This window comes from Giraffa tippelskirchi, chromosome 5 (assembly GCF_054371585.1).
Source record: "Giraffa tippelskirchi isolate mGirTip1 chromosome 5, T2T-mGirTip1v1.2.pri, whole genome shotgun sequence".
In the NCBI taxonomy this organism is placed as follows: domain Eukaryota; kingdom Metazoa; phylum Chordata; class Mammalia; order Artiodactyla; family Giraffidae; genus Giraffa; species Giraffa tippelskirchi.
This window is the reverse complement of record NC_137279.1, coordinates 88731421-88871987: the sequence shown is the minus strand read 5'-3', so window position 1 is coordinate 88871987 and position 140567 is coordinate 88731421. Positions and strand designations below refer to the sequence as shown.

The 140567-nt window shown below is 46.5% G+C and overlaps 5 protein-coding genes, 2 long non-coding RNA genes and 1 pseudogene across 47 annotated transcripts; 5 read left to right on the top strand and 3 right to left on the bottom strand.

The window, feature by feature from the left end:
* Window positions 1-5666: 5666 nt before the first annotated feature.
* On the top strand, window positions 5667-30270 carry ATP1A2 (ATPase Na+/K+ transporting subunit alpha 2). Of its 10 annotated transcripts, none has more exons than XM_081487961.1 (23): window positions 5667-5874; window positions 10641-10745; window positions 10947-11006; window positions 12394-12597; window positions 13297-13410; window positions 13675-13809; window positions 14514-14631; window positions 16653-16921; window positions 17823-18021; window positions 18147-18256; window positions 18388-18522; window positions 19572-19761; window positions 19879-20054; window positions 23133-23269; window positions 23721-23871; window positions 23956-24124; window positions 24356-24510; window positions 24782-24905; window positions 25107-25252; window positions 25455-25585; window positions 27049-27150; window positions 27249-27340; window positions 28296-30270. In XM_081487961.1, exons 1-23 carry the CDS (start codon window positions 5863-5865, stop codon window positions 28322-28324), a joined length of 3063 nt encoding a protein of 1020 aa, XP_081344087.1. In that variant the 5' UTR covers window positions 5667-5862; the 3' UTR covers window positions 28325-30270. The 10 variants fall into 10 exon arrangements, with proteins under 10 accessions (XP_081344087.1, XP_081344086.1, XP_081344085.1 ...); XM_081487960.1 differs by having other exon boundaries at window positions 13297-13432; window positions 13643-13809; XM_081487959.1 differs by having other exon boundaries at window positions 10947-11041; window positions 12366-12597.
* Window positions 30271-39382: 9112 nt separating this feature from the next.
* On the top strand, window positions 39383-70906 carry ATP1A4 (ATPase Na+/K+ transporting subunit alpha 4). Of its 8 annotated transcripts, none has more exons than XM_081487968.1 (23): window positions 39383-39479; window positions 39728-39911; window positions 40095-40154; window positions 42004-42207; window positions 42952-43065; window positions 45229-45363; window positions 45625-45742; window positions 47248-47516; window positions 48993-49191; window positions 49429-49538; window positions 49718-49852; window positions 53580-53769; window positions 53907-54079; window positions 59570-59706; window positions 60101-60251; window positions 60535-60703; window positions 62325-62479; window positions 62632-62755; window positions 63987-64132; window positions 67651-67781; window positions 67876-67977; window positions 70225-70316; window positions 70594-70906. In XM_081487968.1, the coding sequence occupies exons 2-23, from the start codon at window positions 39762-39764 to the stop codon at window positions 70620-70622; spliced, it is 3093 nt and encodes a 1030-aa protein (XP_081344094.1). In that variant the 5' UTR covers window positions 39383-39479; window positions 39728-39761; the 3' UTR covers window positions 70623-70906. The 8 variants fall into 8 exon arrangements, with proteins under 8 accessions (XP_081344094.1, XP_081344099.1, XP_081344098.1 ...); XM_081487973.1 differs by having other exon boundaries at window positions 49674-49852; XM_081487972.1 differs by having other exon boundaries at window positions 45625-45777; window positions 47198-47516.
* LOC145508080 (U6 spliceosomal RNA) lies at window positions 50911-51009 on the top strand (annotated as a pseudogene).
* Window positions 70907-74403: 3497 nt separating the features above from the next.
* CASQ1 (calsequestrin 1) lies at window positions 74404-84007 on the top strand. 4 transcript variants are annotated; one of them, XM_081487998.1, is made up of 11 exons: window positions 74404-74857; window positions 77075-77159; window positions 77932-78032; window positions 78239-78350; window positions 78696-78769; window positions 79127-79257; window positions 80371-80416; window positions 80785-80839; window positions 81060-81160; window positions 82160-82234; window positions 83424-84007. In XM_081487998.1, the coding sequence occupies exons 1-11, from the start codon at window positions 74579-74581 to the stop codon at window positions 83550-83552; spliced, it is 1188 nt and encodes a 395-aa protein (XP_081344124.1). In that variant the 5' UTR covers window positions 74404-74578; the 3' UTR covers window positions 83553-84007. The 4 variants fall into 4 exon arrangements, with proteins under 4 accessions (XP_081344124.1, XP_081344126.1, XP_081344127.1 ...); XM_081488000.1 differs by having other exon boundaries at window positions 82160-82291; window positions 83394-84007; XM_081488001.1 differs by having other exon boundaries at window positions 77075-77193; window positions 77788-78032.
* Window positions 84008-84661: 654 nt separating this feature from the next.
* On the bottom strand, window positions 84662-86910 carry LOC145505554 (uncharacterized). Its single transcript, XR_014053110.1, has 4 exons — window positions 86689-86910; window positions 86007-86133; window positions 85727-85824; window positions 84662-84917 (listed from the first exon to the last, which is right to left on the bottom strand). It is a non-coding gene; the product is annotated as an uncharacterized LOC145505554 (long non-coding RNA).
* Window positions 86911-86992: 82 nt separating this feature from the next.
* Window positions 86993-97130, top strand: PEA15 (proliferation and apoptosis adaptor protein 15). Of its 4 annotated transcripts, none has more exons than XM_081488006.1 (5): window positions 86993-87155; window positions 93285-93392; window positions 94801-94956; window positions 95104-95192; window positions 96036-97130. In XM_081488006.1, exons 2-4 carry the CDS (start codon window positions 93287-93289, stop codon window positions 95166-95168), a joined length of 327 nt encoding a protein of 108 aa, XP_081344132.1. In that variant the 5' UTR covers window positions 86993-87155; window positions 93285-93286; the 3' UTR covers window positions 95169-95192; window positions 96036-97130. The 4 variants fall into 4 exon arrangements, with proteins under 4 accessions (XP_081344132.1, XP_081344130.1, XP_081344131.1 ...); XM_081488004.1 differs by having other exon boundaries at window positions 93285-93458; XM_081488005.1 differs by having other exon boundaries at window positions 95104-97130.
* Window positions 91346-95164, bottom strand: LOC145505555 (uncharacterized). Its single transcript, XR_014053111.1, has 2 exons — window positions 95053-95164; window positions 91346-94447 (listed from the first exon to the last, which is right to left on the bottom strand). It is a non-coding gene; the product is annotated as an uncharacterized LOC145505555 (long non-coding RNA).
* Window positions 97131-97482: 352 nt separating the features above from the next.
* Window positions 97483-140201, bottom strand: DCAF8 (DDB1 and CUL4 associated factor 8). Of its 19 annotated transcripts, none has more exons than XR_014053106.1 (15): window positions 139987-140201; window positions 139013-139085; window positions 128272-128426; window positions 127093-127167; window positions 124055-124722; window positions 122953-123093; window positions 120930-121024; window positions 116338-116448; window positions 106854-106926; window positions 106302-106359; window positions 105682-105789; window positions 102266-104331; window positions 100604-100723; window positions 100079-100195; window positions 97483-99456 (listed from the first exon to the last, which is right to left on the bottom strand). XR_014053106.1 is itself a non-coding variant. In XM_081487994.1 (15 exons), the coding sequence occupies exons 4-15, from the start codon at window positions 127139-127141 to the stop codon at window positions 99340-99342; spliced, it is 1788 nt and encodes a 595-aa protein (XP_081344120.1). In that variant the 5' UTR covers window positions 127142-127167; window positions 128272-128426; window positions 139013-139085; window positions 139987-140201; the 3' UTR covers window positions 97483-99339. The 19 variants fall into 19 exon arrangements, 10 of the variants coding, with proteins under 10 accessions (XP_081344120.1, XP_081344122.1, XP_081344113.1 ...); XR_014053108.1 differs by having other exon boundaries at window positions 128358-128426; XR_014053104.1 differs by having other exon boundaries at window positions 139991-140201.
* Between the last annotated feature and the right edge of the window lie 366 nt (window positions 140202-140567).

The following is a 140567-nucleotide window of genomic DNA, read 5'->3' as shown; positions in this document are numbered from 1 at the left end:
ACTTATTCAGGTCCACGCTGCTAGTTCATGGTGGACTGAGTCCTATTCCACAAGCTTCTGCCCTCCCTCTGGTCTAGCCCTCAGTGATATCTAGTGCTTCATGGCCTAGCATCTTTGGGATAGGGGAATTGCCCCAGTGGGAAGCAGAGCCTAGGCCCTCCCAATCTCATTCAGCAGAAATGGAGGTGAAGAAGTATGGGGAGCTAGAGGAAATGAGGTGTCCCCAAGTGCTCAGAGCTGCCCTGGGAGATCAGGTCAAGGGATGCGGTGGAGGGATTTGGAGTCTAAAAGGCCATGAGATTCTGACAAAAGGGCCATGAGGAGGTGACCTTGTTTGCCTTGATTGCAACAGTCTCTCTAGTACCTGTGTGCAGGGAGCCTGGCACACAGTCAGTGCTCCAGAAACGCTGGGAGAGTCTGAAGGAGGCAGTGGCGTGACTGGGAGCTCGCCCCACTGACTGCGTCATCTATGGGGGCGTTCATGTTCCCCATGGGGGAGGGCTGAGAACATCAAGAGAGAGCACAGGGTGAATGGATCCAGGACTTGCAGAGAAACTGAGGCCCAGGCGAGGCCAAGCTCCCTGAGGTCCCAAGGAGAGCTTGTGTGGAGCAAGGCTGCTGCCCTGTGTGTCAGGGGTTTTCAGGGCCTCCTGTCCCATGGGGGTGTCCGGAACGCCTGAGGGGGCAGGAAGACAAACAGAGCTGTGTCCTGGGCCAAGTGGAGGGGGCCTGGTTAGAGAAGGAGGAGGCTGAGGGGGAACCAGGCTGCCTCTTGATAGGGGGAACGGAGAGGCGGGGAGCTCTGGGTCAGATCTCCAGCCAAACCAAACCTGCCTCAGGGGGCTGGGGGCCGCTCCCTCCCTACCCAGATGGAATCAAAGGCAAACAGGAACCCTAGCGGGCCCAGCTGTGACCCCTGCCCCCCACACTCAGCAGGGCCCATTAACCGCATCCTTCCCATTACCCCTCACAGACTTTGCCCAGCCCAAAGAATCTCTGGAAACAGACTCATCTGGTTTTTGTGGGTCAAATGTCAGCCAAGAAATGTCGTTTCTCCAATCTCACCCTCAACTTGGCTCTTCTCCCCCAAAGATAGCCAGACCCTTTCCCTTCTCACGCAGGTGCTCTGTAAGAAATCAAGATAGTCTGTGCTCAGTCCCTGAGCCCTTCCTTCCCTCTATGCCAAGAGTTGAAGGGATCAGACTCATTTCTGAGAGTCACACTAATGAACAAAATAGGAGTGCCTGCCCCTTGGATCTCCTTCTGAACCCTGGTCTCCAACTGACTGTTTGAGATACAAACACAGGTAATTTTTCCTGTTTACCTGGGTGGAGCCAAGTGCTAAGAAGGAAGTAGCCTGGAATTTGGGGATGATCAGAGGAACCTCAGAGATTTTCTACTCTGCTCATTATTCAGATAAGGATGCCTCTTCCCCAAGGTCCCTTGAGGGGTTCCATTGGAACCAACCTCGCTGCTCTGACATGCAGACATGTGCCCTTTGCATTGGACGATGGTGGGGGCTGCAGATAGGACTGTGGGAAGACAGGCCCAGAGCAGCTCTGGGCCATCGTGCTTAGTGGGGAGGTTGACACGCATCCCCCAGGCCACACTCTGATCCTTTCCTAACCCTCCATCTGCCTTCCACTGCACTTCCAGGACACAAACATGGAGCCATCCCAACCCAGAGAGCAGCAAAGAGAGCCAAAAGAGGTGGGCAGGGAGCAGAGGCGGAGAGATTGAGGAAAATTCTTCCAGGCGCTCTTTCTTCTTGTCCATTTTCTGAATTCTGTATAATGTGGTTTTACCAATTAAAAGGATAGTAAGAATAATCCAGAGGAAAAATTTAAAATGACAGAAGCAAGGAGGGACAGAGGAAGAAGTTTCTAGGACACATTCTGAGTGGTTTGAAAAGACAAGAAAGAGCACAGAGGCACAGATGTAAACACAGAGAGAGAGAAAAAAAAAATCTAACACAGCCCTTGTGGTCCAGTGTGGGAACTGAGGCAGCAGCAGGACCTGGACAGGCTCTTTGCAGCTCTGAGCCCAACCTGCCCACCACAAGATCATTGCAACCTGTGGGACCTGTGAGGAGAGAGGGCTGGAGAGGAGGAAGGAGAAGAGGCACCTTTCTGGGACACCCCAGGCCTGCCCAGGCTCCCATTCATCCTGTCACCCAAAGACAGCCTCCCAGAGGGAGGAGAGCTTTTTCACTCACTCCCTCTAGAAGGCCCTGGAAGCCTGGCAGTGGTGACAAGACCCTGAAGAACAATGGTGGGGGAGCAGGAAGGGAAGGGGAGAGAATGACAGAAGGGAGAGGAGAGACTGCCTGCCTGGAGCAGGCTGACAAAGGGAGAGGAGGAAGAGCAAGCAGGACCAGGGAGCTAGGCCCAGACCGGGAGGGACTGGGGCAGAGAAGTGGGGTGAGGGGTGGGCGCAGGGCCAGGGGGCGGCAGTGATAGCTCCTCCCAGTGCTTCCTGCCCTCCCACTCTCCCTCCCTCGCTCTCTTTCATGATCTTGAAACAACCTTCAAGTCTGGGCTGGAGGCCCCAGGAGGCCAGTCACTTAGGAAACAAAACTGTTTCTGGGAGACCTTGAAAGCCCATCTGCAGCTGAGCGGTGTCCCCACCCCCTCCCCGCACACACACACATTCTCCCATGGACTCCCACGTACACCCGGCCCACTCCACACGCGCTCCTCACCAGCCACACACGCGCACGCCAGGACACGCCGGAACACAGAGAACTGAGTGTTACCACACTGACAACACCTTCTCCTCAGGAGTCTACTCAGTTCCTTCCCACAGGCTCTTCCCCACACGCAAGAGCTCTCAGTCCCTGACTAGCACACGTCTGCACACACACAAGAATATACGCTCCTCTGCCTGTCTCTTGTCTCTTTCTCACGCACACACCTCCTTCCCAGATCCTCCCATAGCAACGGAACACTAGATTCAGGACCACACAGCCTCTCCTTCATGGATCTGCTTTTCTGATCTAAGACTTTCTCTCAGATCCAACCCCCAGCCCAGTCCCTCTGGCCTTCCCACCTCCTACTTTCAAGTCTTTCTCGCTCTCTGCTTCCCTCTTCTTACCCCAAGGGTCCAAGCTGGCACCACTGGCTGTGTTCAGAGGAAGCAGGAGCCCAACCAGGCACCCCAGATGAAAGGACCAGGTGGTGTCTACTCCGGTTGATGTCCTGGAGTCAGAGGTCCACAGAGGAGGAGGAGGAAGCGGTAACCTCCCAGAGCCTCCACACTGTCCTGGGCAGGGAGGGAGGTCAGGGACACCCGACACCGGTGGTGAGGAACGGGCCCTGGGTCCTGTGCACCTTTTCTTTGTCTGAGTCCCAGATATGCATGTAGCAGCGCCCTTAGGGCTGCGTATGCGTGTGTGCTAAGTTGCTTCAGTCGTGTCTGACTCTGTGCGACCCCATGGACTATAGCCCGCAAGGCTCCTTTGTCCATGGATTCTCCAGACAAGAACACTGGAGTGGGTGGCCATGCCCTCATCCAGGTGATTTTCCCCACCCAGGGATCCAACCCGTGTCTCTTAGGTCTCCTGCATTCTTTACCACTAGCAACTACAGACTCACCCGACTGCAGGTCTAGGCAGGGATCCTCCCTTCTTCACCAGGTTGTGTGGGCAGAGGAAGGACACAGCCCCTTCTGGTGTTGGGCCTGGCTACAGGGACCAGAGCCGGGACCTTGGAAGGACTGGGCAATACTGGGAGGTGCCAGCGGGGATGAGGATGGGGTGTAAAAACCCTGAGAACCCAGTGCTGGAAGCTGACACGCCCTCAGTTTCTTGCCGTGTTCTTTTCTATCTCACCTTGTGTCCTGCAGAGGGCAAGGCAGAAGATAACCCGGGCGCTCTGACCCAGGAACTGATGAGTAGCTGCTTCCTAAATCCCAAGTCATCCCTGGTCCACTCCAGGGCAAGGCTGCCCCCTACCTGTAGGTCTCTCTTTCACCAACTTCTTCAGGCGGTCCCTCCTGTTGTCTAACCATGAGCCTTCTTGCTGCATCTTCAATTACTTCTCTCACTCTCCTCTCTACACACCGAGGCTTAAACTGGGATCTGTTTTCTCCTTGTCATTTCCTCCCACTACCTGATCTCTCCAGGTCCAAAGTCAAGGTCAGTGGAGGGGCCGGTGCAGAGTAGGGAGTTGCCCCCTTCCACTCACTCTTCCTGCTGTAACCCAGGAAGAGAAGGAGGGCAGAGGCTGGGCATGACCTACCGGATGCCTGTAATGGAAAATCCCAACCGCTGGCCCGGAGGGGGCCAGTTATTTGGGGAATTCAAACATGTACCCTGTGCCTTGAGAGTGGACTTGCTGGAGGAGAGGTCGATAATCCCTCTGTGGGGCGTTCCCTCTGGGGCCAGCAGGGACCAGTCCAGCCAGCAGACACCTCAGGCGTCTGGCTGGAGGGCCCCTCTCCTGCCCTCCTCTCGTAACTTCCTTTGAAGCTTACTCGCCAGGGCTCAGACCTGACCCCAGCCCACTGGCTTCCTTCTACCAGGAGAACCCTGTCCTCTGACAGCCTCCACGAGAAGGCAGGACTTTTTTTCTCTCTCTGCCTCTCTCAGTCCTCTTTTGGCCCCCAGTTCTTTGGCTCTTTTGACAGTTGAGCAGCAACACCACCAGGTCCTGTCTTGGTCATCTCCTCTACCCCTGTTTCTGACTGGTGGCAGCTACCAGAGCCCTCCCCGCTCCCCAGGCACTGCCTCAGTTTCTCCCAGGCTTCCCTGCTGAGAGGTCCCTGTGTGTCTACCCTCCATCCTGCCTGCTTCAGACTAGCCTTCCTTTCCCCTCCACCCCACCCCCCAATAAGGAAGCAGCTGCCCTCCTTTCTAGTTCACCAGTCTGGTACTTGTTAGGATACTGACCCACATACCTTTTTGAATCTCCCCATTTGCCTCTCTATGGGCTTCTCCTCAGGTACCCAACAACCCCAGGCAGAGCTTCAGCCCAGAACTCTTGGTTAGCGACTAAGCGAGTAGTGTGTCCCACCTGTAACCAGGGTGAAGGAAACCCAGAGAGAGATCTTATCTGGAAGGCCTACTGGTCTGTCCAGTAGGCCCAGCCTGCCCTTCCACCAGCCGCCTCCCTGATCCTGGGAGTTGTGATTCTCAAACTTCGGAAAGGTACACCTGGGGGCTTGGAGAGACCCTCTGCGCTCTGTCTCCAAGCAGACTTCGTGCTGCTCCTGAAACTGTCTTTGACTCTCATACCCAAGGGCTGGCCTGGGGCTCCAATGCTGCCTTTCCCTGGCTTCGGCCATCCCAGCACCTACAGTGCAGGGAACAGTCTCCGTCTCTTTCTCTGGGAGGGTAGGCACAGACTCGGGAGACCTGGGCTCTGATTCTGTTTCATCAGCTCAAACTGTTCAGTCTCCCTGGGCCTCAGTTTCCCCATCAGGAAATCAAGAGGACGATGTCACACCCCATGGGCTCCAGCCTCCACGAGGCTGAGAGGACTGGTCCCCCTGCGCCCGTCCCCAAGGGGCGCGTTCCCCCACGTGGCGCAGCCTCTCCCGCCGCTCTCAGTGGTGCTGCCAGGCCTCAGAGGGTGAGGGGAGCCCAGGGGGAGCACCCAGTGGGACAAATGGACCTTCCACGGGCCAGTTGCTTAAGGGGCGGGAGGGGAGGAGTCCTCAGAGATCCTGTTTCAACAAACGTTTCTTTCCCGAGAAGGGGAAGGCGGGGGAGAGGGGGAGAGGGACCTATTTAAAGCTACCCTGTTGCTCACTGTCTCGGTCTGTCTGCCGGGGTCTCTGGCCACTGCCCCAGACTGGTGGTGTGGGCTTGGGTTCCTCCTGGCGACCTCTCCCGTCTAGGTCCCTCAGCCACTCTGCCCCAAGATGGGCCGTGGGGTGAGTATCTCCAAAGAGCAGGGGCGGCTCTGGAGGGAGCAGTAGGGCTCTCTGGATGGTGAGGGAGGCTGGAGGGAAAGGATGAGGCAAGGATGGGATGTGGAGGGAGGAGCAGTGGGCTGGTTTGAACTTGAAACTAACAGTCTTCCAGCTACGGCTGTATGCACAGACCCGCAGTGTTCACCACCTCTACCTCCGCGGGAGCAGCCCCACAGCCCAGCCCCGCATCTCCTCCAGCCCTCCCTCCTCCTCTGCCCTCATCTCTGTCCCTGCTCCTCCCCACCACATCCCCACCATCCCTCCTCTCTCACCGCATCCCCTGGCCTCCCAGCTGCAGGGATATGTGGTACTATCAATCCTCCCCACCTTTGCCACCCCCTGAAAGTATCTGTTCCTCTGGGAGTCTCAGCCTGAGGGGACAGGGGTCCAGTGTGAGGTGGGAGAGAGGGACAGGGGCCATCCACTCCTGAGTCACCAAGCAGTTGTGCACACCAGCTCCAGGGGCCCTGAGTTCCCAAGACAGCTGGGAGGAGTGTGTGGAGGAAGACTAATGTGCCCTGAGCCACCCTGTCCAGCACCCCTGGGCGTCCCAGGCAGCATTGTCCTCCAGCTCCAAGCCATGTACTTCGAGGACTTTCCCAGAGGCTGGTGAGAGCTGCCGGCACCCCCCTCAGTCCACCCCAGCCTGTGGCATTCTGCAGCACTGAGTATGCCAAGGGGAAGATTAACAACCACCAGGGAAGAGGGGGGCAGGGCCAGGGCTTTGAATTCTTGGAAATGAAATTTCCATATGGAGAAAAGGGACCCAGTCCCTTTACATCCTGCGGCCTAGTGGCTTTCCTTTTGTGGAATACTGACAGAAGACAGCAGAGAGGGAAAGGGTCTGGGGAACAATAGGGATGGGAGGGTGCTGAGGAAAGAGGGTGCCAGTGGGGAACTGTGGGGGCATCTCTGGGGCCTGGAGGGTCAGGCAAGGACGTGGTATCGCACTAAGTTTAGCAGCTGGGAAAACTCTGAGCTTGGACACCAGGGTTCCTGAGCTAGGATGGGAGCTATAAATAGAACTGTGTGTGTGTGTGTGTGTGTGTGTGTGTGTGTGTGTGTGTGTGTGTGTGTGTGTGTGTGTGTGTGTGTGTGTGTGTGTGTGTGTGTGTGTGTGTGTGTGTGTGTGTGTGTGTTGGTGACTCATGTGTTCCCCATAGACTGCAGTTGATACAGACATTCCTGGGTGGGCACCTGTGTTTTTGTCTCAGGAGACAATTTTGCAAATGTGCAGGCCTTCGAGCATGAGTGGGGATAGATGTCACCGTGTAGGGGCACATGAGAGCCTGTGAAGAGCTGTCTCTGACGTGTGGGGCTTCACAGAGGAAGAGCTCACAGCCGTGGGAAGATACACTGTCTGGGGACTTTCAGCTGCACCTTGACGTCTTTTGTTCCCTCAGGGAGCAGGAGTCCCCAGCTGAGGCGCAGGACCTCTGACCTCTCCCCTCCTCTGCCTTAGCACAGGGTGGACCCAGCTCAAGAAGTCCTGCTTGAGAAACTGTTTGACCTTGACTTCTTCAGGGGCCTGCGCCTCCTTCTCCCCCAGCGCCCACGAATTCCCTCCTGTCCACCCCCAGTAGCAAGCCAGGGAGAAGGTCTGATTTTGTTCAGACTGAGGCTGGGGCCCCTTAGGGCTTGGAGCTTGGAGTTCAACCAGCCTTGAGACCCCTGAAGAGGGAAGGCACCCCCATCCACATCCCCCTTCTCCCTGCAGAGCAAGGGCTCACTGTCACCGCCTCACCCTGTAGCCGTGAAGGGCAAGCGTGGGAGTTGGGGGAAGGGACAGCCGTGGTGGGGAGGGAGCCCGGCCTGCTCCAGCTGCCACCGAAGGGCAGCAGTGGGGGGAGCGATGGCTGGTTTCCAGCTGCCCCCACTCTGTCCCGGCCCTGGGCTTTCTCAAAAAGAACTCTCTGTTCTCCTTCAGCATTCAAGGTCCAGAGAGAGGGACTTGTGGACTTGTGGATGGGGGAGGGAGAAAGGGGGGGTGGTCCTCGCTTCCTCTCTTTCTTTCTTGCCTGAGCAGCCCGCTGGCCCCAGATCTCCGCAGGCTCCTGGCTGCAGAGCCTGAGATCTCTGCCAGGATGGGAAAGGGGATGGGGCAGCTCTGCGACTGCCTGCAAGAGAGCAGGGTGGGCGCTTAGGGGTTGCTGCTCAGCCACCATCTGTACATGCCAGATATGCATATGTGGGCTGGCAAATTTTTAAAACCATACCTTTGATTCCAATTTTCACAAACTTTATTTTATGCCTAAATATGCAGAAATTCTCTGGGCTCTGCTCCTCAGCCCCCAGTCGTAGCCCCCTCCTCTGTGCATGCTCAGGCCTCATCCTACCCCAGGAGCTGCAGAGGGTCACAGAGAAGCTCGTTTAGCCTCGTCTCTTGCCTCTTGGCTCTTCAATGCTTTTCAACCATTCTCAGCCCTGTCCCACCACGGACAGGATCCAAAGAATTAGATTGGTGAATCCAGGACTTCTCAAAACATTTAATTAAATGAGCCCCTCTAAGTCACTGGGGAAGAGAGAGGTACTACTCACAACCCTTCCCCACTCCTTCTGTTGAGCTGCTTCAGTCTCCCCAGGAAGAGCAGCCTTCAGGAAGCCAAAAATAGCCCTGATTCATAGATGCTTCACATGAAAACAAATGCAAGATTTACTGGTCATCTTTGCTGAGAAGAGCATTTCTGAGCAACACAGCCTAGAAGAGCTCACATCCTTCTAAACAGATCATTAGGCATTATCTAGGCAATAACAGCATCCACCTCTCACTGCACTGCCCCCATTCCAGTTCCTGAGTTCACTGGTCAGACTTCTATTTCTCCTAGTGCTAGAATCTAGGTGCTAGATGCATGATCTCTTGTGATCAGGGCCGCTGTCAGATTCCTTGGATTGCTCCTCTTTGATGGGAAAAAAATATATTATCCTTGAGCACAGTGGATTTCTAGGGCAGTAAAACTACTCTGTATACTATAATAGTGGATATATATCATTATAGTGAAAGTGTTAGTCGCTCAATTGTGTCCGACTCTTTGGGACCCTATGGACTGTAGCCCACCATGCTCCTCTGTCCATGGAATTCTCCAGGCAAAAATATTGGAGTGGGTAGCCTTTCCCTTCTCCAGGGGATCTTCCCAACCCAAGGATCAAACCCAGTTTCAATGGTAAAGAATTGCAGGTGGGTTCTTTACCTTCTGAGCCGCTAGGGAAGCCCATATGTCACTACACATTCATCCAAACCCACAGAATGAACCCTAATGTAAACTATGGACTTTGAGTGATAATGATATGTCCATGCAGGTTCATCCACTGTAACAATGTACACTGGTGCCAGATGTTGATGGTAGGGGAGGCCATGCACGTGGGGGCAGGAGATACATGGGAACCTGTAATTTCTGCTCAGCTTTGCTGTCAACCGAAAACTCCTCTAAAAGAAAAGGTCTTTTTTTTAATGCATTATCCTGAAAAAAAGGGGAGGGGGCGGGGAACAAACCCCGTGATGTAAATCCCACCCAGGTATCCTCTCTTTATGGGAAAAAAGAAAAATGAATGACACTAGCATAGAAAAACTAATCCCTGAAACCCTGGGGTCCAGTAGAGAAGCAGAGGCACAGGACAGGAATTGAGCGACAGCCTGAAGGAATTAGGAAAGGAGCCTGGGGAAGAAGAGGGAGTGAGGAGGCTCCTGTCACGCCACCCCAGGCCTCCTCAGCCCCGTCCTCTCGTATCACCCAAGACCCCTCGGAAGGAGGACTTCCTCACCCTCTCCCCGCAAAGTCCCCTGTGAGACCCTGGAAGCCTGGGGGTGGTGAGGAGACCACAGACCCATAAGAGGAGGGGGAGATGGTGACCTCAGGAAACTCCAGTTAGAATGTCCACCTGACTTCACCTGAGCACCCAGGAATGCCTGTACCTAGGAGTTCCATGCATTTTTAGCTTTAGATTTACCCTCAGAGACGATCTCTTATCTATTTAGACAAATAGGGCCTGGTCCCCTCCTCACCCAGTTGTGCTTTGAGGCTTCAAGTCCTGTGAATTGCCTTTCACCCAGTCATGGGCAGGCCTGCCCAACAGGACACTCTGAGTGCCCATTTCCTGGACACACTGACCCTCCAGCTACTGATTTCTCAGTCCGTGAACCCTGCCCATCATTTCCACACTCCACCATCAGATTCTAGGGCTCCCCTCCTTCTCCAGACACTTCCCTGCCCTGATCCCTGACTCCCCAAAGACTCCTACCCCCAAAATTCCCAACTCTCTCTTCTCCCCTCTGAGTCAAGCAGTCACTTGTTGAGACAAAGACATCCCACAGGGTGCTTCTACCCCCTCAAAGAACCCCAGACTCTGGCCACTCCCTTCCAGAACTCCAAATAGTGTAGGATGGTGGTTTTTAAGCGTTTTGTTTATTTTACTGTAAGAGCAGGGTTCTTTCAACAACAAAATCTTAGCAGAAGCCCAACTACTAAACAGCTAAGAGTGGGCTCCTGAGTCCTGAGCCCCTCAGCCTTTCCTAAAGTTGAAACATAGAGCTCGAGGACTCTGCCAACAGTTTACAAACTGAGGGCCTGAGGTCCCCACCACCCTGCACCCCCTCTCCCTGACTTTGCTGACCACCGACTTTGAACCTGCTGGCCTCCACTCCCAGTGCCTGGGCTCCCAGTCTGTCAATGGGAACAGAGGTTCCAGTCTCTGGCCTCCCTGACTCTCCAGGCTCTCCCTTCCTCCTGCAGGCCGGCCGTGAGTACTCGCCTGCGGCCACCACTGCAGAAAATGGGGGTGGCAAGAAGAAACAGAAAGAGAAGGAGCTGGATGAGCTGAAGAAGGAGGTGGCCATGGTGAGTCCCAGCCTACCCTGCCAGGCCATGGGAAAGTCTCCCACACTGGGAGAGCTGCCGCCGCAGCCCTTTGCACTCCTGGATGCCTGCACCTACCCTCACATACTCCTTGCCTCCCTGCTGTGCTCTCAGTGCCCTCAGATGCATTCTAGACACTCACTCAGCCTTCTTCTCCAAAGCAACTTGCTTTTCCTTCCCCAGGATGACCACAAGCTGTCCTTGGATGAGCTGGGCCGCAAGTACCAAGTGGATCTGTCCAAGGTCAGTGAAGGGGTGTCTAGGAAAGCACCAAAGAAGTGAGAGAACCTTTTCCCTGAGAGAGCCTCAGGGAAAAAGGAGCTTTAAAATTCACATCTAACCCTCTTTATGGCTAAGGAAATCAAAGCCCAGAGATGAGGGACTAGTTGGTGGCAGAGCCAAAACTAGGATGCAGATCCCCTGCTTCTTAGTCTATAGCTCCTTCTCTGGCTGCCTGGAAGCCAGGGCTCCTTACACCCCAAGGCCCCGGAGGGCCTCTGGCAGCAGCTTAGTGACACCTCTCTCGTGGAACCGACATACCTGTAGTAGTGAGGGAACCCATGAGTGCTATCACAGTAAAGCACTGGGCGCCCACTATGCACGCAGCCCTGGGATAAGATTACCTACTTTCATCTGATTCTTACAACAAGCCAGATGTGGAGCCCTGTTCATTAAAGCAAGGACACTCAGAGAGGGAGTAGAACTTCCCACGATTACGTCAATAGTTGGTGGCACAGTCACATTACCATACCCGTCATTTTGAAAAGTAAGTCATTCATCAAAAATGTAGGCCTTCCCTGACTGCCTTTTTGAAAATTCTATGCCCTTAGCATAGAATAACCTTAGCTTATTTTTTAGAATAACATTTTTCACTATCTGGCAGTAAAGTCTGTTTATTGTGTATCCCCTCATGAGATCATAAGCTTCACAGGGCAGGGACTTGTGGGTCTTGTCCATCCCTGGATCCCCAGCTCTGACTCTATTGCCTGAAGTGTAGGCGCTCAGTACACATTTATTGAATAAACAAGAGGACAGATAGAAAAATAGTTAAGAAGTGGCTTCTGCCTTCAAGTCTAGCAGCCCTAGAATCATGCCTGGGATACAAGGGGACCAGAGAAGTGTGTCTGGGCCAGCCTCGGGCTCGGGGTACAGGGCCAGGTGAAGCTTTCTGGGGAAAGTGATGAGTGGTGACCAAGGCTGTGTGACATTGATGGTCAATAATGTAGGACCTTCTTGAACCCTTGGTGAAGGGGGGAATCTGAAGGAAGAGAGAGATGAGGCAGGGTGGGGGGCCGGGGGACCAGTTGAGATGTCTTTCCAGAGAGCCTTATCCAGGCTGCCTCCAGAGGCGATTACTGTGGCCCTAACCAAAAAGTGTCTCAACCCAAGGTTGACCAGAGTTGGGGGAGCCACAGCCCATATCCTCAGCCTTCGAAACCTCCAACACCCATTGCAAATGCCACCTCCTCCATGTGGCCTCTCCTGATGACCCCCACCCCTTCCAACCAGGTGGGATTTTTCCCTCCACCTGGACATTATGCCCCTGTGAGGCTCCTGGCGGGAAACGGTGAAGGGCCAGGTTGGTTCTGGATGTGAACTCAGCTCCCTCACCTCTCCTCACCTCCCTCAGGGCCTCACCAACCAGAGGGCCCAGGACATTCTGGCTCGGGATGGACCCAATGCGCTCACCCCACCCCCAACCACCCCTGAGTGGGTCAAGTTCTGTCGTCAGCTTTTCGGGGGCTTCTCCATCCTGCTGTGGATTGGGGCCATCCTCTGCTTCCTGGCCTTCGGCATCCAGGCTGCCATGGAGGATGAACCGTCCAACGACAATGTGAGCCAGCACACCTGACCCCTGAACCAGCCTGTGACTCTGTCCTCTAGCCCTAAATCTCCAGTACAGTAGGTCGGGGGAGGCAGGGAACAAGACTTCTTGTACAATCCCACAGCCCTTCTGCTCTTTGGACTGAAAAGTGGTGAGGCTTCTGAAAGTGGAAAGTGTTAATTGCTCAGTCATGTGTGACTCTGTGACCCCATGGACTGTAGCCTACCAGGCTCCTCTGTCCATGGGATTCTCCAGGAAAAAATACTGGAGTGGGTTGCTGTGACCTCCTCCAGGGGATCTTCCTGACCCAGAGATCAAACCCAGGTCTCCTGACCTCCAGGTGGATTCCTTACCATTTCAGCCACCAGGAAGCCTTCTATATACATCTAGAAACACCCTCTTCAACACACACACTCATGGTTGAGACAGCCCCTCCCTATTCCTTCACACTTAAGTGGACTTGTCTGCACCCCCAGATCTTTCCCCCCTTGAGAAGTCCTAGTCCTGGGAACTCCCTACAATTTCCCCATCCCCTCTAGTCTTAGGCGGCTGGGGATTAGAAGGTTGAGGGGGAAATGGGAGAGAAGGACTTTCTTCCACCACTCTCACTTCCAAACACAAAGGCGGCACTGAATTCTCATCCTGAGTGGCAGCTGTCCCTGTAGGGCTGGGAAAAGTCAGATCCCTCAAAACCTTTCTCCTCACCAGCTATATCTGGGCGTGGTGCTGGCAGCTGTGGTCATCGTCACTGGCTGCTTCTCCTACTACCAGGAGGCCAAGAGCTCCAAGATCATGGATTCCTTCAAGAACATGGTGCCTCAGGTAGGTGGCTGGGGGCTGGGCCGTGGGCTGGGGCATAAGGTTTCTGGGAGAGTCTGGCTTAGCTCTTCTCAACTGCTTGTGCTCAGAGATGGAGGCTTGGGCAGAAAAGACCCTCCAGTTCTCCACACTGGGACCTATCTTGTTGCTAAGGGTGCCAGGTTTGTCCTTCTCCTTGGTGGGGTTGGAGGTGAGGGGGGAGACCAATGAAAGAGGAAGGTGGGGTAGAGATGAGCACAACCTGAGATGCCCGGGACTTCCCCACAGCAAGCCCTTGTGGTTCGAGAAGGAGAGAAGATGCAGATCAATGCAGAGGAGGTGGTGGTGGGAGACCTGGTGGAGGTGAAGGGTGGAGACCGTGTGCCTGCTGACCTCCGGATCATCTCTTCTCATGGCTGTAAGGTGAGGAGGCCATGTCAGAGCCACTGGCTGAGTCTAAAAAGCAAGCTATCTGAAGCTAAGAGGTGCCAGTTAGAGGTTTAAAGTTTGGGAGACTCAGGTCCAGGTGTCAACTCCTGCCCAGCCCCGCCTTGTCTTATACTAGTGCTTGCACATTGTTTGCTTGTATCTGTGTGCCATGAATGCTCTGCACCCAGGTGTTTCTTTGAGTTTCTTTGATATCCACTTTATAGCAACAATTTATTGAGTATTATTATGTGTCAGATGCTTTATATACATTCACCCAGGCTATCTAATTTAACTCTGCAACAATGGTGTGATCACCCAGGGACGTTGCGCGTGGTCACACAAGTCATGCCACACACAACCCTAGACAGTGCCGTTATCACAGACTACAGTGTTGGTGGCGCCCCCTGTAGTTGTGCATTGCAGAAATTCTGCTTCCATTCCCCATTTAAAGATGAGTAAAATAGAAGCACCGTTGGTTAAGTAACCAGCCCAAGGTCACAGAAGAAGCCAATGAGCCCAGATTCCAAACCAGAGCAGGGACAATAGCTGAGTAACGCTATAAATATGTGATGAGAGCAAGTGTAATTCTGTCTCCAGAGTCATGGTGACTGACAGGAGTGTGGCTGGAGTCAGGACACAGCTGTGTGTGCACAAGCGTGTCTGCCCGTCTGATGACCCTACACTGCCTTCCTCCTCAGGTGGACAACTCCTCCCTGACAGGCGAGTCAGAACCCCAGACCCGCTCCCCCGAGTTCACCCATGAGAATCCCCTGGAGACCCGCAATATCTGTTTCTTCTCCACCAACTGTGTGGAAGGTGAGAGATCAGCCTGGTGGGGAGCTCCTGCTTCCACAGCAGCTGCGGGAGGAGCCTGAATCCTGGGTCCCCAGGCAGCACTCGGGGCTGTGGCCATGCTTGCTTGTCAAGGGCCTGGCTATGAAGAAGGGCATCAAAGGGTCTAGAGCCCTGAGTATTACAGAAATAATCTCTCCAGAGGGCAGCAAATCGGCTGGGGCAGTGTGACTCCATGGAATAGTTACCTCCCCACAGTAAGAGCTCTGTTCTGCCCACCCCAGGACAGAGCAGGCTCTGAAGCCTTCAGATATGAGCCAAGACCACTACACTCATGCACGCGCACACACCCACCCACCCACCCACACACACACACACACACACACACACACACACACACACATCCCCCAAAGCAGCCTCAACTCCTAGACGTCTTTGGTTTGACTGACGGCCCCCTTCGCTCCTGGTTCTAGGACTAGTTGCTTCATCTCCTGAGCCTTGTTTGACCAGGACCCAGACTGGGGAAGGGGTAAGAAAGCACCCAGTCCAGGTTAACACTCGGGCCTTTCCTCACGCTGCCTCCAGGCCTGGGCTTTGCCAAAAGGAACTGTTGGTCGTGCCCAGGCTGCCCCGTGGGCCCTCAGCTCTGGCTTCTAGAGATGACCAAAGGCCAGGAGGAGGTCCCGGAGCTGTCACCACCAAGTGGCTAGAGTCCAAGCACACCCCAAACCCTATCCCCTGTGGTTGTGAGCAGTGTCAGGGGCTGACTCGGAGAGGGAGGCGGGACCTGCGCTGGTGGGAGGAAGTGTCTGACTAGACGATGAGCCTCAGAAAGTGGGTCAGAGAGGCCTTGTATCTTCCCCTCCCACACCTTTCCCTTCTTGGATCTCATTTCTCTTCAGTCTGCTCTGCTTCTCTGGGCTTTGCCCTTCCTTCAGCAAGTTGGATTCACAGCAAAAGAGATCACCACACATTGTTTCTTAAATTTTTAATGTACTGAGATTCTGAAAGTTGCTCTGCATTTCCCACAATTGATAAAAATGCCTTGTAAAACATGTCACTGATTACCCTGAACTGACTTTGGAGAGAGGAGAGGAAATGAATGGAACTAATGTTTTTGGAGTGCCTATTATGTGCCAGACGCTGCTTTAGGTATATCACAGCACTGTCTCATTTCATTATTAAAATGAGTAGGAAGGAATTCACACAAGGATGCAAACCCAGGTTTGGCTGGTTCCGATGCATGCTCTTTCCGCAACAGTGCACTTCCTCCCCTGAGTACCCCTGGAATGTCTACCTAAGAGCTAGTGGTTGCCTAGCTTCTTCTAGAGAGATTTGTACCTAGTGTCGAGAAAGAAAAACTTATGACTACAGGGAAAATCCATAAGTGCTTTACTTACAAATTTATTTATGAACACAATATATTGTGTTCAAAAATATTGTTATATTTTTGAATGATAACAAGTATGAGATTAGGGCTTCCTGGGTGGCGCAGTAGTAAAGAACCTACCTGCCAGCACAAGAGACGCAAGAGATGTGGGTTTGATCCTTGGGTCAGGAAGATCCCCTAGAGAAGGAAATGTCAACTGACTCCAGTATTCTTTCCTAGGAAATCCCATGGACAGAGAAGCCTGGTGGGCGACAGTGCATGGGGTCACAAAGAATCAGACACGACTGAGCACACACAAGATCTAAGAGATGAGATTGATTTTACTGAAATAACCATAGGCAATACTTTTATTGCATTCACTGAATCTCCTCAATGTGAACTTTGAGTTTATTTGCAAGGATTTGCTCCCCACCCCCACCCCCAACCCCAGGTCCAAGTATAAGAGAGAATAACGTGCTGTTGCACTGAGTTCTGGGATTGGCCATCTGTCCTGGGAGAGGAAGCCAAGGGAGGTAGTCTCCTGGAGGCACCCTCCAGGATGGGAGTCCTTGGCTCATGCACGCTGTGCTGGTTTTCCTTTCCCAGGAAGCAGGAGGGGACTTCAGTTCCTAGGATCCCCAAGGTACCCAACCTGATGTCCCTTCCTGTGTTGCAGGCACTGCCAGGGGCATCGTGATTGCCACCGGTGACCGGACGGTGATGGGCCGCATAGCCACTTTGGCCTCGGGCCTGGAGGTCGGGCGGACGCCCATAGCCATGGAGATTGAGCACTTCATCCAGCTGATCACAGGGGTGGCCGTGTTCCTGGGGGTCTCCTTCTTCGTGCTGTCCCTCATCCTGGGCTACAGCTGGCTAGAGGCGGTCATCTTCCTTATCGGCATCATTGTGGCCAATGTGCCCGAGGGCCTGCTGGCCACTGTCACTGTGAGTGGGTCAGCTTGAGGGGCTACCCGGGGAGGGCTCTGCTCTCCTGCCACAAAAGCGAGAGAGGCTTATAGCTTTTCTGCAGTTTTTTCACTTCCAGCCTGTAAAATCACACATTCGATTTCTCATTACTACATGGCTTAGAAAGTGAGTCAGAAAAAGTCCACTTTAGTACCTAGCTCAGAGTTTGAGTAAGAAAAGTCTCAGGTTGGGCTGTGTCTTAGAGCTCGGTTTCTCTCCCGGAGCTCTTCCTAGTCACCTTTCCTCACAACCCTCGTATTAGTCATCTCTCCACTGCCATCTGGAGCTCGTCCTGGCCAACTCTCCTGTCAAGCCTCTCTCAAAGGTCCCTCCTGTCAAGCCTCTCTCAAAGGTCACCAGTGACTGACTAGCAAATCCAGTGACCTTTCCTCAGCTCCCATCCTTCACTCTGCTGCTGAAATGGATACTGCTGTCCACCTTCCTAGCACTCTCTCCTTCGCTGATGGCTGTGGCAGGTTGCCACCCTGGTTCTCCTCTCCCCTGTTCCCTGCGGTATCTCCTCCTCCCCGCCCCCCACTGATCCTCAGGCCTCAGTGCTCTGTTCTTATCCTAATGCACCCAAGTGAGCTTTTCTCCTCCCAGTTCCTGGTGCCTGTTCCATGTTGATGACATGCACATACCTACACCCTGCGCTGGCCAAATATCTTCAACTCCTTACTGGACATTTCAGCTAAATATACACTCACAATCTCAGCTCAACACGTCTAAAGTGGAACACATTCACGACTTACACCTAGGTCCCTCTCAATGTTCATGGAGTAGGATCAAGAGAAGAGGGACAGAGCCATGGTCTGGGGTAAGAACAAGGTCATCTCTAGCTCCAGGTGGAGCCCTTTTTACTGCTCACTCTCTCTACCAGGTGTGTCTGACCCTGACAGCCAAGCGCATGGCTCGGAAGAACTGCCTGGTGAAGAACCTGGAGGCAGTGGAGACGCTGGGCTCCACCTCTACCATCTGCTCTGACAAGACCGGCACCCTCACCCAGAACCGCATGACCGTCGCGCACATGTGGTTTGACAATCAGATCCATGAGGCCGACACCACAGAGGATCAGTCTGGTGATTGGGTGCTCTACCCAGAGCAGGGGGGAGTGTTCAGAGCACTGGGGTTGGCAGGGCGGGTGGGATGCGATAAGGGCTCTAAAGGGGAGCCAACCTCCTTCTTCTCCCTGCTTTCCTCCCAGGGGCCACTTTTGACAAACGATCCCCGACATGGACTGCCCTATCCCGGATTGCTGGTCTCTGCAACCGTGCTGTGTTCAAGGCAGGGCAGGAGAACATCTCTGTGTCTAAGGTAAGGTAGGGGCGGGTCTCCACAGTCTGCCCCCTTTCCTGACACAAAGCTTCCCCTTTCACACCCTGTGGCTGCCCAGAGGATGGTGTGCTTGGGCTTCCACCATGACACTGAATTCTCCTCGTTGGCAGCGGGACACAGCAGGTGATGCCTCCGAGTCAGCTCTCCTCAAGTGCATTGAGCTGTCCTGCGGCTCCGTGAGGAAGATGAGGGATAGAAACCCGAAGGTGGCAGAGATCCCTTTCAACTCAACCAATAAGTACCAGGTGGGGTTTGGATGCCGGGTCAGGGGGAGAGGAAGGGATGGAAGTGAGGGGCACACAAAGTCAAGGAGGAATCCACCAGCGGAGAGAGGCCATCTGAGCATCACCTCCTCTCACCCCTGCCTCATCCCCCTGGCAACATGGATGACCAGACGTCTGGTTGCAACCACCTCCTGTCCCCAACACCCAAACCTTCGTTTCTTTACTATAAGCTACCACCCTCTCAACTCTTCCCTCTAGGACTCCACATCCTCTGGCTCCAGTCTCCCAACCCTTCCATTCCATTCAGTTGAATCATACTTTGGAAATATCCTTAGGGTATCCCCCAGCCTGCCCCTCTCTGTTAAATGCCAGGAAAGCAGCCTCAGAACCATAGGGGTGGGGCTCCCCTGGTGGTCCAGTGGTAAAAAATCTGCCTGCCAATTCAGGGAACACGGGTTCAATCCCTGGTCCAGGAAGATCCCACTTGCCTCAAGGCAACTAAGCCCAGACACCACAACTACTGAGCCCGCCCTCTAAAGCCCAAGAGCTGCAAACTATTGAAGCCTGTGTGCTTTAGAGCCCATGCTCCACAAGCGAAGCCACGGCAATGAGAAGCCCACACATCACAACCAGAGAATAGACCCTGCTCACTGCAACTGGAGAAAGAGCTTGTGCAGCAACGAAGACCCAGTGCAGCCAATAAATAAATAAATAAAATTTTAAAAGCCATATGGGTAAAGCCCCCTGAACCCAGTATGGTGATGGGGCATGCTGATGACAGAGCCACCTCGCCCCAGCCCAGGGCCTGTCCTAAGTGATCAGAGTAAACATCTGTTGAGTGAATAAATGTCTTATGGGAAAGTGATTCTCAGGTTACAGGGTTATGACTATGAGGTCCAAACACCCATCCACACACAGAGACTCTCCGCATGTTGACAGTGGTCAATGGCTCAGGGGTTATTTTATTAAGGGAATTTTACCATCCTTTGCTCTTTCCCAGGCCCCGTGCTGGGCACTGGGGCCTCTGAGACAAGTCTGGCCCTCTCTGTAACTGCCTATCCTCTCTCCAGCTGTCCATCCACGAGCGAGAAGACAGCCCCCAGAGCCATGTGCTGGTGATGAAGGGGGCCCCTGAGCGCATCCTGGACCGCTGCTCCTCCATCTTGGTGCAGGGCAAGGAGATCCCTCTGGACAAGGAGATGCAAGATGCCTTCCAGAATGCCTATCTGGAGCTGGGAGGACTCGGGGAGCGTGTCCTGGGTGAGGGGACAGAAGCAGGGAGCAGGGCTCAGATAAGGCTTCCCTGGGATGAGAGGCGCGGAGGTACACCCAGGTGACCACCAGCCTGCTCTCACTCCTCCCATCTGCCCTCTTCAGGCTTCTGTCAACTGAATCTGCCCTCTGGAAAGTTTCCTCGGGGCTTCAAATTTGACACAGATGAGCTGAACTTTCCCACGGAGAAGCTCTGCTTCGTGGGGCTCATGTCCATGATTGACCCTCCACGGGCTGCCGTGCCCGACGCTGTGGGCAAGTGCCGGAGTGCAGGCATCAAGGTACTGGCCTCGCTTCGTCCCTCCTCCCAAACACCAAAGGTCCAGGGGACATGGGGGCCGCTGCCCTGGGGAGACCCGACCTCTGGTGGCCTCCTTCCCACTGACCAAGAGGAGAAGTTGTCCATCTGCAAGGAAAGTTTCAGCCCTACCTTAGACTCTCACTCTGGTCCTTTTGCTCAGAGAAATCAGTCTCCCATGCCCATCCTCTCTCTCTCCAGGCACAGGCCCTGTCGTGGAGATCTGGTTGTTTTCCTCTTCCCAGCCACTGCCCACTCCCTCTCTCTAGCTGTTTGGGATGAGATTAGGCATTCTCAACAACCACTCCCTCTTCTGTGTTACCTGTGTGCTTCATTCAACAAATATTTATTGTTTACCAAGTATGTACCAGGCACTGTTCAAGGTGCTGGTGTTCAACAAACAAACAAAAGTTCCTTCCATCTTGGTTACTTTCTTGTTTCCAAGATACAGCTCTTTACCACTCTTAGCCTGTCCAGTTGCCAGTTCTGAGGCCATCATTTGTTCCTCTTTTTCCAACATCTCACCTACTCCCAAATCCGTTCAACTCAGTCTGTCTATTGAGGGCTGAACCAGGCACTGGGGATACAAAAACAAATAAGATACAGTGCCTGGCCTCCAGAGCTCATGATCCCTCTGGGGGAAAGATGCCTTGAAATTAATCACAGAACAATTTCAACAGCTAGGGTCTTTGAGCACCTGCTAAGGGTCAGATACTCTAATAATAAAAAGAGCCCATTGTTTTGTGAGGCTTTATATTGGCACCAGTGGTAAAGAATCTACCTGCCAATGCAGGAGACTCAAGAGACATGGGTTTGACCCTTGGGTCGGGAAGATCCCTGGAGTAGAAAATGCAAGCCACTCCAGTATTCTTGCCTGGAGAATCCCATGGACAGAGGAGCCTGGCAGGCTATAGTCCATGGGGTCACAAAGAGTCAAACGCAACTGAGCAACTAAACAACAACCATCACCAGAATATGCATCAGGCACTATTCTAAGCGCCAAATCTGTATGATCTCATTTGATCTTCACTACAACCCTGTAAGTAGGCACTACTATTTTCCCTTTTTTTTACAGAAGGGAAACTGAGGCTTAAAGTAACATGTCCAAGGCCTCAGAGTTAGTAAGTGACAGAGCTGGGATTTGAACCAAGGCATCTGCTATTTTTTAACCATCACACTCGAGCGCTTGTGTGTATATATGTACAGATATGTGATTTCTGAACCCTGCCACCACTCTTTGTCTCTAAGCTAGGCATCACTACTCCCATTTAAAAATAAAACAAGCTGAGACTCAGAGCGGTAAGTAGCTTTCCCAAAATAAAACTGCTATTAAGAGGCAGATTGGCTAAAGGAAGCCTGGCAGGCTCATCCGGAAAGCCCATGCCCCCCTTGTCACCAGGCAGCCTGTTGCCATGATCAGAACTGTCGCCAGGCCTGGGAAAGCATGTATGGGGAACTCAGAGAAGCAGCGAGCAGTTAAGTCCACCTTGGAGAACTGGACAGTTTTACAGAGGGCATGATATTTGATCCGGTCTTCGAAGGGTGAAGAGCATTTTGAAAGGAGGGAGGGAGCAGAAGATAGCAGCAGGGAACAGCATGTACCCTGCCGTGGTTGGACTGTTCAGGGCACGTGGGGGTGGCGCTGGGAGATGGCTGAGGAGTGGCTGGGATGGAGACTGGAGCCAGAGCCAGGGCCAGTTGGAAGGACTTTGCTTAAATGCCAGTCTTGGGCTTTATCCTGAGAGCCACTGTGAGTCACAGGTATCACAGGACAGAGCTAGCTCTTAGGAGGCTAGACCTAGATGGAGGAGGGGCTGCACTTGGAGAAGAGTTAACTCCAGTCAGGGAGACAGTGTAAGAAGTGAACACAATAGCACAGGCAAGGAAATGACCCAAATGAGGGCAGCGACAAAGGGAGTGGGGGAGTTACCACTTGAGAGATGTTTTGAGAACTTGGTGAGCAAACTCAAATTGAGAGGCAAGGAAGATCCAGAAGACAGAGGGACTGGATGAACAGAGGGACAGAATCTCAGGTGGGGAGCAGAGAGGCAGGCTCAGTGAGGGTGGTAGGAATAGATAACTAGTTCTATTTGCCCTGACGTTAGAAGTGTCTGTAAGATGCCCGGGGGAGATGTTTCTGGGAAAGCAGGAATATGCCTACCAAGGGAGGACAGGGCTTCACGGAGAGGGTGGTGGACAGTGCCAAACCCCTCAGGGGGAGAAGAAGGATGAGGACTGCAAAGATGCTTCTGTCTTTCAGTTGGGAGGCCCGTATGGCCTTTGGGGGTGGAAGAGAAGGCAATGGGGCCCAAAGAGGCTTCCTTCTCAGATCTGTGGGTTTCACCCCAAAAACCCCCACATGCAAATGCTGTCCTAAGCCAGCTCTGATCTTCTGACACTTATAAAAGCCTCTTATCCAGCCTCTCAGTTGCTAACCACCCACCTTATCCAACTCCATCCATTCTGTAACTGCAGCAATGAACATCGTCACTGTTGAGGCAGGGAACCCCATGGTGAAGGGATTGCCGAGGCAGAGGAGCACGAGATGGAAGGTAGAGGGAGGGAGAGAGGAGGTGGCCCCTCCCATCCCTGCCCAGTCCAGTCAGGATGCCAGCAGCCATCACATTGAGCACTACGAAAACCATGTCCGTCCTGGCTCCTGGACTTGCAGCAATGAAGGGGCTAAAACAAATGGCCGAAGCCTTTATTTCCTCATCATTGAAATGAAGAAGATGTTAAGAGTCTTTCCAGCTCTGACAACCTCGTATCCCATGAAATCCAAACTCCTAAACAATCCTAGAGGCTGCTCTTCCAGGGGACCCTCATTAACTTGTTACTGTATCAGAGAGGCTTTCCTGCATTTAGGCAAACTTTCTCTATATCTCCTGAACACAACTGGCCATCTCTTCCTCTCATCCTCCCTCCCAAACACACACAATTCAGTTATTTTGGCTGGTCCCACTTCCAGTCCCACTATCTAGTTGGAAGACTTTGGGGAGGAAATAAAAGGAGAAAAAAACCTTAATGCTGCTTTCCTTTTCTCTTTTCTTCTTCCTTCCAGGTGATCATGGTGACCGGTGACCACCCTATCACAGCCAAGGCCATTGCCAAAGGTGTGGGCATCATCTCAGAGGGCAATGAGACAGTGGAGGACATTGCGGCCCGGCTCAACATTCCTGTTAGCCAAGTCAACCCCAGGTGAGGCTCTGCAGGACCCCTCGCCATCAACTCAGCCTCTCCCACAGGACGCTTGAGCATCCCGGGCTATTTGGTCCTAACCTCTGGTTCCCTGATCCTGAGGGGTGGCCAGGCCGTGCTGTGTAACCTTGAAGACATCACTTTCCCTTCCTGGACCTCCATTTCCTCAACTACAAGATGAGGGTAGTATCTACGCTGCCAGGTTGCTCTAGGAGTGAGATAAGTGTAAAGGAACTAGCACCTGGCCTGGCACACTGTGCTGATGACCATGATGATGTCACATGGGGAAGACTGAGCATCATCCCCTCTAAGAGAGAAAGGGGAGAGGCAGGGCACTGAGTTGTAGAAGGAGAGGAGGACTGAAGCCATGGGGGAGTCCCTGCAGCAGCGAGGAGGGCCAGGGGGTGCTCTCAGGCTCCAGGGAATCAGTTGGCTCTGCCCCTGCCTCCAGAGAAGCCAAGGCGTGTGTGGTGCACGGCTCTGACCTGAAAGACATGACGTCGGAGCAGCTGGACGAGATCCTCAAGAATCACACGGAGATCGTCTTTGCCCGGACGTCTCCTCAGCAGAAGCTCATCATCGTGGAGGGCTGCCAGAGGCAGGTGAGTGTCAGGGGAAGGGGTCAGGGCCAGGGCCAGGCGTGTGCAGGGGCTGAACCCCCGGCTCTGGATGTACCCTCTCCCCAGGGAGCCATTGTGGCTGTGACGGGGGATGGGGTGAATGACTCCCCGGCACTGAAGAAGGCGGACATCGGCATCGCCATGGGCATCGCTGGCTCCGACGTGTCTAAGCAGGCCGCTGACATGATCCTGCTGGATGACAACTTTGCCTCCATCGTCACTGGCGTGGAGGAAGGTGAGGGACTGCACAGGCTGGAGGGGCACCCCGGATGTCCGAGCTGGCACAGCTGCTTCCCTGCCTTTTACCTCAGTTACAGACTCAACTCAGGGTTTCAGGCGTCCACCTTCTGATTTAACTCCAACACAAAATTTCCCCCTACTGGGAAGATGGGCAGCCATGCTTTCAGGAGCCAGGGGTGGGGAGGGTCCTTCCGGTCTCCCTGATGCCCTCAGAACCTCCCCACAGGCCGCCTGATCTTTGACAACCTGAAGAAATCCATCGCCTACACCCTGACCAGTAACATCCCCGAGATCACCCCTTTCCTGTTGTTCATCATCGCCAACATCCCCCTGCCTCTGGGCACAGTGACCATCCTCTGCATTGACCTGGGCACTGACATGGTGAGGCCAGGGGTTGAAGAGGGGACAGGCAAGGCAGTCGTGGGGGTGCAGTGGGTAGGGATAGGCAGCAGAGGGAAGAAGAGGTGCAGCAGGGGCACCTGAGCAGGCTGTGAGGGTTGCAGAGAAGACAAGCACAGGCCTGGAGGATGAGAAGGTTTGGGAAACTTAATAAGTGTTTGAATTATGTCAAAGATTCTTCACTGCGGATCGTCCTCTGTCCCCACCCTCTCCCTTCAAACACCCTCCCCTCCCCCACGGCCCCCTCGCACAGGTCCCTGCCATCTCCTTGGCCTACGAGGCAGCTGAGAGTGACATCATGAAGCGGCAGCCCAGAAACCCGCAGACGGACAAGCTGGTGAATGAGAGGCTCATCAGCATGGCCTATGGACAGATCGGTGCGGCCAGACCCCGGGCTCAGGAGGGAACCCCGAGAGGATGCCTTTGCTTTTTTGAAGGGATGATCCCCCTGCAAAATTCCAGGACAGGGGCGACCTCCCCAAGGGTCAGAGATGTCCATCTCTGGCCCATAGGGGCTGGTTCCACCCTGCTACCTGCTCTGACCCAGGCCCTGCCCTTTGTCCTTTGCCCACCCACAGGGATGATCCAGGCTCTGGGTGGCTTCTTCACCTACTTCGTGATCCTGGCAGAGAATGGTTTTCTGCCTTCACGGCTTCTGGGAATCCGCCTGGACTGGGATGACCGGTCCATGAATGACCTGGAGGACAGCTACGGACAGGAGTGGGTGAGTGGGCTGTGTAAGTGCAGATGCACGCGTATAAGGGTGAGGCTGAACGCCTGGCAGGAGTGGTCAGTCGCCGCCAGTGGGGTTGGAAGCTAAGGGTGGTGTAGGTGCACAGGGTTTAACATCTGCCCTGGAGCACAACGAACTTTGGTCCTCCCCTTTCCTCTCACTCTCTTACCTCTCTCTGCCTGCCCTCCCCCAGACCTATGAACAACGGAAGGTGGTGGAGTTCACGTGCCACACGGCTTTCTTTGCCAGCATTGTGGTCGTGCAATGGGCTGACCTCATCATCTGCAAGACCCGGCGCAACTCAGTCTTCCAGCAGGGCATGAAGTGAGCGCCGCCCACCAGCCATTGGCCCAGCCCACCAGCCCCATCCACCCGTCAGAGCGCACTCGGGGCCCAGCCACACAGGCCCAGATCTGCTGGAGTCTCAGACTGCAGTTGCCCAGCTGTATATCCCTAGCATTGTTGGAAATAGATGAGAGAAGAGGAAGGAGGGCTATGACTATTTCTGATGAGTTTCAGTTTGCTTCTAAAATCTCCTTCACTATGGTCTTCCATCTTCCTTTTCATCTCCCCATACCTCTTCTCTCCCTTCCTCCATTCCTTCCATCTTATACTCTAATCCTCACCCATCCTCACCCTTGGACCAGTCCTAGATACAGGATCTCCTGTGCTCCCCTCCACTTGGCAGGTGGCTCCAGTTTATAGCACTTGCCTTGTGATGGTGGTGTTATCCTTGGAGGGCTAAGAGTTACTCAGAGTCAAGTTCAGGGCCTTCTACTAGTGTGAGTTATAGGTGCCAATCACTGTGCTAAGTGATTCACATACGTCCTCTGAGATGCCTGAGGTCACCTAACTGGGAATGGCTGAGCCCGAAGCTGTTACACTGAGTGGCTCACACATCACAGAGCCTGGAATCCAGGAGGTACTCAGTGATTTCCTCCGCAATTCCAGCCTGGATGGTGATCAGTGTTGAAGGTATCACTCCCATTTTCTTTCTTTTCTTCTACTGCAAACAATAGGCACAATTCCCGTGAGTTCTGTCACAATTTCTTACTTTAAGAAGAAAAAAAAAAAGATGCCAAAACTCTGATGAAGTTAATAGCTTTAAGATCCTAGGGGGAAGAAGGGAAAGTGTCTGTTAGAGAAAGAAAGGTAGCACAAGAGAAAGATTCCACTGAGCTAAAATCACTAATGGGGACAAGGCAGAGAGAAGAGAACAAGGAGCAGAGAGTCCTTACTGTGCAGGGCACAGCAAGCAGGGAACATAACCATTCTTTATTGAGTATCTACAACCAGCAGCTACCAGGGGCTGTAGAAGACACTGAGAAGGTATAAGACATCCATGGGTCCTGAACTGAAGGAGTTCCCAAAGCATCTTGTTGGGGAGATGACACTTTCAAAGGCCAAGTGCCTGGAGCACTAACAAGATTATAAGATGCCTGAGGGCAGGCCCCCTTTCTCCAGAAGGAAGCTTCTCCAGCACAGGGCTGTGTAGGCTATCACCCAACACATAGGAAACATTTCTTCAATGAATGAACGTATGTGTTATAGACAACAATTGGTGGTGAAACCAGTAAGAAGAAAAAGTAAACATAATCTTTCTTTGGTTACATGTAGCATGAGAAGAGGGCGTTTGAAGAAGGCATGGGAAGACATCATTTGTAGCTTTTCCTCGGCATTTCTTCCCGCCTCTCTCCCTTCTACCACCAGGGGTCACCCTAGATCTCTGCCCCCGCTTCTTGCCCTCCCCTTAAACCTTATTTACCCTCCTTTCTTTGCCTTTCCAGGAACAAGATTCTGATTTTTGGGCTCCTGGAGGAGACAGCACTGGCCGCCTTTCTGTCGTACTGCCCGGGCATGGGGGTGGCTCTCCGAATGTACCCACTCAAGTGAGTGTCCCGTCGGAAGGGCCCCCGGCCAGGAGCCAAGTTCTGGGCCCTCCCTCGGAAGCAACTTCTGATGCTCCTGACCCTCCTGTTTCCTTCAGAGTCACTTGGTGGTTCTGCGCCTTCCCCTACAGTCTCCTTATCTTCATCTACGATGAGGTCCGGAAGCTGATCCTACGGCGATATCCCGGTGGTAAGCACCCCCGTATCTCACCCCGAACCCCCAAAGTGCCGCCCCTGACTGCTGGCTACCTACCCCTGCAGGGCTCTGAACCCGGACTCCATCCCTATTACGGATCCTTGCGCCTTCCCCTCACGGCCCTCCATCCTGGGCTCCCGGGTCCTTGGAGCCCTGACTCCGCGGAACCTCTTCCTCTCAGATTCCGGTCCCAGCTAACTGGTCTCTGAGGCCCTCCACCTTCCACCTGGAATCACAGAACATCGGAACTAGAAGGGCCCTCAGAGGTCATTAGTCCCACCCCCACATTTCACAAAGAGAGGGGCAGAGGTGAATTGATTCGTTCAGGGTCAAAAAGGGAGGAGCTGCCGAACTGGCACTACAACCCAGGCCTCCCAAGTTCCAGTCATCAAACAAGTGTTTGTTTTTTCCCCCAACAAGCATTTTTGGTCACTTAGTGGAGGTCGAAAATGGATGGCCTACAAGCCAAATATGGTCCATGGATATTGTTTGGTTTGGCTGCCCTATATGGTGCGGGTGGTTTTTTTGTTTGTTTTCAATTGGCCTAATATCTAAAACTTAGGGGCTTTCACATGAAATCTGAATTTCTGGCTTCTCCTGAAAAATCGCAGGTGCTGTTGGCCCCAGGCCCCATTTCTGCACAGCAGCCATGGACAGCTGCCCTTAAGAAACTCATTTATTACTTGAACAGTCCCTGTTGGCATTTCTATTTTCACCCCCATCCCAGTCTGGGCCCACCTTCCCCTGTGCTAAGAGCCGGTCTCTCCTTTCCCCTAACCCACGGCCCTACTCACTGGAGTCCCCTTCTCCCTTTCCACCTTCCACAGCTGTTTTTCCCCTCCCCAGGCTTTTGTCCCACCTGGCCTCGACCACCCAAGCCCCTAGGACATTTATCTCTTGCCTCCTTTTAAGCTCATGCTGCAACCCCCACCCCTCATCTCCCTAACAGGCTGGGTGGAGAAGGAGACCTACTATTGAGCCTGTTGGAAAGAAGAAGCAGGCACAGAGAAGATGGGGGGCCCTGGAGGTGTCGCCGGGATGGCATTGGGTAGGGGTGGAAAACACTGGGGTGTATTTAGGGGGGGCAAGAGAATGAGGCAACACAGCAGGCCAAGTTGGGGGAGAGGGTAACTTAGCTTGGGGTGATTGCCCCAGAGGCCTAACTAGGAGCAGTCAGCTTAGACACTACATGTCGGGATCCCCTCCCCAGATCCTGCTTCATTCCACGTGCAGTCTGTCTTATCCAAGGAATTGAGGGGTACCCCAGCCCTCCGCAGTCCCTGCCCTTTAACCCCCACCTCCCTGCAGAACAGATCAACACCGAAAGGCAAGGGTCTGTCTAAACCAGGAGGAGGGGAGCTGTCTCCGATCACCAAGGTCCCTTTATCTCCCCAGCCTCACCCCACTTCCCACCTTCACCCCTCATTTGCTTCCTGCTCAACTCTGACCCCTACTTCCCCTTCAGACCTGGAAACCACCTGGTGAGGCTAGGACCTGAGGCCAGAAAGGGAACAGGTTGGAGAAGCTGGCCTGTCTGCCAGTCAAAGCCATTTAGGAAACGCTAGAGGAGAGCTGCTTGGACAGGTGGGAGGGTCGGGTATGGCGGAGGAGGCGGGCAGGAAAGAAGAGAGGTCAATGACAGGACATCTGACATGGACGCCTGGGCCCCACCTCTGAGTCCTGCCCTTTAGAGTACCCAGCCAGCAGACCAAATTCCAGGGTCACAGAGTAGCGGCAGAGGTAGGACCAGGAAGCAATCTGCGGAGCTTCACTGAGGCTGCACACTCGAGGTGCCTGTGGCGTTCGCCACAGACACTTGCTTTGTGGTTTGTTGGTCCCCAAGGCCCAGGTGTCACAGAAACTCCAGCTCTCTCTGTCAGCATCCTTGGTAATACCCTGGCCTTTAGAATGCCAAGTCCTCAGACGTTCCGTGTGGTGCTGAGAGGGGCAGCTGCCAGCTCAATCCCTGCCCCTCCCCCATGCCTCATCATGCCCACCCGGACGAACCTGCACCACTCCCAGGCACTGCCAAGCCAGCCCTGGAAAAGAAGGTCCCAGGCCATGAGCTGGAATTGAGGTGGAGAAGTTTCCAGAAACATCCTGTCTTCCAGGGACACACAGAATGAGCTTAGGTCATGGGCATGGTTAGAACCTCTGGACAACAAGAGAGAAAGCATTAGGAGTGCTGCTTTGGTCTCTTAGACGGCAGGGCTGTTCCGCCCAGGCAAATGCCCTTCACACTATGATCATTGTGCCCACTTTCCCTTGAGACAGGGAGTTGGTTTCAGGTCCCTACAGGAAGATGCTTTTCCTCCTCAACCTCCTCCCCACCTCCACTCTGCTCTATCGGCAGCTCTGCCCATTCTCTAAGCCTGGCTTAGATTAGAAGGCATTGGGAATATCCTGTAGAGAGACACCTAGGTGAACCAAGAGTGTGAGAGAGATACCTAAGGAAAATGGAAGACCTAAGGCAGAAAGGAAGGAAGCACAAAAGATAAACATCAGGCCCATAAACAACCTCCCAAGGGCTATTACTTCATTACACTGGAATTTTACTTTATCCGAAGTACCTTGAAATAATGAGTCATTGCCTGGGGCTTAGAAAACGAAACGGGAAACCATATTAATTTGGGCCTGATGAATTTGAGATTTATTGACCATGGACAAAGGTTTATCTTGCACAATCAATAAAATGGCATTTGTTTAGCAAATTAAGAGCATAAACAATATTTCTAGGGGTGGCACATGTAGTCTCCTAAACTTTTTGGACACTTTAGGAATATCCATTTAGAAATAGTGAATGCATGGGCTAATTATCATCTGCTGTGTTTGTTAAAGAAACATCTGCAAGACCTTTTGTAAGACATTAGTTTGAGGCACTATGTATGTACTTGAAAACAATAAAGTTGCATTTCTTTATGAAAGAAGTCCCTTCCACAAGTCTGATTTTTACACTTACCACTTGCCTCCCTCCCAAACTGTGGTGTTGAATTGTGTACTCTGGCAAGATTTGGCTTGTAGAGGAGGCAGTAGAGAGGGCAGGAGGTAAGGATCAGAGGGAAGCAACCTGGGAACAGATGATGTCAGTGGAGCAAGAGAGAAGGGAAGAAGTTGGGTTGCAAAACGATCCGGAAGAGAATATAGTGGGGCCGTCCTTCCTCACAGCTAAACCCACCCCAAGAACCATCAAGGCTTTTCTAGGACAAGAAAGAGTCCATGAATCTATAGGCCCGAACCCTGAGGGCCACATCTGCTTTTTCCATGCCAGACCACAAGCAGGCCACTCTTAATATGAGCAGCAGGGTCGGGATGGCGGGGAGGAGATGGTGGGCTGAAGGACCCTGATTGTCCACACCAATCAACAGTCTATACTGTTCTAGTTGCTGTCTTTGGAGGGGGAAAGAATGGAGGGAGAAGTAGATGCAATCCTTGAAATTCATCTAAGTAGCGGACATTGGAGGCTTCCCAGGTGGCTCAGTGGTAAAGAATCTGCCTGTCGGTGCAGGAGACAGAGGGTCAGGAAAATCTGCTGGAGGAGGAAATGACAACCCACTCCAGTATTCTTGCCTGGAGAATCCCATGGACAGAGGAGTCTAGTGGGCTACAGTCCATGGGGTCACAAATAGTCAGACACAACTGAGTGACTGAGCCACAGCAGTAGACATCAGAAATCTTCTTGGATAGGGTGTGATGGGCAGTAAGGAGGGATGCTTCTTTGCTGGGCATGGAAGGGTGGATGGGAGAGTGTGCGTTTTCCCAGGGGTCCCTAACAACGGGAGAGAGGAAAACACCAAACTTATAGCCCTGTGCCAGGATCTTGGGATACCAGTCAGGAGTCAGCTCGTGGCCCCTTTATTACAACGTTAGCAGTGGTGGTGATGGTGATTATTGTGATAGAACTTGTAGGAGAATTAACTGCAGCCTTCTCTGTGCTGTAACTATGTCACACTTATAGTTGTATAGTCTCATTTAATCCCGCCTCAGGGCCTTTATTTTTGATGGTCCCTCTGCCAGGAATCGTTTTCTCTAGTTATTCACATGACTGGCTGCCTCACTTTCTACAGATTGCCCCTTAAACATTACCTCTTCACAAGGTCCTCACAGACCACAGCAAATAAATTAACACTTTTGGCACCTCTTTCCCTATTCTGTTTTCATTCATGAATGCTATCTGCCTCAAATTTACATAGATAGGTGGATATAGGTAGTGTATAAAAATATATAAATATAATTCACACGCACACATATATAGTTTTTTGCTTATACAAAAGCAAAAATGTTTGCCTGTCTCCTCCAGAATCTTTTCCATGTACACAGAAGTATTTTTCTCTTCATCACCTTTATTTATCACCTAAAAAATTGATGCCTGACAAGTATTGGGCAATTAATAAATCTTGGTTGAATGATGAAAAAATCCTCTTAATCCAGTGAGATGGAGACTATTGTTTTCTTTAGTTTTCAGATGAGAAAATTAGGGCTTGGAAAGGCAAAATTATGTACTCAGTCTCAAAGATGGTAAGCATCTGAATCAGGATTCAAACCCGAGACCAGCTCCCTTAACTAGCATGCCATACTCATTGGCAACGGTGTGAACAAAAAACCTGTGGGCATGGAGGCAGCCTGATGAGTGCAATGGTTTGATGAACTGGGGAAGCTACAAAGGGAACCAGGAATGTGTGGACAGTGAACATTTGACCAGTAGAGGCTGGGCAGATCCAAGTGATTAGAACCCGAGAAGCGGAGAGAGCATGACCTTAATGATAGATAGGGTAGGGGGTTAAGAGTCAACCATCTGAGAATATGAGAGACTCTTACTATGGGATGTAGTGTTAAAATTAAGGCCAACCTCTGACCCAGGTAGACAGGTTTTTTCCATGCCTTTTCCTTTTTCCCTGCAGAATAGTAAATATCAAGATTCATCAGAGACAGACAATAAGCTAAATACTCAGAGTGCTAAGAATGCAACACGACATAGGGCAAATGATTAGATCATTTGGTGCTGGTTTCCTGGAAAATCCTTTCTAGATTTTGATCGCAGCCCCTCCCCCACACATCTGGGGCACTTCATTAGGTGAAGCCGTGGGTCAACTGTGTCTCTGATCCCTGATCCCACATTTATTTTAGGGATTAAAGAATGGGGGAAGTAGGAAATAAGGCATACTCAGAACATTTTCCCAGATCTTTGGCCCCAGGTAGCATTAAAAACAACCGAACACTGTACTGTCCATGGGGCCTATGTGTATAAACTTAAAACTATCAGCCTGCTCAGAGCACTGAGGAGCAGATAAAATCGTCAACAATTAGAACTCAAAGAACACCCTTATATTATTTCAATTGTACTAGAAGTTAGAAAAAACTTTTATATTGCTCAGTCTATTGTATGAAACAAATACAGTTTTGATAGAATTTAATAAAATAAATATACATATATATTTGTTAATGTATCATCAAATAGAATTCAAGGACAGTATACTATACAGAAACTAACCACTAACATTCACTAGAAAAATGATTAAATAATTATTTCAAAATATGTTAGAAGGTTATCAGTAAAATTTAACATTTATTCCTGATTAAGATGTTCAAGGAAAAAGCATTAAGGAAAATATAATTATGTTCAGAGAAGCAGGGAAGGATGTATGAGTCTAGAAAACTATAATAATAACAACTATAACAAAAGCAATAGCAGCAACATTTGAAATCTTGGATAGGAAGTTTGTATTTATATGGTCTAAATAAAGGGACAAGCTGGAAGAAATAAAAACATATTTTTTTGGAAAAGAATATGGTTAAATACCTAAAAGTATCCAAGGAAGTCAACCAAAAGAAAGCTACAGCATTTCAAAATTATAGGTACAAGATATCGTTTTTTTAAAAATCAAATTTATCTCTAAGTATTACAAAATACAGTAAAAGAGCTTCTATTTACAACAGAACCAAAACACATTGCACTCAAGATTTAACATTTGTGACATAAGGTGCTTATTAAAGAAAATTTAAAAACACAATGAGAATAATAAAAAAAACATAAATGCATGGAAAGCTAAACTTGACTGCTGTTTGGGAAGACAGAATATAGTAAAGATAAAAATAAGTTGCTATAAAGAGCCAATATAATACTAATTAAAAGCCTCACTGTATTTTTATAAAACATGGTATGTTGGTTGTGACATTCAGCTGCAAGAGTGATCAGGTAAGAATATATCAGAGGGTGTTTTTTATAAGTAATTATGAAGCAAATGAGTAGACAACTGTAATGCTAGCATATCAACCCTAACAGGTTTTAAAACATAACAGACCAAAATGATGGGTATCGAACCTTATAATATTAGGATAAAACCTGAAAATTCATTGTTCAACTTATTTTTAGGAACTGTCTGGAGAAGAACCATTCTGTGCTATTGTAGGGGCTGGGTATAGAGCCCAAATAAGCCCAGAAAGGTCCCCACTGTCATGGAGAAATAGAAAACTTAACAAGTCCCTGGATAAGTGGCAGGATAATTTCAGAGGTTAAGAAGAGCAGTGAAGCCCACACGTGATGGATTGACACTGCTTGTGAGAGCTGCTATTTTGGATTTGGCAATTAGAAAAGGCCTCTCAGAAGAGGTAGACTTTTGAGCTAAGATCTGTGGGACAGAATGCGGTTTTCAAAATTAAATTCACTTGATTTTATTGTCAATAAAGTTGCCTTGAGGGACCTCCTATGTGCAAAGTTGGGCTAAGTGCTACTGTCACATGGATGATGCATAGATGAACTTAACAGTTTTAACTTTAATTCTAACCTTGCTCTTTGGGATTTTATGATCTACATTAAACACACAGACTGGGAGAAAATATTTGTAATGTATATGATAAGAGGTTGGAACCCCTTGGAACACATCAATAAGGAAAACAATGGAAAATTGGGCAAATAATGACAATTCAGAAAAAGGAAAATGAAGTCCAGAAAGCCAATAAATATAAGAAAGAGCACTACCTAGAAAATATAGAAATGGAAATTAAAACTGTAAGATATCAAGTTTTGCCAGTTATGATAGAAAAAAATGAAAATGGTCAAGGTCATCCAGTGTAATCAAAGGTGTGGGAAGTGGACATTTCTGTATCTTGTTGGTGGGATATGGGTAAGACAAGCCCTTTTGAGGAGCAGTCTGGTAGAAATTTTTTAAGATTTAAACAAGAGTATCTTATGACTCAGAACAGGAATCAGTTCTATGTAAACTGAAGCTCAAAGGCCTAACAGTACTATATATAAGGATGCTGCTGCAGCAATGTTTTTAATAGTCAAAAAGTTAAAAGGGAAATATTCTATAAATCAATTAGTAGTGGGAATGAGTAAATTAGAACACCATCAATACAGAATATGGTATGCCTTGTGGCCATTAAATAAAATCTTTACATAAATGAAAGGGGAGTTGAATGAGTCTGTAAAAAGTGAGAATCCACCTCCTTATAGATACTATTAGGACAAATGTAGAAAAAAGACTGGAAGAACACACAGCACACTGCCAACAGCAGTAACGTCAGGGGTGGGGAATCTAAGTTTAGGGGGAGGGGAGGGGGACTTTCGGTTTTTATTTTGTACACTTTTTGAAGAGAAGGAAAATTTCAGCCAATCTATTAAAGAAACAAACTATTATTTGTCCCAGCTGGGAAAGGAAATTTTCTATTTATGAATACTGAAGGAATGTTACATCAGCCCCTAGGTGGATGTTTTCTGATTCAGTCATATTTTTGAAAAGCATGCCAAACCAAAATGCAATTAAATAAATATCCCACCTTAGAAAGGAAACATGTGACATGCATAACTGAAAAACGTATAAATAATATAAACACATAATTGCTTCAGATGGCTTTTTGGGAAGGAGGCACAACATAATTTTCCATGTAAAATATATATAAAGTTAATACAACCAAACAGCGTACCAAGATATCAGTTCAGTTCAGTTCAGTCGCTCAGTCGTGTCCGACTCTTTGCAGCCCCATGAATCACAGCACGCCAGGCCTCCCTGTCCATCACCAATTCCCGGAGTCTACTCAAACCCATGTCCATCGAGTTGGTGATGCCATCCAACCATCTCATCCTCTGTCGTCCCCTTGTCCTCCTGCCCCCAATCCTTCCCAGCACTAAGATCTTTTCCAATGAGTCAACTCTTTGCATGAGGTGGCCAAAGTATTGGAGTTTTATCTTCAACATCAGTCCTTCCAATGAACACCCAGGATGGATCTCCTTTAGGATGGACTGGTTGGATCTTCTTGCAGTCCAAGGGACTCTCAAGGGTCTTCTCCAACACCACAGTTCAACAGCATCAATTCTGCGGCGCTCAGCTTTCTTCACCGTCCAACTCTCACATCCATACATGACTACTGGAAAAACCATAGCCTTGATTAGACAGAACTTTGTTGGCAAAGTAATGTCTCTGCTTTTTAATATGCTATCTAGGTTGGTCATAACCTTTCTTCCAAGGAATAAGTGTCTTTTAATTTCATGGCTGCAGTCACCATCTGCAGTGATTTTGGAGCCCAAAAAACTAAAGTCTGACACTGTTTCCACTGTTTCCCCATCTATTTGCCATGAAGTGATGGGACCAGATGCCATGATCTTAGTTTTCTGAATGTTGAGCTTTAAGCCAACTTTTTCACTCTCCTCTTTCACTTTCATCAAGAGGCTCTTTAGTTCTTCTTCACTTTCTGCCATAAGGGTGGTGTCATCTGCATATCTGAGGTTATTGATATTTCTCCCGGCAATCTTGATTCCAGCTTGTGTTTCTTCCAGCCCAGAGTTTCTCATGATGTACTCTGCATATAAGTATATAATAAGCAGGGTGACAATATACAGCCTTGATGTACTTCTTTTCCTATTTGGAACCAGTCTGTTGTTCCATGTCCAGTTCTAACTGTTGCTTCCTGACCTGCATACAGGTTTCTCAGGAGACAGGTCAGATGGTCTGGTATTCCCATCTCTTTCAGAGTTTTCCAGTTTATTGTGATCCACACAGTCAAAGGCTGTGGCATAGTCAATAAAGCAGAAATAGATGTTTTTCTGGAACTCTCTTGCTTTTTTGATGATCCAGCGGATATTGGCAATTTGATCTCTGGTTCCTCTGCCTTTTCTAAATCCAGCTTGAACATCTGGAAGTTCACAGTTCACGTATTGCTGAAGCCTGGCTTGGGGAATTTTGAGCATTACTTTACTAGCATGTGAGATGAGTGCAATTGTGCGGTAGTTTGAGCATTCTTTGGCATTGCCTTTCTTTGGGATTGGAATGAAAACTGACCTCTTCCAGTCCTGTGGCCACTGCTGAGTTTTCCAGATTTGCTGGCATATTGAGTGCAGCACTTTCACAGCATCATCTTTCAGGATTTGAAATAGCTCAACTGGAATTCCATCACCTCCACTAGCTTTGTTCGTAGTGATGCTTTCTAAGGCCCACTTGACTTCACATTCCAGGATGTCTGGCTCTAGGTGAGTGATCACACCATCGTGATTATCTGGGTCATGAAGATCTTTTTTGTACAGTTCTTCTGTGTATTATTGCCACCTCTCCTTAATATCTTCTGCTTCTGTTAGGTCCATACCATTTTTGTCCTTTATTGAGCCCATCTTTGCATTAAATGTTCCCTTGGTATCTCTAATTTTCTTGAAGAGATCTCTAGTCTTTCCCATTCTGTTATTTTCCTCTATTTCTTTGCATTGATTGCTGAGAAAGGCTTTCTTATCTCTCCTTGCTATTCTTTAGAACTCTGCATTCAGATGAGAATATCTTTCCTTTTCTCCTTTGCTTTTCACTTCTCTTCTTTTCTCAGCTATTTGTAAGGCCTCCTCAGACAGCCATTTTGCTTTTTTGCATTTCTTTTCCATGGGGATGGTCTTGATCCCTGTCTCTTGTACAATGTCACGAACCTCTGTCCATAGTTCATCAGGCACTCTGTCTATCAGATCTAGTCCTTTAAATCTATTTGTCACTTCCACTGTATAATCATAAGGGATTTGATTTAGGTCATACCTGAATGGTCTAGTGGTTTTCCCTACTTTCTTCAATTTAAGTCTGAATTTGGCAATAAGGAGTTCACGATCTGAGCCACAGTCAGCTCCCGGTCTTGTTTTTGCTGACTGTATAGAGCTTCTCCATCTTTGGCTGCAAAGAATATAATCAGTCTGGTTTCGGTGTTGACCATCTGGTGATGCCCATGTGTAGAGTCTTCTCTTGTGTTGTTGGAAGAGGGTGTTTGCTATGACCAGTGCGTTCTCTTGGCAAAACTCTATTAGCCTTTGCCCTGCTTCATTCTGTACTCCAAGGCCAAATTTGCCTGTTACGCCAGGTGTTTCCTGACTTCTTACTTTTGCATTCCAGTCCCCTATGATGAAAAGGACATCTTTTTTGGGTGTTAGTTCTAAAAGGCCTTGTAGGTCTTCGTAGAACCATTCAAGTTCAGCTTCTTTAGCGTTACTGGTTGGGGCATAGATTTGGATTACTGTGATATTGAATGGTTTGCCTTGGAAACAAACAGAGATCATTCTGTCGTTTTTGAGATTGCATCCAAGTACTGCATTTCAGACTCTCTTGTTGACTATGATGGCTACTCCATTTCTTCTAAGGGTTTCCTGCCCACAGTAGTAGACATAATGGTCATCTGAGTTAAATTCACCCATTCCAGTCCATCTTAGTTCGCTGATTCCTAGAATGTCAACGTTCACTCTTGCCATCTCCTGTTTGACCACTTCCAGTTTGCCTTGATTCATGGACCTAACATTCCAAGTTCCCATGCAATATTGCTCTTTACAGCATCGGACTTTGCTTCTATCACCAGTCACATCCAGCTGGGTATTGTTTTTGCTTTGGCTCCATCCCATCATTCTTTCTGGAGTTATTTCTCCACTGATCTCCAGTAGCATACTGGGCACTTACTGACTTGGGGAGTTCGTCTTTCAGTGTCCTATCTTTTTGCCTTTTCGTACTGTTCATGGGGTTCTCAAGGCAAGAATACTGAAGTGGTTTGCCATGCCCTTCTCCAGTGTACCACATTCTGTCAGACCTCTCCACCATGACCCATCCGTCTTGGGTGGCTCCACATGGCATGGCTTAGTTTCATTGAGATAGACAAGGCTGTGGTCCATGTGATCAGATTAGCTAGTTTTCCAAGATATTAATGAAGGTGAATAAAAGAGATAAATATGTCACGAGGAAATACAGGGTATTCACATGGAAAGCGTATTTTCGGTCTCACTGAGAAGAGCTGTACATTAAGCGACAGATAAGACTCATAACCTTTAATTCAAGCTATATGTTGAGCACAGGGCTTCCCTGGTGGCTCAGCAGGTAAAGAATCTGCCTGCAGTGCAGAAGACCAGGGTTTGATCCCTGGGTTGGGAAGATCCCCTGGAGAAGGAAATGGCAACCCACTCCAGTATTCTTGCCTGGAGAATCTCTTGGACAGAGGAGTCTGGAAGGCTACAGTCCATGGGGTCGCAAAGAGTCAGACACGAGTGGGTGACTTTCACTTCATTTCATATGTTGAGCACATACTATGTATATCAGATATGCTTTACATGAAGCACCACACTTTAATCCTTACTCTTGCCAGCTTATAATGTAGATGGTATCCCCCTCTAGTGATGAGGAAAGAGAGGCACAAAGAGATTAGGTAACTTAACCAAAGCCACACTCCTCTGGTAAGCAGAGGAGACGAGACTCAAAGCCAGGATTGATTCAAAAGTCCAAAGTCTGACCTAACCTTCTATCTGATCTCCTATAACCAAAAGCTCAAGGTCAATGTCGGTGGGAAGTGCGCTTGTGCAAAAGCACACTCACATACAGACTGCCTACTTTATTTTTTGAGTCAGCTATCTGGGGTACCTCTGGGTCCCAGAAGCTGGCAGGACCAGGCTGGGACTTTGCTCTAGTCTTGCCTTCAGACTACAATTCTCTCTGGGGCAGAACCTGCTCCAGTCATTGCCAAACCCAGAGACTAAGACTCGTGTATTCTGGGTTAGAACTTTGCAGAGGCCTTTGTGACCACAGGCCTGGGCGTTGCCTTGGAGCCACAGGGGCTGGGGCTGGGGGGCTTCCAGCATACCCTGAAGCCCGCTGCACTTCCTACCTGCTCAGGGCCCTGTAGCATCTTCAGCACTTAGGCACATAGTACCCTCCACGCTTCATTTCCTCGGCTCCCTCTCCTTAGCCCTTCTCCTTCCTGTAACTTAGGCCACAGGCTCCTTTCATCCCTCCACGCCTCCTCCCCCCCATTCAGAGCTTGCCCCCTGCTGCCCTCCCTGTCTGCCTCCCTCAGTCCCCCTCCCATGAGCCATTCTTCCTCTTCCCCCAGTCTCCTCCTTCCTCTGTTCCCTCACACTCCTCACTCTCTTTGCTTTCTTCCCACCAGTTGATCTGGGGCAGCCGGATATCCAGGGAAAACCATGGGGCTTGAAGGGAGAAAAGGGACTGTGACACCTCATGAGCAGAATCCAAGCCCAGGACCTACAAACAGTCCTAAAATGAGTAAAAAAAAAATGAAGAGGAGAAAAAAGAAGAAAGATATGGAGGAGCTGAAGAAGGAAGTAGTCATGGTGAGAACATCAGACGAGGGTGCTGACAAATTGCCTTCCAAAAAGATCTCTCAACCCTCAGCCTTCTAACATCTCACCCTGAGAATTCATCACACAGGCCAGAGCCTCCCCTCTTCCCCATAACCTTTCCCCTGGAAATGATGTGTCACCACCTGTCCCTCAGTGGCTCTACTGTCTCCTCAGGATGATCACAAATTAACCTTGGATGAGCTGAGCATCAAGTATTCTGTGGACCTGACCAGGGTGAGTGGGAGAGTTCCCTGAGGGACACGGAGGCTCTCCATCCCCGGCCTTGAGGCTGCCAAGACAAAGGCGGAGTTGGAAATCTAGCCCCTGAGTTCAAGGTCAATGTTCTTACCCTTAACCTGCACCTAGCCAAGGACACACACTCTGAAAAAGATGATGATGGTAACTACTCCAAAGAGAGCTCAGGATTAGAGGAAAGAATGAGGATGGACTAGGGCAGCACGTCTCAAACCTTTGTCCTGGGGACTCATTCACACTCTTACAGGTTAGCAAGGACCCCAAGGAGCTTTGGCTTATGTGGGTTACATCTATCAGGCTTCCCCGGTGGCTCAGCCGTAAAGAATACACTTGCAATGCAGGTATCGCAGGAGATGCGGGTTGGATCCCTGGGTCAAGATCTCCTGAAGGAGGGCATAGCAACCCAGTGTTCTTTCCAGGAGAATCCCATGAACAGAGGAGCCTGGTAGGCTGAGGTCCATGGGGTCGCAAAGAGGTGGACATGACTGAGAAACTAAGCACAGCACACATCTATCATCTTTATTTATCATATTAGAAATTAAAATTAAGAAAATTAAAAAGTATTTCCTAATTCATTTGTAAACAAGAGTAAAGCTATTATCTATTAGTACAAATATTTTTATGTCAACTGCTTTTCAAAGCAGAAGAATTAGTGGTATTTTACATTTTTGCAAATCTAACATCAAGCTTTTTAGTAGAAGACTGCTGGATTCTCATATAGTTTCAGCATTAACTCTATTGTGCTATCACGTGCCCTGTAGCCTTGGGAAAATTCTACGATATACTCAAGAGAATGAGAGTGAAAAGACAAACAACAATTTACTGTTATTATGAAAATTGTTTGAGAATTCCTTCATGGTCCAGTGGTTAGGACTCTACTTGTGGCCAAAAGAAAAAAAAAAATGGTTTGGCCTTGTGGATCCCCTCTGCCCAGAAAGCATCTCAGGACCCTGTAGGTCCCCAGGCCACACTTTGAGAACTGCTGGTTTAACAGCAAAACCATATATTACCGCTGCTGTCACTTTACTATTGCTGCTGCTTCTACTCTAACGACTAATACAATGATCACAAATAAACAAAAGCCCTGGAAATGTAAGTTCCTCTTAGTTCTAGAATCTCTTCATTGGAGGGTCTTAGGGTGACCATCTGGTAACCAGAGATGAGCATAGGAGGCGGGTCCTGTTTTTATTTAAATTGTATTTTTCCAGGGGAGGTTGGGGAGTAGCTGATGGATATTTAAGAGAGTTAATTTCTTCTTCTTCTTTTTTTTATTACAATCCTCTAGCAGGTTTTACTCTTATTTTCACTCAGAAGAAAAAGCACACAAGCTTATGCACCAGGCTAGAGTGAGGATCTACACATTCATGTATTTAGTTGCTTGCTTGTTTTTTTCTATTTCTAAATTAAAGAATCAAAGTGTGGATGTCTGTATGTTATAAGCATATGCATTGTATCTCATCATTCCATTAGCCTGGCACACTGTATGATAAATCGTTTATATGTGTCTCCTCACTGGAGGTGGAGTTCCATTAGGCCCAGCATCAGTCTTACTTTAGTACCCTACCGTTGTACCCATCCCAAGACAGGTGTTCAAAAGATTTGTGAATCAACCCATAAGGAGGCTAAATAATATCCTTCTGTAATGCAAGTTCTAGAATCCCACTTATGTAGGAAGAACTTCCAGGCTGACCTTCAGAGAACTTCACTGGTCTCTAGACTTATCCTGGGGCTATAAATGGCAGATCTGAGTTCTGAAGCCAGGTTCTCCTTTGTGACAGCTGCTTTCTTCTTATGGTTCTCCCTTCCTCCCTATTTCTTCTCCACACAGGGCCATAGCCCTGAAAAGGCGCAGGAAATCCTGACTCGAGATGGACCCAATACACTTACCCCTCCTGCTACCACTCCAGAATGGATCAAATTCTGCAAGCAGCTGTTTGGTGGCTTCTCCCTCCTACTGTGGACTGGTGCCATTCTTTGCTTCGTGGCCTACAGCATCCAGTCGTATTTCAATGAGGACCCCACCAAAGACAACGTGAGTCTGTTCAGCTACTGCTGCCCCGTCTCTGCTCAGCCCCTGCCACTCTTCTGCTCAGCAGCTTCGCCCTCCTGAAGTCCTCAGGTCCAGATCGATATACTCCCAGGACTTGCTAAGAGAGCTTTGGTCCCTCCCGGTTTCCCTTTTATCTAGAAAGCCTCTTAAAAAAAAAAAAAATCTTGGAAATTCCCTGGCAGTCCAGTGGTTAGGACTCCACTGCACAGCATGCAGTGCTTCCACTGCACAGGGCACAGGTTTGATCCCTGGTCAAGAAACTAAGATCCTGCCAGCCATGTGGTGTGGCCAAAAAAAAAGAAAAAGAAAGCTTCTGACTCAGCTCCCTGAGATATAGAGTTCTCTCTAGAAACTTGTCCTCCTTTGATTATCTTCCCGACTGATCATCAAAGCACTTTGTTGTCCATTCTCTTTCACAGAATTTTAATCTCTCTCCTTCCTGTCCATCTCCCTCACTAGCCCCCTCCCCCTGTGAGTAGCCTTTGTGGAGAGGAAAAGATGGTGCTTCTTGGATCTGGAATTTTGCTGGCTCCAAATTGTAGCTCGGGGTTCCTTCAGCAGGAAGAGCCAGGCTGTCTCAGACTCTGCTCAACCCCTGTGCTCTCCCGCCACGTCCCATGGTTTCCTCCACCTAGAGAAATGGCTATTACCTTTGCAAACTGACTTTCTGAGGATGAAGAGGAAGAAAAGAACCTATTGATGAGCCCTTGGTTTCCCTACCCACAGCTGTACCTGGGCATTGTACTAACTGTCGTGGTCGTCATCACTGGCTGCTTCTCCTACTATCAGGAGGCCAAGAGCTCCAAGATCATGGAATCTTTTAAGAACATGGTACCTCAGGTAGGATTCATATGGAAGGATCTAGTGAGAGAATGTGTTAGAATGTAGTCAAATATATGAATTTTACATCCCTTGAAGAATTGTACCCTACCATGAGTGAACTGTGTCTGATAATGAGGGTGAATTCATTTAAGTTTTGTCCTGTCTGGCCTTAAAATTACCCTGAGAAAAACACATCACCTTTGAAGTTGTCTGGTCTGAAATGCATAATCTGAATCTAATGAGCATAATGAAAGTGAAAGTGTTAGTGGCTCAGTGGTGTCTGACTCTTTGTGAACCCATGGGCTGCAGCCTGCCATCTCCTCTGTCCATGGAATTCTCCAGGCCAGAATACTGGAGTGGGTTGCCATTCCCTTCTCCAGGAAATCTTCCCCACCCAGGGATCTAACCCAGGTCTTCTGCACTGCAGGTGAATTCTTTACCATCTGACCCACTAGGGAAGCCCAATGAGCATAATATGAAACCTCAAATCTATTGGGGTTCTATTCCCCAAAAAGTAAGGTGGGGCAAAGGGGGTTGGGGAAGGCAGATTCTTCAAATGTTGATGGTCTTAAACACAAAGAATAGCTATGGAAGTGATGCAGATTAAAGGAGGATAAATGGACATGACAGTTAAATGCAGTATCTGACCCTAGACCAAATCCTATGCTGGAGCAGAAAATAATGCTGTAAAGGATATGTTGGGTCAATTGACAAAACTGGAATGCAGACAGCAGATGAAAGTATTGTGTCTATGTGAAATTTACTGAGTTTGATAACCATTTTATGGTTATTTAATACCCTAATTCTTGTGCTTGCATGCTTAGGCACTAAGTCATGTCTGACTCTTTGCAACCCCATGGGCTACTGTAGCCCACCAGGCTCCTCTATCCATGGAATTTTCCAGGCAAGAATACTGGAGTGGGTTTCCATTTCCTTCGCCTAATTCCTGGGATATGTACATTGAAGTATGTATGATAAAAGATCATGACTTATGCGAGGACTTCCCTGGCAGTCAGTGGTTAAGACTTCACCTTCCAATGTAGGGGGTGTGGTTCAATCCCTGGTCAGCGAACTAAGATCCCACATGCCTTATAGTAAAAAAAAACAAAATGTAAAACAGAAGCAATATTGTAACAAATTCAATAAAGACTTTAAAAATGATCCACATCAGAAAAGATAATATTTTTTAAAAAAGATCATGATGTATGTAACTTGCCCTCAAATAGTTTGGGGGAAAAAAGAATTCACATACACACATGTAGAGATAGAGAACAAACGACAGAGCGAATGGGGTAAAATTTTAACAGATGAATCTGGGTAAAGGTTATATAGGTGTTCTTGGTACAACTTTTATTATTGCAACTCTTCTGAAAGTTTACATTATTTTCAAATAAAACCTTTCTAAAGAACCTGGAAAACATGACAGTAGAAGGACGTTCCTGGGCACAGGGCTGGAAACTTGAAGAGGGACAGGCTCCAGATTTTCCCAATGATGTGGTCGTGTTCTAGCCTTTTAGCCCAGGATCTTCTCCCTTTGATGTCAACAGAACTTAATTCCTTCCTTGGGTAAGGGTTCAGGGGAAATGTTTTGGTAGAATGAAGTAAGAGTTTGGAGACTATCAGTGTCTGCTGCCTAGCAAGCCACCCTAAAAACATAGTGGCTCAAAACAACCAACAGAGTACTTCTTACTGTGACTAGGCTGTTCTTCTGATCTGGGCTGAGCTTAGCTGGTGCTGGATGGTCCTAGATGACCTCATTCACGTGTCTGGGGCCTCAGATGAGATGTCATGGACATCTGGGCCTTTCTCCTTATAATCTCTCTTCCTCCAGGAGGTTAGCTTGAGCCCGTTCAACATGGTGACAGAGGGCAAGCCCCAATGTGCAAGCGTTTTTTAAGCATCTGCTTGCATTACATTTGCTAATGTCCTATGGGCCAAAGCAAGCCATACGGTCGAGCCTAAGTGTAGAAATGAAGAGATAAACCCCATTCCTACATGGGGTATAAGTGAGAGGAGCATCAAAGGGCCCTGCAGACAGTGATGGTAAGAATTTGCAACCTGTCAAAGTGATCTGCACAAATGATGCGGTGAGTAACAGCGGGAATCAGAGGACAGGAGACCAGGAACTGGATGCGAACAAGAAAAGAGCTTTGGAAATGACCCCACACTGTCTTCCCACAGCAAGCTCTGGTCATTCGAGGTGGAGAGAAGCTTCAGATCCCTGTACACGACGTGGTGGTAGGAGACCTGGTAGAAGTAAAGGGTGGGGACCGAATCCCCGCTGACATCCGGCTTATCTCTTCACAAGGATGTAAGGTGAGGGGATGTGAAACGCTATGGAAGGAAGCCAAGTGTGGTCTTAGAGCACCGCGGTGACCTGGGCTCAGTTAATGAAATTACCATCTTTTTCGGAACCTTGAGAAGTCACAGGAGCAAATTTGAGGTTACAGTGGTGTGCAAGTTTATGTTTCTGTCTGCATGTCGATAATGATGATGCTGGTGGCAGAAAAAGATGTGTCATCTGTATAAATCTTTTTTTCCATTCTCGCTTTATGACCCTCCTCTCTCCCATCCCAGGTGGACAACTCATCCTTGACAGGCGAGTCAGAGCCCCAGTCCCGCTCCCCTGAGTTCACCAATGAGAACCCTCTGGAGACCCAAAATATCTGCTTCTTCTCTACCAACTGTGTGGAAGGTGAATGTTGAATCATAACTAGCCTAGATTCAAAAGTAAAGATTGATGGTGGTCACCTAACCATTGGACCATCATTTCCCTGGTTAGGACTCCGACAGTCTGCTGCAGGGGGCACAGGTTCGATCTCTAGTTGGGGAGTTAAGATCTCGCGTGCCAAAAAAAAAAAAGAAGCAAAGGTTGAAACAAAGATTTCTAGAACTCTCTATCATCTAGAGGTAGTAAGGAATGTAGTAGCTAGTAAATAGTCTACATTCTTTGTCACTCATGAGCTGTATGATCTTAAACCAAAGGTCAAAGCCATCATTTCCACATTTGAACAATGATGATATTGAAAGTCACTGCTCCATAAATTTTTATGTGGGTTAAAGAAGATAATACATTAAAATGCTTAGCACAAGGCCTAATACATTTTAAGTACCCTATAATTGTAGCTATTTTTATTCTATGTAGTGAATGGACTGTGCTCTATGAGCTGAAAATAGCATAGAAGGGAAGAAAATTATTCAGCCCTGCTAAGTCATTCTTCTCCTAAAGTAAGCCCTAACTTCTCCTCACTATCCCAAGAAAGGGTACTGACTTTAGAAATTTGAACTTGCCCCAGAGCAAACAGCTAGTATGATGAAAAGTTGAACTTTCAAGCATGAGTCTTTCTGATTAAAAAATAAGAGCTATCTCTATAATATGTTGCTTTTCTGGGTGATTCTGACTGTAACTTTAATGGTAGGAATTTCAGTCATTATGGTAAGGCAGGAAGAATTATTGTAAGCAAAGAACTTTGTGGAGCCCTTCTTTTCAAGCCGCATCCGTGAGTGTTCTACATCCTGTGTGTGAAGTTCCCCTCCTGACTTAGGGCCCAGAGGCCCCACTGTTATGGCCTGTGCCAGCCAGCAGGGGTCAGACTGGCTCCAGCCAGCAAAGCAGGGAGGGGGCTCCACTCAGAGCACTACTGACAATTGGGCAGCGTTGTTGTTGGTAGGGGGAAAGGAGGGCTGTCCTCTGAGTTCCAGGATGTCTGGCAGCACCCCTGCTCTCTGCCCATTAGGTGCCAGTAGCAACCCCTCCCATCTTGGTCACAACTCCAGATGCTGCCAGATGAGTCCTGGGGGGCAAATTGAGAAGCCCTGGTTTAGGGGATGGGGGGTTTTGGAACATAGGATTCCAGCAGAAGGGTAATCACTATTCCTGGGGCTCAAGAAACTCTCCAGCTGCCGAGGACAAAGTGAGAAACATGCAGGCAATAGGAGATATTTAAATTAAGTGCAACAAAGACCTTGACGGTGAAGGCAATTAGGCAATAAAATTGGTATCTCTGGAGAACTGTGAAATCTGAGATTTTTCAGACTAGGAGACCCTCACTTGTACAAATGAAACGTAAAGAGAGTAGAACGTAATAACCTCTCAGAGACCCTTGAGCTTTCACCTTGTTTTTGACCATTGACAGTTTTCTCTGTGTAGGAACAAAATCCAACATCTTTCCCGATTCAGACTTCCCTCTTTATCCACAGGGTCAGCCCGGGGTATTGTGATCGCCACCGGAGACTCCACCGTGATGGGCCGTATCGCCTCACTGACCTCTGGTCTGGCAGTGGGCAAGACCCCCATTGCTATTGAGCTCGAACACTTCATCCATCTGATCACAGGGGTGGCTGTCTTCCTGGGTGTCACTTTCTTTGGGCTCTCGCTTATCTTGGGCTACACCTGGCTGGAGGCTGTCATTTTTCTTATCGGCATCATTGTGGCCAACGTGCCTGAGGGGCTGCTGGCCACCGTCACAGTGAGTAACCAGGGTGGAGGCTGGCTTCAAGGCAGACAAACCACCCCCAAGGAAATGAAATCACTAGTATTTTCTTTTGTGGCTGAACCTCTCAAGTGCAGAGTACTCCAATGCATATACAGATGTCAAATCATTTAGTTCCCAAATTACGCTGACTTCCTCCACCCATATTTTCTGGTGCCTTCTCTCTTTAATGAGAAAAGAAGTGAGTTATGGTGCAGAAAGCGTTAGATTATAAATCACTGGAGTGAGTTCCAGTCCTAGGTGTACTGGCTGGTGAACCTGGCCAACTCGCTGCACTCCAGGGCCTCAATTTATTAGGATTATAGAATCTTACTGGTAAGGACTTCAGAGTTCATATAAATTCAACCTTTCAACCAATGCCGAATATCCTGTATAAAATCTGTAGGAGATGATGCTGATTTCTAGTAATGGGAAGCCAACCCCCCTTTTATCTGACTTCATTTCATTGCTGGATTGCTCTAGTTAGACTTCATTATGTTGAACAGACATATGATTCTCTGTTTGGTCCTAGTTTTCTCATCTGAAGGGACAAAAAATAAGTCAATTCTCTCTCTTCTACAAACCTACCCTTTAAGTTTTTTTGCAGTAGCCATTATGTCTCCTCAAAGTCTCCAGGTGGGGAGGTCAAAGAATCCCTTTTCCCTTAGCCCTTCTTTCTGTGACATGATCTTCAGACCCCTGTCTTGCTGATCACCTGTTTGGGGCATGCACTCCTTTATCAATATCCTTCTTAAAATGGAAATGAGAACAATATCCAGGGTGTGGCTGGACTAGCACAAAACCGTCAGGACTCATGATGTTATGTAAATAAAAATTCCACAGTTCAAATTCTGCACATAACCACAGCCTAAGAATTTATTCGTTTTTAAAATCATCTTGCCACATGCCTGGTTTTCACTTGAATTATGGTTAACAAAAATCTGGTTTAAGTGATTTCTCAAGTCCTTTTCAGTGCTACAACAGTCCTCAGTTTCATCACTCTCTCCTCTTCATTCTTTCTTTAAACTATTGGTGCAACCCTCCTCCACCCACAGCATCTTATACCACAGTCAAAGGTTAGCCCTCAACATGGTCCTTGGAAAGATTGGACTTGAGAAAGAGGTGTGGCCTGAACTTGAATGGAGAAGAGGCTGTGGAAGAGAAAAGATGAAAGGATCCAGGGGGAGAGGAATATTCCAGAAGGAATAGGAGTTCATTCTCTATGATACCCTAGTAAAGGAATACACTCTTTTTTTGAAACTCTGCCATAAAGTACAAACTAAAATCACTTTCCCAATTTCCTTTATTGTGGCCACAGATGGGATTTCTAAAGATTAGGTGACAACAAAAGGGAAAAAAGTACCAAAAATTAAAAGAGCAATAAAAATGATCAAGTTTCCAAAACCAGCGAGTGCTGTGAGTAGCAGAGCTCTCCTCTTCACTTAAACCCCTCTCCCCTCCTCCTGGCCTTAGGTGTGCCTGACCCTGACAGCCAAGCGCATGGCTCGGAAGAACTGCCTGGTGAAGAACCTGGAGGCGGTGGAGACACTGGGCTCCACCTCCACCATCTGCTCCGACAAGACGGGCACCCTCACCCAGAACCGCATGACCGTCGCCCACCTGTGGTTCGACAAGACCATCTATGAGGCCGACACCAGTGAAGAACAGACTGGTGACTGGTGGCGTGGTGGTCAGAGAGTAGAAGGATGTGGGAGATGTGTTGGGTAGCTGAGAGGGTGTGGTAAGTCCAGACAGTGAGGAGAGGGCTGGAAAGTGAGGGGAGAGCCAGGAAGCCTGGAGAAAAGGAAACGTCTCTGAGGAGTGTCTGGATGCTCAACGGGAAGTGAATAACCCCCTGCTTTAAACTCTCCTGTTCCCCGCCCTGCTCACAGTTCTGTTCTCTCCTCAGGGAATTCATTTGCCAAGAGCTCTGATACCTGGTTTACCATGGCCCGAATTGCTGGCCTCTGCAACCAGGCTGATTTTAAGGCGAATGAGGAGAGCCTTCCCATAGCTAAGGTGTCAGGCCCAAGGGGGTAGAGGGCATTTCAGTGGCCAGCATATACCCCTAAATATCTCTTTCCTGGCCCTGGGTGGTGCCCCCAGCAGCCCTCCCCATTCTGCTCCTCTCCTTGTTGCCATCGGCAAACCCAGGTGCCATGCCTCCCAGGCTTATTATACCAACCCCATCCTGGCAGCGGACAACAACAGGAGATGCTTCTGAGTCAGCGCTCCTCAAGTTCATCGAGCAGTCCTACAGCCCTGTGAAGGAGATGAGAGAGAAAAGCCCCAAGGTGGCAGAGATTCCCTTCAATTCTACCAACAAGTACCAGGTATAGAACCAACAAAGGTAGGAGATAGCAGTGGGGGATGGGCTCATCATCTGGAGAAAGAGGGAGCTTTGCCTTTGCCTTTATGTCTGAGCTGTAGAACAAGATACAGTGTGTAACTGGCACCCCAGTTAGGAGGAAAGCTCACCTTAAGGGAAAGTGCATGCATGTTAGCATGCTAAGTTGCTTCAGTCATGTCCCATTCTTTGCGCCCCTGTGGACTGCAGCCTGCCAGGCTCCTCTGTGCATGGGATTCTCCAGGCAAGAATACTGGAGTGGGTTGCCATGCCCTCCTCCAGGAGATCTTCTCAACCCTGGGATTGAACCCAAGTCTCCTGCGGCTCCTACATTGCAGGTGGATTCTTTACCACTGAGCCACCAGGGAAGCCCAAGGGAAAGTGGTAAACAGACAAAGGCAGACATAGATGATAAAGGAAGAGGCGTTCAGGCCTAAGCAGTCTTGAGGCTATATCACTGTGCAGAGAGCTAGTCATGAAGTGCTCTCTGAAATGTCCACAGGCAGCAAGGGCTGGCTGGGTGTCTCTGTGGCAACTGTGAGACTTGCTGCTGCAGAATATGTTAGATTTGTCAGTCACTTCCTTGAGTACCTTATCTCACAAGTCATCAAATATTTCTTTTCATTCCATGCCTGCAGTTCTAGCAGCTGTCATCAGGTAGGTGGTCAGGGCTCTCCTGACTGTGAAGCTGCTTTTCCAGGGTCATTTTGTCCATGATCCAGGGAGGTGTGACAAGGGAAGGAGAAATGCTGGGGGAGGGACAGTGGTGGCCTTCACAGTAAAATTCATGAGAGGGATGGGAAGCCCAGTACTTCCCTCCTATGTGAGGACACTGGCACACTTTTAAGAGGGGTTCTGGTGGAAAGGAGGGAACAGTGGCATCACCATGGGGGTGGGAGCTCTAGCAGCTAAGGGTTGATTTGCTTAGAATAGTGGAATTCTCTAAATTCATGCAATGCCGTACAGGTCATTCAGGGGTGGATAACAGAAGAAATGAGACTCCCAAAAGTCAGTTTGGGTTTTGAGTCTTAAAAACACGTAACAGCACTCACTTCACAACACATGTACTAAAACTAGAACAATACAGAGAAGATTAGTGTGGCCCCAGATGACAGGCAAATTCGTGAAGTGGTCCATACTTTTACATTCGAAAGTTCCTTAAAAGAATAGATCTTAAAAGTTTTCGTCACAAGAAAAACATTTTTGTAACTAAAAATAACAACAACATAATAAAAGCTATATAGATCTTTTTAAAACAAATTACCTATACTTTCATATTGAACGCTGAACAAGTAAAAGCTTAAGAAACAGACCCATAGGTTTTTTGTCTCAACTGGCTTTTCGTCAGGGAAATACGATAGGTCCCCTAGGCCCAAATTGCAAACTTATTTCCATTTTTTCCTGATGTTTAGTGGCCTCACTAACCAGACAGGAATTCTGTGCTTGGCAAGGCCCAATTAAAGCCTTCGACTGGAAAGAATTAGGTACCTCTCCTTCCACAAGATTCCAAATAAAAGCAAAACATAGTTATGACATTTGTTGGGATGTCCAACAAAATAGCAATCATTCCCCTAGATGACTATGTTAGAAGCCTTGTCTGAGCTATTGAATGTCAAGTTCAAACAGCAAAATCCTCTACACCAAATGTGCTCGGCCAGTCTGCAAGCGGCCAACTCTGGTGGGGCTTGCCTGGGGCCCCAAGAAAACCCCTCTGACTCCTTTCTCTCCCTACCCATAAACAAGCTGCTTTATCGGCTTGCTCTCTGCTTTCAGGGCAGTCAGAGGTCCTGATATGCAAGGGACATCTTAGCCTGTTGGTCGTTTGCAAGGCCTGGTCTCTCTCCCTCTCTGAGACTGAAATGAAAGGAAGAAGCTTCTCAGTTCTGACATTTCCAGTTTCTTCCATCTTTTTCATCTGTAATTTTCTATCAAGGTGTGATTTTTGTGTGTGCGATTAAACTACCAGCTTAAGCAGGTCTTGCTGTCATCTCCGATAATCTCCAATAGACAGTCAACAAAGGGGGTTTTTTAAGTGCTCAGAAAATTAAGCTTTTAAATCGTTTTTTACAGCTTTCTGCTTACGTGAGTTAAGGTTTTCCCTTTTAACTGCTTAAGCATATTTTGAATAAAATAGTTCTTGGAAAGTTTCCTGAGGTGCCATTGTAACTACATTTTACACCCAGGTTTCCTATCTGGCTTCTCCCTGGGCCAGTGCGGTCTGGGTCCCTCAGCACCGCAGGCTCACTTCCCCCCAGTGTGCTGATTCTGTTACCCGACAGGCTACGTAGCAGGAATTTCCTGTCGATCATTAGAGGAACATCAGAAATAGTTCCTTTGCTCAGATCAGATCACAGGAAAATGAAAACTGAAACTGATGTTCTCTGTCCTTCAGGCTGCCTTTATGACTATGCCCTCTGCTCCCTGACTGAGCCAAAGGGACTCCCAATCCCCTCTCAGGGGACTCGTCATGTTTCCAGGAGACAGTGGCCAGGGGGCTAGAATGGCTAACCATTGTACTCCACAGTTTTCAATATATTCTTTTTTTTTGTTTTGGAGATGTGTTCTGTTCATTGGTAAAAAAAATAAAAATTCATAAACACAAAATAATAGTACATTCAACATGTAAATAAAATTACCAAAGATGCGATTATACAAATTTTACTGGCAACATGTGGAAAATAGTTTATCATTCCCAAAAGTGAACATAAAAATATTTGAAGCCACCATTATTTAGTGTCAAACTAAACAAATCAGAATGCTTGAAGAGTTTGGTAACTCAAAGTGAATAGATACCCTTATTCTTTTAGGATAAAATAAAAGACAGTATTAATAAAAATGAAGCAACAATCATAAATATTAAATAGACTCTATAATCAAATACACGATGACAGAGTTAACAAAGAATTTAGAACATAGACTGGTTAAGAGAGCATGTTCTAAAGTCAGTCTACTTGGATTCTTCCCTTGATTGCTTCTACCTTCTAGCTATGTGATTCTGGACACAGCTTAAGCTTAGTTTTGTCACCTATAAAATAAAGAAATTTATAGTACCTACCTCACAGGGAAGTAGCTGGGAGGATTAAAATGACAATGTAAAGCACTTGGAACAATGCCTGGCATATAGTAAGTGCTCAATAAATGTTACTATTATTATTCATCCTAATCCCATCCTTCAGGCTCAACCAATCATGGTAAAGAACTGTCAGTGTTTTTCAATATATTCTTCACTAACACTCTCTCTCTTTTATAAAAGCCTAATGAAGTGGGCATCCCAGATCTTTTACATTTTCTCAAAGGAGCTAAGGTTTGCAGAGGTTAAATGGACAGACCTGAGGTCATAAAGCTAAGAAAGCATTCCTGTTGGTCCGAGAACACAGTATTTGACTCTAAGTTTCTTTCCTGTCCACTCTGCTGTCTCTGCTCTCTAGCCACTCAGGCAGAGAGGAAGCCAAGGGGGGACAGAGTGCCTGGGCTGCCCTTAGCTCCGAGTATGGCTAAGAAGATAACAGATATTCATGTGCAAATAATACCAGGCTGTGGAGTCCTACAAAGGAGGAAAGGGTTCAACCAAAGATCAGATATGACTGCAGGGAGAAGGGCTGTGTTGGGTCAGGGGACAAAGGAAATGGAGGTATGACACAGCTTAACTTTGCTTCTCTGACCCAACCCTTGCTCTCTCCTCCATCCATTGAAGCTTCCTCTCCTCTCCCTAGATGTCCATCCACCTTCGGGAAGACAGCTCCCAGGCCCACGTCCTGATGATGAAGGGGGCGCCCGAGAGAATCTTAGAGTTTTGCTCTACTTACCTTCTGAAAGGGCAGGAGTACCCAATAGATGATGAAATGAAGGATGCCTTCCAAAACGCCTACTTGGAACTGGGAGGTCTGGGGGAACGTGTGCTAGGTGAGGTGGCTGTGGGAGAAGCCTTTGCAGAGTGGCATCAAAACTGTCATTATTTGTGGGGTGAAGAATCTAGGAGGTTGGGGCAAGCAGGTAGAGACATAGTGGAATGACTGGTCCCATCTTCTGTCCCTCTCCAGGGTTCTGCTTCTTGAATCTGCCTAACACTTTCTCCAAGGGATTCAAGTTTAACACCGATGAAATCAACTTTCCCATGAATAACCTTTGTTTCGTGGGGCTCATCTCCATGATTGACCCTCCCCGAGCTGCCGTGCCTGATGCTGTGGGCAAGTGCCGGAGTGCTGGGATTAAGGTAAGTGCCAGAGCAATCCAGACACCCCTCACCTATCCTAACCTGGATCAACAGTAGGAAACCCTGGACAGAGTAGGTTCTTCATTTAATTGAGCTGATTTCTGCTTCCTTGAGCCTATAAGTTTTAGTCTTAAGAGAGGACTTTATAGTGTGTCCTCTGTAGTTAGAATCCTGTCTTGAATTAGAATCATCAGGGGATGAACACAACATTGTAAATCAACTATACTTCAATAAAATTAAAAAACAAAATAAAACGGGATCACCAGGGGAGCTTTAAAACTCTGATGACTTGGCCACACTCCAGAACCCATCAACTTTCTAACTGGAAACCAGGTATCTGTATTTTTCAAAACTCTCCTAGAGATACAAGTGTGCAGACAGGTTTGAGAACCTAAGCCCTAGGAGAGTGCTTCTCAAACTGATGTGCATGTGAATAGCCTGGGGGTTTTATTGGAATGCAAATCCTTTTTCAGTAAGTCCAGAAGACCCCAAGATTCTGTATTTCTGACAAGCTCCCAGGTGATGCCATTGCTGCTGGTCTGCAGGCCACACTGGAAGTAGCGAAGTGCTAGAAGATGTTACAAAAACGTATTGCTGAGTGGGTTGTCAAAAGGGTGAAGCCAAGTGGGCTGGGGTCCTGGGGCAGACACTTGTGAGAATGAGAGACTGAGAGCTGGGGCCCTCGATGGATCTGACTCAGGGTGAGCAGCTGCCATAACAGGTATATGTCCAGGAGCAAAATCTAGAAGCTAAAATGAAGTGGTCCGAGAGCAAACCCAGCTGAGAGCAAACCCAGAGATGGGAACTCCCCTTCAGTCAGAGGAAGACTTTGGACTTCATGGAATAGCAGCAGTAAAATTCCCCTAATTCTGAGATGTTCTGTATTCTACTTTACCAGGTCAAATTATACCACTTGTTGTTGCTATTTGCTTGTTTATTTTTTTATTTTGGCTGGCATGTGGGATGGTTCCCCGACCAGGGATCAAACCCAGGGCTGTGCAGTGAAAGTGCCAAATCCTAACCACTAGGCCACCAGGGAACTCCCTCCAACGTCAAATTCTAAGGCTCCTACACATCTTCATAGATTAGGTATTGTCAACTCTCTGCTCACACTTGATATTCTGGAATATTTAGGAGAGCAGGTTGGAGTTGGGGTGGGGCTTGAAGTATTTAAGGAGAACTGGATGCTCTCTGTCAGAGTTGACTTCATCTTGACCTTTAACCATTGGCACTTTGTCTCTGAGCTGTCTGGGTCACACTAAGTACAATGATTGGTCACTATAGTGGGAACCAAGGAATGGATAGAGAAAACTATTGTGAGTGAATTCCCTGATTACTACAAGATGTTTTGGGGTGGAACAGTTCTTCATTATAATACATCTGCACAGGGTAACCATACATCTTGATAGTCCTCCACAGATCTACAACATCATACTGTGGTGGCTAAATGGAGAAGGGTTCATTTGCATTTTCTCAGCTTCCAGGTGGGCTGCTGGGATGAGAAGTATAGATATTATGGAGGTAGTCTAAAGTTTACTTCATTGGGGAGTTTATGGATCTCTTCAGCAAGAAGGAGAGTTATAATTGTGTCCACAGGTGGGGAGGCCCAACCAGGAGACAAAGAAGTGACCTGAGTCAGGGTGCCTGCCTGCACAGGACACACTCATGGCCTGACAGGCCGAGCAAGCAGTGATAGGTAACAGTCTGAAGGGGATTAGGGCGGGTCTGGAGTTGGCAGCTGAAGCACAAAGGCTAGGGCTTTCTGGGCCATTCTTGTTCTGGGCACAGGTTTACATTTTAATTTCTTACCTCTTCTGGACCCGAAGCTGACAGAAACTTGGCCAGCTTGGTGAGGAATTCTGCATCACTCCCTTTTCCCTATAGGGAAGAGTAAGATGTACACAGGAGGCCATCCTTCAAGGAGGATGAAGTATAGTGGCTACACAGGGGGTTGGGTTTCCCAGGTGACTCAGTGGTAGAGAACCTGCCTGCCAGTGCAGGAGACACAGGAGACTCAGGTTTGATCCCTGGGTCGAGAAGATCTTCTAGAGAAGGAAAGTGCAACCCAATTCAGTATTCTTGCCTGGAAAATCCCATGGACAGAGGAGCCTGATGGGCTACAGTCCATGGGGTTACAGGGGGTGGGAGATGACTGAGTACACACATACAGAGTGTTGTCCCATCGGTGAGAACCTTCCAAGGTTAACTCCAAGTGGTGTTGATGCAGAGCTGACGGATGTGATGAAGCTGTTGAAAGAGGCTGGATAACAGCTGCGTGGCAGCAAAATTTTTTTACAATTGACGGTGGGACTGGTGTTTCTCAGATAGTCATGTGTTCAGGCCTTAGGAATGAATGATTTTAAAAAACTAAAATAAGGGACTTCCTTGATGGTCCAGTAGTTAAGACTCCACACTTCCAATGAAGAGGGTGTGGGTTCGGATACCTTGGAGAACTAAGATCCCACATGCTGTGTGTAGCATGGCCAAAAAAAAGAAAACTGAAATAAAATTATCCCATTATGGAAGGGGAGTTGGCAGGGAATGCACACATGTATGTATATGGCTGAGTCTCTTTGCGGTCCCCCTGAAACTGTCACAACATTATTAATTGGCTATGTTGTTATTTAGTCACTCAGTCCTGTCCGACTCTTTTGCAAGCCCATGGCCTGTGTCCTGCCAGGCTCCTTTGTCCATGGGATTCTCCAGGCAAGAATACTGGAGTGGGTGACCATGCCCTTCTCCAGGAGATTTTCCTGACACAGGGATCAAACCCACGTCTCTTATGTCTCCTGCATTGGCAGGCAGGTTCTTTACCACCGAGCCACCTGGGAAGCCAATTGGCTCTACTCCAATATAAAATGAAAAGTTTTTTTTTAAATAAAGAATACCAAATCATTAAAAAATAAAATTATCCCATTGTATTTGCCATTATCTGAGGCCCTTAGCAGTATGTGGCTACTTGGCCCTGGCTATGAATTCAGCCTCCTCTAAGAACTGCAGCCGAGCAGCAAGCACTTAAAGTAAGGTCACCAGTGCTGGAAGCTCTCTCTCAATGGGTCTGATCTGGGGGAAGAGGGTCCAAGGGAGCAAGGAAGGCAGCTTGTAGGAGTATGTGGGAACACCAGAGGTACAGTCAGCACCAAGAAGTGAGACATGAAATTCCTTTAGTACTTGACGAATTCCAGAAACTACTAGATGCTTTTTATTTTGAAGGGAGCCATTCTCTTCTATTATGTAATGCATCTCAATGTTCTGTGAAATTGTGTCCTAGGAACTCACTCTTGGGGTGACTGACTTTGTTTTTATTTCTCCGGGCTGGCATGGAGGTGGTACTTCCAGAAACTGCTATAGAACACTAGTTCTGGTCAGGCAGGGCTAGGTACAATAGCTGTCCTACACGTCATTATTAATGAGCTACTGGGAAATGTTCAGGGCACTGTAAGCCTAAAAAGCCATCACTGAGGGCTCAGTCTGAACCACACCTGGAATCTTTGGTGCAGTTCCCTCCTAGATCCTCCCTGCACCCCACAGGCCGAGCTTTGTGAGGCCCCAGTGCCCCACACCCGAGCCAGGGCACTGGAAACCAGTGAGGTGGGAATTGCTCATAGCACACCTTGCCTGAGTCCCTGGTGATCCCAGCTTAGTTAGCACTTCATCCAGCAAGCCAGCAGGGCCAGTATGGAATGAGGAGGGCTCATGGGAAAACCCCTTCAAGGCTTATTTCCACGCTCTGGGAGTAAATAGACTGACCTTTCCAGGACCTCTGTTCTTAGTTCAGCCACAGTCAGATAGTTCCCTTCTCCCTCCCACCAAAGCCTGAGAATTATGTGCTTAGAGGGCACTTGGGAACCATGGGCAGTGGTTCCCAGGAACCGATCCTTCCTTCATTCTATAATTGCTTGTTGATGGACTACTCTGAGCTAGGAATTATGCTAAGCTGGAAACTTAACATGAATCATAGGCATGGCCCCATGCTCTCAGAGTTCTCAGTCCACAAAGGAGAGAGACAGACAAGCCATCACACACAGACATGTGAGGAGGGTTAGGAGAACAGAAGGCTAGAAGACCACACACATGGGCACCTGATCTTTGGGGAGGAAAGGGATAGGACTAGGGCTGGGCCCAGGTGCCTGGAAAAGGGCCAGAACCCAGGGGCACAAGGAGGCAGTGGGAAGAAGAAGGGTAGAGTGAGGATCAGAATGCACTTGGGTCTGGATGAAATTTTGCTAGGCAGATGGATTCTTCCAGACGTTCCTTTACTGCCATTGTTCTGTGGGTAGGTGCTTCTGTCTTTGAGCTTAAAAAGCCATAGCACTATGGAGAATAGTATGGAGATTCCTTTAAAAACTAGGAATAAAACTACCATATGACCCAGCAATCCTACCACTGGGCATATACCCTGAGAAAATCATAATTCAAAAAGACACAGGTACCCCAGTGTTGACTGCAGCACCATTTACAACAGCCAGACATAGAAACAACCAAGATGTCCATCAACAAATGAATGGATAAAGAAGTTGTGGTACATACATACAATGGAATATTACTCAGTCATTAAAAGGAGCAAATTTAAGTCAGTTCTAGTGAGGTGGATGAATCTAGAGCCTGTAATACCGAGTGAAGTAAGTCAGAAAGAGAAAAACAAATATTGTACATTAACACATATATTTGGAACCTAGAAAAATGATACTGATGAACCTGTCTGCAGGACAAGAATAGAGATGCAGACAGAGAGAACAGACTCAGAGACACAACAGGGGAAGGAAAGGGTGGGACGAATTGAGAGAGTAGCATTGAAACAGCTACATTACCATATATAAAAGTTGCTGTAGTGGAAGTTGCTGTGTAACATAGGAAGCTCAACCTGGTGCTCTGTGACAACCTAGAGGAGTGGGATGGGGTGGGAGGTGGGATGGAGATTCAGGAGGGAGGGAGTATATGTACACTTATGGCTGATTTGAGTTGTTGTATGGCAGAAACCAATACAACATTGTAAAGCAGTTATCCTCCAGTTAAAAAGATAAAATAATTTTTTTTAAAAAAGAGGCAGAATAGCTTCTGGAGCAATACACAAAATTCTGAATATAGTATGCTTGTGCATGCTGAGTCATGTCAGACTCTTTGCGACGCCATGGACTGTAGCCTGCCAGGCTCCTCCGTCCATTGGCTTTTTTCAGGCAGGAATACAACAGTGGGTTGCCATTTCCTTCTCCATCTGAATCTAGTAAACACACTCAAATCCCTGATTTATTCATGGGAAACCAGAGTCCAATTTGTCCTATGTTTTATGGTCTGATGGCCTTGACCCCCTCCCAAGGGTTGAAGCTAGCATAGCAAGATTTTTGACTGACAGCCCAAGTTCTTGGGAATGAGCTACTTAAACCCCTGTGGAACGATAGCAGCGATCTATTAGTTCTTGGAGAGAGAGGCGAAGGACTGGGGACCTCCCTGAAGATGACTCTGCTCTCTTTCCCTCCCCTCCTAACCCAGGTGATTATGATAACAGGGGATCATCCCATCACAGCCAAAGCCATTGCCAAGGGTGTGGGCATCATCTCAGAGGGCACTGAGACAGCAGAGGACATTGCTGCCCGGCTCAAGATCCCTGTCAGCAAGGTCAATCCTAGGTGAGACCCCCTAAAGAACTCAGATATACCGTTTTTCCCCCTCCATCCTTAGCTTGCTCCACCAACTAAAGTTTTCAGAGGTTCTTTCTGTAGGCAGGACATGCATGGTTTACTTACTGAAAAGTAAAACATAATAGGAAAATGACCACGTGACTATGTCAGTAGGTTTTCAGATGAAGGTGGGCCAAAGAAGAAGGTAGAGAAGAGGGAGGAAGAGGTGGGGTGGGGATACAGTGTGCCGATTTGGGGAGAGTGCATGGCTGGGGACAAGTTGAAGACATGTGGTTTGAAAGGAGAAACAAGGAGGTTATAGCAAAGATGAGTTTGAGGGTACCAGGATGCCTGGTGAATTCTCAACACCTGGAACTAACCTTTAGAAATTCCTCTTCCTCAGGGACGTCCAAGCCATTGTGGTGCATGGCTCAGAACTAAAGAATATGAACTCAGAGCAGCTTGATGAGATCCTCCAAAACCACACTGAGATTGTGTTTGCTCGGACCTCGCCCCAGCAGAAGCTCATCATTGTAGAGGGATGTCAGAGGCTGGTAAGGGAGACCGAGGAGCCTTGGGAAGTAACCCAGCCCCAAACCAAGCAGAGGAACGTGTGGGCTGGGCTGGAGGAGGAGCCAGAGAGCATCCAATTGTGAGCCCCTGAGACAGGCATCTATTTGCGGGCTCCCTGACAGTTTTGCTATCTCAGGAGGTGCAGGAGAAGGACGGGCCAAGAACCTATATCAAGAAACAAGGGATGATGAAATCAAGCTTACCTTTGGGATGGGTCCTGAACTTGACACAGTAATTATTTCACTCCCTCTGTGCTTCCCTCAGGGAGCCATTGTGGCAGTGACAGGGGATGGGGTGAATGACTCCCCAGCACTAAAGAAGGCGGACATCGGCATCGCCATGGGCATCACCGGCTCCGATGTGTCTAAGCAGGCCGCGGACATGATCCTGCTGGATGACAACTTTGCTTCCATTGTCACGGGTGTGGAGGAGGGTGAGGAAGCTGGGTGCCCAGGGTAGGGACTTACTTGGCCCTCAGGCTCAGGTGAGAGTTGATGCACATTATTCTCATTTCCTTTGCCCATCTTCCAACCCCCTGTACACACTGGGAAAAATCACTGTAAGTCACAATTTTGCAAATTGGATTCAGCTGGTACTTACACCATCACTGTGTGGAACCCTTATGTGACTGGAGGAAAGTCCAGATTGTCTAGGTGGAGTGCAGCTCTAGTGCAGCTAGTTTGTTTGCTTCTCTCATGGAGATTCAAGTGGATCTACTGCAGGTTTCAGGGTGTAGCCATACCCATAAGACTACTCTGTACTTCACAATCTCAGGAGGACTTTCAGGCAACCTGTTGTCTGAATGATGTTGATACATTAAGGTCATTTGGAGCCTGACTGCATGAGCCAAATCAAGTCCCCTCTTTCACAGAGACAGTTCTCATTGGTGAAGCCCAGATTTCTGCTTCCTGGGCTCCCTGATTTCTGCCTGGAGCTATGAATTAAAACCTATTACAATCCACATAATAATAATGGTTAACATTATATTGAAACCTTGCATGATCCTCAGTATTGAGACCTTGTGTAATCCTCAGTATTGTATGTCCACTCAATTCAATAAACTTTTGAGCATCAACTATGTATCAGGCACTATTCTAGATGCTGGGGATTCAACAATGGGGAGTAAAAAGACACCTCCTTGCTCTCAGGTAACTTAATTTCTAGTAAATTAAGATAGATAGAACATAAACTGAACAGTATAATAAAAGAAGACAAGTGCAATGGAAAAAAATAAGTAAAGCAGGGAGTGGTAGGAGGTGTGACACTTTTTTAAAAGGTTGTCAGGGAAGGATTCAAGCCATCTTGCAATGCAGGAGGAATGAAGCTCAGAGAGGTGAGGGGTGCCCAAGATCACAAGTTAGTTATGGCAGAGAATGCAACTGGAACCCACGCCCAGGCTCTTTTCACTTCAGCCTTAATTTTTTTTTAATTGAAGTATAATTGATTTACAACATTGTGTTAGTTTCTGGTGTATAGTAAAGTGATTCAGTTTTATATATATATATATATATATATATATATATATATATATATATATATATATATAATTTTCCCCTTTGATAATCATAAGTTTAGTTTTCCATCTCTGTGAGTCTGTGCTTGTTTTGTAAATAAGTTCATTTGTGCCATATTTTAGATTTTACATATAGGTGATGTCATATGATATTTGTCTTTGTCTGACTTACTGCACTTAGTATGATAATCTCTAGTTCCATCCATGTTGCTGCAAATCCAGCCTTAATCTTCTTAGGGCTTTTATACTGGCATTCTCAGACATCTCAAAGTATTAAGCAGGCCCCAGCCTGCTTAATTTTCAGAGATCAGATGATAGTAGCCATGTTGAACCCAAGAACACAGAGTATACAAATTTGACATGCTTAAATCATGGCTTTAACTAATAGCCACACAACTTAGAAACAAAACTGGGGCTGCCAAGGCCTAAGACCCTTTCACGGACTGTGTGACACTGCTTTGTAGTGGTCGCTCTGCCCAGGAGCTGGTTTGTGGGAGGTGTGAAGTCTCTGTGCTGCTCACAGGTTGACCAAACTTACCAGGCCGCCTGATCTTTGACAACCTGAAGAAATCCATCGCCTACACTTTGACCAGCAACATTCCCGAGATCACCCCCTTCCTGATGTTCATCATCCTCGGTATCCCCCTGCCTCTGGGCACCATAACCATCCTCTGCATTGACCTGGGCACTGACATGGTAAGGACCAAGCTGGGACCCAGCTCGTGGAACTCCTGTGAAATGGACTGAGTTGGGACAATCTGTCGGGAAGAGGGGCAGCGTGTGAGTGACTTCTCTGAGTTTCCTTCGGAACTTCATGTTCCCTGTTGCTTCCACCCTCCATCCTCCAGGTCCCTGCTATCTCCTTGGCTTATGAGACAGCTGAAAGTGACATCATGAAGAGGGCTCCACGGAATGCAAAGACTGATAAGCTGGTGAATCACCGTCTCATTGGCATGGCCTACGGACAGATTGGTGCGGCTGGAGGAATGAGCGGTGAAAGGGAGTGGGGAGTGGCTGCCCCAGAAGGGTCATGAGGCCAGTCTTACTTTGGAAGTTCAGGGAGGTATTTTCTTAACGATGAACTGTGCTAGGGCCTAGCACAAAAAACCACTGATCTCTGATCTGCTCTTGACTTAAGGATCCAGTTGGAAAGGCGCAAACATACATGAAAGAATGGCAGTGCCAAGTGCCACATATTGAGTATAGATAGGACACACTACAGGAGGACAAGGCAGAACTCACCAATTATGAGGACAGTCAGAGAGGCCTTGTGGAGGAAACATGACTTAACCTTGGTGCTGGAAGATAGAGCTTAGCTAATAAATGGACGGTCAGGCGTGGGGGACCAGAGGATACCTGGTTGTTGAAGGGTGAATAAATCAAGTTGGTGGAGTGCTTATTCCTGATAAAGAAGTAGTGGGAAACGAGGCTGTGGACACAAGTAGTATTTATAGTGGGTCCAGCCTTGAAAGACACTTCTTTGTTTTTGAGTAGCCAGGTACAATGGGGGTACAGGCAAGAGATAGGGACAGAGGAGACAATATCAATATTTAGAGACAGAAATACATAGAAAAGGCACAGATTTAGGAGCCATATCTATGTTTGAATATCAGTATCACAACTTACTACCTGTACAACTTTGGATAATGACTGAATCTTTTTCATGCTTCAGTTTTCCCACTTATGAAACGTAAATGATAGTTCAGAATTGCTGTGAGAATCACTGTGCACAGGTACCTACACAGTGACAGCTCTGTGGCCAGTAGGCAAACATTAGTATCAGCCATGGCTATGGTTTCCAGGCATGGGGGATGGAGGTTTTGACCAAGGGAGAGGCATGGAGCAGATGAGAGAAATGTGAGGGGAAGAGAGGACTTGATGAGTGTCCTGGTGTCAGAGGAAATGGAGAGGGAGGAGTCCAGCATTCACTCAGTGGAGAGAGAGAATAAATCCCCTCTCAGGTCCTTTTCAGTTTTAAGGTTATACGACTCTGGGTTACAGCTTAGAAACCAATGTCAGACTTTGGAGGCAAGCCCAACAGAGATGGCAGGATCAGATCACTGATGGCATGAATCTTCAACATTACACTCAGACACACACCAACCCTGCCAGAAGCAAGTCCCAGGCACCACCTCTTCCATGGTCTGCCTTTTGAGATACTCCTCTGAGTGAGGTTCCCCTGACCTGTAACTATCACTGACAGGAATGATCCAGGCTCTGGCAGGATTCTTCACCTACTTTGTGATCTTGGCTGAGAATGGTTTTAAGCCTGATGATCTGCTGGGCATCCGCATCAGCTGGGAAAATCGATACATCAATGACCTGGAGGACAGCTATGGACAGCAGTGGGTGAGTGAAAGGCAAGATAGTAGATGGTGGTCAATAAGAGTGAACAAGTAACCAGGAGAAATGGGTTTAGCAAGTTTTTGAAGACACCAGGCAGACAGAGATGATCCTCACGTCCAGTCCTACAGGAGCTTTCTAACATTTGACCTCAACCTCCTATCACATCAGCAAACATTCTTCTCTTTGTTTACGATGACTTCATTTCTGTTAATTACTACTGTCTGTTGCCTGTTCATATCTTCCTGGGTCTTCCTGGCTTCCTTGGACCTGGAAACCTTCTTTGTCAATCAACTTTTGGGAGGCCGATTTCCAGGTTCTAATCATCATTGCCCCAGAAATGAGTGCTGGATCCTCTTTCTCCTGTTATTCTCCTTTTCCATGGGAGTTCAAAGAATAGGATTTTAAATCTGAAAACTTATTTTCTTTGTATATTCTCTTCCTTGTCATTCTAAACTGTTTAAACTTAGAGGATGCCTCTCTGTATTAGTCATTCCTAACACCCAAGATAAATGAGGTCCAAACTGAAGCCCTCTATCCAAAACTATGTATTTAAGAATTTTAGTAAGTATGTATTTGTGAACTTTTCCATCCCAATTTCTAAGACAGTGGGAGATGTGACACCGATTTTTGCTAGAATCATAGGACCAGAGACTTTACATACAGTCCATGGAGGACAAGATGGTCTATTCTTCATCCTACAAATGAGGAATCTGAACCTTGAAAGGTTTAGTGACTTGCTCAAGGCCCCACAGTGAATCCTTACAAGAGCTGGACTAGAATTCTGGATTGATTCCTGCCCAGCACTTTCCCATGTCACCATGATGCCTCCAAACCAAACTAACTGCAGGGTTCTCAAAAGTATGTTAATATCAGGAACAATGTTGGAACGCTGGCCTGCACACACAGTTCAGTTCAGTTCAGTTGCTCAGTCATGTCTGACTCTTTGCGACCCCATGGACTGAAGCATGCCAGGCCTCCCTGTCTGCTCAAACTCATGTCCATTGAGTCAGTGATGCCATCCGACTATCTCATCCTCTGTCATCCCCTTCTCCTCCTGCCCTCAATCTTTTCCAGCATCAGGGTCTTTTCAAGAGTCAGTTCTTCGCATCAGGTGGCCAAAGTACTGGAGTTTCAGCTTCAGCATCAGTCCTTCCAATGAATATTCAGGCCTGATTTCCTTTAGGATGGACTGGTTTGACCTCCTTGCAGTCCAAGGGACTCTCAAGAGTCTTCTCCAACAGATTTCCACTATCTGAGCCTCTCGAAGCCAACAGATGTCAATGTAACCAGCTAGCAGGGTCCAAAGATGCCCAGAGTCCTCACTGCTTTGTACCTTGTCAACATCTCCTCAATCCTCAGATCAAGCCCCTTGTTAGTTTTATATCTTGAAACCATCTCCCTGCTACCAAGATGAAGCTTGTCATATGTTTATTTACAATCAACTAATGACAATTTAAATCAATTTGAATTAACATCAAATTATATCAGCAACGTCTTAAGATATTGCAAAATGGATTGAGAACAACTGCCCTGCCAAATAAATGCCATAAGGGCAAGGTCTATGCCTCTTCCACTGCTGTAATCTTCAGATTATCAAGTATAGAGTTTCCTCCCTAGGAGGTATCCTACATACTGCTAGATAGCTCCTTACCTCTGGCAGTAATTCAATTGGTCACCATTCATTCATTCAGTGAATCTTCTAGGCACTGGGGACTGTTTTGTCCCTGGGATACGGTAGTGAACAAAAATAGCCAAGAGACTGCTTTTGTGGAGCTTATATTCTAGTTAGGGGCACAGGGTGGGAAGGGAGAAAAATAATAGCTGAATAGATAACACACTGGGTCCATAGATTGTAAGCCCAAGAGGAGTCCAAAGAAATGTTGGAATTGGGATACTAAAGTAGGTGAGATTGAAAGATAAAGATGATGAACAAGAGAGAAAAGAGGTGCTTGAAACTGAAATCACAGGAAAAATGCGGCTACTGGAAAAGATATCTGGAGTTTAATCATGGGAGCAAGCAATCAGGTGGGGGAGGAAGTATACCATTGGAGTAGAAGATGAAGATTCTGTGAGACCATGGTATGGGAAGGATCATCAACATGGATATTTAAATCTCCAAAAATGAGGGCAGGCGCAGTTAGAATGACAGTGAGTCAGGAACTAAAATTTTCAAGTGATGATGGGAGTGGTTTGGTTTCGGTAGCTGGCTGCAGAGGACAGGGGTGGCATGATCTAATGCACAGAAATGTGCTGACTGGTCCCATTCTAAGTTCCATGCTTGGCTCATCAATTTCCAGCTTTTGTTTTCTATTGTTTTGGGCTCTATGGTGGTGGTGGTAGTTTAGTCTCTAAGTCGGGTTCAACATTTGCAACCCCATGCACTATAGCCCTCTAGGCTGCTCTGTCCATGGGATTTCCAGGCAAGAATATTGGTGCATGGTGCCATTTCCTTCTTCAGGGGACCTTCCCAACCCAGGGATTGAACCTGCATCTCTTGCATTGTAGGCGGATTCTTTATCACTGAGCCAGCAGCGAAGCCCTTAGGGCTCTATATTTCCCTCTAAATACAACTTTGATCACATCCCATGAGGTTCTATCTGTAGTATCTCATTATTGTTCGGTCCTACATATTTTCAAATTTTTTACTTGAAATACAAGTTAGTTATAAACATGCTATTTTTAAAAAAGATTGTTTGATGTTGACCACTTTTTAAAGTCTTTATTGGGTTTGTTACAATATTGCTTTTCTTGTTTTTTATTTTGGTTTTTTGGCCATGAGGCATGTGGGATCTTAGCTCCCAACCAGAGATTGAACCCACACCCCCGTGCACTGGAAGGTGAAGTCTTAACCACTGGACAGTCAAGAAAATCCCACAAACATGCTGTTGTTGTTTTTTTTTTAATGGGCTTTTTCTCTAATCTAATTTAAATGCACCTCTCCTGTGCTTGCATAGCCCTCTGTGATGTCCCTCTTATAACCGAACTACTGTGCTGACATAGCATATTTATCTTCCCCACTGGACTCTAACTTCCTTCTGTGCAAATGTGAATGAAAGAATGAATGAATGGATGAGTGAATACCTCCCATCTGGGACCACTCTTCGGGTATCCCTTCCCCTCTGCATGCAGATTCCCTACAGTCCCATCTTCCTTACTGTTTCCTCAGACCCTGCTTTCCTCTTGAGTCCACTTTCTTTTACACCACTCTTCTTATTAACTTAGTAAATATTTATGAGCCATACTACCTGCCACTCACTGAACAAAGCATGGGGAGGGAGGACATAGATAAATATGACAAGGTGCTTGCCCTTGAGGGGCTCTCAATCAGATAAGGAAAACATAAACACACAATACAACATGAAAAGTGCTATGACCGAGATATGTGAGAAGGGCTGTGGGAATCTAAAGAGGGGACCTAATTCAGCCTTGGGGTCTGGGAAGGCAGGAGAAAGAAGCAGCCTTTGAGGCATAGCTGAATCCCTCCTGACGCTGATGGCTCCCCTCTGCCCATCTTTCCCTAGACCTATGAGCAGCGGAAGGTGCTGGAGTTCACGTGCCAAACGGCCTTCTTTGTCAGCATCGTGATCGTGCAGTGGGCTGACCTCATCATCTGCAAGACCCGCCGCAACTCAGTCTTCCAGCAGGGCATGAAGTGAGCGGCGCCCACCAGCCCCAGCACTTCCCCAAACTGCACCCTCTGCCTCTCCCTCTTCACCTCCCTCACCCCCATAAACATTTCCTCTCAGAAACAAGGTCCTCATATTTGGGATCCTGGAGGAGACAACTCTGGCCGCTTTTCTGTCCTACACTCCAGGCATGGACGTGGCCCTGCGAATGTACCCACTCAAGTGAGTAAGGGGAGGGGGCCAAGGCAAGGCTTCTCTGGGCACAGCGGAAGCATATGGGAGGAAGTGTGGTTGCTGGGAAGTCGAGTGGGGCAGACAGCACCCAGTGATGTAGAGAGAACCGCCTGTGCTCCCATAAACATCTTATTTCAGGAGGGATTAGGGATGAGTGTTTGCAACTTACCAGACATGCAAATTTAGCGGATTCACCAGTGCTTAAGAGTGGTTTCTTTTCTATAATCATGTGTGGTATAGCTGCCCCAGGCTACATATTGCTCAGAACTGATGCAATCATAAAATAGCCTAATCTATGCAAAGCTAATTCTGCTGTACTTCTGCAAATGTTTTTATATGTATGTATGTATGTGAGTGGGCACACTGAAATTCTTACTATCTGATACCTTGTTTGGTTCAAGTCCTGTGTTTTTGTTTTTTATATTAGTATTTACTTATGAAAATTTCTCATTTAACAGTTTCATAGAGAAAAAACCAAAACTCCCATTTCACTCCCCCTTCCCCCAACTCTGTATTGGTAGCCTCTATTAATGATTTAGTGTGTATTCTTCCAACCCATTTTCTACGTGTTTATACATTTTGCTCACCTTTCTGTCCCTTGCAGTGTTTTACACAATGTTTTGCATTCTGTAGCTGCTAAATTAATGTTGACTAAGACATTGGCACTGCCCTTAGATGCTGACAATTCCAGGTTTGAATTTCAACTGTACTGTATATTATTCTATGATCTTGGACAAGCTGGTAACCTCTCTGAGCCTCAGCTTCACGGCCAAGTCTTGATAACACACATCTGGCAGACTGTTCTAAGAATTATATGTAGAGATGCATATAATACATGGAGCATGGCACTTGGGCCCTGGAGGGCACTTTGCTTATAGTAGCTCAGCTGATGTTGCTATTAATGTCAACATATAAATGTTAGTAAATGTGGTTGGGCATTAACCATGCTCCCAAACACTGTGTATAAACCTTGACCATAAAACTCATCACTTAATACTGTGATTATTTATTTTGTGTTTATCTTTTCTTTTCTTTTGTGTGTTTATCTCTTTTCCCCAATCTCTTGAGATCAAAGACCATCATGTCTTCAGTTCTATTTCCCAGAACCTAGCACACAGAGTAGACATATGATAACAGTTGTTGAATGTCTGCATGACTGTATGTATATAACTGTTTGTATTGGTTGAAGGGTGTGTGTGTGCACACATAATGAACCATGGCCTAGGCCTGCTCTGTCCTACATGGTAGCCACCATCCTTATGCAACTATTGAGCTCTTGAAACATGGCTAGTGAGATTGAGAAATTGAATTTGTAATTTTAGTTTACTGAAAGTTAAAAACTAAAGCACTGTCAAATATTTTTCTATTAAATACAACTTTGTTGTTTCGGTTGGACTACATTTTCCACCAAAAATTTAGTGTCTTACTTGAGACACACTGTCAATGTAAAATACTCACTGGATTTCAAGGACTGGGGATAAAAAAAGGAGGTAAAATAACTAATTAATTATGTTTATATTGATTATGTGTTGAAACAATAATCTTTTGGATATTTGGGGCTAAATAAAATATATTATTAAAATAACTTCACTTGTTTCATTTTCATGTGGCTACTAGAAAATATAAATTTCACATGTGACTTACAGTATATTTCTATTGGACAGTGCTGGTCTAGGCCATCTCTCTATCATCCAAGGGACAAATGTGGTCTTGACCCAACCCCTCTCCGGAGTCAGTTCCTTGGTCTATTGAAGAGGTTCAGGAAGAAAAAGATTTCCCCATCTGTGCAATATGGAGGAGTATATATATTCCCTGGCAAGATATCCCCCACATCTAGTCTCAGATGGACCATCCTGTTTGTGGGTGCAAGGGCTAGAGAACCCAGAAAGCAAAGGGAGGTCTCTCTCAGTGACTCCTCGAAAGCCAGTGAAATCCATGAACACTGCATATACCTCTTGTATGGCATTCATCCCACTCTGTCCTCATCGGCTTTTTATGTTCCTGTCCTGGGCCCTCCACCCTCACTCTCCAGGCTCTGCCCCTTCTCGCCTCATTAAAGGTGACCTGTTCCTGTAAAGTGCCGGTCTCATTCTTTTTCGGAACCTTGCCTTCTCTAACTCCCTGACCCTACACACACAATAAACAAAACACTTGATTCCCAGCTACTCTCTCTACACCTGCCTTTCTCAGGTCCCTCTATTTCCTGCTCTGCTGACCAGCTTTTGCTCTCTTCAGGATAACCTGGTGGTTATGTGCCACTCCCTACAGCATCCTCATCTTTGTGTGTGATGAAATGAGAAAACTCATCATTCGTCGTCATCCTGGCGGTGAGGCTCCCCACACCTTGGCCTGAGAGGTCGCCAGGCTCCTGACTGGCTGTCCCATTGCAGACGGTTCCTGCAGCCCCATGGCCCCTCTCCCCAGGTCACTGTCTCGCCTGTGCAGTGCCTGGACCCTGCCATCCAGTTCTTGACCCAACCACACTGCTCCTTCCAATCCTCAGGGCCCTGCCTTCCCCCCTCAGGCCTCCCACCCTGTTCTGGCTCATCCTTCTGTCTTTCTCCCCTTGATGCCTTTCCCAGTTCACTCTGGTCTTTTCCACAGGCTGGCTGGAGAAGGAGACCTACTACTAACCTCAAGAGAGAAAGAGCTCACATGACATCGGGTGTTCTCAGGGCCAGGTGGGGGAGGTTAGGAGGTAATGGGTTTGGGAAAACATCGGAGAGAGCATATTAGTTGGGGCAGAGATGCCAAGAGGAAGAACCTTGAATAAGAGAGAGAGGCGATTCTAGGGCTGGGTTGATGGCACCATGGGTAGATGAGGTGGGGGTGAAGGGAAGCCCAGCCTGTGTCTTCCTGGAGCCCAGCAAGGGGCTCAGTAACCAGTCAAGAGAGTAAACATTTGCAACAGCCCTCAGCTCCTGGATGTGTTGCATCTGGTTTTTAGAGATGCTCTCTCCCTAGATCTTCATGGTAGCTGGGCAGGGGAAGTCTTTCAGGGGCCAGGCTGGGAAGGGATCAGAATCAAGCATCCTTGCACGCTGAGGGTAACCCGTCAAAGTTCCTTTCCAACTCAGTTGATAGCAACGACAGGACAAGTCAAGCTGGGTTTAGAAAAACGGAGGTGATAAGAGAGGAGCGGGAAGCCACACCTTATAGAGGGGCCACAGTGCCCACTCAGTTCCTCAGATAACTTACAGACTCATAGAATCTTCATGCCAGAAGACACCCTATTTCATCATGAAGGACAGGAGGTCCAGAGAGGTTAAAAGATTTGGAAGGGGCCATGTGGTGAGAGGTGGCTGTGGGTGGCTGCCACTCCACCTCTGAGGATGATCTGGTGTCCCGGCCCTCGGCCCTAGTCGTCAGGGCATCCTGACCCCATCCCATCCCGTGGCCATTTTCCCTGGCGTAGCCTTGCAGCAGAGATTGGAACAGTGCTGTCTGGATGCCTGGAGCCTTTGCTTCAGGCACAGCACCCACCCCCGCACGCTCCAGCTCAACACAGGTGATGGCCGCCCCCCAAAGCCTGGCCTCTGAGCCTGAGCCTAGTGCTTGCTGCATCTCAGGTCACTGTGGAGTCCCCAGGAGCTCGCTCTCCTGCCCACCCTCGGCGGCAGCTCTTCCTTCCTCTTCACCCAACTAGCTGGCTTTTGCTTTGTGAGCTGGTCTACTCTGCCCTGTGGATCGGTTCACTCTCAGGCTTTTTTTAGAGGAGAGAGTTGGCTATGCCAAAAAGCATAGAGAGAGAGAGAGAAATGCTGAGAAAAGCTGGGGGAAATCGTAGACTGTCACCAAAAACAAAGCACATGTGTTAAGTGACTGCACATTATGTCTGGCAGTGGACAAAGGCCTTAGTCACACCATCCATTAATTCGTACAACAAACACATTCTTACCACCCAACCCAGTTTTTTAGATGATTCTGATTCCAGAATTTGTGCCCTTAACCACTTTTCAGGCTAGTCTTACAATGAAGGCTGGGCCAAAAATCTACAAATGCATAATGAAAAAGGGAAAAAAAAAAAAAAAGTAGGTTAGTGATGGAGGAAGGGCCGTGGAGTCTGGAGGATGAGAGACTGTGGGCTAGCAAACAGAAGGCCCATCTGTAAGGTACACCGGCCACTTTCCCCCTACACCAGGCAGGCCCTCCTCGGAGGTCTCTCTCCCTCCTCCTCCAACACAAGGTCTCCTGGGGACAGGGCTGTATCAGTCTGGGGTCCTTCCCCACTGCTGACAGGGCTGAACCAGACCCTGGAAGACAGAGGGGCCAGGCTGTGTGTGTGTGTGAGGTAGGGAGAGGCGGGTGTGGAGGGGCCAGCTCCTCAGGTTTCAGTAGCAGGAGCTTTGGGTGTCTGGTGGGTTAAAAATACAGAGGCCCCAACTTAGGGTCATTTGATACCAGTGGCTGAGCCTAAAGGCAGGGGCCTAGAGGGAAACAACTGAGTAGAAAGTAGAGAGGAAAGCATCAGAAAGGAGGACAGGGAGAGGAGGGGTGCAGCTGCTGAAAAGGCTCCGGGTGTCTCTGGAGAGCCAGGGCCAAGGGGAGGGAGCAGGACAGGATGAAGCAGCCTGGTAACTGCTGGAGAGGAGGGGAAAATGGAGCATGCCTGGGGCACCTTTTCATTCCATCTCACACCTGGGGGTATGAAAGGTCAGATTCAGGATGAACCAAGTCTGATGTCCCAGTGTCTCTATCTCGATGTCCCCAACCCCCCACCCCCAGAGCGCACACACAGCAGGAGGAGTCGGGGCTGGACATCATTTGGTCGTGGATGTCTGGGTGGGTCTGCCCTTCTCTCCCATAGTCTTTGCTCCGATGGTAGAGCACGTTGTTTGACCTCCCTGACTCCAGAAGATGGGTTCTGAGGTCTCTCCAGCGCCATGCCCTGCTTAGCTACATCTGGCCTCTCTTGCTCCAATAACAGCTGTCTCTTTTGGATGCACTCCTACTACATTCTTGAGATTTTTTCCCGGCCTTCCTTGCTTAGCTGTGTACGGTCTGCCCCACGGGAGAGTGGAAAAATTCCTCCTCTAACATAATTTCATGGTGCAGAATACACACTTGCCCCTCCAACGTCAGAGATACCGCAGGGCAGGGATGAAGGCTTCTGACTTTGATCTAGCTAGCCTCTCTCTGGCCTCCCTTGTGCCTCAGCTTACCTGTGCATGAGCCCTGGGTGGTGGTGGGGCCATGAGAAGGGCCCCTTCTTCAAGGTACCCAGAGTTGAACTCATCCACTCTGCCCTCACCCCCAAGATGGGATCCAGGAAGTGAGAGGCCCACCCCACCAGCTCTGCTTTGACACTTAGTGCACAGAATTAATCAATGTCCTTGGTTCAGGGTCCCACCTCCTCATGTTTCCCCAGTGTTAATTTTTTCCCCCTATTCTTTATACCTGATCCTTTTGTCTTGTCAAAGACGTAGGAATGAGTAGTCACAACTTGCTTTCCTCGGAATCATTCATCCTGGGGAAGCCTCCTTTCCACCGTGCCCTAGAAAACCAGTCCCATAGGATCAGAGTAGAGAGTACCAGCAGGAGGCCGCAGCCGAATGACTCTCTCCTTCTCATCTCAGGGCTGTGGGCAGAGAAGCCCCAGATCTGCATCTCCCAGGGTGGCTGTGGGCCAGCACTTCACACCCCACACTCCGTCCTTCCCCTGCATTCTCCAGTTAGGAGTGTTGAGTGAAGCAAAGGAAACTGGCTGGAGCTGAGCCAGGGCGCCGATCCTGGACGAGGCTCCATCTTTTATTCAGGGAATGATCTCATCCTTGGTCTTGGTTCTTTAAAGGGAAGTGCAGGGGGTCTCTTTCCTGCAGCCTGGATTGCATTTGTACTCCCTGCCTTCCTCCACAGGATCAAACAGACTTGACCCAGAGGAGAGCCCAGGTTTTAGGACTTAGAGGCAATACTGCACTTGTCCCTCCTTTACGAATGTGTCACCAGTCCAACCTCTGACCCGGAATACCACCCCGTCTGCAGCCCAGTCTCCCTCTCTCTTAGTACTCTTGCCCTCCCTCAACTCTCCCCAATTACCCCAAGACTTCCCTCCCCCAGCCCCAGCTTCATTTACCTCCGACTCATCTCATCTTATTTTTAGCTACAGCTTTTTCCTTTCTTAATATGGTGATGAGCTCTTAGGCCAGTGTGGGGACAGAGGCTGAGGAGCCCTGGACATTGGGTGCGGGGGAGGGGAAGGAGACTCTGGGAGCCTGGGTGAGAGGTGGTGGAGGTAGGAGGATCCCGGCCCTTGTGGAGCCGTCCTGGCCTCAGAAGGTTATCCGTCTCCCCTGCCAATCCTGGAGACATATTTAGACAGGACCAGGTGGGGGCCGAGGGGTGCCAACCTCAGGGGCAGCTCCGGTTCCCTCCCCGCCCCCTGCTCCTATTCCTCCTCCTGACCCTTTTTCTTTTGGCTCTGTCGGCAGTTTCGCCAGGACCAGCAGTGTCCTCTGTCCACTGCTCTGGGCCATTCCCCACCCCACCCCCACTGTGAGCCCCCAACTCAGGATTTGGGACCCAGGGGCCCCTCCCTACCTCAACTAACCTCTTCTAGACGAGGAGCGCCAACACAGACCCCACTACCTCCATGAGCGCTGCAGACAGGATGGGGGCCAGAGCTGTGCCCGGCCTGCGGCTGGCACTGCTGTTACTGCTGGTGCTAGGGACACCCAAGTCAGGGGTGCAGGGGGAGGAAGGGCTTGACTTCCCTGAGTATGATGGCGTGGACCGTGTGGTCAATGTCAACGCAAAGAACTACAAGAATGTGTTCAAGAAGTACGAGGTCCTGGCGCTGCTCTACCACGAACCCCCCGAGGACGACAAGGCCTCACAAAGACAGTTTGAGATGGAGGAGCTGATCCTGGAGGTGAGTGACGGGGTCTGCAGGCTGGCAGAGCATGCTCGGCCCCTCTCTGCACCCCTCTCTCCTACAACTCCACATGGATCTTTGAAGGTGGGATTGGGGGGAGAGGCAGTGCAGCAGGATCCTGTTTCCACTAACAGGACACAAGTGGCATATGACCTTGGCCAAAAGAGAGAGACATTCAGGAACCCCAAAGTACCCCTGTAATCAGGCAATGTTAGGAAAGAGGGGAGCTGCAGGGGAAATCTCTCCTGCATGCTAGAGGAGGCTGGTAATACTAGGTTTGGCTAGGACTGGGGTGACCTTGGAAGGGGGGCAATAAAGGAAAAGAGAGTTTCTTCATGGGAAGCAGAGGAATTGCAGTCCACCCCCAAATCTACCATCCTAGCCAGAACGTGCCCCTTCTCTATACACTTTAGAGGCTGCACCCCAAAGAGTTCCAAACAGTATAAACGTAAATGTCATTGACATTTTATTTGCATGTCATTGTTTAGTTGCTAAGTTGTGTCTGACTCTTTGTGACCCCATGGACTGCAGCCCACCAGCCTCCTCTGTCCATGGGATTTCCCAGGTAAGATACTGGAATAGGTTGTCATTTCCTTCTCCAGAGGACCTTCCCGACCCAGGGATGGAACCCACATCTCCTGCTTGGCAGGCAGATTCTTTACCACTGAGCCATCTGGGAAGCCTGCATGTCACTGATTTCATAGCTAAAGGTGTAATGGAGCCCACCATGCCTCCCACTGGCCTCTCAGGCCCTTATCCCCTCCCCCATCCCATCTGCCCCTACTGGATCAAGCTGGGCACGCCGACTGGAAAATTTTTGTGTTTGGAGGTGGCTTCACTATGCCTTCCCCAAATTGTCTTTGTGGGAAGATTCTCCTCACCCGCTAGCTGACCTCAGGCATAAAGGAGAGAGGGCCTATTGTTACAAGAAAAAAAGCCCGTGTTTGTAAATGATTGGAGACTTGGTCACATAGCCCTCCAGGAGCCGGGATGTGTTGGAGTCTCCTTGTCCAAGCTGCTGCAGCCCCTCCTCTAGCTTGGCAGCACAGAGAGGCCCCAGCTTGCCCAGAGCTTGAAGTATCTCAGGGCAAGACACCAGGATTGCAGGCTGTCATTTCTGTGTGCCCCTGCCGCATGCTGGAACCTGCCATCTGATTAATGAGCTGAGTATTTTTATCCTGAGTGCTCAGCATCCCTGGCCATCCACCTGCCAACCATCTCCCTGCCCTGTCCTCCTGAGAATCTGAGCACAGACTCGGGTACTCAGATGGGTAAAGGTGGGGTAAAGCTGCAAACTGTGCCCAATGCAGAGTGCATCAGGGTTGAGAACCTGGTGGGAGGGGGTGGGGGTGGGTGGGGCACAGGGACAGGGACGTAGGGTTGATGCTCCATAGCTTAAGGACAGGCTGAAGTAGACAGTGAAAAGGAAAGTCCCACTCCATTGAGGAAAGCCAGGCCTATTCCACCTCTAGTCTCTGCCTCTGAGGGTAACCAGCGTTTGCCCCAGTGACCTCTGCTCTCAGCTCTCCATCTCTCCCTGCTCCTCAGCAACATGAACAGACCCCATCACCACCCTCTTGCCCTCCAAAATTCTCCCCATTGGGAGTCACTCAGAAGAATCCAAGAGACGCAGAACGTCACCCTCACCCTGAGTATGGCCTTAGTATGGAGGACAGGGCTCAGCTCTGAAGGAGGGAAGGGCCTCAGAGGCATTCTTAAGTCAGATCCCTCAGCATCCCTAAGGAACCCATAAGTACATGCACAGTGCCTTAAAGTTCAACATAATAAGCACACTGTAAATGAGCAATGGGCTTCCCAGGTAACTCAATGGTAAAGAATCCACCTGCCAAGCAGAAGACGCAGATTCGATTCCTGGGTGGGAAAGATCTTCTGGAGAAAGGAATGGCAACCCACTCCAGCATTCTTGCCTGGGAAATCCCATGGACAGAGGAGCCTGGTGGGCTGCAGTCCATGGGGTCTTAGTGCCTAAACAACAATAAATGAGCACTAAGTGTTCAAGGATTAAATTTAAACCAAAGACCAAAAAAATGGGGGGGGGGGGTAGAAAGGAAAGTAGAGATATCCTGGATCCTGAAACAGCATCAAGGCCCCACAGTCCCAGAATCACAAATGACCCAACTCAAAAGAATGAGATGGGAACTAGCGGTTATTAAGAATTTCAGGGGCTGATTTTAACCCTAACTCTCCCTTCAGTTAGCAGCCCAAGTCCTAGAAGACAAGGGTGTTGGCTTCGGGATGGTGGACTCTGAGAAGGACGCGGCTGTAGCCAAGAAACTAGGTAATGGAGCGGCAGGAGGAGCAGGAAGGGGAATGTGACAAGTGAGAAAATACTGAAATTTGCAGGGTTATGGCTGGGGATTCCAGGCTCTCCTTTATTCCCTACAGAGAACCATGCTCAAATCTCAGAGAGAGGTGGAGGTGGCCTTCTTTCCACGTACCTAAAAAACAAGGCTAGGTGCTGGAGGAAAGGGGGAATCAGGGAACACAAGTGCGGCTGGAGAGGCCTCCGCAAACTCCTCTTCCAACCCCTCCCCCACCCGCAGAGCTGCGGGCCGGATGTTACAGCACCAGCCACCAGGGGGCAGCACAGGCCTGAGACCGGACTCCGGATGTGGGTGGGGGAAGGGTGGTCAGTAATGAAGTCATCCGGTCAGTAATAGCAGAAGATTAAAGGGCCCGGGCTGGGAATTAGCAACTAGAGTTCTCAGAGGTGGTAAAAGGAATATCTGTCCTTGGTTATGGCAGATAGAGAAAGGGAGACATCTTGCTAGAGTCTGTATCTCCCTTTGTCCTCCCCTAGCACCCGCCTCTGACCTCTTTCTCTCTGGAGAGCCCCTGGGGCCAGACTAGCCACGTAGGCTAAATCCATGGGGTTGGACCTCAGGGATGTAGGGGCTAAGAGGCAGTGGAGGTGAGCAGGGCGGGGACAGGGGAGGTGAAGGATGGGGAGAGGGTCCAGTGGGATTATGGAATGGGCTGTGACCCTGGATTTGGACCCTTGGATCTGTGGGAAGGTTGGAATCATGGCCCACCTCTGGCTCACTCCCTAGGACTGATTGAAGAGGACAGCGTTTATGTTTTCAAGGGAGATGAAGTCATTGAGTATGATGGCGAGTTTTCTGCTGACACCCTGGTGGAGTTTCTGCTTGATGTGAGGACCCCTTGGACCTAATGGCCTTGCTTAAAGACCTCATGCCCGTACAACCAACTCCAACCTCACACACATACAAACACACAAAGGCAACAGAGAGCCCTTCCTCCCCAACAGAGAGCCCCTTTCTTCCTGACCCCTCTCCCTGTCTCTGCCACTGAGTTCAGAGACTCACTCTAATTCCTTCAATGTCCTTGCTCTTCCAGGTCCTAGAGGACCCTGTGGAATTGATTGAGGGTGAACGAGAGCTGCAGGCATTTGAGAATATTGAAGATGATAACAAACTCATTGGCTACTTCAAGAACAAAGACTCAGAGCGTGGGTAACCCTCAGACTCCACTGTCCCCCCTAGCACCCCACTTCATCTGCCCTCCTCCCTCTCCACTTCACCCACTGACTCAGACCCCTGCCTCCTCACCCCTCTTGCTAGGGTGGGTCCATCGACTGCTCTGATCTCCCTGCACTGTGCGAGTTTCCCAGACAGGCACCAAGGCATTTCCCTTCCCCGCCCCCTCACCACTATATCTCCTCTCAGAAAACTAGAGGGAGTGGGTCTCAGATTGAACCCATTTGCCAAAGAACTGGGGAGACAGAGTGGAGGCGGAGGTGGTTCCCTGGCAGACCCTGGTTCCCCCAGAGACTGACTCTGCATTCCCTCCTCAGATTACAAAGCCTACGAGGACGCAGCGGAGGAGTTCCATCCCTACATCCCCTTCTTCGCCACCTTCGACAGCAAGGTTCTCCTCCCTGCGGCTGCACTGAGTCTCCCTCACTCCTCTCAGCTGCCCTCCAGTCCCCTCTCCCAGAATCAATGGGGGAACCTCCTCCCTCCTTAAACACCAACATTCCCCACCCCCCTCCCCCAGGCTTCCTCCACTCCACAGATTTTAGATGATCTAACCCACCCCTCTCAGGTTCAACTGAAGCCCAGAGAAGTTAAGACATGTGTCCAGTGTCACAATGGCAGTGACAAGGGCCCAGGTTGTCTGACTCCCTGTTTGATACCGGCTCCCCCCATAACATTCTCCATTAATACTGCTTCTCCCCCTGACCACGTGTCCCCTGCTCCAATCCCCCATCCCCTTCCCCAAAAGGTGGCAAAGAAGCTGACCCTAAAGCTGAATGAAATTGATTTCTACGAGGCCTTCATGGAAGAGCCTGTGACCATCCCAGACAAGCCCAACAGTGAAGAGGAGATAGTCAACTTTGTGGAGGCGCACAAAAGGTAGGGAGTAGGGGCAAGCCCCTGGGCAGGGTGGGCTCCTCCTCAGGAACACGTCTGTGAGATGGGCTGGGGGAATGGCAGCTGACCAGGAGCCTGGTCTCCCCTGGAGATGAATACATCTCTGGGGACCAGTGCTCACTGACGCACTGATGGTTCTGCACAGTATTTTGCACCCCAGCACTTAGCCAGAGCCTTACACACAGAAGGTGCTCCATAAATCTGTACAGTTCACTGTGATGCTGACTGAGACCAGTGTTGAGTGCCTGTGGTCTGCTAGGAACTCTGAAGTGCCTCTTTCTTATTCTATTTAATCCTTTAACAACCTCAGTTAAAGAGAGTCCACAAGGAGTGTCAGAACAGGGATCCTAAGCCAGGTCTGACTTGTGTTCTTTCTCATACATTACCTATACCAGTGGTTCTCAACAGGGCTGGAGGGAGTGGTGAGGTAGGGGGATGATTTTGTCCTCCAGGGGGTATTTGGCAATGTCTAGAGACATTTTTGGTTGGAGAGAGTGCTACTGGTATTTAGTGAGTAGAGACCAGGGATGCTGCTTAATATCTTGCAGTGCACAGGACAGCCCTCCCACAACAAAGAATTATCTGGCCCCAAATGTCAAACGCTGAGGTTGAGAAACCCTGACCTACACTCACACATAATTCTCTTCCTTCACAGTATTCCACAACTGGGAACACCCATTCATCACTGTAAACACTACTTACTCTCACTCTCCCCCACTAGATTATGGTTCTCTTTCTCAGGGCAGGAATATGTTGGCCTTGTTCAATTCTGTCTACACAGCACCTAGCACAGCATTTAGAACATCTCCAACACTCAATTTGTGAATGAATGAATGAACATCCAGATGTCCAGTTCTTTCTCCCAAAAGTCTCTTTTCCAGTTCCCTTGCCCACCCTCTGCTCTCCCACCTGCTTTAACCATGCAATGATCTGGGCCTGGTGCCCAGAGCTTAGTCTTTTCCAGATGGCTTTGTTCTGGGCTACAAGCTGTCTGTGCCCTAGGCATGACTCTGTGGCAGCCTCTGCTTCCGGGGATCCGCTGGAGCCAAGGGTGTCCTTCTCGCCCGCCGAGTAGTGACTTTCTCTCTCTTCTAGATCAACCCTGAGGAAACTGAAGCCTGAAAGTATGTATGAGACTTGGGTGAGTGTTCCTGGATGGGACCAGGCCCTGGGCGAGCATGGGAAAATTCAAGTCCTGGAAACATCTAGTCCTGCTGTTCCTCATGTCTTGCTTGTAGGAAAGACAGTGCACCAGCAAAGGTTGAGGGTTTCTGTTCTGAAGAATGTGTCAGGAGTTGGGGGACACACATAACTTGATGAAGATGACAAAGGAGGAGCCCTAAGCTCTGGGGCTGAAGGGTTTGCTAGAGGAGTGTGGGTGACAAGAATATACCCGCTTCAGAAGCTAGATTGTCACAAGACTCAGGTCAAGGAAGATCTAGGGTCTGTTCTGGGCTCTCTAACTTCAGGGAGTATAGCTAAGGTCTTCCGCCCCACACCCCTCAACAGGAGGACGATCTGGATGGAATCCATATTGTGGCCTTTGCAGAGGAAGCTGATCCTGGTGAGGAAGGAATACTGGATTGGATTTGGGAGGCAGGGGTACTGGTGAGAGGGGGAGATGGGGTATTGTTTAGAGTGTAGGCTTTTAACATGCAAGATGTGTTTTTTCAGAGCACAGGTTACAAGCTAGACATGTGGAGCTATGGGAGGCGGGGACAGAGAGCTGGACTCCAGTTTCCTCTGTGCCCCGTCACACCCTTATCACCTGTGTTCCCTCCAAGATGGCTACGAGTTCTTAGAGACGCTCAAGGCCGTGGCCCAAGATAACACGGAAAACCCTGATCTGAGCATCATCTGGATTGACCCTGATGACTTCCCCCTGGTAAGAAACACCACTGGGCACTGCTGTCCTTGGCAGGGCCTTAGCCTGTGGCATGACCCCGCTGAGGGGGTTCTGCTCCAGAACTCCTGTTCCATCTCCCAGTGGAGGGCCCTGCAGCACCCTCAGGGGCACTGAGAGGGTCTGGTCAGAGCTCCTGTCCCATCTCCAGTGGAGGACCCTGCAGCACGTTCAGGGGGGCTAGGGGGTCTAATCAGAGCTCCTGTTCCATCTCCAGTGGAGGGCCCTGCGGCACGCTCAGGGGCACTGAGGGGGTCTGCTCCAGAGCTCCTGTTCCCATCTCTAGTGGAGGGCCCTGCAGCACGCTCAAGGGCACTAAGGGCATCGTCAGAAAGAGGACCCAGGTTGGGATGTGTGGGAACAACAGTTCCCAGAGCAGAGGCTGAGCATTAGCTCAGGTGCCCAGGGCTGGCTCTTTCTAGAGAAATCCAGTTTGGGGGAGCAGGGGGCACATTAACCCTGCATGTGGGTGTACATAATCACAGAATTAAAGCACAGAGACTCCATGTCTCAGGGCATGGCTCTGTTACCAGCCAAATCCCTAACACCTAACATTCTCTGTTGAAAAGAGAACTAGATAAACCAACAGAAGTGTGAGGACCAATGGCACTTACTGATTATAACTGCTTTAGAGATGCAGAAACTGAGGGCCAGGGAGAAGTGACTTGCCCTGAGTCACAAAGTCAATCAGCAGCAGATCCAGGATCAGAGCAGGTTTCCTATCTTTCAGTAGTTTTCTTCAGAAGGAAGTGGCCAGTGTTCCCAGCTGACCCTCTTGACACTTTCCTTTTGGTATATCTACTCTTTCTTCAACTGCTTAGTTCTACCCATTCTCTTCAGAGACTGTAGCTGGACCCATCCCCCACCCCCCACGGGTTAACAGTGTCCTCTGTCTCCCCCTTGCTGGCCCTCACACGCACCCTCCTGGACTCAGGTATTCCTAGCCTCCATTAAGTTTTACCATATGTGGTCTCTCCACAGCTGGTTCCATACTGGGAGAAGACATTTAACATCGACTTGTCAGCCCCACAAATAGGAGTCGTCAATGTTACTGATGTGAGTTTCCTTCCATCATCCCTGGCTGACCTCCACCTCCGCTTCCCAGCATAGCTAGTTCTCTGCTTTGCTAACTAGGAATTGAGGGCCCTTCCCAGAGGAATCAGACCTGCCCAGTCTAATGGCTGGAAAGAGGGAAAGATTCCTTTCTGAACACACTCCTGCTTCTATCTGTTGGAATTTGGCTACTTGTCCTTCAAAGCCCAGTTCAAATCCTCTCTTCTCCATGAAGTCTTTCCAGATCTCCCATTTGGAATCATTTCCTTCCTCCCAGAGCCCATTTGGCATTGAGAATAAGAGTTTTATAAGGCTATTATGTATCATGTGTGTCTCTTCCAGTAGTCTTTGAGCTTTTCGAAGGCAGAAATCTTCTCTTTCACATACATCAGATGCTTTAAAAACATTTGTTGAGTTGAATAGGTCACAGTCTGCTTTCATATAATTTTCAGTCTAACTGGTGAAGTAGGTATTCCATTAACTACCAGGCCAGATCTGATAAACTCTATAATAGAGATACAAATAAAATACCACGAAGGCACAGAAATTAGTGACCTCTACTTGTGAATCAGAGTGGGTTTATAAGGAGTAGAGTTTAAAGTGGAGATTATTGTAAATCAACCATACCTCAAATTTTAAATATAAAGAATTAATTAAATCTAAAATATTTAAATACACTGAAGTTCTATGAGTGAAAATTATGAGAAGTTATTTCCAAACTGATGGAAAAGTTACTGCAAAAGGTCAAAAAGAAGGAAAATGAGTATCAGGCTTGGGAAAAGGCAAGTCGGATTTTTATGGCTTGAGAGTCCAGAGATCTCTGAGGAGGATGCCAGAGAAGCACGTTTTGCAAAGTCTTAAATGCTAGAGATTTCCCGACTTTATTCTCCAGGCCATGAAGAGTCACCAGTGGTTTTACATCAAAGGCATGATAGAGAGGTCTGTTTTGTGAAGCTCAGCACAGCAAGAGCTTGTAAGAAAGACCAAAGGGAGAAGGTCTATTTGTGGATCCAGCTGTTCTTTCTATTCCCACTGTCATTATTCCAACCTAGACCTTCATCTGGACAGTTTTCCTGCCCACTGACAGATGAAGAGAAGGGACAGAGGATGTAGAGAGTCCAGTGAGTGGGAGGACAGGTCTAAAGACCTGAGTCAGGCTTAGCTCTGACCCCTGGTCTGTGCCATGTCCTAGGCGGACAGCATATGGATGGAAATGGAAGATGAAGAAGACCTGCCTTCTGCTGAGGAGCTGGAGGACTGGCTGGAGGACGTGCTGGAGGGCGAGATCAACACAGAGGATGATGATGACGATGACGACTAGTTGCCGTGGCAGCCATCTCCCAGCCCCACCTGCTCTCCTCCTGCTCCCCTCTCCTTCCCTGAGCCCCTCCAGGGACTCTAGGTCATTCTCTGCTGTGGGGCTTGTTGGGGTCTGTATGCTAGGTGCTGAGATTTCCCGACACACCAGCTCAGCTATCTTATCTGACTTCTGTTTCCTGTCCCACTATGTCCCTGTATCAATTATTTGTTTCTTTCATCACTCCCTACATGCTTTCTTGTGATTTCCCTCTTGCCATATCTATAGGTCCCCATCTCTTCTGTTCCCTCCACCTGAGCAACCCTTCCCTACTCTCTCAAGTCCTCTGTCCTTCTGATTGTCCTATCCCTGGCCAGAGGGATGGGAGAGTACTGTGTTTGGGAGTGAACTTTAGCAATTTCTTGTTAATGTATTTGGGTCAAATGAGAGACCTCAATAAAGGATCTGGGGCAACATGAGCAAGTGTCTGCTGATGAGGTCTCACCCCCACAGCAGGAGGAAGGCAGCTAGAGGATGGGGGATTTAGGTGTGGGTACCTTCTTAGGGGACTGTGATGGCAAGGGGGTGGGGCTCTTCCCTCCAGACAGTTTTCCCAGAGAAGCTTGGGTTATTTATCTCCTGCAAGTCAACAACGCCTTTCTGAACACATGGTGTTCGTCCAGCACCACTGTCAGGCTCTGGGAGAACAGCAAGTGCTGGGCCTGTCCCTTCTCTCGAGCTGATTAGTCTCACTGGGAAGTCAAGACAAGCACACTAAACAATTGAAGAAAAATACAAAGCAATATATAATTAAGTGATTATGTGCCACTTGATAGCATCCTCCCTTGCAGCTCTTATTTGAACAGCAAGATTGAGCCCAAATAATACTTCCTCGGTGAGGCCTTCCCAGAGGTGGCCCTTCCTGCAGCCCCCTCCTCTGGGTTCCCACCACACTCCCTCCATCCACCTCCTTCTACCTGTATACTAGTGTCTGTCCTTCCTACCAGACTGTGAGCCCTTGAAGGAAGGAAGGACCCCAGGCTTTTTCTCTGTGTCTACAGGGTTTGGTACACAAAAAGTCTTAGTAAATGTTTGTTCAAAGAAGGAACAAATGAATAGAAAAGACTCTAAAAGAGAGATGAGAATGGGTTTTAATGGCTTCATAAACGAAATGAGTATTTTTCTAGGTCTTAAATGAAGACTGGAATTTGACTGGGGCAAAGGAGTTGGGGAGGAGACATTTCAAGTGGTGAGAACATCAAAAGCACTGGCAGAATGTGTGTGCCATGCTGGGAGTACAGAGAGGAGACCACACAGACAAGAAAACTTCAAATGGTGGCTGTGAGGTTGGTGTGCATCCAGGGCTAGGTCGCAGAGGTGTCCTGTGAGCTAGGGAGGAAGAGCAACATGTAACCTGGCAGTGATGAGCAGGATGGATAGAGGGAAGGAAGCTGATGGACATACCTGAGGCAGGGAGTCCAACTCTTATCAGACTGTTACAGTAATCAAGTAGAAATGGGAGAACATGGACTGGAGCAGTGGTCAAGGGAATACAGAGGAGACCCTGTAGTTTGTACAACGGGGATTCCCCCAGACCTGGGGGCCTGCTGGCGATCCTGGCAGGAAGGACCCACATTCTCTCCAGCACAGGCCCAGGCTGGGGTAAGTGTAATGGAGTCAGGAGTAGGTGTGAAGGACAAGCAACTGAACAAGCCCATAACTAACGGATGTTACAGTTTTCACGGTCTGAGTATAAAGGCATTGCTGGACAACTTAAGAGGATGTCTGAGTATAGAAGAATGAGACCTAAGGTGAGAGAAGTTTTCACCCCCCACAGACAAATCCAGGAAGTCTTCCTGGAGATGGTGGCAGGAGTATAAAGTAGAAACCATCTATTCATCCAACTTGTACCCATCTAATAAATGTTTAATACATGGTATGGGCACTGGGCCAATACAAAAATATTGCAGAACTTACTCTATAGCATAGGTCAGTGGAAAGGCCCGGCCTAAATAATAGCTCCCATGTTTTAAGCATCCATCCATGCCAGTCACTAGGGACTTACAATATCTAAATCTCATAAGAACCCTGTGAGATAGACATCAGTGTTCCCATCTTACCCACAAGGACACTGAGGCTCTGAGGCATAACCTGCCAAAGAGAGGAGCAGAGCCAGCATGAAGCCTGAGTTCCCTTACCTGGCTGCCTCTGAAAGACCTGGACCTTTCACTGACTGTAGACAAGTCGTTCAGTTTTTCTGAGTCTCAGAGGTGGGTCAACAAAACAGGTTTTGGCCCTACAACTCAGAACAAAGGAGACATATGCAAAAGCAAATAAGAATATGTTACTATCAAAGGGGCAGTGACAGGGCACCCTGGGGAGAGGATGGCATAGCAGAGAGAAGGGCTGTGAGACCCAAAGCAGCACAACCTGAGTCTCTTCTAGGGGAAGTGTAGTCTCAAGAAAGGAGGGGCTCACCTGAGGCTTCCTGAGGGGTCCCCTGCTGGAACCGAGGTGAAGGAACTGAGGCTGGTACTGAGGTGAAGCCGGGGCATTCCCGGAGGTGACACAGACACTGATGGGGCTCAGACCTCATCACCAGGCTCTGCCAGAGTTGAGAGACCTTTTAGGCTGGAGATGAAAACAAAGGCTTTTCTACTTCTTCCTTCCCACTTGCAGTCTGCCTGAGAATCTGAGGGAGGAAAGTCCCTAGGGTAGAGGGAAGTGAGAGCTGCCATGCTGGGCCTGGGCAGAGAGGTAAGGCAAAGAGAGTGAAGCACGCCTTTGCAAGTTGTCTATATTTGCATGCTGAGCTCATTGCTGCTCTTTTTCTCCCCAGAAAATAAAATTACATCATGATGGAGGGGGGAAGGGGGAAGGCTGGCGGGTGGTATATTTGGGAAAGGTGAGAGGAACACAAGGGGGCGGCTGGCATCGTCGTGGAGAGAAGATCTGTAACTCCAGGACAGGCGATGAAAGCCCCCACTTAGATTCTGGACTCCACTCCTACCCCCCTCTCCCACCTTGAAGGTGGATATATCTGAGTGGTCATTTACTACGGCTCCCCTGACCCATAAAGGGAAGAAAAAGGTTTTTTCAAATACGGAGTCAAGCAGCTAAAAGGATCCAGAGGCCAAAGGCCTTCCAAACTCTAACTTACTCTTTGCCGTCTAGGGTCCCAGCCACCGTGGTCACCGAAAGGTCGTAAGGGGACGTGTGTGTTCCTTTGAGAAGAATTAAATCTGAGAATGGGGGTTCGCTGTTCTGGGGACGAGGCAGCGTCACTAGTCCAGTCCTCCCTTACTTCGGCCCCCATCCCAAGAGTCTTCCAGAACCCCAGCCCCCTACTGCCTCCCCTCCCCCTCTCCCGCCACTCCCCGCCCCCTGCCACTCCCCGGCTCTGACATCACGGGCCGGCTGGGTGGGGTGAGGCGGCGCTGGGCTCGGGCTCAGGCTCCGCGGGCGGAAGAGGCGGCGGCGGCGGCGGCGGCGGCAGCGGCAGCGGCAGCGGCGGCAGCAGCAGCAGAAGCGGCGGCGGCGGCGGGAGCCGAGGAGGAGGCGCCGGACGCTGCTCAGGAACCGGGGACGCCAGAGTGCCCGCTCCCCGAGCGCTCAGCCCCGGAGGCGGTGAGAGGGCCGCGAGGGGACGTGTCGTGGGGAGGGGCAGATCTGGGGTCTGGGCTTGGAGGGGCGTCGATCCGGGACGCCTGGGGACAGATGCGGAGCGTGGGGGCCCCAGACGGGTCCGCTCCGTGTCAGGCCCCACGGGCTCCGTCCCTGAGCGCGTGCTGGAGGCGGCGTGGCTCCGGCCGCCCGGTCCACGGTGAGCGGCAGTTTGGGAGTGGGACCGGGGCCTGGGGATTGGGATGCAGCCTGCTTCCCGCCCAGCCGCCTCGGCTGGGCCAGCTCCCGCCCCTCCCTCCCCTTCTCTGGCTTCGGACTCGCCTCGGCTGGCGGCCTCCCGGCCCAGCCCTGCCTCAGTTCCGCCGGCAGCCACCCCTACTCCGAGGGCTTAAACCCGGCAGCTGGCACCACGTGCCTTCATCCAGTTTCTGCACCTGGGGAAGAGGTGGGATTGTCGAAGGCTAGTCCAGAGGGAAGGAATCGGGAGGTGTACGGGAGTGAAGTAGCTAACGTAAAACCTATTAATTTCATATAATCCGTGTCAAAACTGTCAGGGACACACACACACCTACAAGAGACACGCCAACACACACGGTGACACACACCCACGTGACTTTTCCACACATCGACTGCACACAGCAAATCACAAACAGCCCTGCACTTGGGCATCCAAGCCCCCCGTCATCCCCACTGCCTCCCGTGTGCGTCTCCTGGAAGAATACCAGTCTAACAGGACAGCTGAGTGGGGGCCACCATCCCCAAGTCCACCCTGATTTTCTGGGCATTTTCTCTCAGCCCTAGGCTTCGGATTGCCCCCTCTTTAAAACAGTGGGAAAAAAAAATGGTAGAAAATCCTGGTCGCATTCCAGGACAGGGAGACAGGATCTTGAGGGTGAGTGAGGCTGGTACTTTGAAAGTGGGTGAGTAGAGAGGGTAGGGGCTGCTGGTAGCTTCTCTTGCTGGGTCCAGTTGGAGCTTAGGGTGCTGTGAGTGGCTGGCTTCTGGGCTTCTGAGTGGCCAAGGGATGGAAGAGGGGGTGGAAGAAAGGGAGAGGGAGAAAAAGAAAAAATCAGTATGAGTCAGCCAAGGATGGAGCCCATGTCAGAGAGAATGAGGGGAATGTGTGTGACAGGCAGACAGACATCGAGAGAGGGACACAGGGACAGAGATAGAGTCAGGGAATGGGGAGAGGAAGGAAATGAGAGTCAGAGATGGTCAGAAGAGTGGGGAGAGTGCTGGGGAATGGACTACAGAGGCTCAGAAATTGGGGAGGATGAAAGCAGGATGGTGGTGAGACCACTGGGAGTTAGGGGAAACATGCTGAATATGTATGTTTTGTTTCCCTCTGTGTCTGGCCTCCAGGCTGTCAGAGCGATTAGCTTTAATTGCTCTTCCCTTTGTGGTTAAACACTCCATTGGGGAAATTGCCAGAGATGCCCTAGGCTGCTGGCTGCCCTGGTTGCCTACTTCCTCACTTCCCTGACACCTGTGCCCATCATGTGTGCATGTATTGTCATGCACGTACAGGACCATGACACCCTGCCATGCCATCCCCTCACTCTCTTAACACAGTGTCACCCACTGTGCAGTGGTAGACATCACTAACCTGTGTGCAAACTTATTTTCTTTATAGCAGGGACACTCACTCCTTCCTAATATAGCTAGAATAGTACAGTAGCTCTGTGTATTGAAATGAGGACACCAAGTCACAGAACCCAGGAATACTAAGGTATTCTTGGCTACCACCAGGTAGGGTAGGATGAAAGCCCATTTAAAGACCAGGGAGAGAGGTAATAGATGAGGAAGAGATAGAGATGGGAGAGAAATACAAGTAGAAAGAGATAGAACCAGATGATTAGAGGACAGCACAGCCCCCGTCCCTCTCTCCTGCCCTGCCTGATCCAATGCCTGGTATCTCCTCTTGCTCTCATCTTGGATTCCAGTCCTTCTTCTCTTAGACTAAGGGCTAGAAGCTTAACCTTGTCTTTGTACTCAGGGGCAACCCATTTTGCTTCTTGCACTGAACATTTGGAGGTCCAGGTGTCCTACCCCACACCCTCATTCCCAGGCTGGCTCTGGAGTCTTAGAATCCTCTTCTTCCTACTTTATAGATATAAATGCATCCCCTGCCCCCCACAAAAAGTTGAATAGAAGCTAAGGGGAGAAGTCAGTTGTGTATGACTGTAAAGGGATAATTAGGGATGGACTACAGGACTGCTTGAATTTGGGGCCCAGATCAAACTTAACCCGGCACTTTCCCGTCCCATCCCTCTGCTTTGATGTGATTACCACCCTCTCAAGCCCAGGCAGTAAGACTGACCGACATGAGTGCCTACAAGCTCCCTTCTGCCTGCTGCAGCGATCTCCAGGTCCTTGCAGCTCCCCTTAGCTTAGGCAGCTGCAGCAGATGTGAGGGAGGGAGGGGTAGCAGCTCCTAATCCTGAGGCTTCTTAAATTTACTGAGGATTTGGAACCAAATGCTAGGGAGTGGGGATTATCATGAATTAATATCCAAATGCACAGAAATTCTTTTGGTGCTGCCACCTCCTCCACAGGAGGTTACTCCAATTTGCCAGACTTCTCAAAGTGCCCCCAGGGCCTGCCTCTCCCTCCCCAGGGCCCATGGGGCACCCACCTGTCATGTTCCCAACTACTACCATCCTAGAAGGTCAGAATATAATCCTTACCTCCTGCCCCTCTTCCTCAGCATCCTCAGTTGGTTTGACTTTTGTCAGGGCCCCACCTGGAGCCAGCTCAGGAGGAGAGGGAGGAAGGAAGGAAGGAGTGAGGAAGTGGTGAGCAGAGCACAGAATGATCTGGGAGGGAAGGGGACTGACTTCCTGGCAGCCTCAGCTCCGGTTCCCGGTTCCTGCCTGAGTATCCTGTCCCAAGAATGGCCTCCACCCAGGCCGCCTGGTGTTCCCTGGGCAGCCTCTGCCCTGTTCCAGAGATCAGGAGGACTTTCTGAGCTATGGGGACAGGAGAATTCTCTATAGGCCGTATGGAATTCTGAATCTTGGGTGAGAAAAGCAACATGGAGAGTGAAGGAGCCAAGCTTCTGCCAAGCCCCACCCATCATGGCGAGACTACAACTGAATAATGGTTGACCAGGGAGACTTGAGAACCAAGTAAGGAAACTCCCCCCAAACTTGCCTACCCTTGCACCTGCTGCCACACCCAGGTCTGGGCAAATGGGCTCTCTCCAGGGAGGCAGGCAACCAGGCTGCCTTTCCCAGCTCCCTCACGGGGCCTTTCTCCTATCCTTTCTGTCTCTTCTTACTCACCATTCCCTACAACCCTCCCATCCAGTGGTGTCATTGTCCTGACAACTGGGGGGGGGACCAGAACTGAGGTTGCCATGGTAACCACTGAGCTAAGGCTGCAGCCTTCTCATTGTGGCCTCTGTGTGCTCCCTGTCCCCTTCCCTGCCGCCGCAGGATTCCTCATTTGCAGCCTCAGTCTCTCCCTCTCCCAGCCCCAGTTTGCTTCCTCCATACTGTAGGCCCCCTCTTACCCTTCCTCTTTTCTCTGGATGTAAGCCTGTGATTAACTGCCTTCTTTCACATACTCTCAGCTGGTCAGACACAGACACACACACTAGACCACATACACTCAGAAGCACCCATCCAGCGCTGGCACATACACATCCGTTACCAGAACATCCACACACACCCACAGACAGCAGCACCGCCTCCTCCCTGTGCCTGTGCCCACACTCAGATCAGCATCCACACAGAGGATTTTGGCACACACATGGTCCCACCCCCATTTCTCTTAGGGGCCCCCTCGTATCTGTTTCACTCTCATAGAAAGGTCCTACCCACCGCCCCCAGGCTTTGTGGGTGGATGTCTTAATACACATTAATCCCTTCCCACCTTGTGTTTTTGATTCAGAGTCCTAAATCTTAACTCCTCGCTACACACACACACACACACACACACACACACACACACACACACACACACACACACACACTCTCCTCCCTCCCAACACACACACACACACACACACTCCTCCCTCCCAACACACACACACACACACACACACACACACACACACACACACACACACACACACACACACACACACACACACACACACACACACACACACACACACACACACACTCCTCCCTCCCAACACACACACTCTCCTCCCTCCCAGGAGCTACACACACACTACTCCCACAATATCTATTTACAAACTCTTCTTTGATGTGAAAGCAGGGCACCGTGATCCCAAATTCTGTCACATTTTCTAGCTGAGGGCTTGGTCCCAGAGTCTCCTCGATGGGGGCAGTCTTCTTGAGGGCCTCCCTCCCAAGCTGCCGTTTTCTTTTCATACCCCCCCCTCCATTATTATCCCCATCTCTGAACCCTGTCCCCATGATTCCCCTTGTCTCTATACCCCTCTTTCCTGTCCTTGGATTATCAGTGGAGGGGGCGGGGGCTGAGCTCCAGAGCCCGCTGCTGTGACCTAGATTTCAAGGCGGAGACAGTCCTGGTGCTGACAGTCAGAGGGCATTGTTCCTGGCCGGGCCTGGCAGGGCACCGCTGGGCCCTTCTGTCTGGTTGCACCTGGGTGTGCAAGTGAGCATGCATAGAAGTGCCTGTTTCTCGTGGGGTCATGCTGGCCCCGCCGCCTGGCTCCTTGTGTGTGTGTGTCCTGGTGCCTGCCACCAAGGGAGGCTTGTTCGTTCTGGTCCAAGTAGGGGGCTGGGAATGGGGCCTTCTGGGTCCACACCCCTTAATCTATAGTGGCCATGCTTCTCTGCCTCAGTTTTCGTTCATATGAACAGAAATAAGGAAAATGGGGTGTGTCAACTAGCCCCTTTCTGCAACATTCCTAGCCCATTGTTGGATAGATTTGTGGGCAGTTTCTGGACAAGGTCATCTCCCTCCTTGCTCCACCCCTTGGTCTAGCTACAGTGTTTATGGCATAACATTTTTGTAAATGCTTTACTTTTCTAATTATAAAAGAAATACAGTCCTAGGGGAGAAAAAGCCCCTTTTTAAAAACCTGCCACTAGAGTTGTATATTTTATCAAATCCAGAAAGTTCATTCTAAGGTCTGACCTTTTTTCTGTCTTAGCCATAGTCCCTATCTTAGTGGAAGGAGGGTCTTTGATATCCTCTCCTTTTTCACCCAAGAATCATGAAAGGGGCATGGGGTGAAGGCCTCAATGAGATCCAGCCTTCCTAGCTTTGGGGAGGTCATGTTGAAGGTAGTGCCAGCCGGATGTTGATAGAAGCAGAAGTGGCAGCCCCCTTCCTGCCAGACTTTCCCAAAGCAGCATCTTGAACCCCTTCTCCCTGCCACCCAGCCAGCCTGAGAACTGGGCAGGGGGCCAGAGCCAGCCGCTTGGTATTCTTGGGCGCGGGGGCTGTAGGCATAGCACAAAGGCTAGGAGAGAGGTTTGTGTGGAGGCCTGGCAGCCATCAAGGAAGAAAATGGGCTCTACAAAGGTGGGGCTGTAGCCCATTGCTTTACCCTCCCCACCCCCACCCCGAGACCTAATGACTGGATACAGGGCTGAGCATGGAGGGGCCAGGGGACCATTAGACCAGGCAACTAGGCATCTATCCAAAAATGAGTCACTGGTAGGGTAGTGGGGAGTTGAACTGAGGGCCCCCATTTGCTTCTGGAAAAGAATGGGACCTAGAACACAAGCTCCCCCAGCCGTTTCTTTTTAGCTTCTTACTGCCACTGCAAGCCTTTCCCTGGTAGTTGTTTTGGAGTGTTTTTTGTTTTTTTTGACATGGGGAGGGGTTGCAGGTGGGTGGGGCGATCTGGGTGAGAAAGTCAGGAGCAGGTTGCTATGGTAACCGCCTCCTCAGTCAGGGAGCCGTTGCCAGGGTTACTGTTAGAGGGAGGAAAAGCAAGAAAAAAGATGGTGGGAGAAGGAAGTGTGATTTTTCACTCTAGACTCGAGCCTGGTCCGTAGCTTTCCAGTTACTTCCTGTCTACTCCTATCTCCCTTGGGTCTTCCTTTTCTCCCTCCAGCCCTGGCCTCCCCAGCCTGAGTTCTGGGCACATGCCTGGCAGGGCTGAGGAAGTGGGCAGTGCCAGAGAGTGAACCAGATCCTGAACCTCAAGTTCAGCATCCTCTCTCCTTGTTCCCCCAACTCCAGTCATGGCCGAGTACGGGACCCTCCTCCAGGACCTGACCAACAACATTACCCTTGAAGATCTGGAGCAGCTCAAGTCAGCCTGCAAGGAGGACATCCCCAGTGAGAAGAGTGAGGAGATCACTACTGGCAGTGCCTGGTTTAGCTTCCTGGAGAGCCACAACAAGCTGGACAAAGGTGGGGGAGGGGGACACAGGCATCTCACCACCAGCTTTTCAGGCTCAGTTCATGCAGCAAATAGAAATTAGACTTCCTATACAAAGTGCACTCCTGACAAGGCAGGATAAGAGGAATGCTCTAGGAGAGGAGACGGGCTCTAGGGCAGTGGTCTTTACATTCTTCATGGTTCCCTTGTCAGTAACAATATTAATTAAGTAGATGTTACTCAGATCCTACTGTGCTGTTATCACATATATAATAGAACATTAAAGTAGAAGTTAAAAGTGATAAAATTTAAAGTAAAACCAGAAGTTCTATCATTTTTTTGTCTACTTTTAGAGACTACTGCTCTGGAAAGGGCTTTGGGGAGGAACTGGAGTTTAAGATGGCCCTAAAGGGCAAGAGGGATTTCAAAGGTAGGATCCAAAGGAAGGCATGCTAGGCAGAGGGACACAGTATGTTTAGAAGCGGCTGGAAAGGTAAGTTGAGACTGTGCTGTGGAGGGCCTTGAGTGATGCAGCATTTGATAGGTGAGGTGAACGACCTGAGGGCCCTTTCAGAGATATTAACCTGTAGCGTGGAATACAGGAAGGCTGAAGGAGGACATGCTACACTCAGGAGACTACTGCAGTAGAGGGGAGGAGCCAGGCAAGGAGGCCATCAGCAGTCTCCTGGAACTGGCCAACTCATGGACATCATCCCTCTGGTTGTGTCCGTACCTTCTTGTTCACAATTACCCTTCTCACTAGGCCCAGAATCTCTCCCAGGTTGTCTCAGACCCTACCCTTTCAGTCCCACGTGTGCTGCGAGGAAATTCTGATGCGTGTTGTTTTGTCGCTAAGTCATGTCCTCTGTCCACGGGATTTCCCAGGGAAGAATACTGCAGGGGGTTGCCATTTCCTTCTCCAGGGGATCTTCCAGGTCCAGGGATCGAACCCGAGTCTCCTGCATTGGTGGGCGGATTCTTCACCACTGAGCCACCAGGGAAGCCCCCATTCTGCTGCTTACTTGGAGGAAAAGTGGAAGAGGGACAGGGTGGATGATGGGTCTTTGGAAGGCCAGTTCATTTTCTCTGCCCCCTCCCCTCCCATGTGGAACCTGGTATTTCACCTAAATCTCACATTCTAAATCTGTAATCTTGAAACTTAACTGATCAATTATCTGCCCTTCCTGGGAATAGTCCTCTGTACTGTTTTTTGCCCTAGCTTTCTTTTCCTGGCTTAGTCACCCCTCGTCTTCCAGTGAGGCCTCACTCCTGCAATGTGAGCGCTCAGTCTGTTCTTGAAGCCTAGTCCAGTAGGGTAGGGGAAGCTGACAGCTACAGTCTAGCTCTGACCCTCAGTCTCCTGCCTTCCTCTAGACAACCTCTCTTATATCGAGCACATCTTTGAGATCTCCCGCCGTCCTGATCTACTCACTATGGTGGTTGACTACAGAACCCGTGTTCTGAAGATCTCTGAGGAAGATGAGCTGGACACCAAGCTAACCCGTATACCCAGTGCCAAGAAGTACAAAGGTAAGAGGCCATGCCTTTAATATGTACCTCTGCCCCTCCCATGGATTATCTGTGGAATACTTGAATTTTAGGAGAACAGAGGCTCTGTTAGCCTACCTGCTGTCTCCCATGACTTCTGTCCCTGGACATGTCCCTTTTTGCCCTCAGACATTATCCGGCAGCCCTCTGAGGAAGAGATCATCAAATTGGCTCCTCCACCGAAGAAAGCCTGAGCAAGGGGGAGGAAGAGGAGGAAGGTTGGACCTTCATCAGACTACTCTTTCCCCATCCTCCAGGGGAGGGGCAAGGGCAGCCCTCCCCCATCTACCCACTTACTAACCTGGTCCTCACCCCCTTACTGTGCGTGTGTGTGCGTGTACGCACGCTCTGGCTGTCTGTCTATATGTCTAGCTCATCTAGTTCCTCCTCCTTGTGAGGGGATGGGGGTCAGGGGCTGGGGGTGGTGGTGGGGCTCAGTTTCCCCACTTTAGGGGGAGTTGGGGGCTATTTCTATACAAATAGAAATAGACACATTTCTCCTACTTCCCTTTCCTCCACTCTTCCCCCACCTTTCTGAAGTGTGGGAGCAGAAAGGACCTGTGTTTTCCTTCATTGAGGAGGCAAGGCAGGAGTGAGGCATGGGAGAGTTGGGTGAATCTAATGAAAAGCAGTGAGAGGGAAGATGAAGAGGCTACCCAACCACCACCTGGAAGGGGCAAAGAAAAGCCAGAGTTTGTGTTTGTACCCCAATGCTGGACTGGCTGAGGAGTCCTGTTTCCAGTTGTTCCTCAGGTTAGAGGGCTTGGGCACCAGCAGGTCCCCTTCTGCTCCCCTTTCATAGGCCTAGGGTGGGTATGAGCCAGGGACCTAAAGAGAGAGATCACTGGTTCCTTGCCTGGCCCCAAAGTTCAAACCCCATGGAGAACCCACCACTAGATTCCACCCCCATCCCCCACCACTGAGCCTGAGGGGATGAAGGCAGAGAGGAGTCCCCTTTTCTACTCCTTTATTCCTACTCAAGACTGTTGCACATACTAACCTTGGGAGTTCCTAGAATAGAAATCCTTAGGTTTTAATTCCAGTCCTGTTTCCACCTACAGAGTCCCAACGTGGTTATTGCAGGCAACGTTCCCTCTCTCCGTGGTCTAGAAGCCCCTCCCCCAAGATAGAAAGAAGGGAAGAAGCTAACTACAGTGTTTCCGTTGCACTGATCCCCAATTCAGTCCAGGAGGGGGCTTGGTAACCCCTCTCCCTCAACATCCTGGCACCTTGGGCTTGTGAACGCCTCCTAGCCAAATCACTAGAGTACAGTGACCCCAGCCTCCTGCCTGTCCCAAGTTAGCCCTCCCCACCCTGACCGTGCTAACTGTGTGTACATATATATTCTACATATATGTATATTAAACCCGCACTGCCATGTCTACCCTTTTTTTGTGGTGTCTAGCATTAACTTATTGTCAAGGCCAGGGCGGGGGTGGAAGGAGAATGCCACAGTGAAGGGAGTGGCAGAGTCAAATTGCTATATAGGCGAAAAAGAAAACTTTTTTAAACTTTAATTTCACATGCAATCTCAAGAGACTATTTAGAGAGTTTAAGTGAGGTGGGGAGCTTTTAGGATGTTGGGAGCAAAACTTCAGTGGGAGGGAAGGACTGGCTGTTGGAAGAGGGAAGAAGCCAGACTGGCTGGAGAGCACCCTCTACTAGCCCAGCCCAGCCCAGCCTGTCCCCTCTGGCCACTGCTGCAGACACCTGCCTTAAAACATACACCTTGAGTACTCCACAGTTTTGCCTTAAAGGACCTTCCCAAGTTTCCCCAGCCCTGTCTGGCTTTCTCCCTCAAGGAGAGATACTTGTAGAGTTGGGAGGTGGAAAATGAGCATGAATTGTCCTTCCAAGCCAGGATATGTTATGTGAGATAGAGTCTGGGAAAGAGAGAGAGAGAGAAAGAGAGGGAATAAAGAGGCTCTTCAAAGTGAGGCTTCCTTTGAAGAGAGGAGAGGATGAGACGAGAAGGGAGACAGGGTTCATTTTCAGCGGAGTGTAGTAAATTTCTCTGTAAGGCAAAATAATCTAAAAAGACTAACCTGCCCTCCCACCCCCATACTGCTGTGAGATTGCCCCATTCTGTGCTCCTCTGTCTGCAGTGTGCACGGCCTTGTTCTAACCCTGGAATAAAGGTGACTGATTGTACTGTACCTAACTGATTTTAGAATTTCTGTGAATGACCGAGATTTTGGAGACTCTAGATGACTGGGAAGGGAGGGAGAGCAAAATTTACCCCCAAATCCTTAACTGCAGCCTGGAACAAAGGTCAGGAAAATACCCCTAAGTAGTATCTCTCCCTTCCCTCATCTTCTAAGTATCACTGAACTGTGAGGCCTATTCCATTTATACAGTCTCCAACTGGAGCCCAACTGCTGGAAACACAGATATACCAAGCTGGACTTCCTAAAATTGTAATAAAACTAAGGTCAGGCATCATACTGAAAGGAGCAAAAAATAGCCCATCACAAGTGAATGGCTCACATATCACACACAGAGCAGCAGTCAGGAAAAACAAAAAAAAGCTTTACTGAGAGAAAATACACAACAAATTCCAGAGCGCATGGTTTCAGCCCACTCCATCACCCTACCAGCAATAAGAACACAGACCACTCACAGTCACCACACATTCCCTACCTCTGGAAGGAAGTGCAGCAGCTAACATCTGGTCTGAGAGCTGCTAGGAAAAGGGACAGGAGGAAGGAGTATCTGGGAATTCCAATCCTTTCACTCTTCCCTTCCTTCCTGGCCTGTTCTAGTGGAATCTGACTGTCCCAGGATGCAGAATTCCTAGCTGGGGACAAAGAAATAGCAGCAAAAGCATTTAAGGGCAAGAATTCAACTGGGACTTTCCTATTTATTGACCACTGACAATAGGTGTCTGAGTCCCAGCCACCTTAATCAATCCTTAGATTAACGACTTGTCCTTCAATCCCAAGATATGGAAAGGTGGACAAGGTAGAAAGTCAAACCCAGGAGGTCTTTCCCTATATTCTTCCATTAGGAAGGGAGCTGGTGTGAAGCTGGATAGCTTAAAGAATCAAGCAGATAAAAGTTAGAGTGAGTGTGTCTTTAATCACACACTGTACTAGGAGAAATGGTCTGCAGTGGCAGGACCCTTCCTGAAGTCATAGTTCAGTCAAGTTTTTAAGATAAGCCAGTCTCTGCCTAGAAGAGCCATCCTAGGAACCCTTACAAGACCTAAGGAGAGGTAGGATATCTGGGCAAAAAGCTGAAAGGGGTTTCTCAACCCTGAAACCATGGTGGGAAAGCACGGAAGGGCAGAATTCAGGATCCTTCCATTCCTGAGCCTCCTAAAACCTACAGAGTTAAGCCCCAATCTCCAATGGCCATGCACAGAGGGTAGGCTGACCCCAGGTGACACCTCCTCCACATCATTACTCTCACTCACTCTCTCCTGTAAGTCCCTTTATTGCAGTCATAGAGAATATATAGGTATTTAAACTTTGACAATAATTTTAACGTGATACATCCAATTTTGAGTTGCTTTTTAATATATTTATAGATATAAAATTAGGCCTCTAACAGTGATAGGGACAGGGAGATTGCTGCCACCAAACAACTTTTTTTTAAAGTAAGAGAAGAGGTAACATCCTTCCTATGCTCCCACTTCTGCCCCTCCTCCCACCTCCCCCCAACCTCCCTCACCAGACCTACTGAGGGGATGACGGGATAAAGAAAGTGAAGGATACATAATCAAGTGCAAAACACTGTGATAAGTTCAGAGAATGAATGGGGTGGAAAGGAAAGTAAAGAGTGTAGGACGGTTAGGGACTCTTATTAAAAAGACTTCCCAGAAAAACAGGATCCTGGGATGGGGTTGCTTGGGGGGGGGTTAGGCGGAGAAAAAACAATGCAACTGTCATAGACTTTTAAAAAATAAAGAAAATAAAGTCAAAAACCTAAACCAAAGAGAGTGTGGCATTTCTACCACCCCCAGTCTGGCCCCTTGGTACTGAACAGCCAGTTATCCCCCCACCCGCCACCCAAGAAACAAGGGAGACCAAAGAAAAGGAAACCCCATTCCCTACCCCAAACCAGTTAACAAAATAGGCTCTCCCTTCCCCCCCAAAAAGGGTTTGGGGAGAAGCCATTTCTGCTGAGTCCTATGCACCTCTCCATGGAACCCCATTCCAGGGCTCAACTCCCACTCCTAGATACTCTCTGTAGGTTTGCTCCCCTCTGGCTTGTCCTCCTGGGAGGTCTTTTTTTTTTTTTTTAAATCTAAAGCAAAAAAGTCCAAAGTGCGTTTCTGCTGAATGTTAGGGCCTGGCACAGGAAAGGGCTGCCCAGGCAGGATCGGGTTGGCAGCCCCAGCCCACCCCTCCTGGGTATGAGGCCTCAGGATGGCATGCACTGCACCCGGTCAGGACCCTCCTCCTCGTCCGAAGTGTCTGAGGAGCTGGGAGACTCATCAGAGTCGGCGTCTGTGGCCCCAACCCCAGGTTCTCGCCAGCGCTGTAGGATGGGAAAGGCTTATTAGTAATTTCCTTGGAACAAGGTCAAGCCTGTTAGGTCTTAGCTACAATTTATATGCTCTAGGTCAGGGGTCAGCAGAATTTTTCTTAAAGGGCCAGATGGTAAATATTTTAGACTCACAGGCCATGTCTCTGTCACAACTATTCAACTCTGCTTTCATGTTGTAGCATGAAAGCAGCCAGACAATACATAAATGAATGGGTGTGGCTATAGTCTAATGATACTTTATTTACAAAAAGCAGGCACTTGCCAAAACTGCCAGTTTGCTAAACCCTACCCTAGGGTCTCTTCTGGCATGAGAGAAACAGAAGACAGTCTGAGATTTATTATTTCTTCTCAACTCCTTCCCCACCCTCATGTGTTTGCCTTTTTGAAGACAGTCTGGTTGCATGCATGGTGATGGAGAACACAAAGCAGACACCATCTATTTCCACTAGTGGCTTGTCCAACGCTACATGAAGGCTCTGATGGGGATGGGGAATAATGAATAGGAAACCCAACCAACTTCATTTGATTCCTCCTAAAGCAATGAGGAAGTATGCACTGGAATGTTTTACCATCTTGAGAGGGTCACTGCCCTTGGGAGCTCACTCCAACTTACCCGGTGATGGCGTCTCTGTCTCAGGTGATGCATGAGGAACCAGAGCATGTGGCTATCAAATAGGTCAGTGTGGTGCAAGCTATCTTCATCCCGTTCCCGCTTGTTCTTCTTAATCACCTGGAACCGAAGAGGGTGAGGGGATTGGGCAATGAATATAAACCCTAGACTTGATCAGAAAAGGCTGGTGTTCTAGCCCAGTAAAATCTTCCCTTAGAAACTATTAAGCCGGAGTGAGCTAGATTAGATTAAGAAAGGTTGCTCCAGGTTCATCCATTGAGAAGGTGGATGATTCTTCCTAAAGATGTCCCTATCCCCACTCTACCATTAACTAGAGGCACTTCAAAGCTGTGCCATGGACCCCTGGACTGGGACTATTTGTAGAAAGGCAATGACAGGAATGTGGGGGATGGTGTTAGAGCAGCGCCTTTAAAAAACTGTACAGCAAGTTATTCCTTCCTATAACAATGAAAACTCCTAACAGTAAGTGAATAAGCAGAAAGAAGAAATCTTTAGTCAGTTACTTACATCCTTTAACCCTGTAAGTTCAGTGGAAGTTTCAGCTGTGGGCGCCCAGATTTTGACATCATGGTCTAGGCCACTGGTTGCCAGCACAGGCAGGTGAGGGTGGGGCTCAAGACAGTTTACCTGGTCAGGAGAAGAGGAAAACATAGGCTTAGGGGTATGTGGGAATACAGTCTAAAAATCACTACTCATTTTGCACCAATAACTGTCCTTGATAAAAGTTAAGGTAGCTGCTGGGAGGACATGCCCACCCATCATGAGCCTAGGCCAAAGGGCCCTGGACACAGACTGGGTGTAAGATCAGGCCTATCTCTCATTTCTTATGTTTAGGTAGGGGTGGCCTCTTCCCCAGACATAGCTCTAGGGGTGGGCGGGTGACTGGCCAAGCATACGCTGCCTTCACAAAAAAGCAATGAGGTCCAGATGACCTCATTCTCTCCAGATTCCAAAGCTCCAACTCGCCCAAGGCTGGAAAAACACATCTCGGTGGCTTTTACCAAGTGGCAAATAAGTTTTTTAAAATGAAAAAAACAGCAGCAGCCGCTGAGCCCCCAGAGAAGGCTCAGAGAACAATTACATTCACTTGGCACTGTTTTCTAGGACTGGAAGGAGGCATGGGCTGGGAAGAGGCTGAGCCTGAACACTGGTGGGGTAGTGGAGACACATGTCTGCTTGAGACCCCTGCACACCCCAGGAGACAGCCCTCTGCTGCCTGCCATGAAAGCCTAACAGGCTCAGCTACAGGACAGCACAGGACAGCAAGGCAGTTTCCTGGGGCACCGACTGCCTCAAGCTCAGCCACCCTCTGGATATATTCACTGAGCAGGAGGAAGGAATTTCAGAAGCTGAGACGAAGGCCTGGCTTAGGCAGCCTCCTATCCAAAGGCACCCATGCCCCCTGCTGTCTGACTTGGAAACATCAGCTTTCCTTGGCAGAGTAGGGTAGCTACCATCCCCACTGGAAGAGCTGGTCCCAGTCTAGTTGCTAAAGAATTTTTGGGCTTTTAGTCAGACGAGGAATAGACAGCAAAAGCATCCAGAAGGAAGAAAGTGTGGTCACGTCCACTCCTCACCTCACCCCACCCCACCCTGTCTTGCAGCTGCCATACAGTCCAAGAAAATAACCCTTGGCAAACAGCCTCTTAGTTCTCTATGGACCAACCTCTGCCTCGCCTGCACATTCAGAGAGCGGCTGATGGGAAGCCAAGGTCAGCGTGCAAAATTGACATACAGATTTCTAATATTTGTCTTCCATTTTATAAGTAAACAAATTCTCAGAACAGACTTGACGCTAAGTCTGAGTGTAACAGTAAAGCAGAAACCGCATTTCCCTTTCTCCTTTTATTCCACATAGCAGCTCATTGCAAAGTTTATATCTGAGCTCCTTTAGGAAGTGTGGAAGAAGCTCCACCACCTGGAGCAGAGAAGGCACTAAATAGAAAAACTCTATTGCCAGAAATATTATCAAGATATGTGACAACACATACAAACTTGAACTCATTCATCCATCTCTAGATAAGCCCTTGCTACTCTTCTAAAACTCTGACCTAGCTTTGCTTGACAAGTCAGTAAAATAAAAAAGCACAAGAGAGAAATTCCTTGGAACTTGAGACTTATGGACAAAGTCAGTGACAAGAGAACAAGACAGTAAGTTACATATAGTACCTGAGTTGGAGCTTGCAGAGGGAGCCGACAGAGAGCTTCTGGGCCAGAAGACCTGGTTGTTTCACCTGACCTATCTGAAGGTCAGGGCTTATCCTGTCAATAATGCCTGAGCAGAGAAAAGAGCTCTGGCCTTAGATGACTGAGTTAGGGGATGCAGAGGATGGGATAAAGGAGCAAAGTGCTTTTGGGAAACTAAGGATTGTCCTATGACAACCTTTGGCCCTGAATGGATACAATAAAAGGCCTCGATTTTGAGCCAAATACAGAATCAAGAGACTTGGGTGAGAATTTCAAAGACCCCTATCTACTTTATGATATACTCTGCAGTCAGGCTGGCGTTGGGACCTCACTGCTGGGAGGTCAGCACAAAAAGTCAGAAGGAGCCACGTGAGGACCACACGGACTATTCAGCTTACACAGAGCAAGAAAAAAGCAGGAATCTCACTGCAGGGTGCAGGCTTTATACCTCCTGTTCTAGTACTTCACTCTTATGACTACTAAAACTCAGGCCTGGGGCCCACCCATCCAAAGCAAATGCCCTCCCCATCTGAGCACCTGGATTAATCATCAAACCCTGACATTGGCTGAGTTGACAAGAGATTGGCCTGTGGAGTGATCTGGATAAAAGACAAGTACTGGCCTGTGGGGAGGGCATTTAGCCCTGTATTTCTCTAGAACAGAATGCAAGACAATAGTTCATGATCAAGAAAAGATTCAGTGGCTTCTTTTGACTTCCTTATGGCTACATGCCTACTACAAAATTCTCATTAAGACTCCAGTGTTTTGGGTTTGTTCACTACACATGGTAGAAGAGGACCTATGAAAGAGCAGGAAATGAAGCAGGCAACAGTGATACATACCTTTAAGTTCTAGACTCTTCTCTACTTATATTCAAGCCATAAAAGCCCTGGATCTATACTGGTTCCAGGTCCCCCACATTTAGCGGAAACCAGAAAAGTCTGAAATAGCCTTGCACCAGGATAAGAGAAGACACACAAGAAGAAATGGGAACCCAACTGAAACCAACCATTCTAAATTTTAATACCACTCTCAATAAACCTCATCAAGAGATGGCTGGGTTCTCTTGTACCTCCTCAGCCATTCCTGAGATGCTCTTAACCAGACTATCTTGGGTAGTCAGGACAATGCAGCTGCCCCAACAGCCTCTTTCTTATTGTCTGCAGTCTGAAAACCTTATAATAGAAAGCTACTGAATCCTTCCTGACTCTAGGTCTCAAAGGAGGAAAAAAAAATTATGGTTAGCTAGATACATCTTAGGAGCTGACCACCTTTCACTCCCTAACTCAAGATCCTCAGGCTTCCTTTTTTGTCTTATCTCTATGGAGGTTGTCTGTAGAACTCAAAGGACAGGCAGATATGATATGATAATAGGCTGTATAGCAGCCAAAAAAAAATGGTGGTCGGGCCGGGGGGGCATATTTTCTCTCTCCCTATATATATCATGTGTGTTCGTATCAGTGTATAGACTATACCCTGATTTTCTCAACTGTCAGAAAAAAAAAAATACTCCTCCTAGCTTGTATCTGCTAATCCAGGATCTCATCAAGATTACTACTAAGCTACTTACTACACTGTGTAGGATGGTGTGCCCTGAACTCTAATGCTTTTGTTCTGGGAAAAGTCCACACCTAAAGATACCTCAATAGGGCCAGAGATTCTTCCCTAAAATCCCTCTCTCTTAATAAATCGTGCTATAGAGTTACAGAAGACAGGAAAAGGAAGAAAACAATTTCATTAAAACCTCAGCATCCCCATCCCACCGTATAAAAAGACTGTACTGTCTTTTTATTTAACTGGCTAGACCTCTAAGACATGGTATTATGTTGTCAAAGTAAGAATTCAGTGGCCCTTCTAAAACCTACCTTAATGACTGGAGAGAGTAGGGAGTCAGCCAGCCCAGCAAACCATACTCACCACGCCTCCCTTGTCCCCCTCCATGAACTGAATGATCTGGCAGGATGATTTCTCCCAGAGGAAGATGTGCCCACAGTCACTACCGCTCACCACAAACTCACTCTTGGGGCCATAGAAATTGACGCCTTTTACTGTAATGATAAATGAAGGAATAAACCGCATGAGAGCTGGCATCAGGCCTAAATATTTACCTCACAGGAAATTTCTTCACAAATCTAAATCAGCTAAGAGCCAAGAATTTCTTTCACTTTCACAAAACAAATCAAGGGATTATGCATGTAAAATAGATAGAATAAAAATCACACCAAGTTCCAGAGACTATTCATAGTCTCCCAAAGAGGTCCACGGAGCTGAGTGGTTTACAGTCCTCAGCAACAGCCTCTATGGAGCAGCCACCAGCCTTACCAATGCCTCACCTGTCCCAACCTGAGTGGCCTCAGCTTGCCCACTCTAAAGCAGCACTGTCCTATGCCCTACGACTATCCTTGGGATCTGTGATTCACTGGGACCCTGTCCATGCTTCCTGGGTCATTAGGTGACCTAAGACTGTTGGAAGTTTATGCTACAACTGCCTAAAGCACCTGAGGTGGGCTTGCTACCAAGACTGAACAACAGGACTCCACCCTCTGAAATTTCTAAGAGGATCCAGGAGTCCCAACTTCTATATCTAGTTCCATATCAATCATAAAACTGGAACACTTCCTTCTGTATGCCCATGGACCAAGATTAAATATAGCATTTCCCCTCTCTTCTCACAATTCAAGAGAAAAAGGAAAACTAACTGCTCTCTCCCAGTCAACATTATAACAGACATCTGTTATGAGCACTAATAACCACCAAGAGCAGTGATTCCAACTTGTCTGTACAAGAATCAAACAGGTAGCTTTTTAAAACTCCTAATCAAGTTGTACCCTATTCCAATTAAGTCAGAATGGACGGGTATGGGAGCCTGCTTCAGGTGACTTCATCGTATAGCAAAGTTTGGGAACCACAGACAGAACAAAAAAGGCCAATCATCACTGCAAACTTGGGTGAGGCGCTATCACCATTCCTCTTCTTCTACCTCATGCAAAAGAATTATTTCTTCCTCTTCCTTAAAAGTACAAGCTCGCCCCCCTATTTTAGGCAATTATAGTCTTAGTACCACTAAGGAGGGCTCTCCCAAATTCCCTATCAAGTCTTTTAATCCTGAAATTACCTGAAATCATAAGTTTTCTTATATATATATATATTTTTATATAGTCAGTCTAGTTTCCTTACACCCAGACCAAGTAACATCACCGTCGTGGTGAGAAATGTTCCTGAGCCCGCTCTCCTCTAGCACAGGAGGGCCTATGAAAACTCCAGCCCAATTAGGCTTGTCCCTTGGTGATGGGTAGCCTACTCCTGTAGGTAATTCTTATTTGCACAACCTAAATGAGATACTGTGGTTCTTCAAATCAACAGGCTTGGGGTACAGAAACCTAGAAAGACAGCCTCACCTGTGGCATTATTTCTGTGGCCCTTATATCTCTTAATATACTGGGCCCCATCACTGTGAGAGGAGTTGAAGAGGTAAATGTCTTCATCATTGTAACTGGCCAGGAGCTCTGCCAAGAACAAGCACACAGCAGTGAAGGCAAAGGCTGAAAAAAGCTAGGACTAGGAGTTGGGGGTTGGGGTGGGGCTTCTTGCCAGTAGTGCCCCCTCCTAACACCCAGGTATAGCACCCATCTTACTCAGTTGGAACAGCAAGCAATTCAGGTGTCTAGGGTAGACTAGGAACACGCTGCCAACTCAGGGGAAGCAGAATGCTCAGGAAGATCATACCCATTAATTCAGGAATGAGTCAAAGGCGTTAAGAACCTGCTCAAGCAGGTAGCCTGGACTTTAGGACAGGCCCTGCCAAATATCACCTGTGGCATTCTGCGAGTGCCTGGCATCTCCAAGGGTCATCTGCTGTATCCGCCCACTGTGTGCTCACCATCAGCAACTACTCCCCACTGCTCCACTTGGAGCTATAGCACAGTGGTGAGCACTGGAGGGCACACGCCTCACTGGCTCAGCAGCTCCCTAGACAGAGGGGGCATGCCAGCCTCGGAGCTGGGCCCTGCTCACGTACCTGTGCCGTCGTGGCTGTACACAAGACAGGTGATGTTTGCTTTGGACTCACTGTTCACCTGCAATAAGGAGCAGATACTGACTGATGCCCCACCCCCCCATTTATTATACCACCTTCAGGAAATAGGTTTTCCTTCAAACTCCCCTATATCTTCTCCCAGAGACTGAGAGAGAGAGCGAGAGACAGAGAGAGGCAGAGAGACAGATAGACAGGAGTACAACTGATGAAACTTGACCAAATTGGGGGGAGAGGGCTTTCTACTGGTTTTCTTCTGTGTTAGCCATTTCATATGCACATTATTATCTCGTTGGCTTTACCATCGTGGTACAAGGCAGTTATTAATATCTGTTTTTGTTGATAAGAAAATTGAGGCTAAAGGAGGTAAGGTGACTGCCCAAGATCACAAAACTGCTAAATGGTAGAGCCAGGATTCAAATCCAGGTGTCTTTTGACTCCAAAGTCCAAGCTCTTCCCACTATGTCAACAAGTCTGGTGGCAGGCTTGGGGTTGAGTCAGGGAAGCCTGGAGCCACTGGCCCTTCATGAATCTTACCAGGTGATGAGGGCAGAATTTCTTGAGTACTCCATTGTTTTCATTCTCATCAATCTTCCTCTGGTCATAAATCCTAAATAAAAAGCAATGAAAATGTCAAAACTTACACATAACCCTTGAAGAGCTGAAATTCAATGTAGTGACTAGACCAGCAGTCAGCTGGATGTCAGAACAGATAAAAGACATTCCCCAATTCAGCTTTTGGCTCAGGCTTTTCCTCAAAAATCTTCTCCTACCCCTCTTCCAAACCAAAACTCTTTTATCCAGGTACTTCTCATTTCAAGTAGTAATCCTAAATTACATTATTTTGAAGTGGCATATCTCTTCTCTCAGCTTTTATATCACTTACTATTTATCTACACTGAAATAACATTATAGATCCTTTTCTATGTATGATGCCTCCCCAATATGGTTTATTACTCATGGGCAGAGACCAGGCTTTTTTAAGTCAGGGAGTCCTCAATTCCTTCCTGAAATTTTATTTGGCTTGTTCTCCCCACAACTATTACAAGCTACCACCTATATCTCAAGACTCCCTCTATTCTTCCATCTTTCCCATCAAGCACCAAACTACCCTCACCTTCCCTCACCTTCCCAATCCAAACTTTAATCATTTGTGCAACCATTTATGACACAAAGATTAGGTGCCAAGTATCACATCAGGTGCTAGAAATACAGTGAGGAACAAGCCAGATCTATTCACAGTCCTTGCACATCAGTATCCTCCAATCTCAAAGAGTCTCATCCCTCCAAGGACCTTGTTTGCTTGATTAGCCCTCTTCCTCACCACTGTCTGCCCATTTCCTAAAAATCCTTCCACTGACCTTTTCTACTCTTGTTTTTTCTGTCCCCCCACCTCCCCACCACACCTTCAGTTAAATTACGGAAAAGAGCAATCTGCATTTAACATTTTCACTCCCTCACCTCCTATTCATTTCTCGATCCATTCTAATCTAGCTTTGGCTTTCAATTCACTACTGAAACTTCTCTGGCTAAAGTCATCAGTAACCTAACCACCAATGCTAACAAGGTATTTTTTTAGGTCTTTCTCTCATCTTGACATTGTTCATTACTTCTTCCCTGAAACACTTTCCTTCCTTGATATCCACCCACAAGCACATGGACTTGTGCTTCTTTGTTCATCCCTTAAATGCTAATGTTGCTCAAAGGTCTAGTCTTAAGTTCTCCTCTGACTCTATAGAAGGAAATTTTAAAACCTAGAGTTCAAGTATATGTGAATGCCCAGAAACTGTGCTTACATGTATTTTTCCAAGGAGAAGGGATCATATTCTCATACTCTCAAAGAGGCCAGAGACTCAAAAGGGAGGAAGAACTCTGCACTATACTTTCTTCTGGTGATCAAATTCCATTACCAACATTTTAACTACCACCTATATGTAGATACATGTCTCTTAGATCTGTGTCTCCAGCCTACACTTGTTCTGAGTGAGCTCTACATTTATAGCCACATGCCAAATGAATGTTGTAATGGAATGCCCAAAAGTAAAATCATTCTCCTTAAATTAAGATCATTCAAGATCTACCCTTTCCCACAAATCTTTGTTAATGGCACCATCCTAAATTCAGGTGGCCAAATCAGAAATCAGGTCCTTTCTCTCCTGTATTTCTTTCCTGTCAACAATTTGACTTCCTGGGTGTATTTCTTCACTATATCTGCTTTCTCTACTCTCATTCATTTTTTGCCTACATTATTTGTAGTAACCTTCTAACTGATTTCCTTGCTCATACTGTCACCAGAATTACGTCTAACATGAAAAATTTAATGTAAATTCCATAGTTAAATTTCTTCAGTGATTTTGTACTTTCTAGTAAACAAGGTTCAAACTACTGAATATGGCTGCCTACCACTTCCCAAAGATCCTATACATTACATACACACACACACAGCTATGTTTCCTTGAATATACCATGTCTCATCTTGTTATCCTAATACAATTGTTCCCTCTACCTGAAATATTTCCCATTTGTCTTTAATTTTCTTTTGTGAGAAAGAACAGCATAGTTAATGGTTTCCACCATACTGAAGGAGTCTGAACTGAGTTCAGATACTATGCTACTTACTAGATGAGTAATATTGGGTAAGTTACTTAATATTTTTAATCCTTATATATCTGTTTCTCCAGAATCCTCCTTGAAGGCAGAAACTACAACTAGTCAACTGTGTATCTAGCACACAGCAAATGCTCAGTAAATGCTAGGTGAATAAACAAACCAATTAATGTATGTTTGTATTCTCCACAATTCATTAACAAATATCCTGCATAAACAGACTATCCAGCAAATGTTCTCTAAATGAACCAATAAAAAAAGAAGACAGATAGGAGACTGTCGTACTACCAATTACTACTTTTCAGCAAATATAGCTGGTAACAATCAGATTTGTTTCCCCTCTAAATTGGAAGTGGTCAAACAGGAGATGGCAAGAGTGAACGTCGACATTCTAGGAATCAGCGAACTAAGATGGACTGGAATGGGTGAATTTAACTCAGATGACCATTATATCTACTACTGTGGGCAAGAATCCCTTAGAAGAAATGGAGTAGCCATCATGGTCAACAAAAGAGTCCAAAATGCAGTACTTGGATGCAATCTTAAAAACGACAGAATGATCTCTGTTCGTTTCCAAGGCAAACCATTCAATATCACGGTGATCCAAGTCTATGCCCTGACCAGTAATGCCGAGGAAGCTGAAGTTGAACGGTTCTATGAAGACCTACAAGACCTTCTAGAACTAACACCCAAAAAAGATGTCCTTTTCATTATAGGAGACTGGAATGCAAAAGTAGGAAGTCAAGAAACACCTGGCGTAACAAGCAAGTTTGGCCTTGGAGTACAGAATGAAGCAGGGCAAAGGCTAATAGAGTTTTGCCAAGAGAACGCACTGGTCATAGCAAACACCCTCTTCCAACAACACAAGAGAAGACTCTACACGTGGACATCACCAGATGGTCAACACCGAAATCAGACTGATTATATTCTTTGCAGCCAAAGATGGAGAAGCTCTATACAGTCAGCAAAAACAAGACCGGGAGCAGACTGTGGCTCAGATCATGAACTGCTTATTGCCAAATTCAGACTTAAATTGAAGAAAGTAGGGAAAACCACTAGTCCATTCAGGTATGACCTAGATCAAACCCCTTATGATTATACAGTGGAAGTGAGAAATAGATTTAAGGACTAGACCTGATAGACAGAGTGCCTGATGAACTATGGACAGAGGTTCGTGACATTGTACAGGAGACAGGGATCAAGAAAATCCCCATGGAAAAGAAATGCAAAAAAGCAAAATGGCTGTCTGAGGAGGCCTTACAGATAGCTGGGAAGAGAAGAGAAGCAAAAAGCAAAGGAGAAAAGGAAAGATATTCTCATCTGAATGCCGAGTTCCACAGAATAGCAAGGAGAGATAAGAAAGCCTTCCTCAGCGATCAGTGCAAAGAAATAGAGGAAAACAACAAATTGGGAAAGACTAGAGATCTCTTCAAGAAAATTAGAGATACCAAAGGAACATTTCATGCAAAGATAGGCTCGATAAAGGACAGAAATGGTATGGACCTAACAGAAGCAGAAGATATTAAGAAGAGGTGGCAAGAATACACAGAAGAATGGTACAAAAAAGATCTTCACGACCCAGATAATCATGATGGTGTGATCACTCACCTAGAGCCAGACATCCTGGAATGTGAAGTCAAGCGGGCCTTAGAAAGCATCACTACGAACAAAGCTAGTGGAGGTGATGGAATTCCAGTTGAGCTACTTCAAATCCTCAAAGGTGATGCTGTGAAAGTGCTGCACTCAATATGCCAGCAAATTTGGAAAACTCAGCAGTGGCCACAGGACTGGAAAAGGTCAGTTTTCGTTCCAATCCCAAAGAAAGGCAATGCCAAAGAATGCTCAAACTATCGCACAATTGCACTCATCTCACATGCTAGTAAAGTAATGCTCAAAATTCTCCAAGCCAGGCTTCAGCAATACGTGAACCGTGAACTTCCAGATGTTCAAGCTGGTTTTAGAAAAGGCAGAGGAACCAGAGATCAAATTGCCAATATCCACTGGATCATCAAAAAAGCAAGAGAGTTCCAGAAAAACATCTATTTCTGCTTTATTGACTATGCCAAAGCCTTTGACTGTGTGGGTCACAATAAACTGTGGAAAATTCTGAAAGAGATGGGAATACCAGACCATCTGACCTGTCTCTTGAGAAACCTGTAGGCAGGTCAGGAAGCAACAGTTAGAACTGGACATGGAACAACAGACTGGTTCCAAATAGGAAAAGGAGTACATCAAGGCTGTATATTGTCACCCTGCTTATTTAACTTATATGCAGAGTACATCATGAGAAATGCTGGGCTGGAAGAAACACAAGCTGGAATCAAGATTGCCGGGAGAAATATCAATAACCTCAGATATGCAGATGACACCACCCTTATGGCAGAAAGTGAAGAAGAACTAAAGAGCCTCTTGATGAAGGTGAAAGAGGAGAGTGAAAAAGTTGGCTTAAAGCTCAACGTTCAGAAAACTAAGATCATGGCATCTGGTCCCATCACTTCATGGGAAATAGATGGGGAAACAGTGGAAACAGTGTCAGACTTTATTTTTTGGGGCTCCAGAATCACTGCTGATGGTGACTGCAGCCATGAAATTAAAAGACGCTTACTCCTTGGAAGGAAGGTTATGGCCAACCTAGATAGCATATTTAAAAGCAGAGACATTACTTTGCCAACCAAAGTCCGTCTAGTCAAGGCTATGGTTTTTCCAGTGGTCATGTATGGATGTGAGAGTTGGACAGTGAAGAAAGCTGAGCGCCGCAGAATTGATGCTTTTGAACTGTGGTGTTGGAGAAGACCCTTGAGAGTCCCTTGGACTGCAAGGAGATCCAATCAATCCATCCTAAAAGAGATCAATCCTGGGTGTTCATTGGAAGGTCTGATGTTGAAGCTGAAACTCCAATACTTTGGCCACCTCATGCAAAGGGTTGACTCATTGGAAAACACCCTAATGCTGGGTAGGATTGGGGGCGGGAGGAGAAGGGGACGACAGAGGATGAGATGGTTGGATGGCATCACCGACTCAATGGACATGGGTTTGGGTGGACTCCGGGAGTTGGTGATGGACAGGGAGGCCTGGCGTGCTGCTATTCATGGGGTCGCAAAGAGTCGGACACGACTGAGCGACTGAACTGAACTGAACTAAGTCTAAATCTACAGCTATCAAATATCACTAGGTCATCATTATGTTCCCAAGTCATCAAATGAGTAAAAAAATTTAAATTAAGTATTTAATATTTTGGTGTATGGAACATTCTGTGTTCCTCAATATGTAAAGCTCTTTGCGCTTCTTTTATCTTCCTCTTTCTTCTGTAACTATTTATTAAGAACGTACTATATTCTAGATATGATGCTTGAGACTAGGGGTTGGCAAATTTTTTCTTAAACGGCAAGGCAGTAATTATTTTAAAGGTCATCCAGTCTCTGTCACAGTAACAAATGGCTATGGCTATGTTCCAATAAAACTTTATTTTAACAAAAAGAGTGTAGACTGCTAACCCCTGTGCTAGAAAGTGGTGATACAAAAATACAAAAAATTCTCTTATTATCTGAGCACAGGACAGAAGCGTTGTCATTCAGAAAAATTTTCGTTTTTGATTTATAATACTTTATTAAGCAGTTTTAGGTATACAACAAAACAGAGAGCTGTATAGATGTTTTCCATACATTCCCTGCCCCTACACATGTACAGCCTCTCCCATTATCTAAATCACTCATCAAAATGGTAGTTGTTTTTAAAAACCTACAGTGACATACCATAATCACTCAAAATCTACAGAGTTTACTCTACATTCTACAGGTGTGGATAAATGTATAATGACATATATCCATCACTAACATCACAGAGTATTTCCACTGCCATAAAAATCCACTGCCTATTCATCTCTCTTGCCCCAAACCACTCGTGGCTATCACTGATCCTATTTCCACAGTTTTGCCTTTTCCAAAATGTCATACTGTTGGAACATATAGTATGAAGTCCTTACATACTGGCTTTTTTTTCCACTCAGTAATATGCATTTAAGATTCCTCCATGTCTTTTCATGACTTGATAGCTCATTTCTTTCTAGTGGTGAATAATGTTCCATTGTCTAGATATACCACCATTTCACATACTGAAGAACATATTGGTTGCTTCCAAAGTTTGGCAATTATGAATAAAGCTATAGACATCCATGTATAGGTTTCTGTATAGACATACGTTTTCAACTTCTTTAGGTAAACACCAAGGAGCTTAACTGCTGGATCACATGGTGCCAGTTTTGGAGACACTGTCAAACTGTCTTCCAAAGCAGCTGTTATCATTTTGCAGTGTACTCATTTTCCTGACGACATCTTTCCTGATGGTCATCTTTCCATTCACTTATCTGAATATCTCCTTAAGTGAGGTGTCTAGTAAGGTCTTTAGCCCGTTTTTTGATTGAGTTTTTTTTTTGCTGTTGAGATTTAAGAGTTATTTGTCTATTTTGGATAATAGTCCTTCATCAGATGTGCCTTTTGCAAGTATTTTCTCAGTCTGTGGCTTATCTTCTAATTCTCTTGAAAGATACTATCACAGAGCAGAAGTTTTTAATTTTAATGAAATCTAACCTATCAATTTTTTCTTTCATGGATGTCTTTATAACGCTGTATCTAAAAAGGCATCACCATACTGAAGGTCTTCTAGGTTTTCTCCTATGTTATCTTCTAGGAGTTTTATAGCTTTGGGTTTTACTTTCAGGTCTATTATCCATTTTGAGTTAACTTTTCTGAAGGGTGTAAGGTCTATGTCTAGATTCAGTTTTTACACGTGGATGTCCAGTTGTTTCAGCACCATATACTGCAGAGACTATCTTTTCTCTGTTTTTTGCCTTTGCCCGGCTGTATTTATGAGGTTCTCTATTCTGTTGCTTTGATCCATTTGTCTCTCTCACCAATACAATGCTGTTTGAATTACTGTAGCTTTATAGTTAGTCTTGAAGTTGGGTAGTATCAGGCCTCCAACTTTGGTCTTCTCCCTCAATATGGTGTTGGCTATTTTAGATCTCTAGTCTCACCTCACAAACTTTAGAATCAGTTTGTTGATATACGTAAAGTATCTTGCTGGAATTTTGACTGTAATTGCACTGAATCAACAACTCAAGTTGAGAAGAACTGACATCTCCACATTATTGAGTCTTCCTGTGCCCTTGACATTTTAAATCAAATAAAGAATAGCTTCGGCGCGGTCTCAACATCCTTACTGCATTTCTCTCCACAGGCCTCCAGGTCCTCACTAACTTGAAGCCCCTCTCTTCCCTCCACACCTCCTCTTCCTGCCATGTGCCTTTAACCTAATGTTCTCTCAGTATCACTGACAACAATAGGGAAGCAAAGGGGCTATTTATTGACTCTGTTTTATAAATATGGGCCTATACCAAATCCTTTAGCAATAAATTTACATGTCAACCAATCACACTGCCAAATCTATCACCATGAGATTCATTTATCTGATATAGTCTCCTTTCCTTCACTCCTGTAAATTCTTATACCAGCCCAAGCAGGATTTAGTAGCAGAGACTCAAATCATATCACCCTTCACTTGCCTACCTTTTTTCTTTCTCCCTACCCATCCCCGCTTTTTGATCATATTGCAAAAAGCATGACCCTCTAAGGTTTCCCTTAAATGCTCCTTCACAAAATCCTAAACTAAAATTCAGTATTTACGATGCAAAAGCCTTGAGGATAAGTAAGTGATTTCTCTGTACTCCCTTAGAGGTTTTCCTTCAGGCTAGTGAAAGCTTATAGTGCTGTAATATAAAATAGTCAGAAAAAATATTTTCAGATTCGTACTGTAAGGTGAACCTAAAGTTCTGTCAAAGAATCAGAAAGGAGGAATTCCAATATACTCAATGAACTGAAGAGGTGCCAGAGAAATTGAAGATGGTGAGAAGAGCTAGGGTGTTGGAAGGGCTGTCTGCTCATAGGCGGTCAGTTCAGTTCAGTCACTCAGTCGTGTCTGATTCTTTGCAACCCCATAGACAGCAGCTAGCCAGGCTTCCCTGTCCACCACCAACTGTGCCTCAAAATCTACACATACTTCTGTCAAGTAAACAGCCTATTACATGCTGAGAATTTGGCACGTACAAAGGTATTAAAGAACACTGAGGCTTATAAGAGTCAGAAGATCTGAGTATTTGTCCTTGTGTTGAAATACTGAAACAAATTTCCAGCCCCATTCTAACCCTTAGAAAGTATCAGCTTTGGATAAAGGCATTATCAGTTGCAGTTATCAATACAGACAATGCCTCCATTTTCCTCCAAACATCAAGGTCCTTGTGGTTGAATTATCTGAATTCACAGACTTTTCAATGAATCCAGAGCTCAAGCAGGAAATCCAAATTAGAAATTTCAGTAAATGTTTTAGAGGAAGTAGCACTTGAAAGTTCCAACAACTAAACCCCTTTTTTGATCCACAGCTTCTTTTTTTTAAAAAAAAAAAACTACTGCTACACACTTGCTATTGGTCAACAGAGGAAAGGAATTTAGAAGGCAATGAAAACAGGGGAAGAAGAGAGTAACAAAGTTCCCCAATTCTCTTGCAGGGTTCTTCAATAAATTAAGATCGTTTCTCAGGGATTTCTAAAAATTTAATCCATCCCTGTAATTATTAATAAAATTAATTACAGAATACAGTTATAAAAAAATACCCTCTCATTTAAAAAGATCATGTATTTCACTACTATCAGAAAAGCATAAAGTCATTCATTTTTCTATAAACCTTTCCTTCTGCCCTTTCAAACTGACGATCCCTTGGCAACTAAAAAAATATATTTGAGACAGACCAACTGGGTAGGGATGGGATATGACTGTGACAAAGGGTCAAGGAAACTAACTGCAGTCACATGTAGTCATGGACTGAATCCATAAACTCTGTTTCCCTTAGGATATGCCTCAATAGACAATGTTACAAGAAATGTTCAAAACAAAAATATCACTAAGGATGAAGAAAAGTGGTTCAGGATATTAGGAGCCAAAAACTCTTAAGTTCACAATGAGAATTTCCAAGTCAAATAAATCATTTCTGAATCTGAAACCAGTATTCAAAATTTCTAGTGCATGTTAACTTACATATGAAAAATGGTGGAAAGTATTTACTAAATAGCACACCTGTTAGTAAACCTGGGTTAACGCTAACTACTAGGTGGAGACCTTGGTCAATTCATCAAACTTCCTTAAACTTGATAATATCCACAACATGTCAAGCCATCCCTCAGAGAACGTTAATTAGGAAACAGAATACATCACAGAAGTTTAAACTCTTTGGAAGATGGCAAAAAATGAAAGATGGTGGTTAATGGATTTCTAGGCAATTCATATCTTTCCAAAAGGGACAGCTGGTAGTACACAATGCATCACAGTCTCAAACTCTCAAAGACACGAAACAGCCACAGACTCACCTTACAAACTGGTCTCGTCCACCCACTGCAAATTGGTGGGTATTGGCAGGATTCACATAGATTGTATACAGCCCCACCTTCTTCTCCTTTTCTTTTGTCACCACCAGTTTCCTTCAAGAGTAGAAAAGTAAAAAAGTTATATTCTCCCAAAGATTCAGATAGTCATGGCAAGTGAGAATAGAGAGTAATGCAGACACAACTAATAAGAAACTAAACAGATTTTCACTTGGAAAGAAAGAAAAAAGTGGTTTTGTCTGTACACTGGAACAAGAAAAGAAAAATATAACCCCACTGCCATATATATTTACTAAGTGCTACTTTGGAAATGGAATAAAACATGTAGTAATATTATGGTGTTCCTCAAGAAATATAAAATTAAAGGTGTATGAAAGTATTACTCCCCACAGTCTCAGCCTGAGTCCAATATGATGATAACCAATCATTAAAGAGACAATACCCACATATTCCCACCTTTTACTTACAAATATATCTTTCCAATCATCTGGGAGCAGAGAGTGAGAGGAGGATGAATCATAGGAACAGTAGACAGAAAAGACTTTAAAGTCAGAATCTACCTCCCAGATTTCAGAAAAGCATCACTTAAAACACCGTTTTAAAATGCACAAAGAAAAATGGCAAGCAACAGTTAATCCAAAGGGAAACAATGTTAGTATTCCCTTATTTGAAGAAAATTAGGAGAGGAGATTCTTATGAAGACAGCTATTTTTAAGGCTGAAAATCATTTCTGAATTATTCTTCTGGTTGTACTACAAAAACAGGTGATTCTGAAGAGGGCATGGGACCCCAAGGAAACCTTATAAAATTTCCATAATTTGTCCCACCTTAAGGGTGCACTATGACTACTCTTCCCAGATTGAAGTGTTCAACCTGTCAAATATGACATCATAAGGATCAGTAAATTTATAGAAAAAAGGCAGGAAAGGAAGGGTTGGACTTGGTATTTTTTTTTTTTTTTTAGTGCTGAATAATATTCTATTATCTGGGTGTACCATAGTTTATCCATTCACCTACTGAAGTACATCTTGGTTGCTTCCAAGTTTTGGCAATTATGAATAAGAGTTTTCATTTTTAATTCTAAGCTTTTGTTCATTTCTGGTGCTTAGAGAAAGAACTATAATTATGACAAGTTTTCTTGTAAATGATGTTAGCATCCTCTCTACATGGTCAAAGTCACTCCAACCTAAACTGTCCTAGGCAAAGAGGAGAAATTTTATTAATATTTAAATTTAAAATCTCTGTAGTTTTCCATTGAAAGAATAGTATATAGAGGTCATTAACAATAAATGTCATTAGGGAAAACATAAATACACACGTACCCAACCCTCAAAAACACAAGGCAGAAAACAAATCAAAAAAGAGTTTCAGGAACAAAATTAGCAATGGAGAAGAGGCAGCTCAGTTTTAGATAAGGAAGAGGAATAGGTGTAGATGCTGCTCTTTTTCAGAGAATCATCTCATTTTCTAAGCAATCTGGATTTTTTCAGAAGGAGAAGGTCAGACAAACATAAAGTTTACCATGCAGAAGCAAAATGAGGAAACTGAGGTGACAGATTATGAAGTACTGGCTCCACTGTCATCTAATCTTGACAAAGAACTCAAGCTTTCCATGCCTCCATATATTCACCTAAAACAAACAATTCTCTCTCCCAATATATAAATATACAGAGTACCTTGAGCTCTCCAGGGAAAATGCAGAGGTATAAATATGATTAACAATGGTAGCAGGGAAAAAAAAGTTTGACACCAGAGCAAGGCAGCAGACAAAATCATATGAAACAAATTTACCAAATTTTGCACTAAAACTTGCAGTTTTAATGAGTAGGTATGCTCTAAGAAAAAGGGAAATTATAGATCAAACCAAAGGATTCTTCTGAAGAATATCTCAAACTAGCTTCCACTGGCTAAAGGAATATCCACCCCCACCCCCAGCTCTAAATCTAACTCTGTTCCTATGACATTAGCCAAGTTCACCAGCTTCCAGAGAGTCAGCTATTATGGATACAAAAAGGAAATATTCCCCTATGTCAATCTCATACAAAAATGTCTTGCATATAAGTGGATATTAAGGCACCAGCTTAACATATTCTAGCCACGACCTTCACAATCAGTCCTCCGACCTCATTCACTAATTCAACCCCTAAAGCAAAAACTTTTTGAAGGCCCACTGTCTCTTATTTTCCCAGCTCAGAATCTGGACCTCCTCCTACTATAAGTTCCTTCTATGTTTCCCCATTTAATTTCTATCCCATCTATTACTGCTTGCATCTAGATTCACTGGTCAACTCTCAGTCAGATTTTCTGCCTACAACATTTCATCACACATTCATTATCTGCCAAAGTTATGTGCTCTGCCCATTACTTGAAACAGATTCCCAATTTCTTGTGGGTTAATAGTAGTTTTCCTCTGAACCTGATTCACAGGATCTTGTTCCGCCTCACAACTCTCTACCAGAGCAGACCAAACAAACTCCTATCATTTTTCCCATCTTTGCCCTTCCCACTCCTCTCTGGAAAACTTGCTAATGTTCCATTATTATCATAGAACCACAGAACTTTAGAATTGAAAATAACAAACATCATTCAGTTTAAGAGGTTAAATGATTTCTTAAAGCTAGATAACTACACGCTAGGACTGAAGATACCACCTTTATCACCCAAGCCTGTTCCCTTTCCAGTAGAAATCCATTCATTCTCTCTCAATCTTCACCCTCTTGAAGTTTTATATAAATAATCAACATATCCTCCTTTCCACAAGCCAAAAACATTTCTATCCTTTAACCAGTATTTTAAATTCTTTCACTCTGTAGACAACTTTTTCTATACTTATCTCTCTAAGTCTGATAATAATCAGCCTTAAGATTATATCACCTAATTAACATATATTTTACTTGTATGCTTTGTAAAATCAGTGATACCCCTTACTCAATATTGGTATTCACTAAGATTTAAGATAATTTTTAAGGGGGGAAAAGATCTGAAAAGTTGAATACTCTGTGATCCCATAGTAAACTTCCAGTATGGCATATTAAAATATATATATATATATAATTTTTTAAAACAAACAATACAGTAAATAATCTAGATAATCTATCAACTAGGTCATCATTAGACAAACTATGGTACACCAATGCTATGATATATATGTCATGGTTAAAAGAGGTAAGCCTTTTTGGTCTGACGTATAAATATCCCCAAAATGCATTACAGTAATATACACGCAAGTTTATATATACATACAATTATCCCACATTGGAGGGAAAAGTATATATGTACATAGTAAAGATACATAAATGTACAGAAAAAGGACTGAAAAGGCACTCAAAATTTTTAACAACAGTTATCAACAGCTAGAAAAGTGGGAGGCAGGAGAGGTATATATGAGGTAGCATTTACATTTTGTCCATGTACTTCATTACTGAGTTTTTAAAACAAGATGTTTTATTATAAGTGCAATAAAAATAAAAAAGTAAACTAATTAGTAGCTACAATTTAATCAGTTATAACCACAGTGCCAGGCTTCCCTGGTGGCTCAGTGGTAAAGAACTCGCCTCACAGTGCAGGAGACACAGGTTTGATCCCTGATCCAGGAAGATCCCACATGCCACAGAGCAACTAAGCCCGTGGGCCACAACTATTGAGCCCATGCTCCAGAGCCCAGGAACCAAACTACTGGGCCCTCGGACACAACTGCTGAAGCCCAAGTGCCGTAGAGCCTGCGATCCACGAGAACAGCTGCCACAAAGAGAAGCCTGTACACGCAACGAGAGAGCAGCCCCCACTCACTGCAACTAGAGGAAAACCAGCACAGCAACAAAGACACAGCGCAGTCAAAAAAAAACCATGCTGCCAGACACTATGCTGAGGTATCAAAACACATCTATCAGTAATCCTCAGAGAAACCAGAGAGAGAGAGAGAATGAGACTGACTGATTATATCCACAGTGAGGCTGAAGAAACTGAAGTTCAGAAAGGTTACATGGGTCACTACCCGTAATGGCCAAGTTGATATCTGACCTAGGTGTGCCTGGATACAAACAAGATGCTATGCTCTTTCTATGGTATCACACAGCTAAAAGCAGATATAATTTACCCATTAGTCTCAGATTCATGTAAAAATGAGCTATGATATGATGAGTTCTACTACAACTACCAATATTTTTAAGAATTACCATTTAATTTTTATGTTTCTATACGTAATTGAAGTGAAAACTACACATGAGCATATCTCTAAGCTGTTAGTAATGTGCTTCCTGTGGGGAAGCTCAGCAGCACCCAAATGAACTAGAAGATTATCCAGTTATTAAAGCCCACAATATAATAAGATAACTGAACTCTGCTTTAGAAATGAAACTAAGCTGAATAGTACTTGATTGCTGAGAAACAGGTAACAACAAAGAAGTAAGGCATTTCCCTAAATTAATCCATTTCTTATTATAAACACAAAGGAACTATTCTTTGTGTTTAGTTGAGAATTATCTAGGACATGTGCAATATCTTCAAAACCTAGGACATCTGCAATACTTTCAAAGTCAAGAAGTTCAACTCTGTAAAAATACTAACACTATACTTACGAAGCTGGTCGGTCTTGTCTGAGGTCAATGGTGAAGACAACTGCATCTTCACCGGCAGACAGGAACGTACAGGGAGAGTCTGGTTCCAGGGCCAACTGAAGGAGAAAAAAGAGAAAGGATAAGGTTTCTAAAAGATTAACATTAAAGGTTGTCTAGTTCATTCCTTCATATTTACGAAGGGCTGCATTTAAAATGCCTCAGTAAGACAAATATCTACCTTTTTTTGTTGTAAAATCCCAGGGAAGAAGGTAATTTAATAAGCCCATTCTCTCTTGTGTGTGAATTACATACAGCTTGTTCATTCTATACAAGTCAAAAGGACAGGTGATTTGCTACTTTAACTAAGTCTCCAGGGTATTTGAACAGTGATACCAAAGGAAAACACTGCCATTAGGGCTCATTCTCAAAATCAATTTGACACCCTCAGGTGGGGAGAGAAATGGCACTCAAGTTTCATTCTCTATAGCTTAGTTTAAAAGTTAGTTATCTAACTAGTAGTCTTAAGAATGAAAGAAATATACAAGCAATAAATGCTGGAGAGGGTGTGGAGAAAAGGGAACCCTCTTACACTGTTGGTGGGAATGCAAACTAGTACAGCCACTATGGAGAACAGTGTGGAGATTCCTTAAAAAACTGGGAATAGAACTGCCATATGACCCAGCAATCCCACTGCTGGGCATACACACCGGGGAAACCAGAATTGAAAGAGACGCGTGTACCCCAATGTTCATCGCAGCACTGTTTACAATAGCCAGGACATGGAAGCAAGCTAGATGTCCATCAGCAGACGAATGGATAAGGAAGCTGTGGTACATATACACAATGGAATATTACTCAGCCATTAAAAAGAATACATCTGAATTAGTTCTACTGAGATGGATGAAACTCGAGCCCATTATACAGAGTGAAGTAAGCCAGAAAGAAAAACACCAATACAGTATACTAATGCATATATATGGAATTTGAAAGATGGTAACGATAACCCTATATGCGAGACAGAATAAGAGACACAGATGCATACAACAGTCTTATGGACTCTGAGGGAGAAGGTGAGGGTGGGACGTTCTGGGAGAATAGCACTGAAACATGTATATTATCATATGTGAAACAGAACACCATTCCAGGTTCAATGCATGAGACAAATGCTCAGGGCTGGGGCAATGGGATGACCCAGAGGGATGGGATGGGGAGGGAGGTGGGAGGGGGGTTCAGGATGGGGAACACATGCAAACCCATGGCTGATTCATGTCAATGTATGGCAAAAACCACTACAATGTTGTAAAGTAATTAGCCCCCAACTAAAATAAATAAATTTATTAAAAAAAATAAAAAAAAATAAAATAAAAGCAACGATGTAGAAACATTAAAAAAAAAAAAGAATGAAAGAAATAGGTAATTTTCACATTTCTTGAGTCATCTGGGCAAGAAAGGCATACTTCAGGTCCACCTATATATTTGTGTAGCGTTTGTGAAAACAGAGGATCACCCTTTCATGGCATGGAAGAAAACGGTGCCTACTCTGAGACTAGGCAGTTCTTGGCTCCTCACTGCCTGCCACCATGACTATCTGGCCTATATTCCCAGCTCTAAATAGGGCTTCCAGAAATAGTGCTGTTTATGCACTGAGTGTTGTGAACAGGGAAGCTAGAGCTCTCACATATGAGAAGCCAACAGCTAGCACCTTTGAATTGTTAAAATGTTCCAAATACAATAAGAGTAAATTTTAAACACTTGGGAGGCAAAGAAGACCTCAAGGATCTCCAAACCAACCACAGCTCAGCTTAAGAGTTAAGGATAACCAGGTGAATGCTTCATGTGCAAGATTTAGAGATCTCTCAAATACTTGCCTTCTGAGTTTAGGGAGACTGCTTTTTCTCCAATCTTATCTACAAGTCTTAGGCCTGAAAGAAGTGATGCAGGTGTCCATAACAAAAGGAACACAATGGACAGAAATACTGGAGGGCCTCAGCTGAGATCCACAGAAGAGCTAAATGTACAACCTTTGGGACAAGGGCTTACTTACCTTGTGGGATGCTCCCTTGTGCTGGGCCACACGCTTTGTATTCTTGCAGCACTGTGTAGCAGACAACTCTGCTACCCGAACCTGTCCATCACGGGCACACATGGCTAGGGTGGAATCACCACTGTTAGGAAGGAACTTGGCCTGGATGTTAATTAAAAAAATAGGACAAGAGAAATTGAAGGAGTGAATTTGAGAGGTAAAAACGTGATGACAACCCCAAATCATCCCCTTTTGCTATACGACAGCTGGCACCTTAGATCTCCTGCTCTCATACAGCTGGCTCAAGTCCAATTTCTTCCGAGGGTTAAAGGAGAAGAGAATTTCTCATATAAGAGAGCATTACCGTTGATTCTGGAAGGTTGAACTGGTATAGGATAAGTACTCAAGTGAACTAGGACTAACCCAGTAAGAAAGAAAGGTAAGGGAAAAACAGAGAAGAATCTTCCTTGATTCAAGAAGTCAACAAAAATTTGCTACAAAGATAAAGGAAACCAGAGGGGATATTGGAGAAGGAAAGAGAACATGCTTAGGGATAAATGTCTAGTACTACATGATGGATGGGCTGATAAGTAAAACTTCCAGAGAATAAAAATGTTAACTTTATCTATCAATGGTTTATTAAGTACCAGGCACAGTTCTAACTGCTTAGCTTCTATTGTTATTTAATCTTCATAACCCTGTACGTTATTAATCCTATATTAAAGGCAAATAAACTGAAAGACAGAGGTTAAATAAACTTGCCCACAATCACACAGCTAGTTAAGGGTTTGGGCCAAGATTTAAACTCAGTAGTCTGGTTCAAGAGCCTCTGTTCTTGTATTATTTGCCTCCGAGCATGGCATTTAGTGCCTGATGATTTCCAAACACCCTTCCTATTATAATGAGGCTTCTAATAGTTTCTGTGCTCAAGGAAACAAAAGATTACCATGGGTCTTTCAGTGTATTTAACTCTTCTAAGCCATTATGGGAGCCAAGGTATGACCAAGTCCTGACATCTAATTTCTACCACAACTCACTATCACTCTTATCACTCCAGCAGCAGCTCAGGTCTGTCTAATTCATGCCTGATTTTGTCAATTGCCAATCTGTTCCCTTGCCTCACCTGGAAGACATTGCTCTTGTGGCCGCTCTCAAAGTCCAATACTGGCTGCCGCCGCACCCAGTCCCAAACCACCACTTTCAGGTCATCGCTGCCACTGGCCAGCCAGGTGCCGCGTTGGTTAAAGTGCAGAGTATTGACACAGCCAGTATGGCCTTCAAGCCCATGCTGCAGGCGGAAACGCTGCACAAAAACTCTTGCCCCACAAGCCTCATACACAAAGCGGGCACTTGAACCCAGCTCCCGCTCCCGAAGGGCAGGAAGGGCTTGCCAGCGAGGTCGGGGCAGGGCCGATGTCTCTGAGGACACCCAGTCTTCCAGGGCCCGCTCATCGTCTGATGAGTCCTGGTCACGATTGGCCCGCTTGCGCTGTACACGACGACGAGGATGCTCTTCTTGCTCCTCTTCTTCCTCCTCCTCCTCTGAGCGGTCATGGACTTGGTTTTCGTCATTGATGGAGTAATGACCGGTGTCCTCCATGCTGTCAGAGTCCTTGTCTTCACCTGAGCTCTCTGTATCTGTGCCTCGACTCTCTGTGCTGGTGCGGGTGGGGCCACCATCATCCCCGGTCAAGCTCAAGCTCAGGTCTGAAGCCTCCACTTCAATGCCTGAGGATGTCTCCCTCCCCTCCTCAGCACCAGACATCTCCTCTGGACTGCTAGACAGGCTTCCTGCATGTTAGTAAGGAATGGGTATGTGAGGGGGCAAAATAAGGAAATAAGATAGTGACCAGAAGGATTTCCTCTCCATAGTCGAAACAAATCATCACATCATGAGACCCATAAACCAACACTGGTCAAAAATGTTTTCATTACAAATGCTTATGAAGAGTACCTTCTAAGAGGGAATTCCAAAAAGATTAAAGCCAGAGATACACACAAGGAACTGTAGGACAACCAAAGATTATAATAAATTCCCAAGAAGCAAAGCATTGGCAGATTGTATTAAAGTATGCCTGAGCCTAACTATCTTAGGCTCTGTTTTGCTAGATGGGCATCCATCAGTTATAGCAATTAAACTGAATATATGGAAAAAGAACAGCCATCCCCAGCATGAGTTGGCTCGAAAAGAAAAGTTCATCACATTCTAGGTCTGCCATACTGGTAGTTATAAAATAACTGGGTCACTTTGAGCAATATAATTCCCAATAGTCAGATACTGAACTCTCCTATCTAACAGCCAAATTATATACCAGTGAACACTCAAGCAACGTTCTGGAGCCCACAGGGCTACAACTTCCAAACTAAGGTCAAGATGTAAAGAAAGGAGGGGGCAAATGAGAATTTTAAACACTGCTTATGGCCTCCTTTCCTCAGATGACTACAAATTGTATCTTGCCAGAAGTAAAGGCTATTGGGAAAGGCTGACCAGCTATGTGTGACTCTGGGATAAGCTATTCAAGTCCAGTACCACACTGATGGTTTAAGGATTCAAAGTGGGAATATCTTCTTGCTTAGTCATCTGGATAAGAGCAGTAACTTCTGAAGCTCTCTGAGGCAATGAAATCTCTTTTCAATGAACTCTTAGACAAAGTCTATTATGGAAAACAGATAAACACATATGTTTTTGGTTCAAGTAGTGACGAAAGGTTGGAAGACACATAAACATCTGTTTTCAAAAAGCACTTCAACTAAGAGTACAGTGTGAAAACGGCTAGGAACTACAAGGAGGAAAAGTGCAGCAATTTGCTCCTAGGAACTACATCTGCTGAGGCTCCTGTGTGCAGTGAGAAAGATTAATAAGTGTGGTTTTTGAAATGAAATTGGGCTTGAGATTGGGAGTGGTGAGAAGGGACAAAATTTCACACCCATCACTTCCGTGGAGAAGAAAAAAATAATACATCAAACCTCCTAGCACATAGTTAAAATTATGATTAACAAACAACGATGACTTTGGGGGCCTTACCATTTTAAGATAAGGGCCAGAGCATATCACAAGCTCAGTAAGAGGCCTCTAACAGTCAATGACCAGATACAACTAAGAGTTGGCAATTTTTTTCTATAAAAGGCCCAATAATAAAAATTTTAGGCTTCATGGGCACGAGTACTCAATTCCATGTTGTAGCACAAAAGCAACCATAAATACTATGTAAATAAATGGGGCATGACTGAATTCCAATAAACTACAAAAATAGCAGCGTGCAGGCCATAATTTGCAATCCTCGATCTAGCTAATGGCCAAACTCCAATTCTATATCTCAAACCCCTCTAAGAATTCTGTGTCTTTCAACCAAGTCCAGTGAAAATCTTAATCACTCCTTTACAGAAAATAAATGAGCAGCAGTGGTAAGAAAAGAACAAAAGGGGTAGAGAAACAGCATGTTGAAAATCTCCCCTTCCCTTACTCAACATTTCATTGCCCTACCAATTACATCAACTAGAATTTAGCCTGTAATCTTAAACTACAAGGTGCTAAGGAATACTGGACTCTGTACTGCCCAACTATTTTGAAGGACTTTCTCTTGTTTGGAAGTTGGCTCCGAGTTGATGCAGTGGTCAAATAACCCAGGTGGTAGCTATCTTCTATTAGAATATTGATATTCTGCCTTCAAATCTGCCCTAAACCCAATGATTTAAAAGTTTTTCCTAAGAAAAGAAAAAGGAAGAAAGAAAAAAAGCCCTAATCCCAGTTATTTATAACTACTTATTATCTAATCTATTGAACTATGATCTACCATGGAAAGAGACCTCTCCTTATAAATGGGGAGTCTTGCCTTCCCAACAACTACCTTGGTTCCACCACCAATTAGATCCTCTTTTCCTCCTTTATTAACAGCATCTCCTAGGTTTATCCACCCTTACAAACTTTCAGAATTCCAAACCACTTGACCTCTTAGAAGCACAACTCCATTACTTATCTTCTGAAAACAATCAAGATAAAAGTTGAAGGAACAAAAGTACCAGAAACAAAAAGGTGTTTCCTATGTACTTCCAACACTCAAAACAACACAGGAAGAGTTCACTCCCTCCCTTAAAATCCAGGTCTCCATTCTCTTTGCAGTCAACAGCAAAAATAGCTTCACCTTCATTTTGGTCCCTTACCATTAGCTAAGTCTGTTTTGCCATCTGTGCTGCTCCCTTTGCTGGACATCTTGAATGATATTTACTGTAGCCAGCCTGGATTGAGGAGAGGAAGAAAATGAAAAAATTAGGAAACAATCTGGGAAAGATGATAAAAGGCACCAGGAGATTTAACGATGTACAGCCTTTGTCATTTTTATAAAAATGATTTTTTGGTGTGTGCTCAACAGGGCTTCTCAGTTGCTGAAAATTATGTCAGATATTATCCCCCTATGTCTAAATTCCATAAAGGGACGTATCTTTGGGAGGCCAACTGCCATCTCTTTACCTTAACAAGTAACTGGCAGTGATTTTTCAGATGGGGGAAGAGGAACTGAAATAAATCCTGGAACAGCAGGTCTATATCAAGTGACAAGTATTGCAAGCAAGCAGTCTTAATACAAAAAAGTTAGCTTCAGCACTACCCTCTTAGGCAAAAATCTTGTTGTAAATATTCATCGTATGTATCCACAATGTCTATAAAACACGTGTCTTCACAACATGAAGAGGAGGGTCAGAATGAGTATCTTTTTTACATACAAAACAGCCGAGATAGAAGAAACTGAGCTCTTGGGATAACACCTTGAGCTTTATGGTCATTCAGATCCTAGTTTCAAATTTACAGGCACAGATACAAACTAAGGACTATAAAAAACAGAGTCAAATTAGAACCCAGGAGCACCCTACCCCTAAAAAAGAACCTAAAAGTTTTTCTTTCCCTTACAACTAGTCAGTCAGTCACCAAATGCAAAGCTGGAGAAGAAAAGAGCAACATTTCCATTAAAATCATCTCAGTCCATTTCATAAAATGGCAAACACTATTTCACCTAGTTCCACCAGCTTTCACCAGATTTGTCTGTTTAGCAAGGCCCTAACTAGGAACTGGGGTACCTAACTTTATTCCTTTTATATCCCTTTAATACAGTCATTATTTTTTCAGGGCCTCACTCCCACCTCAAGCAAATTCCAAAGAGCAAAGAATATTATTCAGACCAGAATTCTGTTAAGCCCTTTCAGTGCCTTGGACAAAAGGCACTGGTAAAAGACAAAGTATGATTATGACTCCAGTCCTTGTATCTAGGCACACTGGCTTCTAATCTTTCAACAGCCCTTTCATTCCCATAACAATTATCCCAGAAGCAGTCCCATCCTTATCCTTACCCCCTACTCTCTCTACAGAAATCCAAGTTGCTTCAAAGAAAAAAAAGTATCCTCTGCCAAGAGACAGCTGCCCAAAACTTGCTCACATTAGGCCAGGACGAGGCAGTAGAAATAATCCAAGAGCAGGACTGAGGCTGAATTTGAAGGAGGGACACCTGTAAGGGTGATGATGAAAGACAATGTCAACAAAAAACAGATCTGTGAAGCCACATAAAGAAAAACAGAAGAGCTATTTGCAGAGCAGGCTGTTTTATTCCTCCTACTTCAATGATGTATTTTTGTACAGTGTTCTCCTCACACAACACTTATTTTTTCCTCTCAGTTGTCCCTGTGTATATTCTTTGGTAACTCAGCAATATCTTCTTCCCCACCTAGGGCTTAAATTAATTACATTAATTGCAAAGTCTATGGAGCAGGGAAAAACAGTTGTACTACTTTAAGATTAAAACCTAAGATCATCAATGTACCCTTATGGTCAACTGCTAACAGAGCTGTTTTTTCATCTCAAGAATCAAAACTGTCAACCACACCATACTTCCCACCTCACTAATATCCACTCCTAGAGAAGTATTAAAGCAGCTCCAGAGACCCTTATCTCAAAACTCAATTTCATCAACTTCTACAGAAGCCCAGTCTGCTTGAACTTGTCTCATAATGGCTCTAGAAAACATTTGCTGGGCTGGAGGAGCCAAATGCCTAATGCTTACCTAGCTCTGAGAACCACTTCTCAGAAAAGGAGAGCCATAGGGTTCAAACTACACCCAGAAGTTGTAGAGAACATCTGCCTTTTGGGAAATTGGTTTAAGGTTCTTGCAAGGAGGGATCTTTTCTTTGAAGAAAAAAGCTGACAGAATTTATTCTAAAATCCAGAAACAGAACATAGTCTATGTCAACTCTGTTTAATCACTGAGCTGATAGCTTCTAAAGGTCACATTTTAGGGGCCAGAGAGTCTAGCAAAACTAGTCACAGGCTGAAAATTAGAAGTGCAGGGTTCTAGTACTAGCTAAGTTTATTAACAAACTTTGTGACATGGCTTTGGATGTGCTGCTTAATCTTCTCTGGGCTTCATTTTCTTCTTTTGTAAAATAGTATTAGTAACTACAGAGATGGTACAGTTAAGCAGAATTATATGTTAAAATTTCTGCAGAGGATGTTCTTAGAACATTGATCTCAAAACTGATTATGAACTTCTATTAGTGAAAAGTCTGTGCATGAACCCACATTTAATCAATTCACATTAATTACTGAGCTTGATTTTTCTAGAAAAAATTAAAAATTTCAATATTCTGTCCCTATACACCACTGGAGCATCTTCCATACCCCAAGTAAAGTGAAGTGAAAGTCAGTTGTGTCTGACTCTTTGCGACCCCACAGACTATACAGCCCAAGGAATTCTCTAGGCCAGAATACTCGAGTGGGTAGCCTTTCCCTTCTCCAGGGGATTTTCCCAACCCAGAGATCGAACCCAGGTCTCCCACATTGCAGGCGGATTCTTTACCAGCTGAGCTACAAGGGAAGCACTCCATACCCCATGAGGTACACACATTCCCATTCTGGGGGACTGCTTCTCTAAAAAGCCAAGAAATGATGACAGTGATAAAACTACAATTACTTCTGGGATGAGTTGTTATTGTATAACTGTCTGTCAAAATGAAACTTAAAACCATCTCAACACTATGGCGGAAATTTGAGTAAGTGCCCAAATTAAGGCAGGCTAAAGTGCTATGACTGTTCCCTAGGTCTTAACTATATGAGTCACTCTAGAATTTCTACTATCACCAAAAAATGCAATCTTATTTTATAATCTCAGTCTGGGGACTATATCTGACCCAAATGTAAATTACTTTTAGTCTTTAATGCACTCCATTCCCAACAAATCCACTGTTTGTACCTTGATCATTTTCCATGTAAAATCCAGTCCAGAGCAAACCAATCTGAGTTTGGTTCACTGCCTCAGGTAGCTGGGGGAGTTAATTAGACTAGCTCTACTGCCTGTACTCTAAAAATAACCATAACCCCCTGCCAAAGTGAAGGTTAAAGAGTAAACTATTGGGGGATGGTGAAAAAGACCCAGGTGTCATTTTAATTTCTACCTAAGAAATTCTAATGACTGAGATTTTTCCTGTCTTAAAAAGGCCTTAAATTTTTGACCAAATACATAATAAAATATTAACTAAAAATCAAGAAGAGGGAGAGTTAATACAGGATGTAAGAGTAGTCTGTGAAGAAGCACCAAACATCTCTTGTTTAAAACCACTGGGGCTGCTTTATCCTAACACTGATGCAAGAGTTATACAAGAGACCAGGTATACTAGAACAGGACATCCAAATGTAAAAAAAGAAACTCAATTTGTACACTGAGCAATATATAAAAACTAACTGCAAATGAATCACAGACCTAAATGTAAAAGCTAAAACAATACAACTTCCAGAAGAAAACAAAGTAGATAATCTTTGTGACATCGGGGTAGGCAAATATTTAAGACAGGGCAAAAAAGCACAAACCATGAAAGAAGAAGTTAATTAACTGGATATATCAAAATTAAAAATCTACTCTTCAAGAGACTTAAAAAATGAAAAGACGAGCTATGGACTGGAAGAAAATATCTGCAAAAGACATATTTGACAGCAACGGGAACATATTTACAGAGTCACACAACTAAATAACTATCACTTGAAAAAGATGATCAAATTAAGAAAATACAAATTGAAGCCACAATGAGAATCCTCTACACACCTATTAAAATAGCTGAAATTTTAAAAATAGTAATAATGAAAGTTTTCTTTATCAAGTGCTATCAAAGAGTAGAGTAACTAAACTCGTACACAGCACTCAGAGAAATGTAAAACAGTAGTTAGTTGCTTTGGAAAATGGTTGGTTTGGCAGTTTTTTAAATAAAGTTAAACATACACTTACCATACAAACCAGGAATCCTACCCAGGTACGTACTGAAGAGAAATGAAACTAAGAACGAAGATCCATCTAAAAATCTAAATGTAAACGTTTTAAGTGACTTTACTTAGATCCATCAAAAACTAAACAGTGTTTTCAGCTAGGTCATAGATAAACAAACTATGGTCCATCACACAATAGACTACTTCAGAGCAATAAAATGAACGAACTACTGATACCCACAACAACATGAATGGATCCCAAACGTGTTATGCTACGTGAAAGAAGTAAGACTCAGTTATGTAATACTACTCCATTTATAGGACATTCTGGAAAAGACAAACTACAGGGACAGAGTCATTGCTAGGATTTGGGAAAAAGGAACTAACAACAAACAGGCATGAGAAAACTTTTTGGAAAGATGAAAATGTTCTGTGCCTTCATCACAGTGGTGTTACATGACTATGCATTTGCTAGAATTCATAGAGTAGGTCGATGAAACAAAGGGTAAATTTTACTGTATGTAAATTATCAATCTGGCCAGAAAAGAGAAAGGGGGGGAGGGAGAGGAGATTCATGCAAAGTGTTAAATGACAAGATACAACTCAACAATTAAAAATACTAGACTCTCGAGCCTGTGATTATTAACAGAAGCTACCTAATAGTGGTCAATAGGTCATAATAAATGAGAGCAAAATGTCAGGTCTTCTTGCCTGAAAATTAAAACATGGAAGAATTTTTGTTGCAAACAAAGCTGCCTTATCAGAACCCCATTAAAGGTAAGATAAATCCTGAACTCATAAAAGTCTTCAATCCTCTTGTCTAGGTGACAACTAAGAATATCAGAAGCTTAAAGTAGCCCAAAGTAGTTATAGTAGCTGTACTATTAATTTGTATACATATGCCTTCTACCTTGAGAGAAATTTCAAAAATTTCTCACTCAAGTTCACTTTAATCCCTTTGGAGTCTAGGGTCTATGGAAAACGGTCTGATAACTCTACTCTACCTCAGTTTCAACTTATAAATAATATTACTGTTCCTGATCCCTTTACTAAGACCTGAACTTAGGTTTTGAGTTCTCTTGAGTTACATAATCCCAGCATTCTCTTGGGTCCATCCAGCTGTCTCATTTGGCATGTCTCATTCTGCAACTTAAGTTCCCAACTCTCATACATAGACACCCATGTTTAAATGAGAAAAGGTCTCAGAATTTCCTCTGAAAGTGAAAGGTAACGGTAGAAACTACTTCAATTATTAGTAAGACAGATATCTGAGAGCGACACAATCCCTGGTTCCTCTTGGGAGGACAGATGTCCCATACCACTCATGACTGAACAGCTGTTCAGGGTTGATCTCCATCCAAAGTACAAATTTGCTTTTCAGTCTTGGGTCCCCACAGTCCATCTGGAATCAACCAGTACTACTTTCTCCATACCCAGTTTTTGCTTTCAAACTGAAATGACTCATTTAAATTCATTCTCCTTGCCTTACTACTCTTCTAAACTTTACAATAAACACTTCTGCAAGTCAACCTTCCCAACTCCAGCTGCCAGCCCCACTCTAACAGTACAGTGTTTATTTATCAGACAGAGAACCTTAGGCACTGAAATCAAAGACTGACCCCAAGGAAGCTGACACTCATACTATGTAAAACATGTTTATAGGGGGGCAAGCCTTTAGTTCCGGGCTACGCTCTATTAAAGTAGTTAGAGGTGTTATTAATAAACACACTATACTGTCCCCTCTGGTAAGCTGGAATGAAGCGCAGAAACTATAATTGTTTCTGGGATCAGGGAAATTAATCTCTATTCCTATCCTGCAGAAGAAGCAACAGCACCGGGTAACCATACAGCAGCTCGAGCCTCCCTTTTTTATCTAAATCATAGGCCTCTGGCACCACCCAGTGGCCCATTTGTACTGAGACATGCTAGTAATGCCAACAATGTACAAGGCAAGACAGGAGCTACAAAAACAAACAAGGCAATCATAATACCTTTTATAGCCAATAATCAATTAAGAAAAACAGGTATACAACTGTGATATAAGAGACACAAGTGTCAGTACCATTAAAAAAAAAAAAAGATAGGAAAATTCTATGGTGGTCCAGTGGTTAGGACTTTGCTCTTTCACTACCATAGCCCAGGTTCAATTCCTTGCTGGGGAACTAAAATCCCACAAGCCACTTGGTGCAGCCAAAAAATGAAAAAAAAAAAAAAAAAGAAAGAAAGAAAGAAAAGATAAATAGAATATTGTCATAGTTCAACAGAATAAGGATTATATTTAGTTTCAGGGAGAAATAGTTCATTAGTTAAGAAGTGTGTGTGTGTGTGTGTGTGTGTGTGTGTGTGAAATAGTTCATTAGTTAAGAAGTGTGTGTGTGAGAAATAGTTCATTAGTTAAGAAGTGTGTGTGTGTGTGTGTGTGTGTGTGTGTGTGTGTGTGTGTGTGTGTGTGTGTGTGTGTGTGTGTGTGCGCCAAAGTTAGAAGCAATGAGACTCTGTATTAGGCTGATGGCAGAAGAAGTGAAAAGAAGGGAATCAATGTGAGAAACACTGCAGAGGCAGAACTGATAGTGTTTGGCTCAATGAGCCAACTGCTTTTCTGTGGAATTACCTGAGGAACTGAGTGAAAATGCTGGTTTTCTCCCTATTCAAGTATCATAAAAGATTCAGCTATCTCTTAAGTCCATTAAAATTATTTCCATAAAAAACTTACTAGGTTACCAATTAATGATAATCTGAGATCTATGTTTAAACAATTAAAAAATATTTTCATTCATATGATCATTTGTACAGACCTTTTATACTTTAAATACACTTTATAAGCAGCACTGAATTCTACCTTTCAGCTCAATCTGCTTCATCACTTGGCATTGAAGAGCCCTGGTTTTTAAAGACAGCATACGGTTTAATGAAAAGAAAAGGGCTTTGGTGTTACTCACACTTGAGTTTGAATTTTACTTCTACCACCTACCTGTGAGTTTGTTTCTTCTTTTGTAAAATGGGACAATACCATAATCCTAAAGAAATGGTTAAGAGGATTAAATACGATATTTGCAATTGGCTGTCTATAGGTGTCAGGCATTTATATTATTTTTCTAGCTTCTCATCTCTGGTTCCAGACTGCATTTTCTAGAGAAGCCTAGGCATCTTCACCACTCAACAATGATCCTCCAAACACTGTACATAAATCAAGACATAGTTCCAAGTCTATGAAATCTGTTTACCTGCTATCACTGGTCTTTTAAACTATTCAGAGAGGGACTTCTCTGGTGGTTCAGTGGTTAAGACTCTGAGCTCCCAATGCAGGGGGCACAGGTTTGATCCCTGGTCAGGGAACTAGATCCTACATACTACAACTAACAATTTGCATGCCATGACTAAGACTGGCGCAGCCAAATAAATAAATTAAAAAAAAAAAAGAATTCAGAGAGCTCTGTTAATACCTTCCTTTGAGCACATTCATGTTCTATGAACTAGGGTAAAGCAATACACGCAAGAGCCCACCACATTAAGTCTCTTTAAGTTCTCCTGCCTTTTGAAGTGTCAAAAGATAGCCATGGTGAAAACTTCAAAGCAATCATCACAAATGATGAGGAGGAACATAAGAAGTCCTACATCTACTATTATAAAAACAAGGAACTCTGTTCCTCCACTGGAATGAATGCCTTTTCTCCCTGTTGGTAATACTAAATGTCCTGTGTTTATAGTTTATTGACTTTAATTCTGCTAACAGTATTTCAGAGTATGTTAGGAATGCGCTAAGTGCTATCTCCAGCAGCAGCAGAGCTAAGGAACTTTTTATAATAACATTTAAGCCCATTCACCTCAATTTAAATAATTTTAAGGAAAATCACTTCTTAGGAAATTTCATTGTTTCTATGAAATGTTTTATATTTAAACATTTGTTACTAACACTATTAAACATAGTGTTACTATGAAATTATTTGTATTTACATCAGAATCCAGTCCCCATTACCTGTTTTTGCCTTTCATATTTCAAATTTTTCTTAAATTGTTCAAAAGGATACCAGAGAGATAAAAGGGTACAGCTTAAAACAATAAGGAGAGGCTAAAAACATCAAGAAGTGCCCTCCAATCTGAATGAAACTGGAGGCGAGAGTATAATGTGGGTCCTGAGTAAGGTTAAAAACATACCTGAAAATGTGGCAATGCTTAAACACCAGAGGAATACAGCCTCTTGGCTACCACTAGAGGTAAATCCTGTAATAGCTTTCTAGATGGCTAACTTAGAAAAAAAAAAAGACACGTGAGGCAACATGGATGCTTCACATTAGAACTTGCCCAGATCTCCTTAAATAGTATCCTCAGAGCATAAGAGCAAATATTTAACCTCTCAGATACGATGAAAAATTTTGCAATAACCCAATCCATTAAACATACTACATTTCATTAATAAGATGTCATCTTTGTCAAATTAATCACTTATCATGCCGTATTTGCAAATTCAGGGCAGCTTTAGTTCACTGGCTTATCTTGGGCATATATGTTCCTTGGGTAAAGATGATACTTGAGAAACTGAGCTTCTGGCCCAGAAACTATGTTCTGTAGAGGTAGAAATTTTAAAAATGCTATATAAAGAAGTGACAAATTCATAAAATGCATCACACTCTAATTTTTAGACGTTTCCAGACTTTCTTCTCACTCTAAGAATAACTGAATCAGTAAACAAGAACAGGTAGCCCCTTTTTCTGACCAATTTTAAGAGTGATGAAGTTTACTCATGAAAATGAAAGATGAAAAGTTTTCAGTATTACCGTAAAGCTAATCTAAAATCACTGCCTTTGGGCTCTGAAACTAAGATATGCATAGTCATTACTTCCATGACTGCCACTGATTCAATTCCTTCAGTTGCCTGGGTTCCAAATGGGTGAGGGTAAATAACATTATCTTGGCTCACCAATAATCTGCTTTAAAAAAAAAATTAATTCAATCTTAAAAACTAACTCTAACACCACAATGTGATGCAATAAAAAGCTGTTTGGATAACTCTTTTATAGAAAATTTGAACATTTACTAGACATGCTTAGATTAACTTTTCCACAATAGAAATAATCCAGAAACAAACCTATCTACTGAAAACAAAGGTCAGCCAGTCACTTCATTATTTAAAAGCCTTTAACTCATCTGATAGAACACAGGACCTACAGCATGAGACTTTGAAGACCTCAGTCTCCCACAACAGGGTACACTTCTATAGAATGTCTTCTACTAGAGTATGTCTGCTTCTGAAATGCCAGTACTGTTTTTAAAAGGTAACAAAAAGACATTTCTTTTAAGTTTTCTCTAAAGACACGTTTCTGTCTTAGGTTGATCCTAATCAAAACTAAGGATCACAGAGGCTGATTCTTATACATTTAATAAGCTGCTGTATGAAATGCCCTGTCAGGTTGGTGGTGGGAACTAAGATCATGAGCATAACTAGCCTCCTACTGCAGCCACGGTAGGAAATACTTCCTATCAAGATGCAACAATTCTTATGCAACACCCTGAAATAGAAAATAACCTCAGAAATACAAGAATTTTTGAATTGCGGTCCACAGACTAAAAATACTGATTCACTGTATACACAGGTGTCACCTGGAGCATAAAATGTGAAGACCTTCCTGGTAGTGGTGATGGTGGGAGGAGGTTCTTCCCCAGCACATACAGTAATAAGGAACAAAGTTATGGCTCTTTCAACATATTTCCTTTTCTCCTCCCACACCTACTCCTGCCCTACTCAGCACAGAACTCTAGATCTCAAAAAACCCACAAATAATAAAATGCACATTACTATCCTTCACCCCAAGAGTTTTTACCTTTCAAGAGAGAGCATTTAGACCCTAGATGATAGTAATGAAAGTTGGTTAACTTTAAGTTGATCATTGGCTTGAATGAATACAGTTGCTTTCATCGCAATGATATCAACATATTCTTAATTTTCATGTGCCCTTATCTTTCTCAAAAAAATGTGAAACAAAAGCCAACAGGAGGTTAAAAACTTTTCATCTCTGCTGTCATATTAGTAAGATGGCCATGTTGGGGAGATGAAATAAACACTGCATTCCTGACTTCCTAGCCCAGATTCACTTCAAAGAGAAAGGAGACATTTTCATGGTCCAGGGTTGTTGTTTTTTTTTTTGACCATGGGGATTCTAGTTCCCTGACCAGGGATCAAACCCATACTCCCTGCAATGGAAGCGCAGAGTCTTAACCACTGGACCACCAGAGAAGTCCCTCATGGTCTAGTCCTTTGATAAGCTACTGATGAGGATCACTGCAGAGCACAACAGCTTAGAAAAAAATGTATTCTTTCTGTGGCAAAAACAAAAAGGCATAAGTGGTAGCTGGAGCTGAGGTGGTGAGCAACACTGAATCAGGAAGGGAAGGAATTACACTTATATAACCTCTGATTAGGTGTGCTAAAAGGGAGACCAAGAGGCAGGAGCAAAGAATAAAGGAAACTTACTGATGCTTACTTTAAGAATGAATTTAAAAATACACATACATCAATAAAGACAAGCCTAGGTGGGCACCTACAAAGAACACATCTAAGATGGACAATTAAAAATGAATATGAAAAAATAATCAGGAAAACATGCTCAAAAGTAAAATGCAAAGAAGAGGAAACTAACATACAACTTATTTAAAGCTATATCAATGGTGTGTAAAGAAAAATTTTTTTAGTGTCTATCTTGTGCTAGGCATAATGTAAGACCTTTATATGAGTTTCCTCACACAATACTGACAATGACCCTAGGACATAAGCTGTATTATCCCACTTACAGAGATGTGGAAATTAAGAAAAGACTCAGAAAAGTTTAAGTGACTTGCCCAAGATCACATGGCTAATAAATCTTAGAACAGTATTTAAATCCAGACCTATCTAGTTCTAAAGACTGTATTTTTCTTTTATCTTACTGATACATACACATACTGCCAATGACCTTATTTCAGCTCCTAATAAGCAATTTCTACACAGAACACCATGTGGAATAAAACTCACCAGTGTCACACTCAACTTCTTCCTACTCCAAATCATAAACATATTAAGAATCAGCCAGGTCTACCTTCCAGAGCCACTCAGCTCTTCCATCACATCTCATGAAACTCAACCATAGTGCTATTCTCTGCTACCAGGAATCCAAAATCTTTACAAAAATTACATTTACCAGTTGTATGTCCTAACTCCCTCTGTGGCACTGGCCCATGCTGCTGAATGCATAGGATGATTCCTCTGCTAAGTAAGAATTCTTCAGACCAGCTATAAGAGAGCACCACTGTTTTGTGGGGTTTTTTTTTTCCACTCAAAATTTATCAGTAAGTCCTGAAAAGTCAGAATTCTGAGGTGGATGCACTTAGACACCAACTAAAGGCAGTATTACACAGGATTCACTAGCTTTTAGTTAAAAGTAGCTTAAATGCTCCCCTCTAAATAGCAAGAAATGACAATCCAAAGCCCTGAGAGGCAAAGAGAATTGATTTGACAAAGGGCTGAAGAGAACTCTGGCAAACTAATTCCCAGCTTTTAACAGTGTAAGAAACACGATCTGCACAAAGGCAAAACACAAGGCAAATGAATAAATAGGAAGATACACTCACTTCTAGGTTTAACTGGAGTCATGTGAAGATATGCAGCAACCATTTAGGACAGAAAGTCAAGAAGCCCAGAGTCAATTAAACTTGTAAAAGTAATTTAACCAGAGGTGGAACAAAGCCAAGAACAATACCCCAACTCTTTGGAAATAGCGGTAGGAATTTTATGACTTTAGTGGTCAGCATTTGAGCACCAGGGTAGGGTATGTCTTGAACTCAGGAATTTAAATGCCTTCAACTCCTACTCACCTTTCCTCCTTTATCACTGAAGTAGGGCCAGGCTGAGCTCCTGAGAAAATAGGTCTGTAGATTCACTGAAGGACTGAGAAAAGTTAAAAGTTTAAATGGCAAAGGTGTCTCTTCTACTAAATATAATAAAAAATTGTAACATAATAAGAAAATTTATTAATACATGCTAGTATTTTTCAGACCTCCTCGAACTATTTAGAACCACAGAAATTTACCTACTAAACAAGTAACTTTCAAACACTGTTACAGAAATGAAATGAACCAGGCAAGTAATCTCCCAGTTCTGCTAAAATGTAAAACTCATTTGAAAGTAAAACCTGAATCTTTTCAAAGCTAACCCATAACCAAACCTCTCAACAAGAAGCCACAGAGTAGGGGGGAAATCCCGGAGAGAACGTGATAGCCCTGGTGCCGGTTTGTTTACAGACTCCAGCAACAATCGTATGAGTCAGAAATTCAAACCACCAGATGCTTTCCAACTAACAGGGACCAAACGGTACCGTTCTAGGGTGTCCTGAAAGATTTAGGGGTAAAGGGAGGCAGACTACGAGAATTACATTACAAAGCCGACAGGAAAAGACGGCAACAACTGACTCCCGGATTCTTGAACCTCGGCCTTCCGTACAAGGTGCTGGGCCCGAGAACTCGAGATGGGGGAGGGGGACACACTGCGCGGTGGCCCCGAGGTTACGGGGAAACTCGAGGGGAGCCGCGTTCCTCAATCTAAAGGTGGGGGGGGTGGGGAGCGCACACAAATGGGTCACCCGACGAGGCAAGAGGTCCTGCAGATTGTGGGGCAGGCTCCTGGGGCAACCCTGGGGCTGACCTGACGGAAGGGCAGCCAGTCCTCCCAGCGGTGACTCGGGTCATGGGAAAAAGACCTGAGCCCTGGGAGCTTGGGAAAGGAGTCAAACCCATTCTGAAGGGGTTTGGGCCAGGGGAGAGGGGGGTCAGGCCAAGCCGGAACGAGACACGGACCGGGTAGGTCGGGGGGGGGGGATGTCCGGCTGGGGCAGTTACAAGCACGGGAGCCGGCGAGGCTCAGCAGCCCGCTTCCCGTCTTGGGTCATCCTTCTGCCAGCGGCTGCTCCAACTGTTCCGGGCCCAGCCGCCCCGTCCACTGCCGCCACCAACGCCGCCGCCATCTTACACTGGCCAGCGGCCGCCACCACCACCGCCTCCGCTCTCTGAGCTTGCGCCTGCGCCGGCACGCTTTCCGGCCCCTTTGCGACGCTGTGCTGAAGAAGACTGAGGGAAGAGTGGTCGCGCAAGCTCTCCGCTCCCAACCCTCCTCGAAGGACGCATAGGGGGCGGGGCTTAAAGTCAACGGAAAACCGAGCGAGGGGCGCGTGCGCATTGCTGAGGAGGGAAAGTAACTTTCGTAGTTTTGTTGAGGGTTCACTTTTCTTGTGATACTCAAAAGATAGACGGCCTCCTAGAATTGTGGTGGAAATCAACTTCTTTTCTAACAGGCTGGCAGGCAGCCTCCTGAACGACTCCCATTTTCCCCTGTTTTTGAATACTGGGAACAAGCAGCTCTCTCTAGATTTCTTCT

Excerpts from the sequence above, each read along its gene's own strand:
- ATP1A4 (XM_081487968.1), top strand. The coding sequence starts at position 39,762 with ATGGGGCTTGAAGGGAGAAAAGGGACTGTGACACCTCATGAGCAGAAT. Across the intron at positions 49,192-49,428 it reads CACCAGTGAAGAACAGACTG|GGAATTCATTTGCCAAGAGC; the intron begins GTGACTGGTGGC and ends TTCTCTCCTCAG. Across the intron at positions 67,978-70,224 it reads CTGCGAATGTACCCACTCAA|GATAACCTGGTGGTTATGTG; the intron begins GTGAGTAAGGGG and ends TGCTCTCTTCAG.
- ATP1A2 (XM_081487958.1), top strand. Across the intron at positions 10,868-12,365 it reads ATACTCCTTGCCTCCCTGCT|CTCCCTCACCTCTCCTCACC; the intron begins GTGCTCTCAGTG and ends ATGTGAACTCAG. Across the intron at positions 23,270-23,720 it reads GTTAGCCAAGTCAACCCCAG|AGAAGCCAAGGCGTGTGTGG; the intron begins GTGAGGCTCTGC and ends CCCTGCCTCCAG.
- CASQ1 (XM_081487998.1), top strand. The coding sequence starts at position 74,579 with ATGAGCGCTGCAGACAGGATGGGGGCCAGAGCTGTGCCCGGCCTGCGG. Across the intron at positions 77,160-77,931 it reads GGCTGTAGCCAAGAAACTAG|GACTGATTGAAGAGGACAGC; the intron begins GTAATGGAGCGG and ends CTCACTCCCTAG. Across the intron at positions 80,417-80,784 it reads AAAGTATGTATGAGACTTGG|GAGGACGATCTGGATGGAAT; the intron begins GTGAGTGTTCCT and ends ACCCCTCAACAG.
- PEA15 (XM_081488004.1), top strand. The coding sequence starts at position 93,287 with ATGGCCGAGTACGGGACCCTCCTCCAGGACCTGACCAACAACATTACC. Across the intron at positions 93,459-94,800 it reads CCACAACAAGCTGGACAAAG|ACAACCTCTCTTATATCGAG; the intron begins GTGGGGGAGGGG and ends GCCTTCCTCTAG. Across the intron at positions 94,957-95,103 it reads CAGTGCCAAGAAGTACAAAG|ACATTATCCGGCAGCCCTCT; the intron begins GTAAGAGGCCAT and ends TTTTGCCCTCAG.
- DCAF8 (XM_081487987.1), bottom strand. The coding sequence starts at position 127,141 with ATGTCCAGCAAAGGGAGCAGCACAGATGGCAAAACAGACTTAGCTAAT. Across the intron at positions 116,449-120,929 it reads AGACAAGACCGACCAGCTTC|GAAACTGGTGGTGACAAAAG; the intron begins GTAAGTATAGTG and ends CTACTCTTGAAG. Across the intron at positions 100,724-104,200 it reads AGGGGGACAAGGGAGGCGTG|GTAAACTGTCTTGAGCCCCA; the intron begins GTGAGTATGGTT and ends TCTCCTGACCAG.